This window comes from Hippopotamus amphibius, chromosome 14 (assembly GCF_030028045.1).
Source record: "Hippopotamus amphibius kiboko isolate mHipAmp2 chromosome 14, mHipAmp2.hap2, whole genome shotgun sequence".
Classification (NCBI taxonomy): Eukaryota; Metazoa; Chordata; class Mammalia; order Artiodactyla; family Hippopotamidae; genus Hippopotamus; species Hippopotamus amphibius.
The window spans coordinates 50,364,795-50,508,973 of record NC_080199.1 but is presented as its reverse complement, the minus strand read 5'-3'; the positions used below and the strand labels follow the sequence as shown (position 1 = coordinate 50,508,973).

General features: G+C 33.6%; 1 protein-coding gene across 1 annotated transcript; it reads left to right on the top strand.

The window, feature by feature from the left end:
• The first annotated feature begins 31,018 nt into the window (after positions 1–31,018).
• PCDH17 (protocadherin 17) lies at positions 31,019–119,682 on the top strand. Its single transcript, XM_057707640.1, has 4 exons — positions 31,019–33,693; positions 64,910–64,968; positions 65,102–65,274; positions 118,315–119,682. Exons 1-4 carry the CDS (start codon positions 31,117–31,119, stop codon positions 118,995–118,997), a joined length of 3,492 nt encoding a protein of 1,163 aa, XP_057563623.1. The 5' UTR covers positions 31,019–31,116; the 3' UTR covers positions 118,998–119,682.
• The last annotated feature ends 24,497 nt before the right edge of the window (positions 119,683–144,179 follow it).

Genomic DNA, 144,179 nt, shown 5'->3' with positions numbered 1-144,179 from the left:
ATGCTTTGATCATGTCAACAGTTTCAGTGATTATTACCAAAGACTGACTAGAGCTAAGTAATTTTTATAAGTTTGAATCTTCATTAATATACTTAAAATTATTCCCAAGTAATTCTAACCTATGAGAAGCATATATGGCTATGGTGTATAAATGTTAATTCTCCTCATTTCCTATAAAATTCCAGTTTGATTATGTTCATCCTTTCAGTAGAGAAGAAACAACTGAAGTAATAGTCTTATTCATTAACTAGGATGAGCAAATGATTGATTGATTGCTTAATATTTAAACTGTTCTTCCATGTGCATTGAATTAACTCCTCTGTTGATAGGGTAACTGTCATGCATAGTGCTTAGACAGCTTAAATAATGAATTATTTCATTAAAAGAACTGCAGTATCATCATTGTTATTTGTTATTCATACAAATTATACTAATGATTACCATGTCATATTTTAAGAAGCTTAAATGGAATTCTTTAAAATTAAGCAATAATTTTAGGACAATAAAGTAACACACTAAGATATCCCATTTGCAAAATAGGGGTTATGTGAGCCATGATTTTAGAAAATGGCCTTTAATGATAACTGTATATCTCATTTGTTTATGTATCCTGGAGATTTTACATATACATAATATATATAGTAAATATTATATATATATATGTGTCAAATATTTATATAAATAAATTTACTTATGGATCCTGAATATATTCATATTTATTTGATGTCATTTGTTTATGATGATTCATAAATGATAAGGCTTGAATAATTTTTTCTTAATTTATAGGCTCAATTGTTAACTCAGCTGTATTAAGTGCTGTTCAGACCTAGTATCTGGACTGGTGGAAGCCAGCTGAGAGGCAGAAATTGTGTAGCTCTTGTATTTCTTGTGTAGTAAGATAACTAAAGAGCCATATTCCTGAATTTCCAGATGTGCAACTAATTTTCTGTCAGAGGGAAAATAATACTGTTATAAGTACTATTAGAAAAGGACAGACTAATGTATTTCAACTTTTATTCAGGGGATGCTATTTGCAAAACACTGTGGTAGATAGACACTATGGGGTACGTAGGAATGGGAAAACCATCATTAATCTCTAGGTCTTTATAATTTCAGATGGAGAAGAGTAATACAACAATTAAGCAGAAAATAATGCAAAACAAAATAAAATATGTGTCATTGAAGTTATACATAAATTATCATAACTGTTTAAGAATGGAGGAATCATATCCAGTTGTAAGGAATCTAGAGAGGATTCACAAAGATGTGGGCTTTTTAAGTGGAACTTAAAGGATATTAAGGGATGACCTTATAGTGTATGAATGTAAACAACTGATATAATTTACATAAGTAGAGATGAAGTGATAAGGAATTCTAGTTGAAAGGAAAATATTTAGGAAAATGTAAGGCATGCTTAAGGGATGGTAACTAGTTCAGGGTCAGAAATGCATGTAAGCACAGTATGTATTATCTGATCACTACTTTATTTCACCTCTGATATTTTATTACTGTTACCTCTAAAGAATCAAAATTCCACCTGAGAAGCAAAACCTGGGGAAGATGAACCTTCCTCAATTCTATGACTACAATGTATGTATACGTGTGTGTGTATGTGTGTCTGAAGGAAAAAGCCTCCTTTATGATGACAACCCTAAATGCAAGCTCCATGTTCCTAAAGTAACTAAATGAATGTGCAATATTCTGGTAAGTCTTCCAAGGTCAGTCAATAGTAGTGTGATATAGCTATTTATCAACTCTTCTCACAGATTCTCCAAAAAATAAACAATAAAGTATATAAATGGAGGAGTAGAAACTACTTGCCAAGTACTTTTTAGAAACTTCCATGAGAATCTGCTGGATAGAGTGAGTAAGGGACATGATTGAAGGGCAGTATCCTTTCCTGTGCTATTCCATCACCACTACACCTGGAAGAGGACCTTGTCTGGTTAAGTACAGGAGGAGACTTAGAGCACTACTATTATTCCTATTCCTGATAAAGTAGTGAAAAAGTTAAGCTTAGGTATATTCAGAGATCATTAACATGTTCAGATCTTGAGGCCTTATAACTTCTGTAGCATCCAAAAATTTGGTTACATCAAAGAGGTTTAAAATGGCCTCTGTACTTGCCCCTTGAATGAAGTCATATCCAAGAAGGACAATGACAAAACATGGTGGGTGAAGGGAGAAAGCCTTACCTGCTATGACTAAATATTGGCATTCAGTCACTACCCACTTCCTGAAGATCACTAGGTTTTCAAATTGGTCTTGACTAGAATGGCCTGCTCTGAAAGATCTGAGACAAATATGTTTGAATCAAAATTTAATGTTACTTAAATAGAAACTAATCCCTTGCTAAGCTGAGGTTAAGATTACATTACAGGGAAGAGCTCCATTAAAGAATTTGTACACCTTTGTAAATTCATAAATATATTTCACTAATACCAAAGAAGGAAGAAAGTGTTCCCTCTGTATTCACATGCTGACTTTGCTACTTACTAGTTATTGGCTATAAATATATCATTTTACACCAGTTATTTTTGATTTCAGCTAAATGACATCAACTCTGTGAGATCTGGCTTCCTTCTTTATAAATTGGGTAACAAGAATTGGTATTTACAATATTGTTAACATTAATATTCACATTTTACAGATGAAGAATCCAAGCCATCAAGAGTGTAAATAACTTCTCCAAGATCAATATAGCTAGGAGGAGTAGACCCAGATTTTGAGCAAGGCAGTATCTCTGGAGCCCATGCTCATACCACTATGCCAAGAGGAGAAATCAGCAAATAAAACTGGAAAAGAGTATCATCACAGGGGACAGTAATTTGGAATGTTTAAAATGTATGTCACCAAACTATATTTATGAATAGAGTAATAAACACCAATTAGTCTGTTATTACCATAGCAAGTGTGTGGAAAGCAATTTTGAAGAAACAATTAATATATGTAGTAAGGTTCTGTATTACTAAAAACACATAGTAGAAATTATACAACCATACAACAGAAGGATCATGGAGCAAAGATTTAGAAGACAATATTTCTTCCTTATTCCTCAGTGACAACTTCCATAGGTTGGAAGAGACTACAAAAAGTCATGTGGACCATGTGCTAGCTCCAGCTACCACAGTTCTACATACACCTTTTTAGATAACTATTCTGACACAATCATCTAAGTAGTGGTTCTTCCCATTAGATGAGTCAACATCTTCTGAGCAACGTGTTTCAATGTCTGTCATTGTAAAGATAGTCAAGAAGCTGTTCTTAAATTATAGCTTATTGTGCACATTTTCAGATAATTAATGTTCAGAACATTATGATTTAGCTAATTATTTCTGAGAATAGCACATTTTAATGTATAACATAATCTTGTACCTTCTTGAAGTCACAGAACACTATAAAATCATATTGCTGACTTTTTTGAGTAGTTTTGAGAACAGTCAGTTTGAAAAGAAAAAATCTGGGACTCAGAGTAAAATATAAAATAAGATTTCATACAGGATATTTTTGATCCATTAGTATTCAAGTTCTTGGTCCTACTATTCTTAGATATCATGACCTTTTTATGTCCTATTCACCACATGTATTGTATTTAATATAATATATTATGACTTAATTTGAATTCATTAAACCATACAATTAACTGCGTATATTAATATTTTTGCCTGCCTTTTTTCCCAAAATGATTCTCATAGATTTACACATGAAAAGCAAATGAAATGTCCTTGAGAAAGTTTCCATAACTGGGCCTTAGTAAATATTATAAAAACAATAATTTCTTCATCAGTATGAGGAACCAGTTGCAAAAATCCTGAAGAATATGAATTAAATGTTCTCTGGGAGAAATGGAGAAGGTTAAAATTCATCATTTTAACTGATAGTCTTTCTACAGGAAAATAAGCAATGCAAAGAATACCAAACATAGTTTTAATTTTATAGTCTTCCCAAATATGTCTTCTAAGGGGAAAATAATTATTTCAATTGTAAACAAGCTTCTTATAATAATTATTGATTCTATATTTAATTGTCCATGAGATATATTTGCATTTAAAAAAACATTAAATGAAAAAATTTAGCATCTTCTTTTAAATGCAGTGCAACCAATGAATTGTAATTTTAACTCTTTCATGTTTGATATGCTAAATCCCATGTTTCACTTAGGTCTGAGCCTGTCTTTCATGGGTACAAGGAATACAATTAAATCGTAAGCTTAAAATATCAATGTCTTCTCAGGAGTATGAAATCAGATTTTTTTTTTAAACTTCAGTTATTCTTGTCTTTTAGCTTTTCTTTATTTGTTGGGGAGTAAAGTAAGAGAAAATTTAAGGTCATCATCGTTCTCCTGGTTTGATTAGAATAAAAGAGAAATAGTAAAGTATGACACCAAGATAAAGAATTTTTCTTAGATTCCAACCTTGGTCTGATTAATGCCATGCCAAAGATTGTTTTTGTCATAGAGTAGCTCTGGCTTTAGTCCCTTTACCTAGAACAGAAACAAAAAAGATCCTCACCCTGAGACTAAATATTACACTATGGATTAGGTACAGATAAGAGGAATCTGAAAATTGGTATATTGAATAAGCATTTTTGTTGAGAGTTTTCTCATCCTGTCTCTTAGTTTCTCAATGTAACAGCCAAGGGGACCTTGGAGAGGCCCATGAACTGTGTTTCTAGCATAGAATAAGAACACAAATTTTCAGAAAATAGTTATTGAAAGGGATATGACCTTATGGGGTATTAATGTAAGATCTTTGGAAGTTTGGGAAGTTTTTTGATTTTGTTTAAACAAGGGGAACTTGCTTTGGGAGCTTGTGAGACCTGGGGGAGGAATCTAGACAGCAGGATTGAGATGAGGATTGAAGGATACAGAATTCCTTTTGTATCAGGGTCTATATTTAACTAAATTGAGTTGTGGGATTATATAAGGGTGAAAGAAGAACAGAAGGCTTGGCTTTTCCAGAAGTATTTCTATTTACGTGAGTCAGAGAAAGAGGTTTGAGAAAACGTCCTTGATTCTGATACTTGGCCAAAAGCCAAAGTGAAATCCCAAGGGCTAAGGTTAGCCAGGAAGTACTGAAGCAAAGTTTGGGCTGGACGGATTATGCTTAAGTACACAAGTGAATACTCAGAGAGGAATCCCTAGTCTTACTTGTGGGACTTCAATATAAAAACATTTCCAAAGCCTGTTTTATCCCCACATGTCTTCTTCTTGCCCAATATTTTTCTATCAACCTGTTCACATCTTCTGTGATATCTCAATGTTTAAGAGAAATGGAATCCACTTATTAAAATACCAAATGGAGCATTTAAACCTAATCTTTTTCTAATCTTATTTTTAAACCTTAGATTTGTTTTCCAGACATGACTATGATTTAAATATTAACCAGTCCATCACTAACTGTGTCATCTTAGGATGTTTTTTAGCCTCTCTGCATTTCTCATTTGTAACATGGGGATAATCACCTATCAGAGTGTTGTTGAGAGGATTAAATGACATGATACATGATAACCTGTCTAGTAAAATTCAGCAATAAATAAATAATTATCAACAATCTTAAATTAAAGTTCTAGTTCTAGTCCCTTAATTTTGCACTTCTTTAATTCTGCAGCTTGCTAAGAAACCCAAGCTATAATTTCAGTTCTAGTGATATGTGGGGTATATAACAATGCCATAGTCCGTTTTCCTATTCATCTTGGAAAATTTGGCACTGTAGCTGCTGTCCTTTGCTGTGGTGCCAGATTATTATATTCCAGTGCTGGAGAAGAGAGGAGTGAGGTCAATAAAATTTCCTCACCATCCTCAAGCTATTTACCATTATGAGCAATTAATTACCACTCTTGGATGTTTTCATATTAAGTCTCCATCTGACATGAGAAGAGCATAAAATATGAACTGGAAATGTTAGCTAATAAAAAGTCTAAATAAATATACATCTATAGACAACATAGATTATCTTCTCCTATGAATTTATATATACAATTTTTATTTTAATGGAAATTGAAGTGCCCTAAATTACTGATATTATTTAAGTAGGTTTTACTCTTGTGAGAGATTATTATCTTTATGATACTTAAGTACAATTATACCAAACATATTTTAGCTCACTAGCTTTGACACAGGGTCTAATAAAGGCAAAATTAATCACAACATGTTCCATGCTCAGTAGTGCATATCCTTTGCTCAAACAACCATGTATTTTTAAAGTTCTGTTTTATTATCATGTCTATTTAACTCAGTTAGCACACGCTGCTAATGAAGCTGAGGGTATGGGTGACATTCGTGTTCAGGCCAATTAGTTTTACTCTGTCCACAGACCATAGCCCTAACCTAAGGCAAATTGTACTGAAATTGAATGCCCACCATTACAAGGCAGTCACCACAGGGAAATATGTGATTCTCTTACCCCAACTGGAAAAATAATTTGGTTTCTATGTCTGAACAAGTCAAATCACTGTATCTTACATAAATACAACACATTATTATTTTTTAAATTACCTTTAAATGTATAAGTTCTTTTTTCCTCACACTCTTTTGAAACAAATTAGTTCATTGATATTCAGATCCTTTTATTTTGATTACCCCTTGCATATACTATACTCTGAAACACAGAGAGATGATGGTAGTTTTTATTCTGAGTATTCTAGTTGCACTTAGAGTCATCATCTTACAAAAATAGTCTCAACTTTCATTTTATTCTCCATGAGTCCACAAATAAAAAATATTATTTGAACATTCTGCTTTAGCATTAAATTTGATTGATGACCTTTATTCATTGCAGTGGTGTTTTTTGAGATAGGTTTATGATTCCCATAAGGGTCTTGAGCTTTAGAACTGCACATATACCTCCTACCATTAGTTAGTCCCTAAAAGTGTGGCTGAACATTTTAAAACAGCTTATAAATCATTACAATTAACAACTTTCAAACTGCCCATCCAAAGCAACTGGCTTGACATGCCATCTGTTATTTTTCCTTTAAAACCCTGTAGTCTGTTTATCTAAGGCAGCCATTTAACATTTAAAATGATGTTCCTTTTTAAGGTGTGTGATGGGCTGAGGAAGACAAGCTTTTGTTTTAATTATCAACAATTTCTGTGATGCGATATAATTTTTGCAGTGCTCAGGGCCCTTTACAAATCAAAAGGAATCCAACTAAAACAGTAATTAATGTCAAATGACTAGTCACAAAAGGCCCTATTTAATTAAAAAGTTCTAATCTTTGATTAAACCTCATCACACATTGTCCTGATTGCAAACTGTTGTCTGAAAAAGGAATGTAATTGGGTACATAGTCTATTGTCTCTCTAAAATGACACCTGCAAATTATATAAAATGACTATGTTTGCTTAAAATTTGAAAATGATTTTGTTATATTTTTATATTGATTGTTTTTCTCCTCTTGCCACTATAATTGGAAGCCTTCTTTTTCATTAAATAATATGCCAGCTAAAATTTAGAAAGAGTCAAATAAATTTACCTATGATTAATTAAAAAACTGTTAACAAGGATATTTTGGGCCAACTACTTTTTGAAGTTGAAATTAAAGAGAGTAACTTTATTCTCATAAAGTCAATAGAAAAGCTGTGAGAAAAATACAATTTTGGGTCAAATTACTATGACATATTTTGTGCTTATATTTAGAAACATTTAAAAATCTAAGTGATTTTTTAAAAAATTCCCACATCATTTTTAATACTTCTCATATTGTAAAGCATAGTGTCTTTGATTGCATATTGAAATATACTGATTGTTAATTCAGTTTCGTATATTGCTTTCCATTACATTTATTTATTTTGTGATCATAGTGTAAGATTTAATTTTAGTTCTCCTAAGTTTGGACATAGAAAATGTATTATTTTATTTTATTTTATTTTAGAAAATGTATTATTTTAATTAGATCATTAAAAAATAGGTATAGGGGAATTCCCTGGTGGTCCAGTGGTTAGAACTTGGTGCTTTCACTGCCGGTCTCGGGTTTGATCCCCAGGTTTGATCCCTGGTCAGGGAATTAAGACCTGCAAGCCACATAGTGCAGCCAAAAAAAAAAAAAAAAAATCAATGAATTTGGTAAAATTGCAGGATACAAAGTTAGTTAACACACAGGAATCTCTTACATTCCTATACACTAACAAAAGAAGCTCAGAAAGGGAAATTAAGGAAACAATCCCATTACCATCACATCAAAAGAATAAAATACGTAAGAATAAACCTATCTAATGGGGCAAAAGACCTGTACTTAGAAAATTATAAGATACTGATGAAAGGAATCAAAGATAACACAAACAGATGGAGAGATATACCATGTTCTTGGCTTGGAAGAATTAATATTGTGAAAATGACCATACCACCCAAAGCAAGCAATCTATAGATTCAATGCAATCCCTATCAAAAATAACCAAATGGCATTTTTCACAGAATTAGAACATTATGGTTTAATCACAGGATAGTGGATATTGTCCCCTGTGCTATACAGTAGGACCTTGTTGTTTCATCTGCTAATCCCAAACTCCCAGTTTACCCCTCCCCCAACCTCCCACCCTTGGCAACCACAAATCTGTTCTTTATATCTGTGAGTCTGTTTCTGTTTTATAGATACATTCATTTGTGTCATATTTTAGATTTCACATATAAGTGACGTCATATGGTATTTCTCTTTCTCTTACTTCACCTAGTATGATAATCTCTAAGTCCATCCATGTTGGCACAAATGGCATTATTTCATTCTTTTTTATGACTGAGTAATATTTCACTGAGAAATCTCTTTATCTTTTCATCTGCAGATGGAAACTGGGGTTGTTTCCATGTCAGCTATTGTAAATAGTGCTGCTGCAAACATAGGGATGCATGTATCTTTTAAAATTATAGTTTCGTCTGGATATATCCCCAGGAGTGGGACTGCTGTATCATATGACAACTCTATTTTTTAGTTTTTTGAGGAACCTCCATACTATTCTCCATAGTGGCTGCACCAATTTATATTCCCACCAACAGTGTAGGAGGGCTCCTCTCCGGCATTGTTATTTGTAGATTTTTTAATGATGGCCATTCTGACAGGTGTGAGGTGATATTTGCTTTTCTCTAATAACTAGTGATATCATTTATATGTTAAGTAAAAAACCTATTTTGTATACTTATCACATGAAATGTGTGTAAAAGTAGAATATGTAAATACTTTTTATTATATTGATTAAAGCCATGTAAATTGTAACAAACTTTAACAGCAAGCTGTTGTACTTATGACAATTTATCTCATAAATTATTTTTAGTTCTCAGATCAAGCTAATGACTAAAGAAATAGAAATGCTTTCTTGAGTCTTCATCGTAAAGTAGAACTAAGCTCTTGATTAATTATCAGAACACATCTTAAAACTATAACATCAAGTAATTTATATGCATGACATATGAGTGAAGCAGTTTGCTAAAATTTGTGGATCTGACACTTCAGCAAAAAAATGAAATTAACTTCATAAGGATAATTGAAACAATAAAGCAAGTTAAAAGACATATCATAAAATGATTCAAAAATTAATCCTGTCTAGTATGTAACATACAGTGTCAAAATTGATAAGTATATGGAAAAAGAAAATACAAATATAAATTCTTATTGAATTTTGATGGCTTTCTCCTTTGAAAACTTAACAGGCTACTAGAATTCTTTTATACATAATAATGTAGTCAATTCTCTAATTTTGGAGACAGTTCCTATGATAAGAAAAATTCTTCTAGACCAGTTAAACAGGCAATGAGACTTTAATAAAAACCATTGCAATAAGGGGAAAGACTGAACTGAACTCCACTGAAAAAATATGCAGAAGAGTTTTTAAATGCTGGCATGAGCTGCTACAAAAGGACTGTGGTTATGTCTATTTTCAAATTGTCACTGTGGAAGTTAGCTGGAAGGTAAGGGGATAATTACATTTCAAAGAGATGACTCCCAAGTCTGCCAGAAATACATTCCTTGGTTGCAGAAGATTTACATCTCAAAGAGGCAGAGGAAGAATTTATAATTGCGAGTTTGCTAAGTAAATACTCTATGAAAAGTCAGAGGCCTGACTTTTAGAGGCCTAAAATTAAAAATTGCTAGGCTTCTTCCAAATGTGATCCCTATGACACCCGCACTGAATTGGATCATGTGTTATATCAGCTCTCACAGTCTCATTTAATCTCATTTTATCTACCCTAACGTAGATATTTCTATTATCTCCATTCTATAGTTGAGGAAATGGAAGTATAGAAATGTTAAAGTAACTTGCCCAAGGTCAAATGTCTAGCATTTGTTCCAGCTGAGATACAAACACAAGTAGTGTTATCTAAAAAATTGGTTCGCTTCTTGGTGAGTGTTGAGTCAAAAGATGCAACCAAGGCAAAGAGTAGAATACTTGCAGCAAGTAAGGAGAACACCAGGGCTCTTTCCTGAAGTAGTGTCTCCCTGAACAGCAAAATTAGGGAAGTTTTAAGCTAAGGGTACATGCATATTAATGAAGGGGCTTGAGCAGAGGAGAATTCAGCATAGAATAGGGGCAAATGTCAACAGACTGCAAGCTTTAGCTAACTGAAGTCATATCCCTGGGTTTCATATCCTTGGATGCAACCAACCAAGAATGGAAAATATTACAAGAAATACCAGAAAATTCCAAACTGTAAAACTTGAATTTACCGCATCCCAGGAATTATTTACACAATATTTACATTGTGTTTACAACTACATACATAGCATTTACATTGTATTAGGTATTATAATTAATCTAGAAATGACTTAAGGAATATTGAAGGGTTTGCATAGGTTATATGTAAATATTGCTTCATTTTATATAAGGGACTGGAGAAGCCACAGATTCTGGTATCTGTGGCAGTCATAGAACTTATTCTCATTGGAAACTAAGGGACGACTATACAAGAAAATACATTTATACATTTCTTATACAAGAAAATGTACAAAGAATTTAAAAACCATCATTCAAATGATAAAATTAGCATCAAATATGAAAAGAATTGGGACCCCAGTTAAACTTAAAAGGTTTTGCACTGCAAAAGAAATCATTGACAAAATGAAATGACCACCTACTAACTAGGAGAAAATGTTTTGAAGTGATATGACTGACAAGGGGTTAATAACTAAAATATATGACCAGCTCACACAACTCAATATCATAGAAACAAAAAACCCAGTTAAAACATGGGCAGAAGATCTGAATAGACATTTTCCTAAAGAAGATGTGCAGATGGCCAATAGGCACATGAATGACAACAGTGCTAATCATCAGAGAGATGCAAACTAAAGCCACAATGAGATATCTCCTCATACCTGTCAAAATGGCTATCATCATAAAGTCTACAAATAACAAATGTTTGGAGGATGTGGAGAAAAGAGAACACTAGTACACTGTTGGTGGGAATGTAAATTGGAATGCTGCTGTGGAAAACAGTATAGAGGTTCCTCAAAAAACTGAAAATAGAACGACTACATGATCCAGCAATTTCACTGCAGGGTGTATATCTGAAGAAAATGAAAAAAGCTAACTCAAAAAGATACATGTACCCCAATGTTCATAGCAGCATTATTTACAATAGCCAAGATATGGAAGCAACCCTAGTGTTCATCAACAGATGAATGAATACAGAAGATGTGTCATATATACAAATGGAATATTAGCCATAAAAATCATGGAACTCTGCTATTTGCAACAATGTGGATGGACCTAGAGAGTATTATGCTTAATGAAATAAGGCAGACGGAGAAAGACAAATACTTTGTTATCATTTATATATGGAATCTAAAAACATAACAAATGAATGTATATACCAAAACAGTAACAGACCCACAGATATAGAGAACAAATTTGGGGTTCCTAGTGGGGAGGGGAAAGTGGGGAGTGGTGAGATAGGAGTTTGGGATTAAGAGACACAAACTACCATGTACAAAATAAATAAGAAACAAGTATATATTGTACAGCACAGGGAAATATAGCCAATATTCTGTAATAACTTTAAATGGAGTATAATCTACAAAAATATTGAATCACTGTTTAGGCACCTGAAACTAATATAATATTGTAAATCAACTATACTTCAATAAAAAAAAAAGAATTGGAGCTTTTTGGTTTTTTTGCCTTGAAAAATAGAAAGTAGAAAAATCAAAATAGCACTCTTTGTGTGTAAATGTTTCCTTTATGTTGGCTTGACATACTACATCAGGCCACATCATGTGCCTTTTCCTTACAGGATGATTATGGTAATAATGTTGGTGAGGATAAAACCTGAAATTGTTATTACAACTCCTGGGCTAGGAAATTTGTGTTTGGTAGCTGACTTAACATTGAAATATCATCATGAGCTGTTTTTTTCCAATAGTGTTGATTTGATTTATTTCATTAGATCAGTACCACTTACTTTTATTTTATACTATAATAATAATAGTAATAATAGAAACATCTATTTGTCACTTATTACTTGTCAAGGCTTATATCAAGGCTTTTACATCTAGTAGCTAATTAACTACTTAAAGAACACACAGGCACAGACAGAATGAGAAAATGGCCTGCAGAAACACAGCAAGTAAATAGTGGAAACAAGATTCAAACTGAGGAAATCTGGCTCTGTAACCTTTACCCTGAAACGCAAAGCTCAGCTGCCTCATCAAGTGTTCCCAGTTTTACATTATTAATACACAATGAGGAAAAATAAAATAGATTCAAATGGTCATGAATCCTTTCGTTATATATCTGACAGCTCTGTGACCCTGGGAAAGGTATTTGATGTCTCTGATCTTCAGTTTCCTCTTTGAAACATGAAAATGATAATTTCTGACTTACCTATTTTAGAAGAGTATTGCATTATTAAAATAAGTATAAAGGAGTTTTATGAACTGAAAGATAGAATACAAGTTCTAGTTAATATCATATTCATCATTACCTTCTCCTCCAAATGTAAATATAGAAGTAAGAACAAAAATTAGTCCAGTAGAGTCAGAAAGTTACAATTTCATCCCCAATTTTCACTTGGGGAAGAAATGCATCATTTTGGCCTTAAAAAGTGACAAGTGATATATTTAAGTTAAAAAACCTATATGTGAACCCTTTAAAGTTTTCCTACATTTATTGCATGTTTTTAAGCTAAACAGATTTATTTATTTAATGTTGTATAAGCAGAGCATTTGATTTAAGCTATGGCTTACTGCTTTATCAAGGTCTTTATTAAGTCTTATATAGACAAAAGTTTTTACTAGTAAAAGGCAAGCTTCCTAAAAATCAAGCATATAATTGATCTTTAGAAATGCATACCTTTATATATAAATATATAAATTATACTAATTATCAAATTATTTTTACTTTGTCAGTTTGTCAATGAAGAAAAATATTTGATAATATCCACCAATAGGAAGACATACAGAAATAGACAGTGAGATTCTAATTTGGTCCTGCTTTATAAAGAGAGAATAACTGCAAAAATAATGCAAAGGACTTTCATTTATCCTTCATCAAGCAAGCCCAGATTTCCCAACAAAGTCCTTCATAGTAAAAGATCCAATCTGGAATCATTATTGAATCCAGCTATGTGTTGCAGTCTTTGAACTGGGAATAGCCCCTCAATTTCTCCTTCACTTGCCCAGATTTGGCAAGTTTAAATATTGTAAATCAGTCATTTCTTAAATTTACTTATATGACTTTCTAATTGCCACTGTAACAAATTGCCACAAGCTTAGTGGCTTAAAGCAACACAAATTTATAATAGTATTTTACAGTTCTGGAAGTCAGAACCAAATGGGTCTCACTAGGTTAAAATCAAGGTACCAATATCCTGACTGTATTTCTCCCTAGAAGCTCTAGGAGAGAATGCTTCATTTTTCTTTTGTTTGTTTGTTTGTTTTTTGTTTTGTTTTTGTTAGAAGCCACTCTCATTTCTTGGCTTTTGGTCCCATTCCCTCATCTTTGAAGTCAGCAACATTGGGCTAAGTCTTCTCACGTACACCTGCCTCTGTTTCTGTCTCTGTTGGCTCCTTTGTTCACTTATAAGGACCCTTATGATTACATTGGTACCACTGAAATAATCCAGGATAATTTCTCCATCTCAAGGTCATCTGATTAGCAACCTTTATTCCATTTGTATACTTAATTCTCCTTTGCCATGTAACCAAACATATGACGTTCTGGGGATATGGATATCTTTGTGGAGGCCGTTATTTTGATTCCCACGGCCTTTCATTTTGTTTTTTTCCAATGTTTCCTCAAGTATTTTCAGCAGGAATGTCACCAATGCTGTTTCATTTTATTGCATATCAATGCATAGCACACAATCTCTATTTGTCCCTTTATTAGTGGTGTTGACCTTAATTATTTGGTGATGATAGATCAACCAGGTTTTGCCACCATAATGCTACCTATTAACAATAATAACTATTTTTGTGGTGAGATTCCTGAGATTGTGTAATATCGCATCCTCATCCCCACTTTCTGTCACTACTTTTAGGATCCTTTGCTGTGTCGCTTCTGAATTAACGATCATTCAGATGACTGCTGAATGATGACCTTCAACATCATCATTTCTTCCATATTTACTATTTGGTTTTCTGATCTAAGTGAACTGTCTCTTCTTATTATTTGTATATTTGTATCAGTGTTGTACTTGCAGTTTCCTGTTTCATCCAATGCATTATAATCTACTACTATCATTATTTTGGTCCTCTAACCTGTCAATTTGGCCAGTGGGAATCTTTTCAACTAGGCTATTCTGTCTTTTTTACTATATCCCTATCATTCATTGATCATCTCTTTCTCACAAAACAAGATTTGTCAGCCCCCTTCTATTTTTTTCTCTACCTCAGCTCTAGAATCAACCTTTTCTTCAAGGATTCCTGATTTCTTAATCGGATGGTGATACATAAAAAACAAGTAGGAACTATAAGAGCTCGTTGATACCAGTAGATCATATGTCCCAGGCTCTTTCCGTGGAAAAAGCCAGAAAGTATACGTATGTATGCCCACATACACCCCTAATGATTTCCATATCTGTGCATGTACACTGATAACCACCAGTGCACACCAGTGCTTCCACTGTCACTGCAAAGCTACAGAGTTCACACTACCTCCACCTACTTCCAAACTTACATCTTCCTTGGTGGAGTGTGAAATACAGCTCCTGTTATTTCAATCCTCTTGAACGTAGCCAACCTTTCACTGCTGCCTGGCTGCTGCACCCTCACAAGGGCGGCCCCTACACTGGCATAAGCCTGTCTTGCCCAGGGCTGCCTACCTCACTTGAGTTTGCCTCGTGGACTTTTGCCAATGGAAGAAAGGAAGGAAACAGGGAAATAAGGAGAATGGAAGACAGAGTGAGGAAAGTAGTAAATGCTGTTTAAAGAAGAGGGAAGAGGGACAGAAGAGGAACAGGAACAGTCACTCAGTCCTGCTTTTGTGAGAGCCATTTGTAAATGTCTATTGATGTTTACACATTTTTATTTAGAAATAATTTCAAACTTACAGTAATGTTACAACAATAAGAGTGGTATGGTATAGAGAACACCTATATATCCTTTACTAGATTTACCTTCTGTAAATGTGTTGCCACATTTGCTTTCTCAGTCTCTCTTTCTCACCTTCGCTACATGGCACATGTATATAAACATATGCATCTCTATAAGCACATCCGTATATACACATGACTCTGTGTATACACACATACTTTTTCTTTCTCAGTCATTTGAAAGTAAATTTTATATACCATAGCCATTTACTTCTAAATATTTTAATGTATATTTTCTCAAAATAAGAATATTGCCTTATATAACCCCAGTATAGTTACTGGCATGAAAAATAAAACATTGATACTACTTTTGTCTAATCGACTATGTATATTCCAATTTTGTCATTTTATCCAATATTGGGCTTTATAGCATTTTTAAAATTCAATACAGAATTCTGTCCAGAATCAGGTATTACAGTTAACTGTCATGTCTCTTTAGTCTCCTTTAATCTGAATTATTTCCAAAGCCTTTCTTTGTCTTTTATGACATTGACATTTGTGAAGAATATAGCTTCCCTAACATTCTAGTACATTATATCTGTTATTAAAATATGCATTTATTTGGACATTGCTAATTAATTTCTCATATATTAATTTTACGTGAAAATATTTCCACATGTATAAAAAAGTAGGTTAATACTTCTGTAAATTTCAACACTTTAAAAATAAAACATAAATAGAAATCTATGTGTCTATTAAGAGAGAATTGCTATACATATGATTATGTGTCTACACAATGAAACCCTACATATTTATGCAAAATCTTAATGTTTTTAGTATGGAAAGATATGCGTGATTTATCATTACTGGGAGAAAAATAAACTATATAAAAGTGTTATTAGTACTGTAATCACATACTACCCTAACTATGTGATATATCCTACCAGTGTGATAGGGTGTTGCTGCTTTTATAAATACCATGAATGAATCACATTTTGAAAAAAATTTATATTAATATTATTTCTGTACTAGATATTGTTTCATATAAACCACAAATGTAGAATATTTTTCAAATTATGTTTTCATTCTAATCTAAATAGTTAAAACCTCTCTTACTAAAAACAATTAGAAATTTTACTATTCAGCAGTCTTCTGATGTCAGATATCTATAAGAATTTTAGTGACATCTAAAAATATTATCATAACCCCAAGTATTTTATTCAACATAGGATTTCTAATAGCAGTTCTCTTTACAAATTCAGAAAAACAGTATCCACCAGTGTTTTGGAATATGTAAGGTTATTATTAACTAATATAACTGATCATTTTTGGTAACATGTCCAGTATATAGTCCAAATTACATGCTGAAGATAAATGTCTAAGTGTTGAATATCCAAATAATCTGTAGAAGTTATCTTTCAAATCAACTTGTAGACATTCAGCAGAGAAAGTCCCACGTAGAAATGCCCTCCTATAATCAAGAAGCACGTCAATTTCCACCCTCCCCACAAAAAATCATGTCATAGGCAGCAGAATATTGCTACTAATTGGTATATGTTTTTCTTCTAAAAGTGAAAATTCTAACCTTTTACTTGACAGATGTTTGGGTAAAATGCCATGTAACATTTGAGAGCTTATCTGTGCTCTTTAAGTTGTGTTTATGCTTCTACACATTCAGAAGCAAACAAAATGAAAAAGTAAACAAAAGTTAAAATATGACCTAGTTAGCTATTTACAGATAAACATATAAATCAAATGCCAGATAATTTCAAATACACAAAATATTTAGTAGATTAATCAAATAAAATGCTGACCTAAAAAGCACATTTCTAAACATTTGGAACATTTGAGAACAAATGGCATGTAGGATGGTCAAGAGATTAGTAATTATAAATAAACACAATTCCGTATTTTTAAAACCAATATAATTCTTAAATACTCACTATACCCATTTTTGTTATAATTTAGCTACAAAATGGACTAATACTATAATAATAGTGACAACTATTTTTTAGAGTTAGTAAAATCCTTCCAAAATATCACCTGGTCCCCAAAACTTTGGGAAGGAGGAACATGAGATATTTTATTAGTATTTCTGAGATGATAAAATTTAGTCTCTGGGAAGTTAAGTGATTTGCCTACTGGACCAGATGAAACCAAAGTCTCCCAGTAACATTTTCAACATCATTAATGATGCAGCCTATGCTGTACAGCCCACCCCAACCCCACACCAAGGTTCTCAGAAACTTTTAGGCATATTTAAGACTGCCAATAATCCTATGTATTTTATTATTCACTATGGTTATATTTATGAATCAATGTTTTGTTGAATAAATTTATTTATTAATGTTTTTGTTGAAAATGCTCACTAAGACCACATTAAGCAATTATCTTTAGTTCTTGTGTCATAGATAGCTTAAACCCACCAAGAGGAATGATAGGCATATTCAATAGGACAGAAACTAAGACATCTTTGAGTTTCAATAATTTAATCCACACTTTTTATAAGAAGAATAGTATTTTATTAATGTGGCACTCATCTAATTGATTCACTAAAGAAACCTATCGAATATTGGACCTTACATATACAGCAGTATTGAGACATGGCAATTAGGACATCTTATCTGAAGACTAAAATCACATAAATAAAAGTGGAAAGCACTAATAAATCTTTTCCCTTGAAATATTATGTTACAGCATACCAAGTCAATGGGTTCTTATTTCATGTACTTATAAATTAATTCTTCTCTTTAATGTTGACTGGTTTCCCAACAACGCACTAAAATAAAATGGAACGTTAGTCATGGACCTACCCCAAGGATGCTGCTTTTCTACTTGGAAGATAAATTATTTATGATGAATGTCACAATAGAAAACAAGAAAAAGTAATTACAAGCAATCAATTGTTTCTTGTGGAACTCTAATATTTTAGAAAACTGAGTGACCTCTGCAAGGAAAAGATTTCCCAGGTGAGAAGAAGAAGAAAAGCAAACAAGGAAATTAATATTGCTTATAGGAGAGAGAGTGGAGTGATTGAAATGAAGATATTGGTGAGCGGAAGTGGTACTACTAGGTTATTAATGTATTTTCTTTAACATAAATTATTATGTGTTCCTAATAGAAGATTTATAAAATGCTTATTTCCCCACTTAATGTTTTATGTATAAATGTGTATAAACAAGTTTTAGTAAAGTTGTAATATTATATACACTGCTTTATTAAATGCTATTTAATGTAAATGTTTGTATTGTTTCATTTTATTACTTTTTCTTTACTAACTTTTGAGTAGAATGCTAACACATAGCTGTTCTGTAGCTAATTTTCCAACCCCTTTGCATAAATCCCTTTGGTAAAATGCTCCTCCCAAAAATGTCCACATCCTAATCCCTGGAATCTGCAAATATGTTACAGTATGTGGCAAAGGGGACTTTACAGGTGTAAATAAGTTTACAGACTTTAATTTGGGGAGACTGAGTTATTTGAGTGGACTCAATCTAATAACACGAGCCCTTTAAAACAGGATATTCTCCAGCTGGAGGCAAAAGAGATGCTGCAAAAGGGGAAGTCAGAGAGATTCAAAGCTTGTGAAGAAGCCAGCTTTGCTACTTTGAAAATGGAGAGGACAACATGACAAGAAATGCAGACAGTCTTAGGGAACTGAGAAAAACTCCTGGCTGACAACCAGTAAGAAAATGGAGACCTCCTTCTTATAGTCACACAGAAGTGAATTTGGCCAACAACCCTAAATCACGGACAAAGGACTTTACTCGTCTACCTTGTTCACTATTATAATTCCAAAACCTAAAATGTACATCTCATTTGGTAAATCAATGAATGAATTATATTTCTGCATTTGTAGATTGTTCTTTAATATCACTTCTACAATTTTTTTTTGGTTTCTTGTGAGATGATTCCATTTTTCTTGTTTTGAAAGAGCCAGAAGTTCTGTATTAAATGTGTAGTATTATTAGGATAGAAATTTAGAAGAGGAATCTATTCTGTAGGAGGAAAGAGATGAAACAAAGTGAGTTACTAGAAATAGAAAGAATTCATTCAGTAAAATCAGGAAAACACTGTATTGTTTAGCTACCTTACAGAAAGAGAAACAAACTAGGGAGAAATGTGCAGAAATGTGGAAATTACCCATTTACTCTGGTACAGGAGGGAAGAAGCAAGAATGCAGGACTGTGAGTATATGGAGTTGAGGTTTTATTCAAGACTAAAGTGTCACTCCTGGTTAGAGAGAGGAGTGTAGAATGAGTCTGTGTAATAAAGGAAGTCATGATGGGAGAAATGTGTATCATTTAGAAAAAACTTAAATTGAGCCCAAATGCTCAAGAGCTTCTGGAATGCTGTAGAGCTGTGTTTTCTACTGTGGTTTAGCTACAATATTTGCCTACAAGTCAAGGAATTCAACTTCCATGTTGTCTTGCTCCTCTTCCCATCAGCTTGTGCTCTGAAAATGTTGTTTATCCTAGAAATAGTAGAAGCCCACCTTTATGTTGACCAGTGGGTTGGGACTTGAATAAATGTAGCAGCTGCTGCTTATTTGCTCTCTCGGCTCACAGGGTGGAGCCCACCCAGAGAGCAGCACGGGGGAGCATCACTTGGATATAACACAATATTTTTTCATCATCCTTGAAATTCAAAAATTAAAGGACTATGTCTGTGTTCACTTTTACATTTTGCCTGGTAGTTAATGAGCTATTTTAATTAACAAAACTGAGTCTTTGTTCACCCCCAAATCTTTTCCCTTATATTTTTACGGTTTGTAGATCTTCCTCGTTTTCCCATTCTATTCTCTTCTCTCTTTTACAATTTCTGTTATTTATTATTGTGTTCTATTAATGGATACCCTGCATCTGTCATTGTATTTATTTTTCTCTGATTTTATTTCACTGCATTGGCCCCTTTCCTCTGAGTTACAGAGAAAAATAGCTGATTTTTTCATATATTTCTCTACCTTTTTTCTGCAATATTCTTTCTGCTCTTGACTGCACCTACTGTAGTTTTACATTTTGCAGTTATGACTTTTCAGATTTTGTACTATTTCCCTTTCATGGCTTCCTCTTCAAGTTTCTTGGATTCACTCGCTCCAAAATTACTTTTGAGAATATGAACTAAAATTTTGGAAAGACATTCTGCATTAATTCCACTTCACAAGAGAGTATATGCTTCCCAAATGTGGTCCTGAAACTCCCCTCCACAGTACCTACCTTTCAGTATGATACATTTACTCATCTTCACAGAGGGAGATCATTGAGGGTAAAGATAGTTTCCCTGAAAGACTGCAAATTTTGATCAGATTCAGACAAAAGTAAAGTCTCAGTCATCTGCTACATGTCCCAGAACTACGGATAAAACAAAATATGCAACCACTCTCTTCCCACAGCCTACTCTTTTGGCTTCTTCTCCCCAGTGTGCCTGATAATTTACATTTTTTCCAAATCTCTTCCTTTTACTCCCAAGGAAGTGGCTCTCGGATCTAAGGTTTGAGAAGTTTCCTTTCATCTAGTTTCATCTCAACTGTATCCATAAAACACTCCATTATTTAAATACTAGGGTGAGTCAAAAATTATCCAGTTATGTTAAAACTTCTGTAAATTCTACAGCCAGAATGCTGATAATTTTTGACTCACCCTCTTATGTCATCATTGCTCTTTCCACCTGATGCACAGTTTTCTTTATTTCCCCTTTATTTTTCTAATGATATTTTTAATGACAACTTAGCGTGGTTTGAGGCAAGGGAGGGATTAGTGATATCTACACATCACCAATTCACTTTGAAACTAATATTTCCAATTAAACAAGATTTTAGACTTGGATTATTTGAAAATATTTCTTTCTTTTAATGTATGCATGCATTTCAAACAAAGTACTTTGATTTCCTTTTCTTAAGTGTTTTCATTCTTAACTGAAACTACTTGGAGTGACACACTATGCTGTTCACAGTACTCAAAAGTCTTCTAATCTGGAGTCCACAGAGCATAAGGAATTCCATGGGTTGCTTCCTCATAAATGTTCCCTTAAAAACTATGTTTTATTTTCAGTGTGTGTGTTTATATATAAATGTATTGGAAATTAGTTCTAAAGCATTCAACAAATTCTTGGAAGGGCCCATGACTCAAGAGTCTAGTGACCGCTTTTGGAATATTGTTAATTTATACTTGTTGAAATGGCTGAGTCATAAAATAAACTTTTAAATCCTCACCATGTGTATGCCCTTCTTTGACTGCTTTTGCCTGTTCATAGCAGCAGTGCCCTTTACCTCTAACTAGACAGAATTATATGTCCATCTTTCACCAGTCAGAGTGAGAAAGATCTCTATATCTCAATGGCCTTTTGTCTGCTAAACCTGGGTTGTAAAATGAAGAGGCTGCTCCTTAGGCAATCTTTTACTTCCCTGCTGCTTGTTAGATTCGCTTGTATCACAATAGTTATAATCAATTAAGCTTCCCACTGCAAATGAGGCTTCTGATCAAAGTACAGGAAGCTTTTTCTTTTAAAAAATGGATTTTTTAATTATTAAAATATATCTCATATAGTGCAGTGCATCACATAAAGTCATCTCACCTCTCTTAAAATTTTAATATTAGCAGAGCAAAGCTTTTTTTGGATCATTTTCCAAAACAGAGTTATTTCAGTATTTGTAGACAATGAGTATGCTAATCAAGTGTATACAATTCCTACAAGTGTTTATGAAAATATGTGTACAAACTGAATTTATAGATCACCATCAAATTTATTGGAAAGGGGCTCTATAGCATTCAGCATATTCTCGAAAGTATCCTTGACACAAAATAGTTTAATTAACACTGTACCTTATTGGTACACCTTCAGAATGTTGTTAATTTATATTTGTATAAATGGTTGAACAGTGCAATAATTTTAAAATCTTTCTTTTTTATCCTTTTCTCTGGTTCCTATGACTTAATCAAATCATTTAGAAGGAAGAAAAAATAGGTAATCCCAATTTATCTAATTATTATATATAGCCTATACATTTCAGAATTTAATCTGTCCATTTTCTAAGATGAGTTGTCCAATATTTAAATAAGTACTCAGCATTTAAATTCCTTTTGTTTAATACTATATTTATGGTTGTCACATAACAATCTTATACTGCAATAACCAGTTTTAGTGAGAAATAAAGATATATCACTCATTTACTGCCAAAGTTGGATTTAAGTTTTTCAATGTTTAATTAAAATATTATATCTCATTATATTTCTATTTTAACATTGGCAGTTTGTAAGTTACCTTGGCCTTTTTTCTCTCATCTTTTCTAGAAACAGTTAACACTGAATCAGAAAGATGTGGACATTCTCTGAGAATCTGATGTTAGGAATTAGGTTTCAGCCGCTCCAAAAATCAATTCAGCCATGGTAATTTTAAAGATGATTCATTCCAGTGATTCCTTTTATTTAACATTTAACATGATTTCAAAAACATCACTTGAGTAAGAACAGAAATAATTTTATGGGTTGTGTACTTGTTTATGTATGTTTAGGAAGGAAAAACTAAACAAAGGTGCTCTACTTAAGACAAAAATCTGCGATTTCCAGGGTGACAGACAATAGCTGTTTAACAGTGCTTGGTTTTCAACTGAACTGCTTCGAATTTTTAAAAGATAAGAGGAAATAATATGCCTAGCTCACTGAAAAGAGGCATTTACATAAGTAGAACATAATTATCCAAGTAAGACCTTGTCGCTGAGACTTGGGAGGGTTAATGATTATGATGATAATTAAAATGCAGAGGATCTGTAGAGCACTTATTTGCTTTCTGAAGAGCTCAGTGTACTTCTCCTATATTCTATTCTTCTCATTGATCTCTGTGTGATAGCTATACAACAGGATGTTTAAATACCTCAGAATAATGGAAAGAAATGTCTGACCTGTTATAACCATAAGTGATTATAAGCTTTTGGGTTTTGCCTCACCTGAAAGGCAGGACCTCCAATGACATAGCTTTTTGAAATATCATTTCAGGTCATCATAGCAAAACTGACTCTGAGCAAAGAGTGCCACCTACTGAATCAAACTGCCCCGGTTCCTTCCAAGGGCTGGTCTCTAAGTTTTAGAATTGTCCTAACATGCTTAACTATAAGAAGTAATAGGATTGCTGCACCATGCATGAAATCCTTATTTTTGTTTCCAGCTTCAGTCACTTTATTCTAACAATCCAGCCATCACATCTATACATTAACCATTTCATTCATCAACTTTTCATTTGTTTTGAAAACCAGCATACAAAGATTGATTGAACAAATCTAACTTTGTTCTTTAATGAAGGGAATTTCCAAAACTGCCTGTCTTTTTTTATTGTCGAAGTGGCCACAAGGGGGAGCTAGCATGCAACTTCTTATGGGGCAGGAGAGTTGAGGTTTCATTATTAATTGAACCCTTTTAGTTCTGGCTAAGGCAGGAGAAGATATAAATATGCCATTTGAAATTTTGGAAGCTCAAGATAAGTTTTCTCAGAATTACATTTTGCACAGTGTAATCCAACTCCCCTTTTTAATATATGCTAACTAATACATTAGATATAATGTAACATATAGTTTTCAGTCTGACAATTTCTACTTCTGTATGGCCTCTCTCTCAGGTACTCTACACACAAGTACATGCACACAATTTGTTTAAACTACACCAAATAACCTTCAACTGTAAAACTTAAATATAAAAATTTTAAATTACCTTTTAAATTTGTCTCAATATTTTAAAATAAGCATCGTGAAATGTGTCCCAGTTCAAAAGTTGATCATTGGTGACTAATTTAGGGAGGTATCCTTCTGATTTACATATATAAATAAATATATATATATATATATATAATACATAGCACCCTTTGGAAATTTAGTTTATCTATTATGCTAATTTCAAATTAATAGAACTTCCATGTTTTTGTAGGGTTAATCCTGTAACTTTAAGTTTGACTGTTCATTGAGAACTCACTTCCTACATGTGGGAGGAAGGCACGAATATATGAACATGTTATATTGTAACATACACATATCATATAGAAGGGACTTAAAATATATCATTTCCTGACAAATATTTTTTAATAGCAAGATTTAATAATTTTAATAAAAATGAGAAAAATTGACATTCAATTTAACATACTGTTTATTTATGTATATATTTTACACTGTTTCATTTGTTGTTATATAGGAGAGATTTAGTTCTCAAACATTTTTTAAATTTTAAAATATTTCCCTTGAAACAAAAATTAGGGTTAATTTACATTACTTCCTTAAAATTAATATTTATCATAAAGGAGAAAGATATACTTTAGTGATTGTCCTATTAGTAGTGTAAATTTGTCATTTGTTAAAAGGGGAATCTTTGATTAAAAGTCAGCAGCTGACCAATAGCTGTGTGTTAGAGGTGAGCCTCAAATATCTTCAAAAGACAATGGGAACTACAACTAGTTGTTAATGAAACACTATCATTACCTGTGGATTTAAATATAATGTGTCAGCCTTTGATACTTATTACATCTAGAACAGTTTAGCTGTTAAAGCTCTTTTTGAAAGTTCTCTGTTAAATAAAAATATATGAAACCAGGTAGTGAAATAAGGGTAAAAAGGATGGAAAAGGAAATAGTGGAGGGAGAGTTTTTCAGTCATATAAACAGTGGCTGTGTTGAAAATATCAGCATCAAAAATTTCTCTTAAGAACAGTATCTTGAATTCAAGAATATAACAAGCAGGACAAGTTTTAGAAGAACCTTATAACTGCTGCCATTTTGGCTACATGCATAAATTCTTGGAACTACAACTACAGCTAGTCAATTTGAACTTTAAAAATCTCTCAGAGGCAAAATTAAATACCTTATACAACAACAAAAAAGTCATAAAATGGCATTTTAAAATTATTCATTAATAATAATGATATTCAGTTATTGATTTAATGTAACTGTATTAGCCAGCCCTCATCAGTCTATAAAAATAAACAAATATTTCTCTGTTTGAAGCTGTTCTAACATAATCAATTTATTTTAAAACTCACCTAGAGTAACATAATATCTTATTAATGAAATAATGTTATGTTTATGAGTATTTCTCAGTACTTTTCTCAATTAGTGTGCATACATGTATATTTTGATTGAATCAGAGAAGATTTTTGGATGTTCAATATATGTGTAATAATAAAGGAAGAATATAATTTTGGTTTAAGTTTGAGACTATCATTTGTAATTGCAAATCATGATTATCAATCAGTCTCTTCTTGAGAAATATGAGACTTTATGCATCGTGAGTTACGCTCAGCTCTATGGTCCTCTGGATTTTTCAGCTAGATAGATCTCTTATGTCCATAGCCTACTATGGTATAAAAACCAATAGGATCATTGAACTGTTTAACAATGTTTATACCATCTCTTTTTTAAAAAAATTGAGCTCAATATTTTAAGAATAGTTAAAAAGAAATTACTCAAAAATGATATTGTAAACAGAAAAAGTGTTTGGGGAAAAATAGGATTTATGAGAGGGTTACAAATTAGGAGTGATTACAGTTTTAAAAATTGTATCTGATGAAAGGGAAGTCAAACAAATGAAAGTATCAGTTGATTCCATTTCCTTTTAAAAGAGAAATAGGAATGAGATATAAAGATTAAAATTAATTCTTGTGGGTACGTGTTGGTCTTTAACAACAGAACTCAATGCTACAAATTAATATATGTGCAAGATATCTAAAATGTAGTAGTAGTTCTGTTTTGCTCCCCTTGGTAGAAACCCTGGAATATTCACCATAAGCATGGTAATTCTCTTTCTATACACTAGGGGGAAGTGTGACACAATTACTCTGGAGGGGTGGTGGGCAAATTGATGTCTATGAGGATGTGTCTCATATCACTCAAAGATCTCTTCTTAGACACTGTGGTTTTCCCCTCATTTGCATAACATCACATCTAATTAAGAATAATCAATGAACCATATTACTCTTTCCTTGGAAGTTTTTCATCGTATTTTTGCTTTATTGTAAACCTCAAGTAAGGATGTTTTATGACTTACCTTGAATTAGTATGTAATGCAAAAAAAAAAAATCACAGATTTTTCAAATTTAAAAAGTAATGATTTTAAGAAGTGTGTATTCTCTAACTCTTGATTTAAGTTAGTAGCTGCTTTTAAAGCCTCTGCACCTCAGATTTCAAGGTACACGCATTAGGACAGAGGTACTAACCCCTGCCTGAGAAATGTAACCATGAGTTTTCATGGGGCAGTGCAGTTAGGCACCCACTCAGCAAAACAACCAGATTTCAACAAAGTTCTAGCTTCCCTGTTTAGTAAAAGTATGTGCATGACAAACTACCTATTTAAAAATTACAAAGACGTTTTAGGATTTGAAGGTCTGGCTGTAAAGAGCTCCTCTTTGAATTTTTAAACTGTTAAAGGCAGTCTGAAGGGAGTGGTGACTTTTGGATCCAGATGAGACTGAAAATTAGGCTATAGGTTATCTCACTGAGTCTTCTGGGAAATAGATAGCTCCTTTACCTGAATCTTTAAGCAATTATCCCAACAACAATCATCAGAACTTTCTTGTAATTGGTCTGGATTTGATTTTCTTTGAATCTTGAATGATTTATGTTACAGACTTGTACGTTAGTCATTCACAATTTATAAATGGCAACTTAACTTTAGTATTCATGTATTGCGATCAATACTCTAGCAATCAAAACACTCACCTTTTCCATTTCAATACTCCAATTTTCCTTTGCGTTCTTAACTCTTTCCCAGAACAGCTGGATCACGAACAAAGCAGTCCTCGCTTGTGGATGTTTGTGATAATAGTTTTGGGAGAAAGAATCTCTGAAATTAGGAACTGCCGTTGTAGAAGTAGATGAATCAGGAGTCTCTTTCCCTCCTTGCCCCGCTCCCTGCACGTGTGTGTGTGTGTGTGTGTGTGTGTGTGGTGTTTGTGGTGTTAGTGGTGGTTGTGTTATTACTTAGAAAGCGTGAATCTTAACAGATCTCCCACTGATCTGTCTTCACGGTTATGGTTCAGTTTCTACACATAGAAGCTTTGGCAAATGTGGTCAACAACACTTACTTGGTCTCAAGGATACAACATTGAAATTCCCATATGGAACTTTAATAACAAGATAGAGGTAAACAAAACACCTCGAAAACTATTATGAGTGAGTATATGGATGTCCGCTTTACTTTGAATCCGGGCTGAGATGCTGGCGACTGACAAGGGTAAAGCCCTAAGTATTATTTAGCCAGATTTGAGTTTTAACAAGCTTCAAAGCTTGAATTGACCGTAAGCCTTTCTCCTTAGAGGAGAGGCGCTTTTCCTCTGGGGAGACACGGCCTGTCTTTCACTGGGCTTCTGCTTTTCTTCTGAAACACTTTCATAATCAAGTGACTTCCCTTGCTGGGATGCCTGGGGACATCTGATTTTTCTCCGAGGATAAAGAAAGTTACATATTGATTGCTGTTGCTCGCGGTGTGTTGGCACCAGCTCGGGGCAGAAGCGGGCGCGCTAGCACCCTCGCATTTACACACACTCACTGAAATACACAACACACACACCCCGCCTCAGAAACACACACACCCTGCCTCAAACACATCCCCACACCCACACCCACACACACGTCCCTCTGCACCTCATTTAGATGGGTCCATGCGCAGCTAGGTCTGCGCCCCCCTTGGTATGAGTGAGTGTATGGTGCCTCTGTGTGTGTGTGTGTGTGTGTCTGTGTGTGTGTGTGTGTGTCTGTGTGTACAGAAACCCATCAGGAAGACCGCAGCTACCTTATTCTGCAAGCACGCTGCGATTCCGGTTTCCGTGTACATCGGATATCGGACAAAACAATAAATAAATCGCTGTTAAACTTTTTTCTTAAATTCTCTCTTTTCCAGAGCAAGACGGTAGAGGCGTTTCTCCCGTAGTTAAAGACTCGGGAGACCCTGCGGCGAGGCCCTGGGCGCCGCGGTTGCAGCGGGCGCAGGGCTCGGCTAGCCCGGCCGGTCTCCCATCTAACTGATCTAATCAATGGCTCTAAAGCTCTTAGGCTCCGGGCTCCGCCCCCGCCAGTCTCTCCTCCGCCTTCCATTGGGCGCGGGCCGAGGAGGCAGAGCCTTGCTCCTCACACGGATTGGCTGGCAGGGAATCAGTATCAATGTTTAAGCGGCGGCGTGAGGTGAATAGAGTCAGTCAGCAAGAGGCGCTGGGGAGAGTGCAGGGACTGCGAGTCCGGCGGATGCGGCAGCGCGGAGGGCGACTGGGGAGACGCCGCTCCAACTGTTGAATTTTCACCTTTCATTTCCACCGATGCTTTGCTTGTGGAGATGGATTTATTTGCTTTGAAATCTGCACGTCTTTCGCAGGCTGTGAGCTGATCCTGACAGGCACCAGATTGAAAGAGTCCACCGTGACAGAAAAGGAGGAAAAAAAAAAAAAAAAAAAAAACCAAAACCAAAACAAAAAACAAAAAACCTCTACAACGGACTGTACAATTAACTACGCACACAGGTGCTGGACTTTGTGAATAGAGAACATTGAGAGGAAAATCGTGAACTGTGATGCGGAGCTAAGCTGTGGACAGTCACTGTAATCCAGATTTTTTTTTCCTTCCCCCCCCCAAGACTCTGAAAGATTTGGGGGTTCCTTACGCCTAACAGAAAGGGAAGGGATTTTGCGTGTGTGTGTTTAAATAAACACACCTACCAAAACAGACGCCTTGCTTTCCAGAGCCTCGGACTCCCGCAGAAAGAGGTAGAGTAAAAGTGCTGCTGGATTCAGCTTCACCTCCCTCTTTCCCTCCCTCCCTTTCTCTCGCTTTTTCTTTTTTCTCCAAACCATGAATCTGGCTTTTCTTTCTGTAGAGTGAGTCAGAGAAAGCTTTAGGAAGAAGCCACAACTAATGTCTGTGAAGGGAGGACCATGAGGCGAGAGTGAATGCGATTCGTTCCGCTGCTTCTGACTCATCAGGCAGATCGGAACACCTGCATTTCTGGATGTGTCATTCCCGTTTGTCGATGTACCTCGAGAACCTGAAATAATGTGTAGACAGACCCGTGCCTAGCATCCCCTGGGCGGTAGCTCCCCTGGGTGGGCACCCCTGGCTGGACCTCCGCGGCCGCAGCTCCTCGCCCGCTGCCCTCGCGAGTCGCCCAGAGAGACTGCGAGAGCGAGACTGCAGAATGCATCACGCCAAACCTTGATGTGTTCCTTTCATCCAACCCACTCCTTCTACTATAGAAAAAATTGAAGAAAAAAAAAAAAAAAAAAGCCCGCACTTTCTTCGCTTCAAATATTCACCGCTTTTATTCCTCGCCAAGGTTTTCCTTTCTAGATGAAGAGGACTGGGAGGCAGGGCCATTGGAAGGAGATGCTGAATAGAAAGAAAAGAGAGGCACTTGACAGCCCAGCCCTGTGAATGCAGAGACTGTTTCCCTTCTAGCGAGAGACAGGGAGAGTGTGTGTGCGAAGACTGGGAGGGTGGCTCTCCCTTCCTTTTTATTCCGCCTCTCCCTCCCCTTTCAAATCTGCACATCCAACCATGAGTTGCCTGTTGATTTCCTTTCGCCTGGGAAGAAAAGCAAACTGGAATTAAACTGCAACGAGAGAAGTCCTTTCTCGCGGCGAGAGAATGGGATGGTAGCGGCGGCTACTGGCTCAGCGTAGAGAAACCACAGTGTGTGTTCTACGAACAGAGGCGGAGATACATCTATACATTTTTCCCCTCCCAACAGACTCAAACCGCAAAAACTGATCAGGCTGTGGCTTTCTTGACTTGGGGGAGAGCCTTTTCCGAGGAAGAGAGGGAGGAGCCTCGTGGAGGGAGGAAACTACAAATCGGGACACACTAGTTCTTTGCGCTGCATTTCCTCCCCTCCCTTTGGCTGCTCGGAAAGGGGAGAGAGAGAGAGAGGGAGGGGGAGAAAAAAGAAAAAAAAGAAAAAACCTTGGCTGGGAGATGCAGTCCGCCGCCACCGCTGCCTCAGCCAGCAATGCAAGATTAGATCTCTAAATGCAGCAAAACACTGCCTGAAAACAGACCACCCTGCGAAGCAAGCAGACATTTCACAAGGCTCCGGGGAAGCTTCATAATATATCTGACTCTCTCTTCGTTGTTCTTCATCCCCATCAATTTAATCACAAGGGACGAGAAACAAGTAAGGATTTCACTTTCCGATCTGCCTTGGAGACACACCTCCCCGCTCCCTCCCCCACCCGATGTGAAGAGTATTCCGGAGGCAAAAAGCTGGAGTGGATTTGCAGCGCCCTAGCGGGAGCGAGGAAAACCTGCGATTCTTTAGCTCATTATCATCCTTCCCAGACGCGATATCCTTCCTATCGCTGGTCTCATCGCTCAAGTTTAAGTCGCCCGAAGTCCCGGCGGGAGAGACAAAGCCCCAGGCTCGCCCCCAGCCGCAGGGAGCCGCCGCCTTGTTCAGTGCCCCTGCAGCTCCACTGCACCTCTGTTTCTCTCCCAGTGCGGATGCTGTAGATCAACAGGTTCGGGGAACTTGAGCAGAATAAGGAGAGACCGCCCGGTGCCGCAGCCCGGAGCGGAAGAAAGAAAGGATCCACAGACTTGCGGCTCGCGTCGCGGGCGCACGCTGCGCCTTGGCCCCAAGCTGGCGCGCACCCATCCGCTCGCCCCTCCAGTCCGGCTGCTCCTGCCAACACCCCACCGGTCTGGGATGTACCTTTCCATCTGTTGCTGTTTCCTCCTATGGGCCCCTGCCCTGACGCTCAAAAACCTGAACTATTCCGTGCCTGAGGAGCAAGGGGCCGGCACGGTGATCGGCAACATCGGCAAGGATGCGCGACTGCAGCCGGGGCTTCCGCCCGCAGAGCGAGGCGGCGGTGGCGGCGGGCGAAGCAAGTCGGGTAGCTACCGGGTTCTGGAGAACTCTGCTCCGCACCTGCTGGACGTGGAAGCTGACAGCGGACTCCTCTACACCAAGCAGCGCATCGACCGCGAGTCCCTGTGCCGCCACAACGCCAAGTGCCAGCTGTCCCTCGAGGTGTTTGCCAACGACAAGGAGATCTGCATGATCAAGGTAGAGATCCAGGACATCAACGACAATGCTCCCTCCTTCCCGTCCGACCAGATTGAGATGGACATCTCAGAAAACGCGGCCCCCGGCACCCGCTTTCCCCTCACCAGTGCACATGACCCCGACGCGGGCGAGAACGGGCTCCGCACCTATCTGCTTACGCGCGACGATCACGGCCTCTTCGCGCTGGACGTCAAGTCCCGCGGCGACGGCACCAAGTTCCCAGAGCTGGTTATCCAGAAGGCTCTGGACCGCGAGCAGCAGAACCACCACACGCTCGTGCTGACCGCTCTGGATGGCGGCGAGCCGCCGCGCTCGGCCACCGTGCAGATCAACGTGAAGGTGATTGACTCTAACGACAACAGCCCCGTCTTTGAGGCGCCCTCCTACCTGGTGGAGCTGCCCGAGAACGCCCCGCTGGGCACCGTGGTCATTGATCTGAATGCCACCGACGCCGACGAGGGTCCCAACGGCGAAGTGCTCTACTCTTTCAGCAGCTATGTGCCCGACCGCGTGCGGGAGCTCTTCTCCATTGACCCCAAGACCGGCCTGATCCGTGTCAAGGGCAACCTGGACTATGAGGAGAATGGGATGCTGGAGATCGACGTGCAGGCCCGAGACCTGGGTCCCAACCCCATCCCGGCCCACTGCAAGGTCACTGTCAAGCTCATCGACCGCAACGACAACGCGCCGTCCATTGGTTTCGTCTCCGTGCGCCAGGGGGCGCTGAGCGAGGCCGCCCCGCCCGGCACCGTCATCGCCCTGGTGCGGGTCACTGACCGCGACTCGGGCAAGAACGGGCAGCTGCAGTGCAGGGTCCTGGGCGGAGGAGGGGCGGGCGGCGGCGGCGGCGGCGGCCTGGGCGGCCCGGGAGGTTCCGTGCCTTTCAAGCTTGAGGAGAACTACGACAATTTCTACACGGTGGTGACCGACCGCCCACTGGACCGCGAGACACAGGACGAGTACAACGTGACAATCGTGGCACGGGACGGGGGCTCGCCTCCACTCAACTCCACCAAGTCGTTCGCTGTCAAGATTCTGGACGAGAATGACAACCCGCCTCGTTTCACCAAGGGACTCTATGTGCTGCAGGTGCACGAGAACAACATCCCAGGAGAGTACCTGGGCTCAGTGCTTGCCCAGGACCCCGACCTGGGCCAAAACGGCACAGTGTCCTACTCCATCCTGCCCTCGCACATCGGGGACGTGTCCATCTACACCTATGTGTCTGTGAACCCCACCAATGGGGCCATCTACGCCCTGCGCTCCTTTAACTACGAGCAGACCAAGGCTTTTGAGTTCAAGGTGCTTGCTAAGGACTCCGGGGCGCCCGCGCACCTGGAGAGCAACGCCACTGTGAGGGTGACAGTGCTGGACGTGAATGACAACGCTCCGGTGATCGTGCTGCCCACGCTGCAGAACGACACGGCAGAGCTGCAGGTGCCCCGCAACGCTGGGCTGGGCTACCTGGTGAGCACCGTACGCGCCCTTGACAGCGACTTCGGCGAGAGCGGGCGCCTCACCTACGAGATCGTAGACGGTAACGACGACCACCTGTTTGAAATCGATCCATCCAGCGGCGAGATCCGCACGCTGCACCCCTTCTGGGAGGACGTGACGCCGGTGGTGGAGCTGGTAGTGAAGGTGACTGACCACGGCAAGCCCACCCTGTCCGCGGTGGCCAAGCTCATCATCCGCTCGGTGAGCGGATCTTTGCCCGAGGGGGTTCCCCGGGTGAACGGCGAGCAGCACCACTGGGACATGTCCCTGCCGCTCATAGTGACTCTGAGCACTATCTCCATCATCCTCCTAGCGGCCATGATCACCATCGCCGTCAAGTGCAAGCGCGAGAACAAGGAGATCCGCACTTACAACTGCCGCATCGCCGAGTACAGCCACCCGCAGCTGGGCGGGGGCAAGGGCAAGAAGAAGAAGATCAACAAAAATGATATCATGCTGGTACAGAGCGAGGTGGAGGAGAGGAACGCCATGAACGTCATGAATGTGGTGAGCAGCCCCTCCCTGGCTACCTCCCCCATGTACTTCGACTACCAGACTCGCCTGCCCCTCAGCTCGCCCCGGTCGGAGGTGATGTATCTCAAACCGGCCTCCAACAATCTGACTGTCCCTCAGGGGCACGCGGGCTGCCACACCAGCTTCACCGGACAAGGGACTAATGCGAGCGAGACCCCTGCCACTCGGATGTCCATAATTCAGGTAGGAGACTTTTAGCATAACTGGGACTTCACATTTTGCTGGTTTTAGAATCTGTCCTGAAACCTTTGGAACAGGACGAGCCACACTGCTAGCAGCAGTGAGAGGGGAACTTTTTTAAACGAAAAGGATTTACACTTTTGCCACTGCGTGTACGACACATTCTATACATGACTCCTCCCATGTAAATAGTCTAAAATCTACAAGATGTAAATGTCTTACTTCTGTTGCATTCTTAGAGTTTATTTTTATAGATTTTAAAATGTTACCAGGGTTCAGTATTTCATAGTTTATTTTACTTTATTTGTTGGTCTGCATTTCTCTCCACAGCAGAGAATTACTAGAGTAGAAAAAAAAATTGTTTCAGTTAATTCACTTTAAAATTTTTGATTTCATTTTAAAAAATCTGATGGCAAAAGAAAGAAATGTATATCTCAATATTAAGAAGTTAACTACTTGAAGTACAACATAGCATCTGGTCAGAATTCCAGAGCCTGATTCAATTTGAGCTGTTTTCAACCCTCCCCTAAAAAAAGCAGTTTTTATATTTAAAAAGTGTTCTAAAGGACTTGAATCTCACTTGTTCTTCAGCTGAAACTGCAGCACAAGGCATTAGTGTAGCTTAACCTTTGGAAATATGAATTATGCTCTGAAGATCTTTCAAAAGTTTGAAAAAATGTAGGCTCTGGATAATGACTATTATGTGTCTGTGAAAAGTTTATATTTATCTTGTCCTGTGATTTTCCTGATCCTTTTCCTTGTCGTCATTGAGGGATGAACAGAGTACACTAGAGGGGTGAACTCATTCTGTGCTGTTGAAAACAGGTGGCAAAGTTGCGCTAAAGGCACTTGTGCCAAAAAGAATTCCAGGATGCATTTAGTTTGCATACTGTGTATTTTCAGTATATCTAAATATTTAATATATATTAAGTAGTATAATTTAAAGTTACTAGTATATGAAAAAAACTAACTGACCCAGCATGGACACTAGACTAACAACAGCAGGTGACTGTACTGTGTCTAGTAACTGCCTAGTTTCTTTTCTCCACTACTGAGTTGTGTCACGAAAAAAAACTTAATGCTTGCTTGTTATGAATGTGTGTTGCTACAAATTACTCTGGATGAGCAATAGCTGCAATTCAAAATTGAGTTTAACTAAAAGTGACATTTTGGGAGGAAGATTAGTTTGGGGCAAATGAAAATAATTTGTTCGGAGTTTTGTGCTTTGAAAAAGCAAATACCTTTTAGTGACACTTGACTCAGTAATGTTTTTATTATTAAAACAGAATAGTACAATTTTATAATCATCCTTTTTAACATATGTGTAACAAATACTAAAACTCATAAAACATTTTCTTATAATAGTATAATGTCCTTGTAAAACTGATTCATACTTGACGCTAACGAATATTACAGTATCCATTGTAGTATTAAACCCCAGTTTTAATAGTGTTTAGTATATACCAGTAATCGTGACTTTTTGGAAGTCTATATAAAAATGAATAAGATAAAAATTAGTTTCTATGAAAGTCTGTGAATGTGTAAAACTGGTATTTATGATAATTTTTGAGGGGGTATATGTTAAAATATATATTTATAGATTTTTGCAGTCATTTTAAAAATATGCATAGGTTATCTACCTTTCTTATATTTTTACCATTGACAATTAAAAGGATATCACAGAGGGTTAATGCTTAATCCTCCACTTCAATTACTATGAGTTGAATTCTTATTTAGGGTCCAGTAAAAATGAAGTTTGTGCTGTAGAATTCTCAGCAAGCTTGATTCCTGGTCAGATTAGTGAGGAACAATGTTGGACGGAAGTATCCAGGAGGTTTTGAGGGTCAGGGGTCCCTATACAATGTTTAAACCATACTGTTCTTGAAGCTGGTCATTGTCCAAGGGATGGATACTGATGATTCTTCTCATTAGCAGTAAAACTTGAGCCAAAGCAAGTCTCTCTCTCTCTCTCTCTCTCTCTCTCTCTCTCTCTCTCTCTCTCTCTCGCTCACACACACACACACACACACACACACACACACACACACGGAGAGAGAGAGTTTAAACAGAAAACAAAGGAGACAAATTTCCTTACTGTTCCCTTTCTTCTGGAATCTTAATTCATGCCATAAAGACAAAGAAAGAAGTTAAAAGTTCTTGAAATTGTTTCCAAAGTGGCTCAGTTGCCCATATTGCTCCTGCCCTGGAAATACCCTCCACATAAAATGTTAAAACAGGCTCTTTTTTTTCTATTGAATTTTCATAGTCCTATAAGGGATGCCTTTCAAGTTCCTAGTATGTTAATTTCCTTTTAAATGTGTCAGGTTTTTCTCAGTGCTTATTATGGAGAACAGAGTAATTTGACTACAGTGACCCTGCTTTTTTTCTTTCTTTTAAACTAGCGTGCTGCAAACACTTTGTGCTGAAGTGACATGCTCAAATTAAAGTGGTCAGGTATCCCATATTCTTGTTTCAAGTGCATTTATTAGTGTGTAAACACACACTAATTTAACACAACCTGCTGAGGAAACACTATTAATCTCGCATGTATTTCTGAAGGAAGAATTTTAATTCACAGTGCAATTGGACTGGCAGCTATTAGGTCTGGTTTATCTTTATTTTCCAGCATCTTGGGTGCTGTTTAGAATATTCCCAGTGCATTTCTATTGATGGAATGAAAATAATATCAAAATTGTTTTGAGATACAATGGTAAAGAGTGGTGATATGAAATTTAGGAACTTTAGGAGCTCTAAGACATGTTACAGCTCAGATTAAAATTTCTCAAAAGATTTTGTGTGAATTGCAGGGTCTGAAATTTTAAGATTAAGATCTATAGGTTTTTGAGCATAAGAGTATTTTTATTGAAAATGGATGTAGAACAACCATGTAAGTTCATGTAGAAACAGTGGTTTGTGAGAAAGGATTTTATTGCAGGTTTTCTTCAAGTTTCTCAGCCCAAGGAAACTCAGTCTATGAAGTGTTTAAACAATTGACTAGTGATTGAAATATCCTCAGTAGTGTGAATTATAATACAACATTGTTATAATGAAACATTTTATTTATTTTGAAGCTACCAAAGTGAATTGGAAAAAAATAGGAACACAAATTTTGTGGTAGGTAATGCAAATAGATTATTACACAAATTTATAAAAGCACTCTTCATAGGAGCAATTTCCATGTGAATTATTTCATAGGTTAATACGAGAATCTAAAATTGAGTAGAGGTCATTACTAATTGTCATGAGTAACAACTAATTGTGGCTTATCAAGAATTATTTTTTAAGTCTCTGGGTAACTTTTCAACAGGTGTTTTCAATGAAGGCCTGACTGCGAAGAGGGAGGAGGCTGGGGACTTCTCACTGGTGGGAGAATTTCCAGTTTTGTTAGAACATCTGTGTTTTTGGATTTTTTTTGGAAGCACATAAAATGTAGTCATTTTAATATGCTGTCATAAAAGAAAATATATTAAGCCAGCAGAATAAGATCTACTGAAATAAATTTTTAAAAGGAATACATTCTTACACAGTGTTTTACAGTTCAATTTTAAAAGATTCACATTGTGGTTGACTTTAGGTTTTTTTTTTATGCTGGAAGAGGAAATTCCTACCTGGATGGCCTTTTCAATAAAAGCAAATTAAACAAATGATACTTACAGTCAATTCAAATATATAAAAATGAGATTGAGGCATAAAGGGCTAAAGTGTTATACTGTAGACAATAAACAGTATTTTAGAATGAAAAGGTGAAAGAAAAGTATATCTTTCCTAGTAACATTAACCATTATTTGATTTATTCCTCCTTCTCTAATACAAGAGATTCTTGACTTGGGACTCAGATGATTTCTCAAGACCATATCTTCTAAACTTTTTATTCTAGTATGCTAGTGATTTCAGTAACAAACGCAAAGTGTGTGAACAAATTTTTCATTTATCATTTTAAATATTTTTGCAGTGTTATTCCAAGATGGCACAGTTTGATTAGTTACATGCATTTATTCCCATAAACTTGATATATGTCCCTATCTCTAGGGGTTGTGGTGGGCTGAGTAGGAAGGGAATATCCCTTTTTTACTGCACACCTCTAGGACTATCTTGTCTACTTGTCTTTTTTTAAGTTTTTTAAAAGATAGGATTCATTTCTACTCCAAATTAACATAAGTATGCAATCATGTAACATTTTTTTCTGTTTTACCATATTTTAGAAGTATAGAGTACAAATAAAATTGGAATAAGTTTAGCTAAAAAGATAGTGAATAAGGTGATTTGAGTTTCTTTGGAAAAGAGTTTAAAATCCAAATTACTGTCATCATTATTAATATATTATTATTTTCATTCTTAGTTTTGTGTGCACCCATGAAAATCTCAGCTGCAACATAAATCTCTGTGCATTTCTCTATTTTATAATAAATGAAAACACAAAAAGCATAACTTTTTTACAATATGCTCTAGAAACTTGAGAATATCATTTTTAATATTAGTTGATCTAGATACTCATGAGGTAATAACTTCTTTACCGAGTAGTTTTTAGTTTTCAATAAAATTTTCAAAATATTCACTAGGTAGTACTTTATCATCCTTACAGTCTTATCCTTACTTCCTTATCAGTCTCTTAAAAATGTAAAAGTAAGATGATTTTTAATTTTACGTAAGTTCTTTGAGTGAGTTCTATAATTTTACTTGAATTCTATGAGTGAATTTTATAATATCAATAAATATTATCATATAGAAATCTGCACGGATGATTTTGGAATTTTATTCTTGGCATCATCATGTTATTTAAGGCTGTGTGCAATCATGAAAAATATCAGATCATAGAAAAGTATGCCCTAAAATTCCTATCTCAACTGCTTGAACATATTTTTTGGTCAAGAAAAAAAATTTATATGTTCTAAATCATTATCTATGCCTATAACTATATTGATAAACCCCACCCAAAAAATAAAATAAATTAAAAACATACTTTCTAGAAACTTTTCTTTATAAAGTTGATATAATACATATTATTCACTGTTTTATGGTGCATAGATACACATTTATGTATGAGGTTAAATCAATAAATTATTCTTAAAACAATCCCAAATATCATGTCTTAAAGGACTAAGAAAAATACACAATTTAAAAGAAAAAAAACCTTAAAAATGTCCAGATAAATATTTAACATTATTGAAAAATATAGTATTTATACTTTACCGTGTTTCACTACCTTTGTCAGGTTTCAAATTTTTCACTGTTAGTGCTAGTTATGTAATATAATGCAGTAGAAATGTATCTATAAAAGCAAAAGATGTAATTAAGGAAATATTTATATTTTTTAAGATTAATAAAGGTTTACATGCATTTACTGCAGTAAAGGTTGGCTCTGTCCACATTTATGAAAATGTGAAAAATCAAACTTCCTGGCAAAATTAACATATGTGTTTACATGTATATATGTCTTTATATTTTCAGTATAATATACATAAGTACTCAAGCACAAATATTAGCCCATTTTTATACTTTTTTAGTTCAAAGGTAGTTCTCCTCTTTGTAAGGATGAACTCAAATCTTTTTCTTTGAAAATATTTTAAAAATTGATCTCACTGTCTTAAAGCTTCAAACATTTTGAAGTTCCTTAAAGTAAAGCCAGTTATTTGAGAGCAGTTTAGGAACAACTGGTCTTCAGTGGACAATAGGTTGGAAGAGAAAGTCTTGTGCAAGTTTCTGATTCTTTGGGGAGGATGGTGGGATGGCTGGAGGCACTGTGAGACCATATGCTGGGAGCCTGATGATGAAACAACAGGAGGAAGGTGAAGCCACTAGAACTGGGCTCATGCCAATCAGGAAGTGAAAGTTAACTCTCCTATGCTAAGTCTTGCAATACACTCAATAGTGGGTAAATTCTTACAAATGCACCTGCTAATTATAATAATAGTCATTGCTCCAGAATGTATTCCCTTCAGTGATGCTTCTGTTTAATAAATCCCACAGGGCATTATCTTAAAGCCATGTTTTAGTAAAGCCATTAAGGAAGGGTTCTTTTTTTTTTTTTTTCCTATTGAATTCCTTCAACCAACGGCTGTATATTTGTTAGAGAATAGCACAAAGGTCATTTTGCCTATCAGTTTGAAGATGGTGTGACTCCTGCCACCCACCTACAAAACACTTTTAAATCTTCATCAGACCTACAGTAATCTGTTGTCAACCTGTTTTAGCAAACAAGATGTTAACAAGAATTCCCTTCAATGGCACATAGTACTTTACAGTTAGTCATAGCTTTCACCATTAGCTTTGACAATGATGTATTGCTATCCTTTGGTCTCCTGAAATAAATTATCTATAATAAAGAAGTCCTTAATGACATCAACATTCCCTGCTGTGACTAAGCAGAAGTCTCTTTTCACCTCCTTGCTACTGCAGAAGTTATAAATTCAAAAATGTTAAGGTAAAGCAAAAACAAAAAATAGTAACGAAATACAGATGCAAAGTAGTGGCAGTGTGGGTGACATTTTTCACTTGTGTGCACCATGTTCTTCCAGTGGTAGTCTGTAAAATTGGTTTCAGACAGTATTTAAGAAAATATATTGATATACATGTGACACACTTCTGTTTGTCTGTTCTGGTCCTAGTGACATTCTGATTGCTGGTATTTAGGTTCTGCCCGGGATCTATTCCAGGGAATTTTATTGTAGTGAAATGACTCTTACAGTTCATTGAGCATCTAGCATAACTGTGCTAAATATGATTGGCACGTTTGCATATATTTATTCAAAAAATAAGGCAGTTAAACAGCATAATTATGGGAAAATGAATCATAACAATAAAAGACCATTTAAGTTAACAAGCTTTGTGATCAAAGGATAAATACAGGTTGGATAAATAGACTTTAGATGTAACTAATCTACATAAATAGACTTTGGTCTGATTAGGGGAATGGAATATATTAAAATAATTTAATGGTATTAGAAATGCATTTTATTTCAGACATTATGAAATATTTAAAGACTTGAGTTATTTTTTGTTTCTATTCAATGAAATGGTCATGAACCATATTTGTGTTGAATGGAAAATGAGCAACGTAAAGATGACTATTATCTTGTAAGTTTCAGTTTGGTAGAATACACCTAGTTTGAACAGTATTTATTATTTTTTAGACTTGTAATGTTTTTGATTGATTTTTAATTAGTGGCACACATTAAAGGGACCATTTAAAGGACAATTACGTGTTTACTACCTTTATCAGCTAAAAGCAGCCTTCGTAGAATATGAAAGTGTGAGCATTAAAACTATTTCAAGTTTTCAAAGCTATATATTCATAATAGTTTTGTAGCTATATACTGTTTTTAAGAAACACTGGATACATGTTTGTAAATTATATTAGTATATAATGTAGATAATGACTTTATATTTTCAAAGTTTCTAATGCTATTTTGATGGTATATATATTTTTAAATAACTGATTTAACTTACGTGACTCAACTAATTTCTTTCCAACAACTATGGTGCTTAGGTATGTTTTCTTCAGCTTCATTGAATGGTAACTTTTTAAAAATGTAATTTAAGCGTAAGTCATCAGTTGGTATACCTCTTTACAATATTTCTACCTGAATCCTTAATAATCATTGCTAAGCAATGACTGGGTTATACTTATACCTAGAATTTTCATGTCCTCCAATTCAGTAGAACTCAAATTGAAATATACACATCCTAAATTTTCATAACTTTCTTTTATAAAGCAGAAACACAGCTATTTTATTGTAGGCAAAAATGTTCATGGAGTCAAAATTTCATTTTTATTTTTGTAATCCAATTTTAGACAATGTCTTAGAAAAATTCTTAATTTTTTATTTATTTGCAGTACAAACACTTGCATCAGTTTTGAAATACTAAAGCTACAGTTTTCACCCTTGGGTATATTATTCCTTTGCTCTTCACAGACCACAATATAAAAACCTTTGCTATAAATTCTTCATTTTATTTTATACACAGAATATTTTACCAGAATATACTGAGATTATTTTAGGACTGAATATTTGATATATTTTTTGCTATTTTTCCACAAAAGCAGAGCAATTGCATATGCAGAGCTGATATTTATAAAATCAATTCACTTATAATTACCACGAGGATTATCTAACCACAGTGTAAAGTGACCAAAATATGTTATTTAATTTCAGTAGATGAGGTAACAGTAAGAAGTTCGAATGCTTGAGAAATAATATGTTTAAAATCTTAGTAAAATTTACAAAAATAAATGTTATCTTTTAGTATTTTGGAAAAACAAGACTTAGCTTTAAAAGGGGATATTTTGCATTTCAAACTTGATAATTGCTTAGCGATGTCTTTATATAAATATTAGTCATAAAAAAATTCTGGGCAACTTGAAAAATAATTTGCTTTGATTTCAATAGTTCTATCAGCAAAAACCCAGAAGATTATCTAATTATTGGTGAATTCTATTACTGTGTCTTCTTGAGGCACAAAATTCTTTCTATTTTGCTTTGGCAGTTTTGCATCTATGTTAAAATATTTACCCAAAATCAACTTATTACATTAATAATGTGAATAAGAAGCATTATAAGCCATGCAATAAGAAAGTGATATCAACCATCTATCATCCTAGCATTCCCACAAAGATAGAATCAAAATTACATGCAAACTTGCCTTCACATAGTTTTAAGGCAAGACACTTGATTGCTTTATTTTTATTATTATTTTAGCTTTGCATGACCATGTGTAACATTAATGAATTATTTTTTCTTTTTGTTTTAAGGCAATCCTTACTCTCTTATTTTAATCTTGGTTGATTAAATCACAAATTTCTGATTAATGAGAAAAGTTTGGAGATACAGATGACTCCTACTTGACATGGTATATGCATGGAATGCATTTATAATTTTAGGAACAATGAAAATATGTTTGTGCTAATGCATGAACCTAAATGTAGATAAAGACACAGGATTATTGAGAGCAAATATTATATGAAAAATAGGAAGTATTTTAATGCAACACAGATTAAAAAAATAGTTTGTAACCTTGCACTTTTCATGTTGCCAGATGCACAGATAGTAATTATTCGTTAAATTTCCAGATCCTGACCTTCTAGGAAAGCTACTATTTGTTCCTGGATGATAATAAGGCAGGAAATAAGAGAACTATCCTACTAAACAAATCCCACTCACAGGCAAGATAAGGGTTATTGACAAAAACCTATTCTGCAGTGTGGCCCTGATATCAGATGTGCCAATACCAACAAATGAAGCAAAATGGCTAAATTGGGAGAAACTAAAAGACAGGGAATACATTTAAGGAGATTCTTTTTTTCTGATTTTGAGCAATAGACTTTCCATAATTTTTTTTTTTATAATCAAGACAATTACACAGTAATTTGGGTTAGAATGCATGCCCAGTTCCCCATCTCAAAACCCAATTTGTTACCACCTGTGGCTATTTCTATTAAAAAAAAGAAACATAATTACTATGAGTCTCAGCAGTCTTAGAGTAAATTTTTGCAATTACAATGCTTCCCTTGGGCAGATGTGTGAAAATGGCAGATTAATTCCTGCCAGGATCTTTCTGTTGCTCGTGCATTTTTAGGTTTGGTGCCGCCTGCTTATTAGAGTGGCTCTGTTTGCTCTGGTTAAAGGTTATGTCAGTGTTTCCATAGTAAATCTCTAGAAATGAAGATCCACAATTCAGCCATTAAATTTTGCCTTAGGTGCAAATTTGACATGTTAACGTCTCAGCAAAGGAGTAGATAATATTTTCCATTGCACTCTGTTACCTGGTTAAGTGTGAAGTAAATGGTAGCAGGACCATTTATTTGACAGTGTTGAGACAGCAGGACTGAGACTAGCAGGCAAAATGAAAAGTTCAGTCTTTTGAATTATAAAATAATATCCAATCAACAGAAGTTGACGGAAGTTTTTAATTCTGTGCTTGATCCTAAAGCTACTTAATACATAAGAATTTTAAAGAGCCACAGCAAAAATATCGAGGCTGAATGGTTAACAAGACTTAACACCATCAATTTCCATTCATTCCTTCTTTTGGTTGTGAAGTGTAAACTCTCTTTTTTCTTTTTTCTTTTTTTTCATTTTTATTGGAGTATAGTTGTTTTATAATGCTGTCTTAGTTTCTGCTGTACACATGTATCCCCTTCCTCTTGGACTTCCCTCCCCATCCCCACCCCCCATCGCACACATCTAGGTCACCACAGAGCACTGAACTGAGCTCCCTGCACTATACAGCAGGTTCCCACTAGCTCTTTGTTTTATGTATGGTAGTGTATACATGTCAATCCTAATCTCCCAGTTCATCCCACTTCGCCTTCTCCCGCCATGTGAACATGTCCATTGTCTACGTCTGCGTCTCTATTCTTAATAATTCTTAATAAAGATCTAACTGATCTATGCACAAAATAATGTTATTAAGTCTGAACAATTTTAAACCTCTGGGTCAGAGTTGTGACTCTTTATTATAAGTTAATTTGTCACATAGTAGTCTAGATAGGAGAATGCTTGAGGACAGTGACCACATCCATCTTGTTTGTCGTTATAGTTGAGAGAACCTAGCATGGTTTCTATTACACAGCGGGCACTTAAAATATGAATTATTTATAATGTCCTGTGATCACTGATCAGATATGAGCCGGAGCTTGGATTCGAAGTTACTAAGGTCAAAGCTAAGATATTATTTGTAGAAACATGATGAAATAATGATATGTTGGTAAATAATTTATTTGAAAGTGGCCTATTTGATAATTTTTATTTACAGTTGTTACCTTTTTAAAAACTACAATGAAAATTTCTATATAGTTCTACTGATCATATTACCAGTTCATGGAAGAAAAACAGGTGATCAAGGTTCACAGTTATGAGCATCAAGCCTTCCAGAATGTGTTTATATTTATGTGTATATATATATATAAATCCATATATATGTATCCATAAATATGTTTACATTGTATCAAGAGAAATAGTGTTGGTAAGAGACTATCTTTCATCTTTTGTTCTATTAGTTGGTATGGTTTATAAAATATTGAAACTATGCAATTCAGATATTATGTCTATATGCTAAGGCTATGAAAATCATATAGCTCTAGTAAATTAAGAAACTAATGTGATCCTTTTTTCTGTTTTAATTAATTTTAAGATAATTATATTTATAGAGGCCCTTCATAAAATATAAATACCTATTTTCTATATGGATTTTTAATGAAATGAAATTATAGATAAGCTGTAAACAGAAATTTTGATTACATTTATTTGTTTTTGTTGACAAATACATTTATTTGTATTTCTTACGATTTAATCACTTTGGTACCAGCCATTTGCCATTTGATAATGGGAAAAGAAAATCACCTTGGGCAATCAACAAATATATGTAATAATAATAATAACCCAACTTACAAAACTTTTCTTGAGATTTCAGGATCTGTCTCATGTAGGTAATATAAAATTTCAGTGCACATAGTGAGCAGATATAAAATACGTGTTAATATAAACAGTATTTCCCATTTCAGTATTGTTATTTAAAATACATCCACAACCTGCAGAGTTGTTCAATCCATAATCATTAATTCAAGAATAAGTAATGAAATAATTTTAAGAGCTCTTAATTGAAATACTTTACTACTTTTAAGCTATTATATGACAATTACTATTTATCTGAATTTTAAATTTTGATTGCAAAACAATAAGGAGGCTTGGTAGAATAAAGGCTTCAAGCAGAATGAGCTTTCAAACCATATTCAAAATTTAATTATCCTTATTTGCCAGAATATCTGAGATTCAAAATGATGGAAAAAAGAAACACTAGAAAGGAGCATATAAATATGAATTTAAGAAATTTAGGATTCGTTGTCAATTACCATTAATAAAGAAGAGAAAGACTTTCGTAAAGATTAAACTAATAGTGTCAAATATTACATAAGATTAGCTTATAGATAATAAGTTCTCAGTGGGGACATTTCTATCCACAATTATCTAAACATTATAGTTCAAGTCCTTCTGTAAATTCACCCTGGAATATTCAGCAATTTGGGGAAAGAAGGCCCATCAGCTGTTAGTGCTGCTCTCTCCAGAAGAGAAGCCAGGCTGGGTCTCTGCAAGAGGCCTGTGTATTTGGGGCAGATACTGTCTTAGACATAGTGGATCAGAAGCTGGACCTATAATACTTCATCATCGATCTGAATTTTACTTATTTCTCAGGATTTGCTTGTTCTTGAACTATCATACATGCTTTTTTTTTTTTTTTTTTTTTTTTTTTTACAAAAAAAGCACACAGCTAAGAAATCTTTTGGAAAGGTAACTTCCAAATAATGTTGGTAGAATGTGAATGTTTTGCACATATACTAGTTTTCATGAGTTTAGTCTTCACATAAAACCATATAATCTAAACACATGCATCATGTTTAATTTTTTCAAAAAGTTGTTTAAATAACTGAGAAGTATCATCAAAATACATAATTTGAGTGAAGCAAGTGGAAAGGAATTATTATTTATATCTTATACCAGCCTGTTCTAATTCTCTTCTGCTTCTCTTTGCCCTCTGTTCTCTTTTCTGTGATATCCATTCAGAAAATATATTTTTACAGGGATACTTTAAGAATCTTGCACATTTATATATAACTTAAATATTTTTAAAAATGTAGATATATAGGTTGATGAGACCATGGTGGTATTTATCACCAGATTAATATAAAACTGTACAGTTTTCCCTCATTATCTGTTGGGATATGTTCTAGGACCCCCATGGATTCCAAAATCCAAAGATGCTCAAGGCCCTTTTATAAAATGGCATAGTATTTGCATATAACCTACAAACATCCTCACAATACTTTATCTCCAGATTACTGACAATACCAAATACAATGTAAATGCTATGTAAATAGTTGTAATTACAATGTGAATGCTAGGTAAATAGCTGCCAGCTTGCAGCAAATTAAACTTTTGTTTTTTGGAACTTTCTGAAATTTTTTTTCCCCAAATACTTTTGGTCTGAGATCGGCTGAATCCAGGGATGTGCAACCTGAGGATATGGAGAGCTTGACTACTTGTACATTTGGGCTTGAGATTATATAGTTGATTTCACATAGTGGAGCTCTATAGGGGTGGATTGGATTTCAGATGGGTTGAATTAATAGTATTATGTTTAGCATTATTAAAATGCATTTAATAGACAAGAAATTTATTTAGTTAAAACTAAAAAGCTTCTTGGATTTCCTTTAATCTAGACTTGAGTATATATTTTAAAGAAGTAAAGTGTTGATATTCTTTTTATATAAAAACAATAAAATAAACTTCTCCACATGACTTCTTCTTTTTGTTCTTCAGGCAAGAGTGTGCTCTATTGAAATATAGTAGAGAAAGAATCCTCCATCTGCCACTCCCTAAAATAGAATGCTTAGTTTTTTACCTCTTGATAAATCTTCTTTATATATTTATGCCTATGCAAATCAAAGAAATAGACTAACATATCAGTTCCTAACGTAAGGAAGGGGAATTTATAGTTAAACTTTGTCAACAAATTCATTAAAATTATTCTCATTTGAAATTTCCCATTTAGCCTCAGTGAACTTCAGCTTTACTTAAATACTTATCATTTAACTAGAGAAATTAAATGTCCAAGGACACATCTGTAATCTAATGATGTTGTAGTTTGGGTTTTGTTTGGTGGAAGTGTGGGATGGTGATGCAAAGGTGCTAGGGGTTGGAGAAGGAAAGGAGCTCTAATTTCAATATCCTTAGGTAATATGATATAAATAATTGGAAAATTGAGATATCATTTCAGTTGGTTAATTGTAATGAACCTATTATCTTGTTAGAGCATTAAGGTAGAATCAACATGTTGGGAAACAGATAAAAAGTGCATGAAAGCACTTAAAATTCAATCATTAGGTTTTATTGCACCCATCTGCTCCCAGGAAATATAATTGGAAATTTGATTCATTGACCTTTAGCTGCCATTTTGGATCACAGTTCCAGAGTCTATGTTTTCAAGTTGGACATTTGAAGTTAATTTGATAAGAACCATATTCATTACATTTTTAACCCAATTACTTTTTTGAACAAAATTTCAAAAAATAAAATCAGGCTTAACGGCCTGGTGTGTTTTGACAAAGTGTCAGCATAGTTATTTAATACTGGATCTGGTTAAAGCAACTAATGTTCAACTTCATTAAAGTTTCTATTAACTAGAAGGACAGGCAAACTTTTCACAGTTGTTTTATTCACAAACTCCTGCTTCTCATTAATTATTCTCTGGATCTATATTACACTATATTTATAGTTACCATATTCAATTACACTAAAATTACCTACCATGACATAAGAAAAAAGCAATATTTAGTATTGCAGGTGATTATCCTTGATTTCAAAAATTTGGGTACTCCCCAAACCCCTTTCACCAACATAAGTATGATACCACAGAACCCTCCTAAAATATTTATGTCTTCACTCAGAAGGGTGATATATGATAAAATTATTTCCTAACAGGAGAAATGCATTATGTAAATTGATCATGATTTCTTGTCAGCTTTTGTGTACTGCTCTGCTCACTAACGTTCATGTAACTTGGAAAAGAATTATGATTAGACAGTTGTTTCTTCAGCCTATGAGATCAAATTGCTGAAATATTTATATAGTGATGAGCCAGATGTACACAGCTTAACCTTATAATCCCATTTCACAGCTTTTCCAAATACTTGGAAACTTGTTAAGTATGAAGCTGATTGTTTTGGCAGCAGAGTTCCATTAATAGGATTCAGATCTCCCTTATTTACAAGCCAATGCTGTTAATATAATCTAGTATATTAAATTGACATGGAATCTGAAAAAGAATCCATTTAAGGGCTCATTGACAGGGAAGCTTTTCCCTACAGTTTTTTCATGTTTTTTTTTTTTTTAATTGACTTCTTAATATTAGAACACACATGGTGCAGATGAATGATGTAATGTTTTAGGTACTATGCTACTACCACTTTGGTATGAAGCAATTTCTACTCAAATTTCTCATGCTTCTATTGTAATCTTTATATAAGCCATATAAGACCATGCATCTGCCCTTTACAAATGTTCCTTTCTGCATCATCTCAATTGCAAGGCCTTGCATGTCATTTGACATGTGAACTTATTTTAAATGCACTCATCCTTTTTTTTAATGAATAGGGGCAATACAGAGTAATGTAATAATGTGTCATGATTTTCATTATGCTTATTTATTGGTTCTGCAATAATAGATGGAGACGTTATTGTTATGCTTTCTGTTTGAGCTATTTATGCACCATGCTACTAGGTGCACCATTTCATATTTGTGATGTTCTGTCCTCTCAAGAGAAAGGGTATCAAGATACTTAAATCAAATTAGACCAGGAAAAGTCTTATATTTTGTCTTTTTTATATTAAGTACATAGCTTTTATAAACTACCTGACTCTTTGTGAATAAACTCATGCTCCTTCACAGAAAGAAAAAACCTGTTTTTCGAACAATATGTGACAACCTGATTCCCTGTTTTGTAAAAAAGGAAAAAGAAAACAGACTATCAGGGAAGAGACCAATTCTTCTGTTTTTTTATCTCTTTTGGGAAAATTATCTACTTTGACCAAAAATAAGGAGATATAATATTCTTAACATCCCTAATCATCAGGGAAAGGCAGATCAAAATCACAATGAGATATTCTCTCTCACCTGTCAGAATGGCTACCATCAAAAAGGACACAAATAACACATATTGGCAAGAATGTGGAGAAAAGGGTACCCTTGTACACTGTTGATGGGAATGTAAACTGGTGCAGCCACTGTGAAAAGCAGTATGGAGGTTTCTCAAAAAACTAAGGCTATAGCGGCCATAATGACCCAGCAATTCCACTTCTGGGTATATATCTGAAAAAAAAACCAAAAATGCTAATTCAAAAAGATATATGCATCTCAGTATTAATAGCAGCATTATTTAAAATTGCCAAGATATGGAAGTGTTCATCATCAGATGAAAGGCTAAAAATGTTTACTACTACTCAGCCATAAAAAAAATGAAATTCTGTCATTTGCAGCAACATGGATGAACATGGAAGGCATTATGCTAAGTGAAGTAAGTCAGAGAAAGATAAATACTATATATATGATATCACTGATATGTGGAATATAAAAAATATAACGAACTAGTGAATATAACAAAAAAAAGCAGACTCACGGATATAGAGAACAAACTGGTGGTTAGCAGTGGGCTGGGGGCAAGGTAGGGGTGGAAGTACAATCTGTTGGGTGTATTATGGGCTCAAGAATGTATTGTACAACAGAGGGAATATGGCCAATATTTTGTAGTAACTGTAAATGGAAAGTGACCTTTAAAATTGTATTTAAAAAAAAAAAAAAAACCTTACAGCTCTGAAAATAATCAAAAGAACTTGGGAAAAAAAGAAAGAAAGAAAACCACTGTTTTTACCAGGAGGGGCACTTAACCATTCTTTATGGCCAAAGATATTAAAAATTAGTTTCCATATTAATTGGCACAAGTCTGAAAACAGATATTCTGGAAAGCTGAGAAGCTGGTATTTGTCAAGATAAACCAGAGAATATTTGTCCATAAGATCTGGCATACCCAGAAATTATTCAGATAATGACATTAAATAAAGTTGCAAGAATAATTATACATTTTAATAAAATAAGTATGCAAATACCTACCAAAAACCCACATAGAATTAGGTAACCCATAAAGAAGAGTTCATCAAGGACAATTGTTATGTAAATATATATTGACTAATAAGATTTTGGGATCCTTATTTTTTTGTGTGTAACATATTCCAAAGATGATGTTGCTCCACCGAGACTGTGTCTGTAGACCTGTGTGGTTAAGATCCAGGTACTGGGCTGGTCTAGTGTCTTTTGGTTTTCAACTTCTCTGCCATCAAACTGGGAATTTGTCGTCAGCCTCCAGGGATGCATTGGAGGACCAGTTACTCCCTCCCTGTTTGATTTTTAGCAAGTCAGTAGTTTCCTTAGAAGAAGAGACTTTACTCTTGGGAAAAACAACAACTATTACAAAATGCTGACAGGCAAAACTTCAGTATTTTCATTAAAATAATTTCAAGTTATTTTCCAGTTATGTGTCTTTGAGTTTCTCTTTTCATATTTTTATATTAGGTGACTATATTTTCCCCTAATTTTAAGAGGAATTCTTATTCTTTTGCAAAAATTCTACTAAAAAGCCATACCTAAAACAGTGTCTGGAATATAGTTAGAACTCATTACATACTTGTGGAATGAAGATAAAGTTCAATTTAAAAAGTCCTAATTGCTTATAATTTAGTACTAAGAGGTAGGTATTGCTAACTTTTTTGGTTCAGATCCACAATCCCTTATCTAATTATAAAATCTAAAGAACTCAGACCTGAACTGATTTAAGGCTATTTTTAATTTTTATTTATTCTACTTACTGTTAATATCAATATTTTTTACCAAAGAAATATTAGCATGTTTAATTTTGAGGTTTGTACCAGTCCCTGCTGGATGGGTAATACATGACATACACACACACATAACTAGATTGTCACAAAAAGTGGTATATACTACACAGTATTGTAGTCAACTGTATTTCAATTTTAAAAAGTTATATATACAAAACATAATATCTTAAAGCTACTTTTCATTCAAAATTATATAAATATAGCATAGATATCTTTCTATGTCAGTGATGTAGTTTTATATAAATGGTGGAATTTTTGGTCAATTAATGGATATAACTCATTTAATCAGTTGACAGATTCTTTACACTGAGATTCTATTCCCAAGGACTTGGTTTAAAAAAAAGACTGCTTTTCAGTCCAGAGCAAGTTGCTTAACTTCTTTTTTCTGTTTTCTTATCAGGTGTAATAATATTTGTTACTCATAGGGCTGTCATAAGTATTAAGAATGAAATATGATTGTGCTTATAAATAATATTGACAGTATTAAATTCTGAATAAATATTAACATGTATTTTTTTTGTTAACAGCAAGACACGAAACATTCTGGAGCAGTTAAATTTTAGGGTACTGATATGTAGACATATTCCCTGTAAAAACAAAATTTCAGTTGGCCTCAATGTTAGCATTTGTACAAAAGTACAATTTTATCCCAGGTTACTTATGACTATAAAAAAGTAATTTTATTGGAATGCAAATTTATTTTACTGTAAATTTCTATTTTGACATCTCTAAACCAGGAGACTTTTGTTTTAATGTTAAGTAGACATTTTAAAATGTGACTGATTTTTAATAGACTACCTAGTGAAAATTGGTTTCTAAGATTTCTAAAACTTCTTAAACTATCAAACTAAACTCTGAAGTGGAAAGATATTATTAAGTCATCCTTAAGACCTGTGCTTGTTATTCAGGGACACCTTGTAGGAAGAAAAGCTCACACCAGGTAAAAACTGAAGAGAAGTTTCCACAAAGAACTGTTGTAGGGCAATGAATACTAGAAAGTTAGAGACATATGACAGCATCTGACTTCATTTACACTTCTTTTCATGTGAGAAAATTGAAGCACAGAAATGTTACCACAGCTTGCCAGGAATAGAGAACTAATGTCATCTGACTCAGAATTTAGGGTTTTTACTCCTACACCAGTTGGGATATAATATTTGACATGCATTTCTATTGAGGTATCTATAGAGTATGAGAAGATCTTATAACATGAAAATTGCTGCTATGAAGTAAGGCAACTTAGTGCCTAGACTACAGGTCAATATAGAAAAGAATTCTTTTAGGCTTCCACATAGAAAGCATGAAGAACTCTGCCGGAGCCTATGTACAACACGTTGTCACAGGGTCTTTCAAATGGGAAATCAGCAGTAGTGTCAAGAGGTTCTGTAGTTGTTCCTATGTAGTGAAAATACTTCCAAATTTTGGAGACTCCAGAAGCAGCCCTGAATTCTCAGATATGATCATAGAACTGCCTTTGATTCTTTTATTCTAATCAAAATTGTCCAGTAGATGTCATTGCTTTTATTTATGTTTAATTCAGAGCTGACCAATTATAGGAATAAAGCCATTCAATGGGGTGTGACTTGGTATTAGAACTCTGTAGGCAGTGTTGATTAACAAGCATGATTAGAATGAAAATAATCTGTAAAATACATCAGACAATGATAAATAGAATAGAATAGAATAGAATAGAATAGAATAGAAAGCAAAGGACAATACACACAAAAGCAAGATGAATCATAATACTTGCAGGTTTTTTATTTGAAAGAGTGCAAAATTTTGATTCAAAGGAACTTGTTCATATTACTTACTCATATTGGAACTTCTAGCTAGCCTTTCATGAATTCCATAGGCCTTAGTTTCTCCATCCATAAAATAGAAATAATTATAATGGCCCCAGCCTGTGTGTCTGAAAGGAAATAATTGATTTGGAATAGTTGAAATACTGTGACATCAACCTCTAAATTATGTAAGGAAACACAGGAGACAAAGTTCTAAGTACTGAAGAGTTCTTTTCTCTCTGAGGGAATGGCTTACTCTTATCCTAAGTACATACTAGAGGAATTTGTAATACAATTCAGGAAACTTCATGCATCTGAGTGCATTTTGTTTGCAGGTGTTCCCATGATGGTACTGTTTCCACAGTTTTAAATGGTTTGAAATTAAATATAAACATGCCATAAATCACCTAAAATCTAAATACACTTAAAAATATGAATCATTTTTCAATCAGATATCTTTCAAATGCATACTCTGTGATGAAGTCTGTGTCCTATAGAGGATGAAAATGACTTGTGTTTTTTCCTAACCATCACATAAGCATAGTGCATATGTGGAAATACCTCATTGCTATTATATCTACAGGAGTGAGTAGAGTAAAAAATGTTAATTATATGGTTAAAAATTGAGATTTAGTCTTTCTAAGTCTGGAGGCTGCAACTTTTTTTTTTTTTTTTTTTTTTTTTTTTTTTTATGAAGGACCAGATAGTACATCTTTTAAAGTTAGGGGCCATAGAGTCTCTGTCACAACTCCTCAACTTCACTATTGAAGCATGAAAGCAGCCGTAGACAACATATAAATGAAAGGGTATGGCTGAGTTCCAATAAAATTTTATTTTCAAAAACAGTGTGAGCCCTGTAGCCAGCCAGAGCTCACCAACCAATTTTGTTTAAGTCATTACTAATTGTTTATAATATTTCTTATTTTTTTTCTATTTGAGTGTTTGCTAAAAAACTGCACTATGTGGAAACTACTTTAAGTAGTTTCTAACAAAATCAAAATGATTATCTCTTATTTCAAACTGAGATGTTGGAAGAATGCTGGCTTATTGTCTCCTAAAGTGATTCTCTAGGTAAGATTGCTTCTTTCATTAGAGGAGAAAAAGTTCTTAGAATTAATGTCTTTAAGCAAAGAAAGAACTGGGGATGCTTGAATTAGGTATTAAGTGACAGTCTGATAAAGAGTAGAGATATTTCACTTCATTTTGTGCTAATGTTTAATTAAAAATATGTTAACATTAGTAAAGACACTTTATTTTAATTTCAGGTATGAACACCAACCTAAAATAGACTATTTCCATTGAATCATACATTTTAAATGTGATACTTATTCTTATATTTCAGAAGGAAAATGAAAAATATTCTAGTAATCTAATACTCATAAATTTGATTAATAATTAATTTTTCCTGAAAATGTAGGAATTTCTTTTTCTTTTTAATATTCATTTCTGAGGATAGGTCTTCCAAATTCCTTGTATGTTTTCTCCTAAATTTCCATTATTGGGCTTTCAAATTACTCTTTAGTTTTTCAGCCAGAAATTCAAATCCAGTGGGTTATTTTTTTTAATTTATATTTTTATATATTTTTTGTTTTTAGGAAAGGGTTAGTAAATTATCTTTGAAACCCATGCAAAAGGTTGGGGACTCAAAAGTCTCCCAAAGTATATACTAATTATTGTAAAATATCTTGGATGTTTAGCTGATTGGCTGAATCATTACTTATAAAGAGTTAAAAGCTCTCTATACCTATCAAGAGTTAGAGGATGGAAAATATTAGAAAGGTGCTGCATCATTCAATTTCATCTTGAATTCTTCCTATTTTTTTTCTCCTATTAAGAATTGGAACATACCCATACAGTTGATGACTTGAGAGTCTGTTGCAAAATCAAATAAGAAATTGATCTTGTTGATCATTTTTTCTTGCATTTGCAAAATGTAATCATTATTTAAATAATCATAGACTTTAATATTTTGAGAAGCAACACTGGTGAATTGTGTTTATACCATTCATAAAATTTTTAATTTTAGTGTATTGTGAAAAAATAAACTGATGAAATGGATAGCAGACATACAGGCTGGTGTACCTTTCAAATTAGTTATTTGTTTTTTAGGAATTTCACATAATGATTGACTGAATATAATACCTTAAATTTGCACTTTAAAAGGTAAGTGTTCAGAAGTGCCTATTTTGACAATTGATAATATATGACTATAATGATGGTAATTAGAAAGTTAAGCCTACTGTATGCATTAGTATATTTGATAATAAATGACCATTATTACCTTTATGTTATTGGCCAAAAGAAAAATCTAGTTATTAGAGTTAAATATAATATTAAGCATATTAAAATAATTTAACATGAAAGTATAAAAACAATGGTAAAAGTGCACAGTCGTCTTGTTATTGGGGTAATAATAGTACTATTTTGCTTATTATGTAACAATAATTTTTAAGATTAATTCAAGGCAGTTCATTTTAATTTCTCATTAACTTATTTCTGAAAATATTGGGATGAATCATTATTTTTCTCTATTTCTTAGAGAGGCAGTATATCAGCCGACTGGTCCTGGCAGTCTCTGGCAAGTGTTATTGTTCTACAGTGAATCGAGTATATGACAAGCGACCTTATGAAAGTCAGCTGAAGTTTCTCTGTTTAAAAAAAAAAATGTGCACAGTTATAGTATTGTGTCTCCTAGGGCAACTGAGAAGAATGAATAGTAATTATCAATAATGCCATTTTGTAGATCCTAATGTAGGACCGCATAATCCAAATCTCCAAGTACAGAATAGACACAGTGATACCATTTACATGCATTTAGATTCATTGAGGTATAGTTTCAAAGCACATACATATTAGCTAAGTGAATTGGACTAAAAACTGGTTTCAGTTTAAATAATTCAATTTTTAAAAATTTCCATTTGCTTATTAGCAAGTTTCTTGAAATTAATAAAATAAGATTTTAAGGAAATATATTTTGCAGAAGACAGCATTCATAGTGATAAGAAGTTAAATAATGTGTCACTAATTTGACTCCCTCCCTTTTCATTCTTTCTCTTTATATGTGGAGTATTCTAGAAGTTCAAGCTTGTAATGAATTTTTATTGGTGATGTATAATCTTGGAGTTGTTAGTCTTAGGGGCCCAGCTGCAGAGAATTTATTTTCAGATATTCCCTCCAGGGGGAAAATCCTTTAGTATTCTTAATAGAGATGGAAAAACAATATGATAGGAGGGAAGCAGAGGAGAGTTTCCTAAGACTAAATGTCTGGCTAAGAGTTAGCAAGGACACAGATAAGAACTCCAAACTCCCCCCACCACTTGGAAGAAAAAGCAAAGACTGGGTATTGGATAGGGTTGAGATGGAGAGGCTTACCACACTGAAGAGAATGAATCAATTAGGAATGTTGAAGTTAGCAGTCTTCCAGTAAGTCTGGATTATTTTCCTAAGACATCAACTCATGGCATCATGTGCTGCCAGTGCCAATGGGAAAGCATAGCTAGCATTCAGTGGCACCTCGGTGGCCTCTGAGCTCCAACCTTCAGCAAATATGTAAAGAGAATGTGCAGCATTCTCTATTTTGTGTGCTTTTATAGTTAACAAGTAGTTCTCATCTTACCTTTTGAGTTTTTCGATTTTCTTCTTTCTTGTCAAAGATGATTTTCTTTAAGATTCACAAATTGCATAACTAAATTCAGTTAATATTGAAGTTACCAGTGTCATTTATAAAAGGGTTAACATTTGCAAGAGGTTTTCAGATACAGCCACATCACTTTAAAAATTCATCTAAGTCATCTGAAATGAGCAGTAGACTTACAATTCTCACTTACAGGGTATGCTGTTCTTGTCCTCCCATTTTTAATTTAAAGTAATGTTAGTTTTTGCTGAATGCCGTAAGAATTTCTCACTGATTTTCTAATACCTTTAGTAACATAAGTATGAACCACACTATACTTGTTTAAAATGTATTATTTTGAAAAGCGCTGATAAATATAGTTATTGCCATACCTCATGCACTTTAGAAATTTCAAAGCTATAGGTGCTGTCAGATAACTTTGTAAGTGGTGGTTTAAAATGATGTTGTCTACTTCAGCAATGTGGAAAGAACTACACCATATATTCTGTCGAAGGCAGAGCTATCAGAAGCAATGTTGGGATGAAAAGGCTTAAAGTGAATTATTCACCTCTTAACACTCCCTTGTGCTCAGACTGCTGCAAAGAGAATGCTTGTTATCAATGAAAAGCAGTACCTTTGAATTAAGGGAAAAATTCAACTTGCTTCATTTTGTTTGCAACCCAGTGGCATCAATATACGCAATCAATCTTTTGTCCCTAATTCAAAGAAATTTTCAGAATTTCACTCTGGATTAGGAAAACACCCATCATCTAAGTATATGAAGCTATAATGATAAAATTCAACACCAAAACTACATATCCAACCCGAAATAGGTCTGTGAGAAGTTTTCTCTTAATGATGACTTCAAAGAGTCAAACATACACTTTCATTTTTCTTCAATTCCAATTCTAGATCAATACCTCTAGAATGAAAGCTTTCTTCGTACTTGTATTGCAAACTTTGGGAGAGCCTTTTTGTATTTGACATACCTGTCTGCTCTCTAATGTATTACAAAATTATAAACAGAATATTGCCACAAATACATAAAGTTTATACAGATAAACATAAAATGGAAATTTAATATTATATATATATATATATCTATTGTCGAGGAGATGCTTCTAGAACTTGGTGTAAAATGCTACATCTTTTGTCCCTTATTGTCTAATCTGTTTTTCCTTATTCACTGTATTTTTAATTTCAAACATTAATAATTTTCATTTTTAGAAGTTTCATTTTGTGTCTTTTGGGTCATCTATTTCTCATCTTTAGACTCAAGATTAGGATACTGCAAGGGAGGTTCTTGGGGCTCAAAATTTAAGGCACTTACTCTCAGAGTCGTGCTTTTACATTTCCAATCATATTTTCAATATTCTAATAGATTTTAAGGTCTTTTTTGGTTAATTCTGTCATCTTTTTCATTCCGGGGTCTGTTTTTATTGATTGATTTTCTCCTAGGTATAGGTTATATTTTCCTGGTTTATTGCATGCCTTGTAATTCTTGATTGAATCTCAGATACTATGAATTTTACACTGGTGAATGCTAGTTTTTTTTATACTGTGCATGGTTTGAGCTAAATATGTGTTTGTGGAATGAATTTACCTACTGAGCTTCTGTCCCAAAGGTCTCCTCTTTAGTAAAGAAACAGATGTAGAAAAGCAAAATAATATCAAGAATGCCAGCAGTTTATAGACCACTGTCTTCTGTGTTTCCACAACAATGATTTTGGAAATGCCAGAGCTGTTTGGTTTGTCAGAATTGTTTTCTCTATAGGAAATTTCCTGACTGTCTCATGACTCTATAGTGGGAAATATAAGATAGTGCTGGCAAATTAGAAGCAAGGTACTGTGTATATACTTATCACATAGTTATTGCACTAATCACAAATTGAATTCTAGCATCATTTACTTAAATATTATCTATGATGGTGAAAAATAACTATAGAATCCAGTTTCCTAATGCTCACAATATTTTTCTCTCTTCTTTTTGCAGGGATACATTTGGAGAATAGTATTCTGTTTTTGTTTTTTGTTTTTTTTTTTCTTAGTAATTCTTTAGAAAAGAGACTTAAAACAATGAGGTCTTTATTTTTCTCATCCCACAGTTTTCTTATTTTCTAGAAATTCAAGTATTGTTTTACAATTTACCAGACTTCCATCCAGTTATCATTATTTCATGATCATTACAGTGCTACTTATAAGATTAAAACAATTTAAAAGTGGGAGTTCCCTGGTGGTCCAGTGGATAGGACCCTGTTCTTCTACTGCAGGGGGCCCGATTTGATCACTGGTTGGGGAACTAGGATCCTACAAGCTGTGGGATGCAACCAAAAAATAAAACATTAAAAAATAAAAAGTTATAACAGGAATGGTATTATATGACTAAGATATTTTCGTATATTATCTCATGTAAAATATAAAGCCACACATTTTAGATAGTATTACCCTAATTTTACCATCAAAGTTGTAAAATTATTTTGACTATTTTGTATACACTTTGGTGCACCTTAGATGCTAATGATTTCATACTCAATGTCTTTAGTCTTTACAAGGATATTCTATTCACTTACTTCCAAATGGAGAATCAATTTCATGAGGTATTCTCTAAATTAAAAAACTTACCATTTCTAAGAATGGTTCCCAGTTCTTCACGCTACAGGCATATTTTTTCATGCATTGAAAGGGAAAGCTATTTCTTTGCAAAAATGCAGTCCAAAAGCTTTATTTAAAGTATCTATTTTATGGCTGGGTAAACGAGAACTGCACACAAGAAAAACATCTTTGAAAAAAATGAAAATTGAGCTAAATAATTCATATTAAGATGACTGTCTTATAGAATGTTGCCTGGGTTTGTTAGTGTGGCTAAATAGCACTTTGTATCTTGGATCCATTTGTAGTCTATCGAAATAAATATGGGATTTCTACATAGGGTTTTAAAAGTCGGCTCTATATAATTTTAAAAGACAAATTTCAGAAATACTACTCATGGAGACTATTTGATGAAAGAATTTGTAGTTTTATAATTCTCTGTGAGACAGAAGTATCTTCAGTGTATATGAGATGCAGATGATTATTTATTATTTGGAATTATCTTTTATTAGCATCCAGTAAAATGAATCTTTTTCTGAATGCAGAGTTCTGTGTATTTTTTTTTTCATATACAGTTTCATGAAACTAACACCACAATCAGGATACTAAACAGTTCTATCACCCTAAAAAGCATCTTCATCTCTATAGTCAATCTTACCCCCCGGCATGCACACTCTATTCTTTGTCATAATAGTTTTTGCTCTTTTGAGAAGCCTTATGAATGGAATCATACAGTGTGCAACTTTTTTGAGACTGGCTTCTTTCACTCAACATAATACTTTTGAGGTTCATCCAAGTTGTTGTGTCAATAGTTCGTTTTTTTTATTGTTAATAGCTTTTCACTGTATGTATGTACCACAGCCTATCTGTTTACCTGTTGAAAGGTATCTGGGCAGATTCCAGTTTTGGCAAAGAGAGCTCTTGAAATATTCATGTACAGATCTCTGTGTGATCATAGTCTCATTTGTTTAAGGTAAATACCAAATTATTGTGTTAATTTTGGTCTCTTTTTTCCCCTATGGATCATACTTTTGGTATCATGTCTAAACTCTGCGTACTGTCAGGCCACATAGATTTTGTGCAAGGTTTTCTTCTAAAGTTTTATATTTTTATGTTTTCCATTTAAATCTATGATCAATTTCAATTTTTTAAAGTTTTTGTTTTGTTTTTACAAAGTATTCATTTCTATTGAATGGCCAAGCTTCATTTTTATTGAATTGCCTTTTGCAACTTTATAAAAATTCGTTGGACCTATTTCTGTGGGCTTCTTCTGAACAGTCTCTTCTTTCCCATTGATCTGTGTCTTTCCATAGACAATACTACATTATCTTGATTACTATAGCTTCATAATAATTCTTAAGATAAGGTAGTGTGATTCCTTCAAATTTAATCTTCTTTTTCAAAATGATTTTGGCTATTATAGTTCTTTTCTTTTTGTTTTAAGTTCTAGAATCTTCTTGTCTATAGCTGCAAAAAATCATGCAGTGAATATGAATGGAATTGTGTTACATGTACAGATTATTTGAGGAACATTGATGTCTTTACCATGTTGAATTTTTCAATCTGTAAACATGATATACCTCCCCATTTATTTATGCCTTCTTGGATTTATTCCATCAGTTTTTGTAATGTTCAACAAATAGATTCTGTACTTTTATTTTAATTATCTATTTGCTTAAGTATTTGATATTTAGGGAAATATTATAAATGTATTGCTTTGGATGGTTCTGTTTACAAATAATTCACTGCTAGAATATAGAAATATGGTTGATTTTTGTGTGGTGTCCTTGAATATGGCAACTTTGCTTGACTTACTTATTCATTCTAAGAAGTTTTGTTGGTTTTTGTTTGTCTTGATTCCTTCTTATTTTCTGCTTGAACAATACTGTTTCTGAGAATACAATAATGTGAATTTTTTTTTTCTTCCTTTTCCAACTTATATGTCCTTTACTTTGTTTTCTTACCTTATTGAACATATTAGTAGTTTCAGTGCAGTGGTGAATAGAAGTGGTGAACGCTGTCAGTCTTCCAAGTGCGATGTTAGCTGTACTCTTTTTTTGATAGATGCTCTTTATGCAGTTGAAGAAGTTTCCTTCTATTCCTTCTTGCTGAGAATTTTTATCGTTAAAATTTTGAGAATTTTGTCAAACACTGGATATATTTTAAAATTTTCTATTTTTACTACTCTAATAATTAAAAACAAAGTCTGTTTTGACTCCTCGTGCTATCCATTTGCAGCTCATCTTCTTTAGGTATATGTAAGTGGTCATATCAAATTAATCTACTTCCACAAATAAAGAGCTTTTCCAATTTCAGGCAACATCATTCAGTTTCAGTAGGTGCTATCTTTTGGTCTTTTTCAGAGACATTTGTTTTTAAAATCATGATTTTTTTAGATTTGTAATAGATGAGCAAGCAGTAGAAGATGGCACATCTTAGGAATAGTTTATTATTGACTACTGTTGATAAAAATTATGATCTCAAGTATCATTTATAAATTTACTACAATTTGCTGTGTACTAGAAGAGAAGTGCATGAAGGCAAATAATCAAAGAAACCATATCATAGAGACTTTATCAACTTTGTGTGTTTGTTTACCTGATTACTTGTTTTTTATTTGTTTATGTTTTCTGTACAGAGGAAGGTAAAGAATATCTAAATTTTTATCTTCATCAAAAAAGAAAAACAAACAAAAAAAATTAAAGCAAGCATGCCACTCAGTTTATAAATTAGTTTAGATTTGTTTTCAGTGATCATTATGAGCAAATGATCACTTAAAAAAACACCAAAACATTTCTCTTTTTATTTCTGAGTAAAATAGATTAAAAAGATCATCATATCCTACAGTTTAATTCAAAGTGTCTACTTTAGAACTTTCTTTAACTATCCACCAATTCCAGGGATACATTTTTTATAATAAACAAATTATATGTTTTAAAACTAAAAGTTGCTGTGTTCAAGTTGCGTTTGAAGGGAAAACATTCTATTGATCAGTTTCTATGGAATAGGATAAAGTTTTCAAGAGTTAAGCATATTCATATTTTAATTACTCTGCTGAGACCTAAAAATCTACAAGTGTCTGACATCAAATTTTACTTTTTTTCTCGACTTAAAGGTTAAGAATTATAAATGTACAAGGTAGAACTAGATTTTTAGAATACAGTGTTGGAAAATAGCTGAAATCTCTTCTATTTCTAAATTAAATGTTGTTGTAATACATATGGCTTTTTTGTCTATTTTTGTTTGTTTGTTTTCCTATGTAAATACTTCTATTTTATATTCAGATTATTTTAAATGAGTTTTCAGACAGCTTTGGAGCCTGGATAATGAAAATGTTATTTTCTATATTAAAACCAGTGTGGTTTTTATAGTGAATTAGTCATATGTTTGTTAAAGGCCAAATGGCTGTTGCATCATTATAATTATAATCACTTACAGCCTCTCACATTCCTACCTATTTTAGTGAATGAATGCAGACAGACATTATTTGTAAACTTCTGATACTCTGCTACTGATTAAGTTGCAGACTTCTAAAATTATATTTTGTGAAATTCTATGATAATAAACCAACCTTTTTTAGCCTTTTTTAACCACCCTCCACCCTCATTTCTCCTCCTTTATATATCTTTTTTTCTCTTCCTCCTCTCCTTCTATTTTTCCCTTGCCTTTCTCCCTGCTTTAATTTCTCTCTTTCTTTCCTTTCCAAAATTCCTTCTTTTCTAGCTTTCTCTTGTTTTTCTATTTTCATCAAAACAATATGTAGTAGCATTACCATTGCCCAGTGTTCATCAAACATTCTGATACACACATACAAACATACATAGACAAGTGCAAACACACATATAATTTAAAACAGCTCTTCACTCAATTGGAAAATGTATTTTATTTCTTAGTTTAAGTCTATTTTATTAGAACTGCTTAGAACTTTGATATTATGCAAATATTTTTAGCTACTGTCCCCATTAGAATGAAGGAAAAAAAGTTTTCCCAGTCTGTTTTCCTGTGTCTAACTGAATAGGGATCCACATCCTAGAGTTTCCACCTAATCAAAGCGGCGGTTCAAATCAGAAGATTACTTATAATAGTCCTTATATTTTCTAACTAGAGTTTACACTTCAACTTTACATTTTACTCTCTCCTTAAAACCCTGGATTCTGTTTTTCTGAAGTGTTCTAAGATACTCAGGTTTAGCTTTCAACTGACAGCAGTGATGAGCTGATACATGTTTTCAACCAATTCAGAAAAATGAATTAGATGATTTTAAGTTTAAATGTGGAGTTTCTAAGTAATTTTAGTCTTTAAAATTGGCAAAATTCTTTTGCAAACATTTTTGCTCTTGGTGTTGGTTTCCATTATTACTTTTACTAGAAGATAAAGTTATGCTTAAAGATTGATAGTTTGTTATGGAAACAAATAAGGTGCTTCAGAGAATCTGGAAATTAGTAAAATGTTAATAAAAAATGTTTGCTACCACCTGCTAGTTAAAGTGGATTAGCAGTGAGAAATTAACCTATACTGTTTACCTTCATCTTTGCATTTATTTTGACAAAGGTCATTTGAACAACAAGAAGAAATTGTAGATTAAGAAATTTGTGAAGGTTTTTCCTGTCCTCCAACTTCTAACAGAGAGTAAAACTTAGATAGTATTTTAAACTACTATTCTTAACATTTTTTTTTCCCAGTGATAGTTAAAGAAGCCAAATAATTTAAATTACACAGGACAAAAAAAAAAGTCCAGTTAGTTTAAATTAGCCTTATTTGTAAGGAAAACACATTGCTCTACATTAAGCCTTACCTTGGGCCCTCTGCTTCATGAATTGCATGCTCCTGTGTCACTGATACTTGCATGCTGGATGATCTTGTAGGAACCCATCGCTGCTTCAGAGCACAATGATGTGATATGAAGTGAGGCAGAAAACAGGAGAACCTTTGTCGCTGAGTCAGCTGCAAGAAGAAGTAACGTGTGTGAATGTACAGTATAGGGAGATCTATGAAAGATCTACTCTCTTTCTCCCAAAAGACTCTGTTCCATGGTACAAGGAGAATTCAGTTCTGTTTGGCAGACCTCCATGTCAGTTTGGAAGCAGTAAAAACAGCCACAAAAACAAGACTCATTTCTCAGTGTCTTTACTCTTAATGTTTTAAGTAACATTTTAATCCTTATTTTTATTTCATTTTATTTTTAATAACCAGGAAGTAACACCCCTTTCCCTTATATTGAGTACAGTTTCCAGAGTAGGGATGCAGCTAAGGATGCATTATAGAGATGAGTTCACCCATAGGTGCCATGCTTGTCTTTGTTACTGGTAAAATTTGAAGGAAAGGCCTTATATCCCTTAATTGAGGAGTGGATGACTTTAAATGATGTTACATCAAGGAGGGCAAAGAATCCCAGCAGATGATGTAATTATGTTTAAAAATGAGTATTATTAAATAATTCATGCTTTTAATATGGAAAAATTAGGTCATTTTTCCACACCTCCCACAAATATTCAATCTTAGTATCTAAGTAATGAAACAACACAGACAGTGTTATCCATCCTGGTACTAACAGAGAATGCCAGTTATGACAGGCTCATTGTTTACTCTAACAGGTAATTTGTGGACCGGAATCATTTAATTGTTCTGAGTACATAATTACATGTCAGCAATTTCCAATTTAATTAAAATGTACAAATCTGAAGATTAAGGGAATTTTTGAATTATTAATCATTTTTCCACTAGGAAATCTTGTTGCTCTGCAGGAGATTTGTCCAGTGTACAACTATACGTATTTTTTTCCTTCTCTTTCGCAGACAGACAATTTTCCCGCAGAGCCCAATTACATGGGCAGCAGGCAGCAGTTTGTTCAAAGGTAAGGCCTATTAAATAACTTTCTCGGTTTCCCCATTTGCATTCATGTCAAAATTGCTTTGCAAGAGACTACACTTCAGATTCAAACTCGTAGAGACAACACTTTCTCTTCTTTTTCTTTATATGTATTTCAGTAGCTCCACGTTTAAGGACCCAGAAAGAGCCAGCCTGAGAGACAGTGGGCACGGGGACAGTGATCAGGCTGACAGTGACCAAGACACTAACAAAGGCTCCTGCTGTGACATGTCTGTTAGGGAGGCACTCAAGATGAAAACTACTTCAACTAAAAGCCAACCACTTGAACAAGGTGAGTGAAGCCTTCCAATGCTTACAAAGTGTAAAGCTTAAGCAGTCATTATAAACCTCATAGTACTAGAGTTGTAGTTTATCACTTTGGAATGGACCATTGATAATACAGCAAAAGAAGCAGCAAATTCCAAGATTACCCCAGGCAAAAAACAATTTTTCAATACCTCAGTAACCACAGAAAAAGGAAGGCCATGGATTTTGATCGATAATCTTCTTAAGATGAGAACTTGGCCAAAGTCACTAGGTTGTACTTACATTTATGAACATTTTCTAACCTTTGCTTTTTTGCATTTTATTAAAGGAAAATATGGCATATGGTAGCTAGATAGGCACATTTTATATATTAATATACAGATTAAAATATATAAATTCACACTTTTAGGTGAAATGAAAACTTGATTGGAATTGTATAGCTCTTAGCAGTGTTGGTATATTTTTAGTGTGGATTTTCATTTCAAAGTAGTTTTTCAAGAGTCAAATAACAGCTAAGACAGAGTTCTGGCTCCTTCCTTTGATTTACATCTAAGTCTTCCTGGATATCAAATAAACATGAACTTGTTTACCCTGATAGAGATAAAAAAGAAATACCTCATAAATACATGTTTTTTTCTAAAAGTCTATCTTCAGTTTATTAGTTTGTATGCCATTTTATTAATTTTGATAACTTTATTGTTTCAAACACAATAGAATATTTACTAACGGGTAACCCAAAGAGAATTAAGCTGTGCTTATGTGTAAGACTTAGATGCTGTGAATAAACTTTATTTATGTCCAAATAAAAAATGAAAAGAACTGTTGTATAAATCAAATTTCAGAATTTCAAATGCATATTAGTTAATATTAGTTTTCAAAATATTAATAGTATTTAAATATGTTTAATATTTATTTAAGTCTTAAAGAAGAAACTACATCTAAAGTATATGGACATATTTATTTATTCATCTAAGTCATTTCATGATTCATGATTCATAGAAAGTAAATTTTTGCCTCTAGTGCAGTCTGTCCTATCACATATACATTAGCAGATAGAATGCTTTTTAATTTCTCTAATCATGTTGAAATTTCAATTCAAATACACACATCATGTACCTCCCTGTCTACCTATCTACCTCCAACATGTATTTCTCTCTCCATCATCTAGATCATCTTTTTGTCTCCCTCCCTCCCTCTCTCTCTCTTTCTTTTCTTTCTTCCTTTCTGTCTTTCACTCTTTCTTTTCTTTCTTCTATCTATGTATCTTATGCATGCATCTATCTATCTACCTATCTAGATACACAGGAGACTAGTATTTATTCAGTTTTTAGTACTTACCATAAACTGTGCTAAGTTCATTTCAGTATTAACTTATTTAACCTACAGACTCTAAAATAGTTATCATTTTTATCTTACATATAAGAAAACTGAGCTTATGGGAAATTTATTAACATGCAGAGCAGGTTGGAATTTTATGTTAGGTCTAGATATGACCAAAATTTGTGTCTCTTCTATACAACTTTATCCCCAAATGGGAGAATTTGCTGAAATACACATTCTGATTTATTGCTATGACTAGGTATCAAATAAACATTGAAGGGTAAGTTAAAACTTGAGTTGATGTATCCGAATCTTGGGGGAAAGCATCAAAATAGCTTATATATGTTGAATTATTCAGTGGTTAAAACATAACATCCTATTTAGTTTTTGTTGCATTTATAGATAGGTGAATACTGTTTATTAGATGTTAAGAAACGTTCTCCATGTTCTGTGCTGTAAGTAGTGAAGTTACCATTAGAAATAAAATAGCACACCTTCAGGGTCTGCCCTCTTAACCAACACCTTATACTATTCACATAATGAATGGTTTACTCAGAAAAAATTAAAATGTTTTAAGAAGCAATCAGCCATTGTCTTGGTCAATGTCCTCTGTTAATTTATTTGAAAAGCATCACGAGAGCCAATGCCAAATTAATTTAATGCACAACTATAAAGGATAATTTTCTTTACAGATGAAAGATGACAGCCATATTCAAACAATTATCTCATGTCTGTTTCACATGCTAAACCCTAATTTTTAATACCTTTAAAAATATCCTACAAAACAAAAATAAATTTCCTTTAAAACAAAAGCTAAACAACAACCAAAAAAAAACCTGTTTATCCGTCTTTTGCTCATCCTGAAAATTTATAGTGGTGCCTTAATAGTTTGCAATTAAAAAATCAGTAGCATATTATATTTTATATTTTTTGTATTAGTTTAGTTGGCTTCTTTCCCTGTTTAAATTATCTCTATTAAGAAAAATAATGTTCTATTTCTAAATTAAAATACTTCTTTAACTTAGAAATTTAAATCAATTTAAAAAATAATCTTTATATAGAACTTCAATGGGACTTTCTATGCTAATAATGGTTTTCCTTTGCAAATAACAGTCCATTTGAGATTTTATTTTGTTAGCTCGTTTGTTACTGTTTTTCTTCTCTTTTGTACTGTTAGAGTTTTTCCATTTGTTCTGTTCCTGATAATTGTATATTTTTGCTACCATCAGTTTAAGCATCCCAAATATACAGCACTTGTATGTGTTGCCCATTATTTTAGAAAAAATATTTGAAACGATTCAGTAGTTAATTGAAGGTTTGATGTACTGCACTACAGCTGAAGATAGCTTTAAGGATTTTATGTAATGACCCATCTAATAGAAAGAGGTTATTTTAGTTTCTCTTAGTGTGATTAAAAAGAATCTCAAAGAATGTACTTAGTTTATTTCTATTTGAGTTCAGTTTTGTGCCCTGACTCTCTGTTTCTCAGTTAGATTTTCCCCATATATTCTCCATCAAATATTAAAGGCAGGTAGGTTAGAGCATAGATTTATATATATAGAGAGAGGGAGAGATGGAGATAATAGGTGAAACAAGTCATATGTTTTGGAATTTGTGTGATGCCATAGTAGTACATTCCTTAGTTAGAAAGGCAAATATATGTGTGTGTATACACACACACACAACCCCATACATATATATATTTATACAGATATATAATATTTCTATTTAATAAGGTATTGTTTATCAGAAAATGGAACAGAAAATTGACCAAAAATACATTTGATCTTATTTTGCTGATTTTATATTTTGGAATGAGGAAAACTAATTTATATCAAAAATGAATAAAAATATGTAATGTTATTTCTGTAAAGAAGTCATATAGTTTTATAAAGAATAAAACTCTTTCAAAAATTTTTAAAGGTAAGTTACTTTTTTATACCTCACAATACTGTTTATACTTCAAATTCTTTAGGAAGTACTGTACCTTTGAATTTCTATCCATCAGAAGCCCTGTAATGTATTTTGATTGTTAGCAATAAATTTTTTTTGCTTTTAAAAGTAATAAGCTTTCCCTAAAATTCAGTAGTCTCTATTGATTCCCAAATAATAAATGTGCAGTTTTTATAAATGCTGACCAGCAGTTTCTCTGAGATTCTTATTGATAGCTTAGTGACTGTTCTCAGTTTTCCAAGGATAATCGGTCTTCTGATGTCTTTATAATTGACTGAAACCAAGTCCTTGAATTGAAGTCCGAAGCTAGTGGAATAGCATTGTACATCATGAGTACTCATGGCCTGTGCTAGAGATTGCAGTGGAAACATCATCAACACCAACACAGAATGCTGCCCTGGGGGGCGGGGTGCAGATGTGAGTCCCTTCCCTGGTGACTGGATTCCTGGACATTTCTGAGCCTCAGGAGTGGCTCCATTCAAATTCTTTTCCATTTCTCATTTTATTTAATTGCCTTATAATTTCTTTTATTCTATTCAATTCTGTGCCTCCCCTGTTTTCTCTACTGCTAGAAAAATCTGACTTAAATTACATTCTGGGTTCAAAACATTTCACAATGGAATCCCTGATTAAAATCTAATAAAATATAATCAATAGAAAGTTAAGAATAATGGAAATACCAAATAAGCTAGGTTTGCTCCAGTGAATTCAGTTTTAAAACTAAATTGTATTCTTAAGGGTTGCCTTCCCTCTTCCCAGAGGACATTCTAGAAAACTACAAAAACTAAAGCTACAGGATTTTGTTATTGTTGTTGTTGTTCCTTTTTTTTTCTTTAAGTCAGTGATTGAATTTTGCTGGACCTCATATTCAAAACAGGATTTAGCTAGTTGAAATGACTGTAGTATTTGCTATATGATTTCAGAGTTTGGCGACGCTCTGAACCCCACTCCTTCTAATCTCCCTTCCTAATTCATTATGTAATGATTGCAGTTTCACCATATTTCTAATTATGTCTGGAAAGGAAACAGTTTAATGTTACCATGAAGGAGCTACTTAAGAAAGTGGTAATAGGGAAATGACAGAAAAGAAGTTGAGGTCCTTGTCTACTGGAGTGAGGGTGGAGCCATACATTCAGGATTTGGGAGGAGGTTATTCAAGACAGAGGGTTGGAATGCTGAACACAAACTTGACCTACCTTGCAAGTTCCCCTAGAACTGACCCTGCATAGAAAAGTACTAGCATAGTGCTTTCATGTTTTCAAGCTTCTGTTCTGTTTTCTCTTTTGCATTATGGTTATGGCAGTCTGAACCTTCCAATCCAGCAATGTCTTTTTCCAGGCCTACCCATAACAGGCAACAGCAAACCTACTTCTAGGGAAGCAAGAACATGAAGGTGGTGACTGTGTCATTGTGTCAGCAGCCATCTGGTGATCTCTGAAAATAATTTTAAAGGAAATATTGCTATAAACTTATTAATAGGAACTTGTCTTAGGAAGGAAATAGAAAATTACTGCCATATTTTGGGGGTGGGAAGGAACTGTTGAATATTTAATGCCAGAGAGAAATCATTTACAAATTTTTAGAGGCACTGCTGCTTTATGATTTGCATATATGGTATTTAAGAAATTGTATTATTTGCCAAGAATTCATATTATTTTCAAGCCCTGTAAGTTTTTATTAGGCTGCATCTATCCAAGAAAAGAATAGTATCAATTTTTCCACCTCCCTATGCTGTCTTTTGGGACATTCTGAGTTCATCTGGCTTTACATTTTACTAGATAAAATATTTCCTAAACTGTGAGCAACTTCACTTTATTTTTGCTTACCAGGCTTTGCAACTGTCCCATAGTTCACCTAACTTTAAAAGTTTCAATGACACCTCTTTTTCTCATGTGCAAACATCTGCTTCTAAAATCCAGCATCTGGTATCATGAAAATAGAGAAATTTTATTACTCTCACATTTGTTGCTTATCATAAAGCCTCTCTAACAAGTGTTGCATGATTTACTATAGCCTCAATGTGATTTTGAGATTCTCTTGCTTTTAGTAAGCACAGCAGGGGCTTTTACTGAAATATTCCAATTGGGAAATGTTGGGACACTATTTCCCAAACTTTTGAAACTAATTTTGCCTTATACTTGGGGCAGGGAAACCCTCCCCAGCCTTAGAGTTACACTCTCTCTCAGTCCCAAACAAGCAGAGGATTTTACTTTTTGTATTTTTTATAATATTTATAGATAATGACAGTATTTTTTCATTTTTAGAAATAAAATTCTGTACTAATGTTATATACATTTTTATGAAAGCAGGAGTATGCTCATAAATTCTAAAAATATAAAATGGTTATCAGCTCATCTGTTCTCTATTCTTTTGAAAGCCATATTACAAAACATTAGGGTAAGAATCCGTGAAGTATAACTACCTTATTATGTAGATAAGAAAACAGGTTAAATGATTTCCATTGGGGTCTTCAAGTTAGTGGCAGAGGTAGTACTAGTTCCAGGTTTATAATTTTTTGTCTAGAGCCCTTTCCATCCTTCTGTGTCATTCCTATGACACATTAATAAAGACCTCGAAGTCTCTGCACAGGTACCTCAGATTTGTCACCACACTTCTTTTACTCATTAATCTGAAGATATTAACTGCCATGCTTCAGAGCTTGATTCTTAATTTTTTCATATTTATTGAATACATACTCCACATATTCATGTATTTTATATATATTGAATCTATTTTATTTATTCAATAAAATAGACACTGACACTACTGGATTATTTGTCATGAAGCACTAGGTTGTAAATACTTCTTCAATCTGGACACAGTACCTGCACCTCCCCTAATTGTGGGTTCTTGATACTTGCTTAGCATGCTGAGGAATAAAGTGTCAGGAGAGATTTTCAGTCATTCATTCATTTGTTCAACCACTTACTTTTCTTTTAATAAATGACTGTGCCAGGGATACATAGATGCGCTAAGGCACAGGCTGGGTCCTCAGGAAGCTCATGCTGTATTAAATGAATTTGACATACAAACCATGAGGTTGGTGCAGTGAGAGATATGTCCTGAGTATTAATGGAGACAGGAGAATTGAAACCCCGCCCAGATTTGGAGGCTTAAACAACATTCCTGGAGAAGAAGACATCTGAGCTGACTCTTCAGAAAATGTTTACCTCACTTGGCATAGTGAAGTTGGGAGAGGGAAGATGATGGGCACTCTCAGAAACACAGGTGATAGGAAGCAGTGTATGGCAAGCTGCTGTTAGGGGCATGAGTAGTAATGTGTGAGAGTGGGGATGGCAGGTAGAGACTGGGGGGAGATAAGTAGAAGCCAATGACGGAATCACTGAGAGGCAGTTCTTGGAGGTTCAGGCGGTAGCAGTTCAAACTTTCATTTTAAAGGGACGATTTTTATGGCAATGTCTTGGGAGATGGGAATACAGTTAGGAAGCTGGGAAAGTAATACATGGCAAGGCAAAATGAGGCCTAGAGTGATGAAGAGGTAGTAGAATGGAGCAAAGTGGAAGATTAAAAACTTCTTTTAGTATATGCCACTATTTTTATGATTATAATGAATTACTTAGTATTCATTAGAAATTGATTTTGATATAAGGATTTCTAAAGGAAAAAAAAATCATTTGATGCCCAAGTAAATGGAATATCACTTGAATTATTTAATGCATTTTAATGCATTTAAGTAAGTTTTTATGTAATATATACCACATATATTAAATTTACACATGAATATTTGAAACTTTTAGCATTTTCTCTAAATGACCAGTGCTTATTTGTATATAGGAATCAATTTAATCAAGAAGTTTACCATTCAAGGATGCTAGGGAAAAAAACAAAGAAGCAAAAAATTTCAGTTAACCAGATCTTTGAGAAAACTTTCAGAAAGCAGTAAGGTAGTATAAAACTTGATGTGATAATGAATCTTAGGATTGTGACCTGAGTAGCTGAGTACAGTTTACTAAAGTGGTAAAAACAGGGTGAGGTCATCATGGGGAAAACATTTGGGAAGTAAAAAGAGTTTAGATGAGTAACAGAAGAGACAAATCACAGTTTGATAATGGGAGGAGAGGTTGGGGGTATAAACATTGAAACCATTGACATAGGATCATACTTAAAGTAACCCTATGGGAGGGATTATTGAGAGAAAAGAGAATAGGGTCCAGGACAGAATCCTGCAGAACACTACAGTAACAAGTTGGGAAGGAGAAAAGTTCAACAATTGTTCAGTCTGCAAAGAGTCATAATCAGTATGTTGTGCAACAATCCAAAATCTGGAGACCATCTAGATAAATTATTTGTCTGAAGCCAGAGTTTTTAGATTTCATTTCCAGCCAACATAATTGACAGCCAAATTAAATCAATTCATGAAGTCAATCTGGACAACTCTGTTTTTATTTAAAACATAATGATACTGAACTTGGTTCTGTGTTATGGTTCACAAGCTAGTTCTGAGAAGAGTCCCAAATGTGTGATCTGGCATCACTGGCATAAATGCATGACTTTCAGAATTCACTACTTTTAAAAAAAGGAATGTTTACTTGGAATCATATGATTTGAAACTTTACTGTAACTCAGTAAATTGTTGCATAGTATTTATTATGTATATGTGTTGTGTATTTATTATTTATCATGTATATAGTATATAGCACTATCTTAAGTGCTATGTTGAATATTTATTCAACAAATATTTGTCAGATTTCTGGTATGTGCCAGGCACTTCTCCAAGTGTTGAAGATGGAAGAATAAGTAGAATAAGTATTCCTGTTCACATGGAGCTTACATTTGAGTGAGAATGTAATTCTCAAGTGAACCCTCTTGAGACTCATGAACCCCATTTTCATAGAATTTATAGTATGAAAATATTACAAAATGTAGAAAGTAACATGTTATTGACTAGGTATAAGTAAAAGTGTGAGAGTTTCAAAAGGAGGAATAGGATATTGATAATTATTCAAGGAAGATTTCATACACAAGATGAAATTTGAGCTAGGACTTAGGGAATAAACAGGGATTTACTCTGATATAGAAAAAACAGACCAAATACATAAATACATTAATAGGATATGGAAGTCATATTTAGGGGATAATGAATAGTTCTGTGTGTCCAGAGGTAAATGATTCACCTAGAAGGAATTATTGAAGGACTGGACTAGATGGATGTTATTCCAGCATAATGGGGATGCTAGCTTTAAAGTGAAGAGAAACTCTTTTTCTGTAAAGGAAGGAAAGGAGAAATAAATTTGAAAAGATAAACAGTGATGTGAAGGCAAAGGGAAAATAATTGTAGGTGGTTTTGATCTTATTGCAAGATGAACATCTGTCAAAAACCGATACAGCTATTATTTAATATTTATATTTGTTAAAAAACAAGAAATAGGAACCTGTAATAAATCGAACCAAATACATTCATGTATTTAAATTAACTCCTCTTGTACTTTCCAATTTTATAGCTTGCATGGAGTCTTTAAAGCTGATGTTTTGATGTGTAGGCCTACAGTCTAGATGTTTCCTAGAATTAAAAACTTTTCAGATTTTAGAAAGATGATGTAATGCATATACCATATATTATGTAACAACCCCACTGTGATCTGAGCCAGTACTCACAATTAAATGTTATCAGTTTTGTAGTGAAAAGTCTTAATATTCACACTAAATGGAATACATGAATAATATAGATAGTTCAAGTCAGTTTTTACCACCAAATGAGTAACAAAATAGCTTCCAGACCTGAAATTTTTTTTGAATTTCAAAATGGACAGTAAATTGTAGACGTATTGCATATTGGGGCTTTTCCTTCCTCAAATTCTTGACAACTAGGAATATTGTCAAGAATGATAGTGATCCCAGTAGTAACATGATGAAACAAATTATCTACCAACAAGAGAAATTATTTAATCCAGTTTCCTATTAAGCCATAACAGAAATCTGCGGTGGGGGGTTGGTCTTACTTCAGATCAAATATAGACAAAAATATTCTATCACCTCTGTAATCATTTTAATATGATAAATATTTACTTTGGGAAGAACACTTAAATGTTTCATCCTGAAACACTTAAATGTTTAATCATATCATAAGAACATTTTGAGTAGTACTTTTAGGATTTGCAGACAGATAACAAATGTACTCCCACCTCTGATACAGGGTATATTTTTGAAACAAAATACATATTTCATGGAGATTGATTTGTCTGCCCTGGATTTTATTTTCTTTGAGGTTTTGAAAATTCATGCTGAGGGATGAAATTTTGTTTTGTTTTAGTCCTGAGTCATTTCCTTCCTAATTTTAATTACTGTGTTTATTACATAATATCCTTTATATAGACAGCTGAACTTTTACCCCTACAAGCTAACATTTTAAAAGATATTTAAAAGAAGGATGGCAAGAAAACTTAAGAAAATTATAATACATGCAGAATGACTTCATGATGTACGTAAGTGTTACTCCACACTGTTGGAAAATAATAGACAGTAGATTGAATCTTAAGTAAATATATCTGATAATTGCTTTTTCTACTCATGGAATTGTATTGTGACTGTTGCTCAGGAGTGACTCTCATTACCATTAATTTATGAATAAATTCAGTACATAGTATTTCATAACCCATGTATATGACTCTGCCTTCAAGGTTTTAGTTTTTAAGCTGTCATTCCTCTATCTATCTAGCTAAAGTTCCATTTGTTAAATACAGTAATATATGTATTAAATAAAAATAAAATTAATTCTGCTAGAGAATGTATAGAGAATTACTTCATGAATTAGATGTGCCTTTAATAGGGTCTTGAAAGTAGAGTAGGACTACAAGATACAGATGAATTGAGTATTTGAAGCTGGGATAATATCATGATCCAAGATCATGCTAGAATGTGACAAGTCATATAGCATGATCCAGGAGCAGCAAATTAGGAGGGATATTTTTATTGGAGTCTGGCATGCAGAGTTGTAATGGAGAGAAATTGGACCAAATAAATGGACTAGGGTCAGATTATGAAATACCTTAAATGCCATACCAAGATGTTTGAATATGATTATTTAGGCCATTAAAAACTTTGAGTAGAGTTACCTGATCAGAATTTTGTTTTAGAAGATTCAATTAATAATATACCAGAGGAGGGTTGGAAATCAAAGGAGCCCCATCACCAAGACTGATTGTTTATCAGATTTCAAAAGGGCAGTGGCGTGTTTAATATTTTCTAATTTTTGTATATCATCATGTAATTTAATTGCTGAGCCCAAGAGTTTTTACTGAAATCATTCTGAGTGATAAATGTAACTCCAAAGAAAGATTGCTCAGTTCAAAGTACCATATATTTGCATTTGTCGATTATGATCAAAATTGATTTTTCTCTTTCAGTTTTATTTACAGCAGAGCTGAAAACCCTACCTTAAATATCAATTCTAATGATCCCCTTAAAAGGTTATAAATATATAACAAACTGTGCGGACTTATGCAATCAGATAACAAAAGAACAGCTAATAGTTACAGGGAATTAAAAAGAAAAAAAAAAATTGAACAGCTACTGTATGTCAAGTACTGCACCAAACACCTTTAAGCAAGTTTGTCCTCATGGCAAGCTGATGAGATGGCTGTTATCTGTAATGGATGAAAAACCTGAGCATAAAGAACTGAAGTAACTTACCCATGGTTGATGCCCTTAGCGGTGTAGCAGTTGTTTTTCTGATGCCATGACTGTGCTCTCTTCATTCTAGTTTCATTTGCTTATTTACAGTCTTCAATAACAATGTGCAAAGGAGAATTTACAGGAAAGTTATACTAGTATTTTTAAGTTGAAAATAGGGTATCTTACTTTTGAATGTAGAGTTAAATCTGATTATGTATGTCTAAGTGTATAGAGTTTTGAATGGTTCTTTAGTACTGTATATAGTTACCTCATTGCCATTATTTTATTATTGTTATCATTGTGACTTCCTCTGCACCAGTATCTAATACTAAGACTATTGTTTTTTGATCCTTATATAGACTATTTGCCTTTACCCCAAATAATGTTTATTTCATTGCTACAGATTCTGTGGTTAGCCTAGTCATTGGACAGAAGGCACAAAACTTGCCTCGCTAACATGTTGATACCATTTGTAAAATACTTTAATTTCTGTATACTTCTGAAAGTCACCTTCATGTGTGAGGGTCATTTTATTAATGTGTAATCAGTATTTAACACAGAATATAACAAGGTAGTTCTAGATACATGTTCTACCTCCCCATTCATTTTCATTGTTTGATAAAAAGGTACTTTTGCTATTTTTGAGTAATAAATAAAAATACATTTTGTTTTTTAAATGCTGTCTGTATTAAGCTCTAACATTGGTTTACTTTTAAACCAATGACAGATTACTTAGAGTTATGTTACATACACAAATTTAATCCCACTTTATTCATAATCTACAATTTGTAAAACACTGTAGTTCATGTATACTCTTAAGAAGTGTCACAGTTCTCCAGGTATTGTTCAATTAAAATGGAGAAAAAAAAACAAATAAATTCCATTTATCTCATTTTTCCACCCCAAAACTGCCAGCACATTTTTTTCTACTTTCCCAAAACCTCCCAACCAGCTCCCTTCTAATTTCAGTTATTGGTATCTACCTACTCACTCCAGTCAGAAACAAACTCCTCTTATTTCCCTTCTCTTTCTCATCCCAGCTTGTGTCATTAAGTCCTATTGTTACAACGAGCCAATTCTGCTTCTTCAGTTCACTTATCTCTAGTGTATTTCCCCATCAGAGGCTATCTAGTTACCTGCTTCCCTTGCTGTCTTATTTGAGATATAACTTCAAACATTTCACTCCAATTAAAGCTCTTTAATCTCTTCCACAGGGTACTCAAAAAAATATAGACTTTTAAACTCTCCCCTGTAAACCCTCCCCTTTTGTCACTCTCCTGCTAGCTCACTGTACACCAGCTATAGAGATCTTCTTGCAGTTTCTTCTTTTCTTACTTGAGAAAGAGGCTTCTAGTGCAACCCTTTCTTTGCATTAACATGTCTCCGTCAGGAGTCTGCGTGATTCATGTGGGAAGGAGATACTTTTATTCTCCAGTGTATTCCCAATATTTAGTTTTTTTTTTTAAAGGGTTATCAAGGATTAAAACTACAGTTTAAGAGGAAAACTTAAGGGAACTCAAAAGTCATTGGATAAATGTTAAAGTATCTTGATCTGGTAATTAATATGGTATTGAATTAATCTTTAGAGAAGCCAGTTCTACTGTAGTTAGAAACAAATCCAACAAACATTTAATGACTTCCAATAACTGAATTAGGCATATTTAATTGAATTATCTCATTTACAATACACAATTTTTAATAATTTTATAAGATAGGCATTGCCATTTCCATTTTGAATATAGGAAATGACCAATCTAAGTTCATCAAACTTTTATGTGGCTGAGCCAAAATTTTAGCCTAGGGATCTGATTCTAATTTCATGGGTCTTTTCATTATTTCACAGTAGCAATGGCCCACATGAGAAGTAACAAAATTCTAACCAGTCTAAGTAATAGTGAAAATAAGAGGGAGTCATTGGGATGACAGTATTTGGAGAATAAAGACCTTAACATCTGAGTAGGGAGTAAGAGACAGTCATCAGATTTTTCAATATTAAAAACTTCCATCAGGTCTTAACAGTATGGTTGGGCTATTTAATAGTATTGGCTGGCTAAAGCACCATGCAGTACATGGTGCAGTAGGAATGGGTGAAGAGAGAAATGGATGATGCAAAAAGTGAGTACAATCTATATGAAATATATGACTGCTGTATTTGAAATATGTGACCACAGGCACTCAAAGTACACTGTGATATTGAGGGAAAGGGATAAATATGGGTTAACTTTTGAATGTCTATTATTAACATTAGACTATATGATATATATAAAATTATACCGAGTGGATAAACTTGACATGTTAAGTAAATTGCTACTATGAAACACAGGATACAAATCAGTAGAATGAAAGCTTATTTTGTGAATAAATGCAACAACAAACCTTAGGTGAGGCAGGTAAAGATTCCATAGGACTCAGAAGTGGCCCTTCATATTACTGGGCCCAGAGCTACATTTGCAATAAAATAATTAGATTTGAATCCCAGCAAATAGTGTTCATTTATTTGCAAAATACTGATACAGCTGGCCATATACATGTACTGATTTTTAAAATTGTCAGTTTGTATAAGACCATCTAAAGTAATAGAGGTGTGCTAAAAATAATAGTGAAAATGAAAGTTTTGCCAAAAGTGATAATAGAAAATACTAAGAAAAGGAATAATTGAAAGCACTCATATATTGAAGAGTTACTAAAAAGAAGCATTAAGTGTATTTCTTAAGTGCATGATGTGAGATCCCTTGAGTTTGAGCTTTAAGAAAAATATGTACTTAAAATAATGAAAAGTAAAGAAACAACACTCCAGAAGCCAAAGTTTTCCAGATTTTTCCTTGCATTTTACTGAGAACACCAGTGCTACGTTTTTGCTCCCTTTTTTTTCTAAAAAATATTGAGATTTTAAAAATCTAGGCTACATAAAACTCCAGAGGTTAGGAAATATATCTCCTACTAGATTTGTTTTTATGAGATACAACTTTGACTTTTGTATTTGATTACTAAATTTACTTTCTGTTTTGTACCCACACATATTTGTATGAAACATACATGAGTTGGTGTATATGCCTGTATGTATCATCAAAATTTGAATGACAAAAGCTTAAATTGTTTTTTAATTACACTTAGCCTATATCCACCAGCATATTATTAACTTCTCCAATGTATTGTAATTGTGCCTGGAAATTATACCAGGTTACTAGAGACTTGTCCTTGAAATTACAAAATGTGTGAACAATATATAATAATGCATTTTCACATAAATTGATTAGCACAAGAGTATTCAAAACCCATTAACAACCTAACCATTTCTATGTTCACATGACAATATTTTATTAAGCATCATTTAAAAACTTTTGAATGTTGAAAAGAATAAAAGAAGCAGCTTTTTAAAAAGCCATAGGGCAAGTTGTTTGTTTTTAGATTATGAGTCATATAGAGGTTACATATTTTGCTTAATTTGCTTTTGGAATTGTGTTATGAATATAAATATGTACATTCATTTCAGTATATATATTACTTACATGTCATCAGTTCATTTGAACACTCTGGATACATTTGTTAATACCATCAATGTTTGAGTGATTTGCTCTCATTTTCTTGAGATGTAACCAATTTTTCTCTGATATCAATTCAATAATGTCAAACTACTCAATTTCACTTTAATAATACAGCACAGTCATTAATTCTATCTGGGGTGGGGGGAGAACCTATCTGTATCATTAATTACTTTAAAAAGAAATCAGATTTCTATTTTGTTTTGATTCAAAGACATACTGAAATTCAAGTGAGTCAATAGTATATTGCCATATAAATCCTTATTAACATCTTCAGAGATAAATAGATATGCTAGCTAGTAATTAGTATGTTATCTATAATTTGCTTCTAATTTATTTGAGAGACTAAAAGTAGTCTGTTCCTTTAGAACTATAAGTACCCCTTTATAATTGCATTTATGCTCTTAATGTGTAGTATCTATTAAAAATATTCAGCAAGGTAAAAAAAATCTACCTAGTAATAATTATACTGATGTATAAAGCATTACTGATGCTTCAAAGTGGTATGTATTTTTTCTGTCTTCTCAAATATAGTTTATATTAAAGTATTCAACATTTATTTGTGCCAGACACTGTAGAGCATATCATTCTAGGGAAAGAAATAATGCACAAAACAAAGCTAGGTCCTGAGCTTTTTTTACCTCACTAGATGTTTGTGTTATTCAAAGATCTTGGAACATCTAATTTAACTTTTTGCTAGCGGTGCATACCAGTCTGAAAACACATCTTTGACCCACCATGTGAAAATCAATGAATATGTGAAAGTAAACTAAAAATTAGGTGATATAAAAATATATCTTGCTTGCAGCTGTGGAAGTTGTAGGATGGAAATTTTATTCCCTTCATACAGATAAAGATATTGAGGCATGATATCCTGCATGGAATCCTTGAACAGAAAAATGACATGAGGTAAAAACTAAGGAAATCTGAATAATGTATGGACTTCATTGTATCAATATTGGTTTATCAATTGTGACAGATATACTATATGAATGTAAGATGTTAAAAATAGACCAATTTTGTGTGAGATACATGGAACTCTATAGTATCTTCTAAATTTTTCTGTAAATCTAAAACTGTTAGAAAATGTTGAAGTTTATTTTAAAAACTATGGACTTTGAAAGAAAATAATTGAGGATACCAAATCATGCAGAACTTTATATGTTAACTCAAGTATTGGAGCATTTTTAAGGATCAGTAGGAAGCCATTAAAAACATGTGGGCAGGAGCCTAACATAATTAATGCAGCCATTTAGGGACACTGTTTTTTCTACAACTGCACAGACAAATTGTAGGAAGGAAGTAGTGGCTTCCGGGAGACAAATCTGATTCAGTAATTTGCATATAAAGTGATAAAGGTAGAATTCATGTGGTGGTCAGCATCAATGGAAAAATAAAGATTTAACACAGTACAAATAAGTAATTAACAGCATTTGGCAATTAATTGGATATGAAACCTTATTTATTGGAGAGAAACAAAGCCTGGGTGATTTAGAGGAGAGATGTATAAAATAATAAACTGGATATAGACTAAGAAAGTAATATGTAATTTTAGACTTAGAAACTACAGTTTCTGATAGTGTCATATTAGATAGTGTAAAAGAAGATAAATTTGAGTTCCCAAGATTAAATGAAAGTTTAACCATTTCCTCCAGGAATATCCTGTGGTTAAATAAATTGAAATCTCTTGAGCAATGAACAAGGAATGTTTGGAATTTTTGAGCTTAGAATGTCACTGTGGTTTGTTTCACAACTTTTTGGTTATGATAATGATTGTGTTTTTAATTTAAATATTCATATTTTCTCATAAGCGTATAGTGAACCATACCTCTCAATGCATAAACTGAGAATTAAGAGTAAAATAGGAAAATTTCCAGATGCCAGATATCCCTTAGTCAGTAATCTCTAATATGTATTCAGAATATTAATTAATGGTTATAATAGAATTCTAAGAATGGCATATTGCTCCAATTCCAAATTCATTTGACAGAATGAAATTTTAGGTGGTTAACTTTTATTTCATTCTCATTTACATTTCTACCTTTGATTATTAAAGGTAATTTTATGTTCTGTGTTTCATAAGTGGAAAATAAATTACTTCTGAAACTTTTAAAGAAGGATAAATGGTTGGAATAATCGAATTTGAATGTGTCTCACAAAACACCATTAATGACTTGAGAGAGAGTGCTGAAACTTACATTCCCATTGTATGGCACAGTCCCCTTGATGTCAATGGAGGTTCCTAGAATGTTTTTGTAGGCCATTTGAAGTCTTCATATGAGAAATAACTGTTCAATTAAACACAGTTTCAATTGGATTTAAATTTGCATTTTATAGACGACTCATGAAAGAAACAAACTCTTCATTAACAAAAATTCTAAAATTGCATCATCAAAAGAATAGCTATGAAATAGTTCTCTGGGTGGGGGAGGGGGGCTCACATTCATTGTTGGTGTGTATAGTGCTTTTCATTTGGACTCAGTAAAGTGTGGCATAATTTTATGATTGAAGTGGATAAAAGATGTATACATTTGATCGCTAATTTGACCATGAATACCTGAAAAGAATAATGGGATTTTTGTCCGCACCAGAGGATGGGTTACAGACTCTTGTGATGCACTGTTCTCTCATATACCACCATCAAGTGTGGCTAAGGCTGAAGTTGTGGAGGCAACTCCCTCAGGGGAGGGAATCCTGGAGCATGATAGATTATTTTCCCTAATCGGGTGCAAATACAATCAGTATGATTGGAAGCCCGTGAGAGTATTTGGTAAGGATAAGCTGTGTAGAGAGAGATTGTTCATTTAGATCACTTACAGTGCAGTGGGTACCGACAGCTTTGGAAATTTTTCCTCCACTGAAAAAGCTTAATCCAATCACTCCCCGCTCCCCTTTCCATTTTCTCTGAAACCTTTAGAGGTCATGGGCTTCTTTTTTTGCACAGTTAGGTAGTTAGTGTATTTAAAAGCTCTTTGAGAAAAGTTTGTGCTCGTAAACAGCAAGTATAATAAAATTTCCATTTTCATACTAATCAACACATACTAACACAACTTTTATTTATTTTTTGGCTGGGAAAAAGCAAGATTAGTGGCTGTTTTATCTGAGGCTGATCTTTCTCTTTAATTCAAAATTTGTTTTGTTTTTTGCAGATACTTCTGACATTTAATTGTCAGTTAACAGTTGCTTAAGCACTTGCAGAAATGCTGTATATTATATAAAGTTGCTTAAATATATCATCAAATACAGAGAAGGCTTGAAACTTTCTACAAGATTGTAAGGGATTTTAGATCAGGAATTAGTAGACTCAGTTCTAGTATTGGTTCAGTAGTATACCCGTTGCATATCTGTATCTTTGACTGTGACCTTAACTTGCTGGGTCTTAAATGCCTTATCTATAAATGGAAGGACCAAATCAGATTATCTCTAATATATCTTACTACTCTATAATGCTCTATTATACACAGACATAAGGAAACTGAAAAGTTTTGCCATTGTAAGACTGATTTTGCAGCCTCTATGTGAATTCTGCTAATTATTTTCTCAGTATAGAAATACAATTAATTTTACATAGGTAATAGCAATAAGAATTCATTAGAGAAGGAATTTGTTTGTACTGTCCCAAATTTTCAGCAGTCCTGTTGTTGGTAAAAGATAAGGCTGATAACATATTAATAAATATTTCTGAGCAATAAGGTTCATTCACATAACATGTTTTTACTGAGTATCTACAATAAGCCAGATACATTGTAGCAAGAGTAGACAGGAGTCCTCATGGAGCATATGGCTTTCTAGCCACCATATGAAAAAGATGAAGCAGTAGAACCATGAAGTAAGTGAGGAAGTGCAGCCAAGCAGCTCTCTGGAGAAGAGTTGCAAGCAGAGAGAATGACTAGTGCAGTCCCTGCTAATCTGGCTTATTGAATAAAAAGCACAAATTCCAACATGGCTGGGGCAGAGGAGGTGAGTTTGAGGCCAAATAGGTGTCAGATAAGGAGGAGAGAAGGTGGTAGGTCGATAGTATTAGGACCATGATGGAAAGGACACAATTCCTGCTTATTTTTCTTACTGCTGATGCTTATGATCTGTTTATTGAAAGAATCATCAAATCAGGGTTCTCTTAGAGTAAAATAGTATAAAAAACTTTTGTGGAAATTATAGATTATCATCAAACTTGCCTGGAAATAACCTTTGTAAACATATTTGCGTAGTTTCTCATTAGGTGTCTGAATGTATCTGTCTATGTCTCTCTCTATATATCTATATTCTTTAACATCTGGCAATATATCTTGAGCAAATCCCTTATCCCTTAATTTCTTCAAAAGCAGTAGTCAGATTCATCTCAGTAATTAAACTCAAAATCCAAAACTCTAGTTGAACAATTTTTTATTGAAGCATAATTCTATTTTGGGAAAATTGTATAAAATATACATATACACATATTTTATAATTATTTTGACAAATAATAGGCTATTCTAATTACTCTTACAGGCAATATACTGTTGAAGATATCTTTTACAATAATACCATTTATTATTTTCCTAAGTAGTGATGCTAGGAGCAAATTAATGTTTCAAAGAATATATATGATTTTTTAAGGTTTTTGATAAAAAATAAAATGTCATAGGATTTAAAATAAAATTAATAAGCTATAGATTCCTCAGATTTTTCATGTGCAAAACCAGCCCATTTTTCTTAATATCCATAAAGGAAATATTCTGAAGGAAATATAATTAGTTTTTCATATTTCATATTTAACTAGGTTTTGGAAATCATGTATGAAAAAATAATTATTTTATTTTTTAGACCAGCACCTTAACCATATTCATGCTGGGTTTTTATTATATTGTTGGTATTATTTGGACAAAAATGTTTTCACAAATTAGCTTTAAGAATTACTGTAATATCAGCTTAATGTAATAGAGTTTAGGCGTTTGTGTTCAAAGGTTCTTTATCCAATTAGAATGTAAAGAGATCATGTAATGAAATAAGGGAGTTTAGTTTTTAGATACAGCAGTTTAGAAAACCTAAAATTGTTACCATAATATTCATGAAGGAATATACCTTGTTTTATTAAATTATGCAACTGAAACAATGAAAAAAGTGAAGATGACTAAAATCATTAATTTTTGTAGGTGAGAAATATATTTAGTGTGTATCTACAATCAGAGAATTTGACTTCTGAATAAAACTGAAAATAATCATTGGTATACAAAAAAATGATTCAATGTGTGAGCCATAATACAAATCCTTACAATACATATCCAAATAGCATCATTTATGCATGATGATGTGTGATGTGTGAACTGTGAAGTCTTTACCTCTTGCCAGGTACAATCTTCAAAATAATCTAACCAGAGCATGTTCACTAATTGCAAAACTCCAACTAGCTATATTGTATGTCCTTCATTATGCAGTATAACTATATAACCTTTGAAAATGGGGTCCCTTGTGACTTTTAAATGCAGTATCCATATTTTGGCAGAATCATTTTGTAGGCAGTTAAGTTCAATTCATTTGAGTTAAAACTATATCTTCTGAAAAATGTCTGCAATATACTTCTAATTTCCATCTTCTTTTTTCTTATTAGAATTATAATAAATTAATAATTCTTTGGTGACTATTTGCCAAATCATAAATTGAAAATGTTTCCGAGATTGAATACTAAGAAATTATGGGCAAATATTTAAATATTTCAGCAAAATTCTATTAAATGAATAAACTAGAGAGAAAAATGAAACAAACATTTTGTTCATTTGAAATGAACTTCATTCACTCATTGATTTATAACCATTTTAATAAGACTTAGTGACAGAATTTAATGGGATGACTATACTACTTACTATCTAAAATGGCTCATTTTTTTAGGCTGAAAGGGGCACTTTTAATACTTTCACTGAGACAGATTTTTTGGGACAAATATGAATTTATGGTCAGCTTAATATAGAGGAATTTTTAAAAATAATGGGATTAAAAAGTAAATAGTATAGGAAAACCGAAATAAGTAGAATGGAGTAGAGTTTAAAAAAATGAGAAGTAAAAATTAGAATATTGTTTTATTTGACTTCTCTATGATTATTTTTTAAATGTTAAAGTTTTCAACATTTGCATTTTAATTTTTAAAAAGAATACTAGCTTTTTTGATTACTCATAAATTTAGAATATGTACACATCAATTAAAAGTTTAATAGCTTTACACATTTCCCTGTGTATTTAGAAGTGAAAATGGGTGGGTTAAAGGAGAATCCATGAGAAAAAATCATTTAACATTTAACTCATAGATTAAATGGCATGTCTAAAATAATTTTAGCTGCTCACCAAAATGAAAGTATATTCTCCTTACATATTTTGCCTTTGCCTAAATCAATAAACATATTAATATTATGCCAACTAATAAAGGTAATTTATTTTTGAATTAAAGGCAAACCTTCATTAGAATGCATATTAGACTATGTCTTTCTTTGAACATATATTACAACTGATTAAATTTTAATACAAATAAACCAATTTAAGGTGACTTATGCTTTACTAAATGCCAGTGAGAACAGAAAGTTAAAAAGCTTATAAAATTTAGGAAGATAATTTCAACTTGATAATGTTTCACCATGAAAACTGATAAAATTTTCTCGTCATTTTGCTTCTTCCTCTATTTTCTGGTACTAGACATAGATATTTATCATTTTCATGCTTTGAATAATAGTTCTATACTTGTTGCTAAATTGTCTGCAGTTTTATGGATAAATAAATGAGAGATCTGTTATTTCTTAGCCATGCCCAGGAAGCATGCTGGCAGTTTTCATTTCCATAAATCAGTTGAATGTATGGAACTAGCTGCTCTCTTTGTTTATCAGCAATTAAATTTATCTGTATTAGTTTACTTTTACTTTTTATCTTTTTAATATTATAATATCTATCAAGGTTAACTAGGCTGATATTTGATAATCTTATTTGCATTGAAATAAGACTTTCAAAGCCTTTTATTAAAATGAGTTAAAATAAACTATAGGCTGGTTCAGCTAATTCTATAGTAACAAATATATTTTACTTAATATAGAAGAATCACTTCTGGGAATTCTACAGTTATATATGTATTTCATATCTGTTTGTAACATTAAAAGTAGCAGTATTAGATGAACTAATCTAGAATGCAGGGAAGGAATGCAGGTTAACTTGTATTTTAACACTGACATTCTAGATTATTACCTTTCTTTCTATTTTTATTCTTTTTTAAACCCTGTTTCAAAGAGGAGGAAAAAACTCTTTAGTTTTTCCAACTCAGATTATAAAAGTAAATCTCATTTTCAAAATGACTACTGCAAATTTAAGAAATATATGTACATATATGTATATGTGTATATATATACATGTAAAAACATATATTTGGCAGAAAAATGATCTGTATGATGCAGTCTGAATTTATATGAACTTATTTTACAATCAAACTATTTTATGTTCATTTTTTTCATAAATAGGTATACTTTTAAGAACCTTAAGCATTTCATCAATTGAAGAAATTCTTTTGAATTTATTAGCTTTCCCATAGCCAAAACGAAATCCATGGCGCAGCTTGGATTGGAGGCTACAGTTCCTAATACTTCATCTCAAGGAATGTACTTGTTGTCAGTACTTCCACTTTAAGATATTTCCACAATTTTCAGACACCAAGGAATCTAGTGCTCTTAAAGTAGTAATAGTGAACACTGGAATACAGATCAACATTTTTTTTTTCTATTTCAATATGATAATTCATTGTGAATGGAATAATATTTAAGGTAACTTTTTTAAAAAAGGAAACATACATTCAGTCATATTTTCTCAAATAATACTCAAATTTTAAGATTCAAATCTACTAAAATTTTTGCATTGCTTTTTTATATATATTTTTTAAGTTTCAGCATATTATTAGAGGAATTGCAGGTAGATCAGGGTGGAGGTAGATTCTGTATATTTTATTTGGCAATAGTGAATGAAATCAAATTGCTTAGAGTCACTTGGATTTATTACTTTAAATATTATGGTGAGGGACACAATATTTCAACATTGGTAATTGCTTTATTTTAAAATTTTCAGCTACACAGAAATATTTTTTAAGAAGGGTTAAACTATTACATAGCACTTTACTCCAGTCAAGTAGTACTTTTCTTAATTATATAACATATTTTATGTTGCTTTTTTTCACATTTTATGATGTCATTGTCTTTGGAGAGTGTACATGTCAGAAAAAAACTAACAGTTTTATAAATCCCTGATTTAAGAAGATCTAAAACACCACTGTTTTTGCAGTTTTATATCTGATATTCTTTTATAACAATTCAAATCATGTCTTCAAAGACCAATTAAAGTCAAAATAGTGTGTAAGAATACTTCCAGTTTATAAGCTGTAGACATATAAATTTTAGAGATCATATTGCAGCATTCAGTGATTTTTTTTTTTTTTTTTTTTTTAGGCAGTCTACATAGAGAATGGCATATCAGGGAGATCCAGATAATTGATCATAGTCAAGTTTTAAGGTTTTTTTCTAGAACAAGGTAGATGCAAAATGAAATCAATCCTACTTTGTTGTGGCAGAAGTTGACTCAGTTATTAAAATGGGAATTCTAGAAGTAGGTAAGCCAGTCCAAGTATATAAGTCATATGCTATGTTTTCTCAGCCAAAGGTGTTTTCTGTTAAAAATGCCTGATGGAGAGGAGTTATCTCAGCAATAGATTTTAGGACACAAACTAAATGCCACATTATATTAGCTACCTTCTTATCTATAGAATTTGTCAGCAGTGCCTTGCATCCTTACCATAGAGAGCAATTGTTAGAATCCAGTAAGTGATGAATATGAAAAGGTTTCTGTGAGAATGAAACCTGTTCAGTCTTGCTCTGACATGTCGGGATTTATCCTGTGAAAAGTGCACATCCGGTATTAGGAAAAGTGTTATGAAGCATTAGCTAACTCAGAAGTCAGAAGCAAATTTTTAACCTTCCAAAAGAAATCTGTATGGATTCATTTATTGTTGAATAAACACACTTAATACTACTTTCAGTCCCTAAAATATATAACAATAAATTGTATCTTTATTTTTACACATCCTGAAGTGAAATCTCTCCTCTTGACATCAGCATTTGATTATTTAAAAATTTTTATTTTTTTCTTTCAATTTTGCTGCAAACTGAAAAACAGTAACAATATATGGTAGTATAATTGTTCCATTTTAATAGAGTCTATTTTTTCCCCAGTCCTCAGAGAGATCCTATGTAGGCCATTGCCAGATGTATCATTCTAGAGTATATTAATCAAGGATCTGAATCAGGATGGCAACTCCTGTGTGCCCAAAGAGCTGGGTCAGGATGTTTCTGTAATTCCCTGATGTGGAATAGAAAGATATTGGCCTTTTGTGCTATATAGACTTTAGTGTTTTCTATTTTATTAACCACTTGATTACTGCTCAGTTGTACCTGCTAAGTAGGACACACTTTTATTCCAGTAAGTGAAAGTCTCATTGTACAGTTGAATATATTTTTTAGAAAAATTTCCCACTGGCTGCAATAAATGAAATAAACTATGGTTTTTCTTTCCAAATAAATTAAAATCAAGCATTTGGAAAAGAAGTGAAAGTTGAGCTGCTTTTTCTCTGTTGTAGAATATCTGGTACAAAACAGTGGCTCCAAGCATGCTGATAATTTATGTCTTTAAAAATTAAGTAATTCATTAAAAAAAAAGAGAGGGACATGATCACATTTAGCTTGTTTATAAATCATTGCTGCTTATTTTGCAGTTCTAGCCTAATTCCTTGGTTATGACATGTTGCCAGAAACCGGGCTTTTATGTAAAAATATACAAGATAAGGTTGAGATTACAAAGTAGAAAAGAGAGAAAGAAAAGAAAATGAAAGAAGGAAAGAAGAAGGAAAGGAAGAAAGGAAGGCAGAGAGGAAGGGAGGGAAAGGAAGGGAAAGGAAGGAAAAGATTGGTTTTTAAAGGTAAATTATGCCTTTAGGGGAAATTGTATTTACTGCAATTATTTTAATGAAAATAACCCATTTTTAAATTATAGTCTTCTGATTTTGATTTTTCCCATCAAAATAATCTCTGTAGTACAGTTAATTTTGTATAGAAAAATGAGGTTAAATTTAAGAATTATGGGCCAGTGCAGTAGAATAAATATCTGCCATTTACCACCTTCTCTACTTTGTATCCAACCCTTTACATAAATCAACACTGTCCTCACAGATAAAAACCTCTTTAATTTAAATGCTAATCTCAGGTTACCAAAGAAGAGATTATGGCTCAGCAGTTATTCTTGTACTTAAGTCTGCTCAAGATATCTGCATTGTTTCATGAAGAAATGATATGAAGCAGAAAACCTGGGTTCTGGTGTATTTTTGCCATTTGTCCCTGTAACTCTGGATTTCAGCATCGTCTTTTGAAATTCAGAACTAATATCAAATGCCCCATCTTCTTTAAAGATGAAGTTTAATATGTGAACACAGTTTAAACTCTATACATATATGATATTATAACAACTATTCTTAGCAAGAAATAGGAATAGATGTTTGATCTTCATATTTTATTTGTAATTATTATTTTGGTTTTCCAAACCAGTGAGTATTTGATGAAAATATTATCTAGGTTTTGGAATACAAAAAGAAGACCACAGATTGTATAAAGTTATTTAAATCTTCAGTTTGACAGCCAAATTCTCCTTATTTTATACATCTTCAAAAAAGTGGACTCAATTTTATATAAACTAATTTTATTTAGTCCTAAATTTTAAGAAATAAACTATAAAACCTGAATAGAGAAACATACTAAAATAGAATATCAATAGAAAATGACAATGTTGCTTCAAATAGATTAACAAAGGAAAATACATACATATATTTTTTGCAAACAAAAAAACATGAAAATAATTGGACTGTTTTTAAGTGCCTTAGAATTAATTATTAGCACTCTATCTTAAACTATATCCAGCAAAATATACTACATGTTGCAAAACATTAATACTGATGTTTAAATTTATTTTTATCATTTATACTGGATAATGGAAGTTAGTAGTTCTCTATTATAAGCAAAGTATAAGATTGTACACATTTTGAATATTAACAATACAGATTAGATAGTAATCATAAATTGAAGTTCACGATGAGAAAAAAACATTTTTTTCCTTCTAAATGTCAGGGAAACTGCTGAAGTTTTTCTTTGTGTTAGTATGAGAGAGGAATCAAATATGAAGGTTGGCAGTGTTTTTATCTACTTAAATTCCTCCCACATTCACAGTTGACTGACACTCTCAACAAACTGATAATTACCCACTTGATTTGTTTAAATAATTCTTAAATTTTTTGGATTTTTAAGTAGACTTGAAGAAATCATTAGGAAATACTTGCATCAAGTGGAATCATTTATGTGTGATCTTCTATCATTTATTTATTTATCTATTATTAAAATTTTACTTTTTTAGAGGAATGATTTTTTTTAGATGGGGAAATCTGTCTTCTAAGGAGACAATCTTCTATTTTTTTAGGCATCTGCTTACATTTTCAGATGGTCCTCTCTCCATTGAGCTGTATGTACTTATTTTTATTAAGTGAAAACTCCATGAATACTGGTTTTCCACTTTTTCTAAAACTTAATGCCTGTACAGAGTAGTTCTTATTTATTCATGAAATAAAATGGCTTTTATGCATATTAGTCATGTTGCAGAACTATGATTTAGCACATTTTTGTATGAGTGTTTTGTGCTGGAAATATAAGATACTTTCTTTATTCCTGAAGAGATGATAGTTTTTTAACCTATCTTTTAAGATTTATGTTAATATGTTTAACATCTCTATATACAATTCTTATAGGAAAAAAAAAGCAAAGATCTTGCCAAAGAGGGAAAATCATTTTAAAAAGCTAGTTTTCTCTTATATCCAACATGAATAGCTCTATCTTCTTCTCTGCTATTTATTTAGGTTCAAAAGTGAACTATGAAAAAGTTGTTACCAAATAACAAGATAAGAATGATTGTCTTCATATCCTCTTATACAATATCAAAAGTACAATATTCTAGAATGTTGGATTTTTTAAAAGATCATAGAATACTAATAATGAAATGAAACATAGAATCTATATGTTTAGCATCCTTATCCTATAACTCAAAACAAAAGTGGTTTTTTTTAAGTCTACAAAGAAAGGTGGAAAAGGTGTCAGAATCAAAACAGAATCAAAGCTCCAAGTCTTGGGTACTTCACATTAAATGAATTTAAAATATCTTTTGTTATATGAAACAATTAGATTATAATTCTACTTTGGGTTTTCATCATTCTTTTAAATATATTAAAATATAGTTTAATATCCCAGATATTCTTCAGTTCCTTCCATGCATAAACAAGTCATAGCAATGGAGCATCTAAATTCAATGACACTACACATCAATAATCTTGGTAAAGCAGTAAAATGTATATTTTGGGGTGAGAGTGTACACAAAGATTTCATCAAGTGGATTTTTATCCTGACCTGATATATTTTGTGACATCATAGACTGATAAAGTGTTCTGATTTGATTGAATTGTTACATTTCTGTATGTAAATATGGAGAGAATATATATAGGGATACATATAAAAAGAGGAGAGGGTTTTTTGTTTATTTTATTTATTTTTTTTCATAACAGAAGATTCTTTGTTCATATGCTTATTTTCAGTACCACTACTGGGAGATACATGCTTATGGGAACAAACTTTTCTTATTGACCTAATAGAGAAATTGAGACTACTGAGCATATACGTATATAGGTTCACAGTTTTGAAGTAAAATCAAGGTTTAAATACTGGTTTTTAGTGGATTATAAATATCATACTGTTTTCTCTTAATCTTCCTAATAAACATGCTGATTACAGGGTTCTGATTATTATTCCTGTTCATGTTATTGAAAATACCAACAGCATATTGTTTTCTGTAATTTCAATTAGTAATTTTGAACACTGTGTACTTAATTTATTTTACAGAAATAATTGAATAATGTGACCCTCTTGAAAAATATTACATATTATTTTTCACTCTGAAGCTGATTCTTTCAGGTCATAGAGGTAAAATTATCAGAGAGGTTGCCTTGTAGAAAGGCCTTGAACATTGCAAAAGCCTGCTTTCAGAGCTAAAGAACTCAAATGAGCAGTCACCTTCACGTTATAGAGCATATATTTCTGAATAAAAAGGGTGATCTTCAGCACCTTGTAGAAAATCAGTATGAAATATACCAGCCAACTTTTTATGCCAACAATTGAAAGGAAAAAAAAATAATTAGAAAAGCCTTGACATCTTTTCCCCCCACTCTGATTCATTTCTGTATAAAGAGAGCTCCATTTTGACAACTGTTTAGCTCAAGGCACAGATTTGAAGTATTAGAGATAATGGCAGATTTATTAGATTAACTTTTGCCGGGATCTTTTAGTGTCCTAGATAATTCCTGGCCATGGTACATCTGAATGGTTTCAGCTTGTATAATTGTAATGTGTGCATTCCCCTGCAGGCATTGATGTTGTGTCAAAAGAGATATTAGAGGTCTATGCTTAGTTATGTTTCATTGATTTGTGTTTTTAAGATTTGTGTGTGTATGTGTGTGAAATAATTCTTATCTCTGGTTTGTTTCTTCCCCAAATTAATAAAAAATGGTGAAAGTTTCTTTCTATTAATTTTCTGAATTTTTAAGAAACTATTCTCAGCTATCTTTCTAATTTTCAGTATTGATCTGTCATTCCTTGATTACTCAAGTGAGCACTGTCCGAATTCCTTCATCAAATTTGCACATTGTATTTCTCCCTCTGTTTTATAGGATTAATTGACACTGTCTCTTTGCATACTTGCATTTTTATTCTGGATCTGTTGCCATTTGATCTTTCTTTTATTTTTATGTTGTTCTTTACCAGCTGCTTTCTTTATTAGATTTTTTACAAGACATGATTTTATTACTACCTTTTATATCTTTTAATTTGATTTAAACCTTTTTGATTAGCTTAATATTTTATATGGACTTTCTCAAACATTCCCCTATTTTTGTTTATGGTGGTGCCTGTTGTTTCTCACAAAAGCAGTAAAGATTTTTCTACTGCAGTTTTCTGGGTACATGGATGAAACATTTTAATGCAGTCAATAAGTGTACAATTATTTTCCAATTTTAAAAGGTAAAGATTCATATTATTTTCTAGACAAAAGGATGATTATGGCTCCCAAATGAATTTTTTTTTATATTTTTAAATGACCTTCGTGAAACAAATCAAAGAATTCTAAACTTGTTCGTTCTTTACTTGCTGGGTACCATATGTCACGATTTACTCAAAAAAAATCTCTGTCTATACCAGTTGTCCAGGCATAATTATTAATAGTGGCTTCTATCACTTTCAGAAATACCATTGTTTGGACAATAGAGTCTATGGTGACCCTGTTATAGGTGACTGCAACAAAACAAAAAGAAAAATACATGTATATATGTAATGTGGGAAAAGAACTCTACTTGGGATCAGGAGGATGATTTTTGTTTTGCCACTACCTATTCTGGACCTCAGTTTTCTCACCTGCAAAATGAACACATTTTATTGAATGATCTCTAGAATTCCTCTCATTCCTAAAATATAAATTATCACACATAATTTTATCTCCTTTGAGATTTAAACTGCGCAAAGATTGAGTATACATATAAACGATAGTTGCAAGGAAAGCAGCTTAGATGGATATGCTTGATTTAAGTTATGGCCTGATTGTAGGAGTGAGTATTTGCTTTCTTTTGCTTAGACTTATGTTGATATTGCTCAAATACTTTTGGAAAATATAAAGTAAATTTATTAATTTAACTATCATTCTGTATGTGAGTAGTCAGTAACACACATGGAAACCTGAACTAGACCCAAGGGAAAGTTCAGGCTAAAGAATTCCGTAAATAAAGTTCTTTCCACAACGTTCAATTGAGTTAAATAAGATGTACTTTTCTTGTGTCACCATTTCTTTGAATGTCAATAAACCATAAGTAAACAATGAATAGAAGGCCAAACTAAAAATAAACCTTCCCCATTATTTTCTTCCAGTATTAAAGGTCTAATGGAAAAGAATTGTTAAAATGGAATTTAGTTTAGTAAAAAAATGAAAGAAAGCAAAAGCTAGCATCACTTTTTTCCATAGTTATCAAATTACCTTGTCACAATATTGCTTTATCTCTTTTGACTCCCTGATTTTTGTCATATAAACTGTGAAAGTGGAGGGTGGGAAAAAAAACCCTGTATTGTAGACATGGGACATTTGTTCTAACCTCCAGAAGGTCTGCTCCTAGTTTGCGTGTGACCCATGTCAAATCTTTCACCTTTCTGGTATTTCTCAGATGTTTCCAGTAAAGGATCTCTAAAGGCAGAAGACAGTAAATGTATAATTATGAGTCATCGAATGACTGCTAGGAGTGTTTGAGTCTCACATTCTAAGTTTAAAATACCCATAATTTTGTCCTTTGTTTTATGATAATATTTGTTTTACAGAGAAGTAATGATTTAAATTATTTTCCATCTATTAATATTTTTCTTCGGGAACCATGTATCTTGCCTATTTTTGGTTTTGCATGTCTTGAACACACTTTTCTGTTAGAGAGCATAGAGATATAGGATCAACAGCTTTAGAATTCTGACTCCATCATTACAGAAATCACCTAGAGGGGAAGAATAGCGTGCATTTATGACCTTTTCACCTCAATTGTAAGTTAATATCACCCTCAGAATATTGTGTTTTACTCATTAGATGCTTAAATTTGGGGTGTTAAGTATTATAGTGACCATATTAAAGACAAAAGCAACAACAACTATGTGTTTTGCTTTGTGATGCTAAAACAGAGTCCCCAAATGAGTAGCTTTTACTTGAAAGAGGCTCTTCATTCATACTGAGGTGTCCAGATTGTTGAACTTTCCTTGACTTGCCAATCCTGCCATAGCGTTTTAACCTAATCCTAGCATTCATTGAATGGTTTTCGTGAACTAAGTGCTTTGCATGCATCTGTTCATTTAATCTCCACAATAACCCTATGAAGATATTCCCATTTTACAGATGAGGAAGTGAAAAATATTGACGTTAAGAGATTTGACCCAGAACACATGTAGTAAATCTTCAGATCCAGCTATGGGCTTTGCCAGATTCAAGTTCTGCCCCTCTTTAATCATCCAGCTGCCAAACACAATTTACACCTGTAAGAATCCAGCCCTAAAGACTGAAATTTTCAAGTCCCCTAGGGATGTTATGACTGTTCACTCATGGCCTCCATTAAGCTGAGTATATATGCAGCTGCTTGTAGCAAGACAGGCTGTCTCTGACTTACAAATGACCCACATACACCAAAGAACACTCTCCTTCCTCACTGTCTTTGCCACACTCTGAACCCCTGCTGCTGACTGCATTCAGAAAGTGGGAAAAAGAAACAGGCACAGCTAGGGATGCTGGCAGACTCTCACGTGACATTGCTTTTCTGTGTCTCTGCAGGACTACGTATGCATGTGCGTGCAGGTGCACATGTATTTCTGCATTCTGTCTTGATTTGGTTTTTATATCACCAGTTTACTTTCATTAAAATTTCACAATTGAGATTTTTAGCTAGTTTTGTAAGTGCTCCCATTTTTGCAAAGATATAATGTCTTTTGCTAGGAAGCTATTAAACAGTTCAGTAAATGTAGCCTATTTTTTCCTAAATTTTGAAAGAATTAGAGGTTTATTAAGTCACAGGAATTTGAATATAATTGAATCAGATTGCTTTCAGATACAACATACACTGGATATGAACTGCTTGACATGAAAGAAAGTTCTCTTGGGGAAGGAAAAGTCTATAGGTAATTTGGAAGAGTAGTGAACTTATGGGGAGAACAAATTGGCCAAGGTGATATTTCACAGTTGGGAAAATAAAGGAAGTCTAATAAATTTAGGGATGAGAGAAAGAATATTAAGTGTAGGAAAGATAAGGAAGGGAGAGAGCAAAGGAGATTGGAGTAAAGCCAACTTGTTTCATGTATCTTCATGGAATCACCTCTGTGCTTGGGAAGGAGGGAAATAGCTGTTCTTCCTCCACTTCTTATTTGATATATATATATTTAATATTTATTTTATTTTTATTAATTATTTATTTATTTATTTATTTATTTTTGGCTGCGTTGGGTCTTAGTTGCAGCACACGGGATCTTCGTTGAGGCATGTGGGATCTTTCATTGCAGGCTCTCTATTTGCAGCATTTGGGCTTCTCTCTAGTTGTGGCATGTTTGTTTGTTTGTTTGTTTTCCTCTTCTCTCTCTCTCTAATTGTGGCACACAGGCTCCAGGCTGCATGGGCTCTTTAGTTTGTGGCACGTGGGCTCTCTAGTTGAAGTGCACAAGCTCAGTGGTTGCGGTGCACAGTCTTAGTTGTCCTATGGCATGTGGGATCTTAGTTCCCTGACCAGGGATTGAACCCACATCCCCTGCATTGGAAGGCAGATTCTTTACCACTGGGCCACCAGGGAAGTCCCCCTATTATATTTTATTGTTCCCTATTGCTAGAACTTCAAATTAAAGCCAGAGTTAGTATTCATAGTACTGTGGTTCAGCCACCCTGTGACTTTAGCAGGTTTTGTAAACTAAACTAAAAATCTATTTTATTATGACTTTTTAACATAGTAAAATACATTTTGAATCCCCAAAGTGAAAATGATGAGTAAACTTTCAGAACATAACTCACTTGCAATTGTGGAACATATATATAAGCTCAGTGTTTTCTATTGCATGGATATGCACTTGTGATGGTTGCTTTCTGTCATAGGAATACTGACATCTTACCCTTCTTAGCATCATAGTTATTGTTTCTGAGTTAGGGAAATTCACAGAGAAATTTTCAGATAAGATTTATTCTGTTTTAGTTGGGTATTTTAATACTCTTAGATAACTGTCCTCTGATTTTAAGGCTAAATGAATGAGAATTCAGCCATGTAGCCTTGTGGTCTCTGAGATTTAATCACAACCCTGCCTGTACTTGTCAGTGTGCCATTTTGTTTTGTCATCAATGTAATATGAATTAAATGATGTCACTCTTCTCTGTAGCCATCGTTAAGGATAATGATAATTATGTGGCTATTATGCTTTCCTTATTTTTTAGTAAGCATTACAGACTACAGAATCGACTCGCTAAAGCAGGCAGAGTCAGCAGAAATTTTGTAGAAAACCCAAAGTGTATTGAGCATTTCCCCCCTTGATTATAGTTCTAATAATATGTCTGTTTTTAAAACTAATTTTGCATTATATTTCCATGTATAGTATAATAATTGAGAGCCAAATATCAGGAAAAATTGATATAATAGCTGTTTCCTATTGTAAAGCCTGGCTCAGTGACTCAAATTCCTACCAAGAACCACTGAAACCTAAGATGTAGGCATGGTACTTAGAACACACTATTTGAAACAAAGTGACGGGGGTAATTTGCTATGCTACAAAAGAGCACGCATTGATTTTTTCATTTAAAGAAACTGAAATAACATAGCAGAAAGATTCTACTGTGAACAATATCACAAAACAATGTGATATTTTCTCACATTGTGTGTAAGATACTGACGTCACTCTTTTTACACATCCTCAGATTCAGTCACTTTGAGAAATATTATATAACTTGGATAAATTGATACTTAGGCTTTGCATTTGCAAAGGGCAGATAACCAATAACTAACAATATATGCTTGTGTGTGTGTGTTTGTATATATATACACATAGGTATGTGTATATATATAAAATGTATCATTTCTTTTTTTTTTAATTTTTTGTTAGTTCCACAGCTGAGCAGTTGAAAAATTTACTCAATTTCTTTTTAGAGCTATGATGTTTAGTCTTCTCCCCTCCCACAACATTTATTTTATTTCATGAAGTAGAATGCTGCTATGCACTGAACATTTGTATTCCCCCCAGAAATTCATATGTTGGAAATTAATCCCCAATGTGATGGTATTTGGAGGTAGGGCCTCTGGGACATGTTAGGTCAGGAGGGTGGAGCCCTCATGAATGGGATTAGTGCTGTTATAATGGTGGCCCCCTTCCTCCTTGTGAGGACACCAGGAAAGAACAACCTTCCATGAACCAGAATGCGGGTCCTCTCCAGACTGTGAATCTGTACGTACCTTGATCTTGGACTTTTTCTAAGTGTCCAGAACTGTGATAAATAAATTTCTGTTGTTTATAAGCTCCCAGTCTGTAGCAGTTTGTTGTAGCAGCCCAAATGGACTAAGACAAATGCCTTATAAAAATGATTTATTTATTTATATTTAAAAATTCTCCTTTATTTGGGGAGGGGTTGCTACACCATGCAGCTTGTGAGATCTTAGTTCCCTGACCAGGGATGGAACCCAGTCCCATGGCCATGAAAGCACCAAGTCCTAACCACTGGACTGCCAGGGAATTTCCTAAAAAATAACTGAATATTAATATACTGGAACATAAATCCCTAAAGAAACACCATGTGCATGTGTATAGTGAATTAACTTGCAAAGAGATGCCTTTGCTAATAATGCATATACCTATTGCTAATGTACAGTCTATTTTGGTGAAATTCAGCATTATATTTCTTAAGGGGAATATATTTCAGCCTTATTTTTTCCTATCTAGATAAAAAATGTAGTCAAATGCCTTTCGATAAATGTATAAAAATAGAATATTTTAATGTTTATATACTTATTTCCCAAAGAAGTAGAAAGCTGTATTAATATATGGCTTGAGATAATGCTGAGTATCTGTGTATTTGAATCATTTATTCATGTTATCCGTAGTAAGTTTCTCACTAAAAATATGTATATGTTTGAAGCTACAAATACGGAGATATTTTTTCTTGTAAGAGACTATTTCTTTTTTCATTGTTAACCCAAATACTCATGCATATATGTGCACATACATAGAGTCACACATTTTATTTAGCAGTCCTCTAGTATATGTGGAAATTTTAAGCAAAATTGCCCTGCAGATTGTATTAAAATGTGATTATTATACATAAAAATTAAAAGTAATACAAATTGAGAAGAGAAATTCTAGCACTCAGGAAGTAAGCACAAAGAGCTACTATTTTGCAAGCATTTAAAAAATGTTCTGTATCACACAGTTTTTGGTAAGTTTTGGAACAATTTTACACACATACACACACACACACACACACACACATACACATTTTTCCTTGGTGGTCTCAATTTAGTATTATACTCCTGGCATCAATTTTACTGACTTATGTACTTATCTTTTATGCTAAATTTATTTTATTTATGAGCCATAACATTGAAGACAACATTTTAATTTATTCATATCAATTTTGTTTTACTTTTCTAGAATCTACATTTTAATTTGCCCTGTTGTCATTCTCGACATCTATCTGGGTATTTTATGTTTTTAAGTTTGTTTTTTTTATGGTATGTATTGGTTTCCTAGGGTTACTGTAACAAAATAGTACTAACTTGGTGGCATACAACTGCAGAAATTAACTCTCTTACAGTTCTGGAGGCCAGAAGTCCCACAGGGCCATATGGTCTCACAGCTCTAGGGAAGGACCCTGCCTTGGTGCTTCCTAGTTGCTAGTGGTTGCCAGCAATCCCATACACATCACTCCCACGTCTGCCTCCATGGTCACATGCTGTTCTCCTTGTATGACTGGCTCTGTGTCTCTTTTTTCTCTTCCTATATGGACACCAGTCATTGGATCAGAACCCCTCCTAATATTAACTGACCTCATCTTAAGTAATTATATCTGCAAAGATTCTGTTTCTAAATGAAATCACATTCTGAGTTTCTAGGTGGACATGAATTTTGGGTGTAAGCTAATTTAACCCAGTCTACCCTCTGGCCCCCAATTCATGTACATCCCATTTACAAAGTCCATCCACCCCCTTTCAACATCATTTCAATGTATTAACCCTTTCCAGAGTGAACTCTAAGTCCCAAATCTCTTTTACATATCAACTCAAAAAGTCCCAAATCAGTATCTAAATTAGGCATGGCATGGTCCATCCTGGGGCAGTATTCTTCTCTTTCCACAGACCTGTCAAACTAGAAAACAAGTTTTCTGCTTGTAAAATACAGTGGCAGAAAAGGCACAGTCTAGACATTCTCATTCTGAAGGAGAAAATGGAAGGAATAAGACCATTTACTAGTCTAAAGGAAGATGGGGACACAGAAGGGCAATTTCCATTAGATTTCAAGGCCTGCAAGTAATCCTCTGTGCCTTATTGTGTTTTAATGCTCTGTCCTTTAAGCCTTCCTGACCTTCTGTTCAGTAGCCCACCCCTCCTGGTCCCTGCATCTGTGACTGTATTCTTGGAGTCATTGTCCCTTCATTTCATCCCTTATGTGTCCCTTTCAGTTCAAGTTGGCAGTGTTTCTGTTAGAATGAAATTCTCAAAAATTTTGTTTATCTTCTGTGGATGTTGAGGGGATCCATGCCATTAGATAAGCATCCACAGATTCCTCTTTGATAATCCCATTCCATCTCCAATCCCGACTTCTTTTGAGATGGTTGATTAGACCCATAAACCACATACCAAATCTCTGTAGCAAATGATGGTGCACCCTTGTCCTTATTTCCAGAGCATGTCTACCTGGATAGACAGAGAATTTTCTAAATCAAGGGGTGCTTCCATTTTGCTTAAAAGTTCATTCCTCAGATACTCTCTTTCCTTTCACATTTTACTATAACCACCAAGGAGAAACCAGGCCACATCTAGTACACTTTGCTTGGAAATCTCTTCAGCTTAATATCCAAGTTCATTGATTACAAATTTTACTTTGCAAACAATAGTTTGTCCAGGTTTTCTGTCATTTATAACAAGGATTGCCTTTCAGAGTTCAATAACATTTCCACCTGAGCTCTCACAGGAAGCAACTCTACTGTTTACATTTCCTTCTACATTCTGTTCATGATAACCATATAGGTGTCCTCTAAGATAATAGATGCTTTCTCTATAGCTCTCCTGGCTTCTTTCTGAGCTCTCAGCAAAATCACCTTTAACATCAATATTTATTCCAGTAGTTTCCTTAAGGCAGTCTAGGCTTTTTTAAAAATGTGCATATCAAAACTCTTCCATTTTCTATCCATCACCCAATTCCAAAGTCACTTTCACATCTTTAGGTATTTGTTACAGTAACACCTCACTTCTGGTACCAAAATCAGAACTGGTCCCCTAAAGCTGCCATAACAAAGTGGCTTAAAATAATAGAAATTTATTCTCTCCCATTTCTGGAGGCCAGACGTCCAAAGTCAAGGTATCAGCAGGTCCATGCTCTAATGGCTCTAGAGGAGGACTTTTCCTTATCTCTTGCTAGGTTTTAGTGGTCGCCAGCAATCCTAGACATAACACTTCAATCTTAACTTCCATTTTCACATGGCATTCCCCCTGTGTGACTGTCTCTGTGTCTCTTTTTTCTTTTCTAAGGACACCAGATTTTGGGGCAGAGCTCACTCTAGTCCAGGATGACCTGATCTTAAGTAATTACATTTGCAAGGACCCTATTTCCAAGGTCATATGTTCTGGGTAGACATGAATATTTGGGGGATAATATCCAACTTAGTGCACAACCTATAGCTGTTTTTCCTCCAATTCGGATGAGTTGTATTTTTCTGAATAAAAACATCCTACACCTTATGTGACTTTGGTTATAGTATTTTAAAAATATAAGCTATATTTTGCATATATCTGAAAAATATTAGATATTGATTTCTGAGTTTAGATTATTATCAAGTGAATGTAAACTGCCTTTTATGTAGTAATTTGGTCAGTGAAAAAGTTCAGTTTCTGGTAGGACTAAAAGTTTAAGAAAATCATGTCAAATGCATAAAAAACAAATCTGGTAACAAAATAAGAATAAATGAAGGTTGTAGACTGTAACTTTTTCTCATATGTCTCCAGCAGGAACTAGATTGTCTCTTCAGAATTTTAAATTGAATATAGTAACAAGATGACTTACAGATTAATTATTTTCCTTCCCCTAAACAAATATTCTGTGTGTTCTGTATTCTCTTTACTGTGTTAAATCTCATAATAGGCATTATTTAAATATGTGCATGCGGCAGACTTATTTTCAGGTGTTTCCATCTGTTGTGGGAATATACTTTAAGAATAGGAGAGAAACATACACAAATTAAACATGAAGCCAGGGGAAGAAAAGAAAAAAAAAAAAAAAGAAACATCTGCAGGGCAACAGTGTAGAAAAAAAAAAAAAAAATGTTTGAGCTGCCTGTTCTTAACTACTCAACCTGTTTTACATTGGAATCCTGCATAATTACATTCCAGGGAGGGGCAAATGACAGATGTTGAATAAAGGTTGAAAATAAGAAAATGAGACTGTTTAGAAAAGAAAGCTACTTTTGCTCACCGACAGGCATTCTTTTTGGCAGCACTTTTAGGTAGCAATCGGTTTCATATATATTCACTGCATATTTCAATAACATTAATGCCAGCAAAATGTTCTTTTTTAGTCTAAGAAACTGATCAATTATACACTTCCATAATATATCTAAGTTAGTTAAAGGTTCAGAAGAAGCAAAACAAACCAAAAAAAATGCCACATTTCCTTAATTTCATATTAAATAACTTCTATGTTGTGTGGAAAAAGAGCAGAAATTGTTACAGATATATATATATTTATCATTAGTACTGTCAGTAAACTTTTAAAAATTGAACAACTGTAGGCAACTGAGCAAAGCATAAAATAAATCACAAATAGTCTGTTGTTTTCAAGTTTCAGACAATATACATTGTGTAACTAACATTAAGAAAAAAATACAGTAAAAAATTATTAAAGACTTGCTCTCTAGGAATATTCATTTACAAATTTAATTTTGGTCTTGCTTGTTTACATATTCTACTCACCATTGAAGAAAAGTATTTTATTTAAGAAAAATGAATCATCATCATGAGATTATTTTCCTCATTGACCTAGGCATTCAGGCAGTTAATTTACATTGTTTCTATCTCATCTAACCTGAAATACTCCAAAAAAGTAGTTTTCTTCCAGGAAGACTGTCTTTTATATCTGGGCAAATGCCAATAACCATATCTTTAGGGATTGATCAATCTAAGGAATTTTCATATAGAATTTGAAATCATTGGAGAAGGATTCATGATTCAGTTGGCCCTATTATCCCACTTGGTTTTTCTATTTGTTAACTAAAAATATTTTATTTTTCAAGCATTCCCGACTTTGCTTTCCTTTGCTATCCTCACCCTACACACCATCACAAGTAGACTTCAGTCTGTTGATCTGCTTCCTCCAGGTGAGCAATTTCTTCATCTGCTAGCTTTCTTCTCTGTGATCCGAATTTTACTTGTTAGATTATGGCACTCAGAGGACTATACACACAAACATTTTATATATATATATATATATATATATATATATATATGTATACATATATATCCATATATATATGCACACATATATATATGCACACATATATATCCATGCAGAACTTGTAAACTTTATTTTTTAAAGGAAAATAGCATAGTAAATAAGTATTGATAATTTATCTTGTTATATCTCCATTGGTACTATTACTATAACAGGAAAATCTGTGAAATATTAAGGGTTGAAAAGAGAATCTAAATATTTATTTATATTGTTTTTTTCATATTTGTTATTGAGTTAGTGGCTCAATTCTTAATTATTTAATATAAAAAAATTACCATTTGTGCTAATTTCACTTAGGAGATTGTGTAGGAAATGCTAAGGAAGAAATTGATGGAATGAAAACTGGGCTGGGACAGGAGAGTGGAATTGATTGTTTTTCTTTGATGTTATTTGTGAGTATAGAGCAAACTGCTTCACTGTTAAACAGCCTGAAGAACTGTGTTTCACCTGAGAAACTGGGTCCCCCAATTTTTCTTTCCTTTTGAAAAGCAATTACACTTTGTATTAGATACGTGTTATTTTGTAGAAATATGTTAAAGGCTCCTTTACACATTACTTTGTCAAATCTTTGCATATCACCCTAATGTAGATTCATATATAGTGTTATAATTGAAAAATATACATGCATGTTATAGCAATCTAACAATCACTGTTGTATTTATTTGTGTAGCTTTACTCATGCCAGATAAAGAAGAGGTTGCATTATTTTCATATAGAAATGAATGGAGATTGGAGAGAAAATTAAAAGCAAAGACGTTAAACACATAACGTTAGAGTCAAAAAAAGTTATATTTGTTCCTGATTTTGGAGGGTGAGCTGGGAAGTTTGACAATGTGGGTGTGCGCGTGCGTGTGTGCGCGCGCGCACACACACACACACACACACACACACACACACATACCTATATACAATCTTTCTTATTACCCTTAAATAGTTGTGACTTCACATTAATTAAATTATAATCAGTTGGGAAAAAGAGTTTTATTTTTCAATTCTGTAAAAATTAAATCAACATGTATACCCATAGAGTATTTTAGCTTTAGAGTGCAATTCTAATTTCAGAATGTAAGTTTTGTCCATTATTTTGTGTATTCTTAAAAATCTCTCTCTCTTAATCCGAGATCCATTTTCTGTTCATGTGCACACGTGTGCTCTCTGTGCGTGTGTATGTACGTACACACCTGTGCTTTACCATGGCCAACTTCCAACTTGAAACACAAAGCCATCTGGATTCTGTGACTGAGCACCAGGAAAACCAGTAGATGTTGTTAGGTGGATTAAGCCTCTTTTGTTTAATATCCACTAAATGGTTCTTGAAGATTTTTGCTCTTAGGCAAGGCTCCTTCCAGTAATTTCCATCTGGTACAAGAATGTGTTTTTTCATCGTGTGTATAAATGGTGTGTGCATAAGCATATGCATGCTTGCTTTTTAGCTGTATTTCTTTGTTGATGGTTATCTGACATATTGGAGTTACCTTATTATTTCAAACTTATATAGTTCTTTAAAGTACCAGAATAGTGAAGCCAGTGCATATTTTCCATTAACATATATGCTGTCATAAAATTCTTCAATTTAGAACTCAGTTATTGGACCTTACTGAATGTAATCTTTTTCTATTTATATACATATATATTCCCTTGATTATTATTATACTACAATTATTATATATAATATAATCATTGTGTATGCATATTATAAAATTATCAGAATAACTATATCTTTTTGTTTAAGTCACTATCTCCAAAATATGTGGTTTCTATAGCTACAGCTCTTATGTTTATGGATAATAAGTGGTTCAGTGAGTTAATGTTAGACTATGTTCTTTCAAAAGAAATGCTTAATCTCACAACACATCATTTATATTTGGAATTTTTTGCAAAATTATGTACAGATATATATGTTTTTTGGTAATAAAACAACCACCCAATAGATAGGAAGGTTCTATATTCTAAGTACTTCTAATTGAGTGGTTTTTCCGGTATACAGTAGTACTTACCACAATGACCATATTTACAATAATTAGCTAGATAATTTTCTTTTGTGATCATGTATATTTTTATCAATTTTAATGGATAAACATTAAAATAGATATTTTATTAGAAATTTGCCAAGTCAAATAAGTTTAATTTTGATTTAGCATGGACCTTGGATTTTAATATTACATAATTTTAGATCAGGGAACACACTCATCTGAATCTGAAAAATTAAAATAAGTCACCTAAAAATTTAAGGTTAGAGTTATACCTTCTCAAATTCAAGTTTTCTCTCCTTTGGGCAGACAAGTTATAATCCCAATTATGTGTCCAGTAACAGGACATTAAGAGGGCATTTTACATTCTCCAACTGACAAATCCTACAACACTCTAAAGGAATTTTTGAGTTCAATTACAAGATTGCTGCCATTTTCCTAAAGATTACAAAGAGTTTGCTCTGAAAGAATGTGTAAAAATTTGATTTGTTGTTAGAATATTTTTTTTTAATGATAGAATTGTCTAGCAAATATCTTTGGGACAGATTAAGGGGGGCTTTGAACAACAAACTGAGTAGCTCAGATTATGACTATTTTCATTATGACCATATAATGGTTAAGCAGCTACTCAAAAATGACTGACAGCACAAAGGATCACTTCTTTCTGAGACTGAACATACATATTTTTAAAGAGAAAAGCTCAAATACAGCATGCCCGAATTAGAAAAGGCTGTCTCAGTGAATTCTCCCTTTGATGTCAATATGGATTTCCTTTTTGATTAGTTTAGATTACAAGTCTGAAAATAGACCAAGTTCTCATATACTTATATTTATTTCCCTGTTAGTATTACTCATGCAGGTTGCACTTTACTTTTGTCATCTGTTCTTTGCTTTGTGTATGCTTGATTAGCAATTAAACCTCAGAAAGTGCTCTCCAAGATGAGAAAGTATTTAAAACACCACTGTAGACACCTTTTGATGTTTATATTACATTTTGTGTAGACAGATTTTTACAACACCTTTTTTTCTTTGCTCTGATAGAAGGATAGCCTTCTCCCGTACTGTTTTGACCCTCACTTTGATTACATAGCAGGGTGATCCAGAAGGCCTTATATCCTCTCATTCTATATGTGAGTTTCACAGCCTTTTTATCCCCAATTTCTTCTTTGTTTCAGTGTGTGTTAATAATTACAAAATATTAAAGCTGTTACTAGAAAAATGGCTTATTATTGCCAGTAAAACCCAATACAACATACATTTCTGTGTATTTACTTTAGAACATAGATATTGAGTATATTGATTTTGCTTAGATTTTCATTCTTGGGATGACCCACTCTGACAGGGTTAAAAAACCAGCTTCCAATAAATTTACAGCACAGTAAAGGTAATAAGAACTGAATGGTTTTAGAGAAAAAATTCCAAAAACAGGCTTTATTTTAAAATGTCAATTGAAATGTCACTCTCGCCTTTCCTACTCTTTATATATTTTTGGACTGTAATAATAGTAGCAATAATAGTGGTAGTATTAGCAACACAGTGGTAGGAGTTGTTTTAGTAAGAAGAGGCCAAATTGTTTTGGTTCAAACAGCCTATAATTTATTCTGAAGTTACCTTTGGGATGCTATCAATTTTAATAGTTTTCTCAGAAAAATTTTATTTCACAGGAGGCATTTTTGATGAAATATATATTTATTATCATTTGTGTATGTGTATATATGCACACTGAGGATATTTATTTATCTATCTATTCTTTATTGGGGTATCATTGCTTTACAGTATTGTGTTAGTTTCTGCTGTACAACAAAGTGAATCAGCCACATGTATACATGTATCTCATATCCCCTCCCTTTTGGCCTCTCTCCCAGGATATTTAGGTTCAGTTTATTTTTAAATTATTGTAATATGTGATTTTTTGTAGGAATTCTTTATGGAAAAGTATAGTTTCATATATTTTCCCATAGCTTTAAATCTTAAAAGAAAACAACTTTTGTATTACTTATTTCTTTTAAAAAAATTACATTTTTAAAAATACTGATCTGAACAAGGCACCCATCTGTTCTTTTGGAACCATGTCCATCTAATTTTAGGTGACTTAATTGAAACTTTAGATCTATCTCTAGAGTAGAGTTCAGTGAATTTAATGAATAGCTTTTGGAGACCAAAGTGTCATTAAATATAATAATATTAAAATATTTTTTAAAAAATCCACCTTCTGCGACTCCCAAACACTATTGGCAGGCGTTGATTACTAAATAAGTAGGAGAGTATTAGTTGCATCTGAATTAACTCTGTTTCCTGAGAATGCTAAAAATGATTCCAATTCCATTTACTTGTTTCCGGCAATTGAAAACAAACAAGTGCTAGAAGCAAGGTGAACAATGGGATTTAAACTAGTAAATAGATATACATCCCAACAGAAATCAGATAGCAGGCAGGAGAGAAAAACACTAAGATGAAGATCTTACAAAGAGTTTGGCTTAATAGGCATGTTTTCATTGACCTTCCTTACAGAATTACTTGAATTTGCTAGGAGAATGATTTGAATTTTAGATGTATTCATCCATGTCATCAAAAATGGTGTCATTATCAGAGATGCTGTTAGCCTAAACAGGTGATAAAAGCATAAGGAAAACATCTCCCCTCCATAGTAGTATATTTAAATAGTTTTGGGTCTGAACTTCACAGTATTATTTAAGTTGCTAGGATTTTAAATTTGTCCTTGTAAACCCAACAACTTTTACTAACTACTGCATGCCAGAGCATAGGTTTCTCACTGCATATAAATCAGGCTTTTTTGGAATCTGCATTAACCCTTTGAAGAATCTAAAATTACAAGGACTTATTAATTAATTCATATGTTTATGGTAGCTGTCAGATAAAGCATAAAACACAGAGGCAACTACCTTAAAACAGAAGAGAGAAACTGGCACATTTGAACCAACAATGCAGTAGAATCAAAAAAAAAAAGGACAAAAGGCGAGAAGAAAGAAACTTACAGATGATGAGGTATAGGTTTTTCAGAATACTCACTGTTTTCATTATTTAAAATTATAAATAGATGATCATTTACATATAGATTTTAATTTTAATAACAATGACACGAGCTTAAAAAATTCCCTTAAGGGGAAATTTTAACAATTCCCTTGAGCCTCCATGTTTCAATAGATATATGTCAGATAGGATTTATTTATTTCATTGAAAATGATATCCTAAATAATAAATAGAGAACTTTGGAATTTTATATGTAGTATTTAACAGACAGATCTGATTTACTTTAAATACTGTGTATCTCATAGCAAAAAAGAACTATTATGTATAACTTTGTTTAGGTCCTGGGGTCATTCTGAAAATTGACATTACAGCTTCATAAATGAATACAGTAATTTTTGAATGTCATTCTTATTATAGATTACCAATAGTATTTGATACTTTTTAAATTTCATCTTCCTTTGTATCAGTGGTTGCATTCTGTTGAAGTTCAGAAGTGTGAGTATTAAGTGTGTTCTCAAGGAATAGAGAGTGAAAGAATATACCAGGACCTCAGAGTCTTGATCCTCAAGGAGTATAAGGAACTCAGTGAGGCAAACAGATTAAAAAATAATAAGAGTCAGGGATCAATGCTAGAATATATAATACAGTAGGAAAATTGTGGCATTATCTTTTGTCCAAAATAGAAATGTGTATTTTGGAGAACATTTTCAGGAATTTTTGTTAATTATTTCTTCTTTTTCATATCCAGAATAAATTTTGAAAGGTTTCTGAGATTCAACAACTGCTGTATTTGTGGCTATATTCATTGCCTTATAGGAGTATTTATTACTTCTCTCCTAGATATCTATAATGATCTTCCTTCTTCTAGCCCTTCCTTCTTCTGGCCTTCCTTGATATGTGATCATATGCAGTCTTATGGTTGGTTAATAAAAATAGCAAATTATGCAGTTTATTGTATGTCAATTATATCTCAATAAAAGTCCTTAAAAAAGATACAAAAAATAATAATAGCAAATTTGAGAAAGCAGGAAGAGAGATAAAGTAGATGTAGGAAGAAAAAAAATAGTTCTCTAATGCAGAATTATAAAATGCAGCATTTATTCTGTTAATATACAATGTCAGTTGAATCAACATACATTAAGACTTTCTTTAGTTTAGAAGAAGTGGGATGAGATGCAAGCAAAATGGGGTAGCACTGGAGGTGGAATGATGGTGCCAGAGTCATGCCACCTCCTTTGTGCTCTGTTAGAGATATCCTGGTTGGAGCCAAAATGCTAGGTATCTGTTACCAGAAGTAATGCTGATTTGAATGTTACTTGCCCTGTGGCCATCCCAGTTTTTGAGGTTCCTAAATGTTGTTCAGTACCATTCCAATCAAGTTCCTAAGTATTTCAAGAATCTTCTAAGATGTACAATAAACTGCTCAACTACCCATATGTGTTCCATTACCTATTAAACTAAATTTGGTCTTTTATTCAGAGCTTTTCCATTTTCTTTTAAATTCTAGCCAATTTTTTCCATGTTACTTTATTTTTTGGCATTGCAGTATACATCTTTTGACCTGCAAATCTGGTCTCTTATTACCCTGTGAAATGCACACTTCTGTGTGGTAATCATTTCACTTTCTAATCTCTACCTAGATCACCTTCTCTCTGCTCTCCACTGTCTGTGGAAACCCTGATCATCTTTTGAGTTGCAAATCAAGCACCACCTCCTGTAAAAAGCTTTTCACAATATTACAGTCTACACTTTTCTCTGTATTTCTGTTGTTTGACTCTCATATAACATAGTTCACAATTTACTGATCATGAATTATTTGTCTTATGCTGGTTTCAAATCAAGTTTCTCATTCCCAGTCAAACTGTAAACTCCTATGTAAAGAGATACAGCCTTCCAGACTGGAAAATTTTAGAGGTGGGTAAACATGGGTTCATTTACCTCAAACCTTTACTTAACACAACACCTGTTCCACAACATTCTATGGAAGAGGCCTTTGCTTGAAAACTTTCAATGCACAAAGTTGGTGTTTAGTTCATTCTTACCTTATGAATGATTGAGTATAATTTCTTTAACTGCTGAATTACACACATCTGCTACTCCCACTGAATTTCAGCTGTCTTTACTCTGGTGGGGCATTTGAGTTGTATTGTTTTTCCTTGAGAGGTTATGTCAGAGTCCTTTCTTGAAACAAAAACAAAAACTTGTTCCATTTAGTATAAAATTGAGTTTCAGAGCTGGTTCTCCTCAGGGTACCTGTTAAGAAAGAGATGGACCCATTTATCTGTGCCTTCTCTTCTGAGCATCTGCTACTGCCCCAGGTGATAGCTTCACCTACAGTATGGGATTGGGGAAGGGGAGCAGCTAAATTTTGAGTGTTAGTTTCAGAACAGTGTGCTGCAGACACAATTATATTTGTACCATAGGTTCCCAATGCATGGTTTTGATTCTTTTTTTTTTTTTTTTGTAATTTCTAGTGCTTCCATATCAGATTTCCTTATATCCTTTTGTTTTCATTCCTTAACATATGTTTCCATTTAATTTCATTTTGCTTCATCTCAGAGCATCATCTATGGTTGTCATTATTTTTGCCAGAAAATTCGTTCTGGTAGACCTATTATTATGTCCAAAGGGTCACAAACACTTGACACCATCCCTGAAGGTGTGCAGGTGCACTGAATAGTAAGTGCAAATGCTCCAAGCACTCCAGATACCCAGCTGCAATTAGATTCAGTTGAATATGATATAGGCCAGTGGTTTCTGGTATCTGAATGCAGCCATGGCAATACATTCAGAAGCATTGTGCGCTGTAGATGCACGCCAGAGGATTGGTACTTCAGAGCTGCCACGCATTGACTATTTGATTGCATTATAATAACTTCCTCTTCAAAATGTGTTCTCCGCCTATCAAAAGCAGACAGAATGGCATTTCACAACTGAGGTAAAATATGGAAGCCAGATTGGCAGTGCATCCATCTAAAAATATATATGTTTCTCTCACAGTATTTTTATTACATGAACTCTGTTTCTAAATTCTGATTCCTATGGCCAATTATTAGGAAATAATTGAAGTTCCTGGAGTCCAATGTCCATTGTTTTATCATTATATCACTGCCAACACGTGAACAAGCATTCTCATGAAATGAGCAAATGAGCATATTGTAACAAGATACGTGATTTTACATTAAAAAATAAAAGACATAAAAACATATCCCACATCTGTGTATTTGTATATCAGTTATTTGATTAGTAGAACAGCCTAGATCACTATGCACAAGTGAGAAACTCGGGAAATACAAGGCAATAGATGAAAGATCACTTAACTAAAATAAAGTGATTGTTTATCTGATGCCACATTTTCCCATACCCTTCTCTTTTCTTCCCTGCATAAGGGATACGCCAAACTTATTAAAACTTGTGCTAAAATTAAGCCTGGCAGTCATGTGAACACTAGCAGCAGAAAAAGCATGTCATAAAATTATAATATTAGGATACTCGTTTCTTTTTTTTTTACCTGACACAGAGAAAGACGTTTTGAGACAACTTTCCAACACTGTCTCTAGAAATAATATTGAAAGTGAAATTTTCACCTCTCTCATAGAGTGAAATCAGAAGGTTTATTTTTAACTAATATGCTAGTAAATGGGACATAGAAATCATAAATGGAAATAATTTAAATGAATATAGATTGTTAAAGTGCCATTTATACAGAATGACTCACCCTATCATCATATCAAGTGTAAGGAGTTTATAGGATGGTGAAGGGAAGTAACTGAATAATCATCACCATTGCCAAAAAAAGAGAGAACTGTTTATGGTAGAAAACTGTCAGTTCACAGGATGTTATGAATTATGTCAATTTACTAAAAGAAACATTTTATTAAAGATTTGTTGGACTATATTCTGATGAGATTTCTATTTTAGCATTGGGGTCTTTTTTTCTCTGATATGTTAGAATATATTTGGATTAATTGTAATTTGTTGTGCTCATAGAGAAGTGTGTGTACATGTGTGAAACTGTGTGTGTGTGTGTGTGTGCATGCTAAAGAAAGAAAAAGGCAGTGAAGCAAGCTGTGGTTACATCATTAAAACCTTTCAGTAGAAAAGTGGTATGCACAGACTGTCAGTCTAAGGTCCTGGCTTGTCATTGTTTACTGGCAATAATCTGTGATGGGTGTGGACTTTAGGTTCTGTAGAGTTAATCTCCAGAACACTTGGGCCAGCCATGAATATAGATGGGTGCCAGCTCTCTGCTTTCCCAGACAGCTAATTAGGTGTTATGAAAGCTTACATTGGTGAAAGAAGGTAAGTTAGAAATAAAAAAGAAAAATGAGAACAAATAAAAAAATGAACTTCCATTTATAGAGTTGTCTACTTGGAAACAACTCTAATTTTAAGATGCTGTTAGAAACATGAGCAACCACCACACTAATAGAAGAGCACTATTCCTATTTAAAGCTATTTACAAAGCAGAAATAAAACCATTTTGTTGACAGTCATAAAGCACAGAAAACTCTCTCAAATAACCTTTCCCCACAGCCACAGCACTTTAGAACTTCCTCACTGATGTTCTGATTTATGGATTTGGGCTTTCATTTTTCTATGATAGACATTTATTTCTTCATTATAAAAATTAAATCAGATGCTATCTGAAACTCTTATTCTAGAAATAATATGCATGTTTTCAGATGTACAAATATGTGGGCTCTGGAGGCAGCAGGCAAAGTTGAAACTAAGGGGAGGAAATCCTTTTATGTTTTCTAATATTTCCCTAAGTGTTAACAAATTAGTTGCTAAGTATCTCTCTTTGGGGTATGTGGTATAGTGCTTTGAAGACAGGGAAAATAAGCTTATCTTCTGATTTGTGATAAATTTCTTCCCGAGAGTAAGACAGATTAGAATAAAGAGATAGATTTATTCTGAAATAAGAAATTTTATGGACTGCTTCCTTGACATGTTTCCTTTGCAGTGAACACTACCAAGTCACAACAGGCAAGAATTTTTCCCCTGATTTTTCCCAAAATAACTATGTTCAACAGAGACTCCTTAATCTTTGTTAATCCTCGATGGTTTAAATAGTGCTTTGACTTCAAATTTTAATCTTATACATAATAATTATTGGTGCCTCTTACTCATCTTCAAGTGGCTGTGCACTCTAATGATGTAGTGACATTACAAGGTTAAAATTACACTGTGAATATTAAGTTCTGGTAACCTTTGCGGAATATTGCTAAAATCCAATAATTTGGGAACAGATAATTTGATATTTTACCTAAATATTTTTTCCTCATGTAAATGTAACTTTCACAAAGACTGTTCCTTTGAAGGTATATTTTGGCAAAAAAGGATTGCTTGCCTAATATCTTTAAGGTTAAGTTATAAAACAGCTTAGGCTAGTTTAAAAAAAGAGAGAGCTTTCAGATATGTCAGCCAGTATGAATATGCAGATTTCAAACATCTTTATGTCCAAATCAATTTGAATTATATAAAATTCTGAAATCAGTATTCAGGTTGTTTATCCAGTCAGAGGTTCACACTCATAGTTCTAGGGCAAAGGGAAAGATTAAAATGTTGTTTATTAGTGATTTTAAATAAAAAGATTTATACATACATGTAAATTACACATAAGATGTTATATTTATAAATATCTATATATATGATTTATATATTTATAATCCTTCATATTACAAATATATAACTTTCCTGTGCATTTTATTCATTCACCTGTAGTTCTCTTATGGTAGTTACTGATTTTTAATTTTCAGGAATGCATTGGACATGCATTTGTGTTTTTAAATTTTGTGTGGACTATTTCCTGAAGAAAGCTCAATTTTACTACACACATGCAATTAAAGATATGTGTGTGTGTGTGTGTGTATGTGTGCAGTTTATGGTGGCAGCTGAACCGCAACTACTTACAGTAATTTGAGTGACTATATCTTTTGAAAAACAAATCATATAAATTTAGAAGCAAAATTGAACCAATTAATATGACTGTGTTTAGGTCCCTCCCCTTGGGAGCTTGTATAATAGTCAGATGTGACTATAGTAGTATAGAAAATAATTCTTAATACTAAACAAGTATTTAAATTTATCTGATTGTCAGATGATCCTTCAGGGAATTACACATTTAAAAGATTAGACACTGTAAACTTTCTGTATAGACAGAGCTACCCAGATATCCAGCTGTTGGACTTCAGAGTTGTTTTCACTTTGCAATATAAACATGCTTGTCTCTCAGTTTCTCTCATCTACATACCATTTGGATTATCCCATCTTTCTTGGCAAGGGGTGCATTCTGTGAAAGGGTTATCATGTACTAAGAAAAGGACAAAAATGAGGGTAAATAATTTCTGTGTAATCCAAGATTGGTCCAGAAAAAAGTGAATCTTGGATCAAGGGTCTCTAAATTTGTTTTCTGTCCGGGATCCCTAAATTTGTTTTTTGATACAAATATCTAATCTATGCAAATAGTGGCTGTCTGTATAATTTGCTTCCTTTTCATTTTTATAGTTCATAATTCAACATATCTATTCTGGCATTCGTTTTCTTTAAGGTACCGAAAGAAATTTGATTATCTACCTTTATAGTCCTAGGGCTTGAGAAAATCCTCCACACTATTATTCTTTATTATGCATACTTAGTTTATTGAGGGGATTTTAAAAAATATAATAGAAGATATGCATAGCAGAAATCCTCCTAATACAACTCCCTTCCCTTAAGCTCCTCCTCCCTCATTCCTCCCTCCCTCCTCCCCTCTCTCCCCTCACTTAGCTTTCCTTCTTCCTTCTTTTTTTCTTCCATTTTTTCCATTTCATCTATTTTTTTTTTGTCTAGCTAGTCATTCATTATGTACCACCTATGTCTTTTTTTTGTATCTACCTAGTCATCTACTTATTTATGTCACTTCAGAAATAATTCCATTCTCTCATAAATTCTTATTTGACCCTTGGCAGTTATAGTTCATTTTATGTTCATAGTTTCTATAGCTTGTACAAAAGTGTCTATTTGATTTTCTTCACTGTCTGTGACCGGCTGCTGTCAAAATTACAGTCTAATCACAAAGTGAACAGCATATAATGTATCATAATCAATACTCAAATTTTGCTCCCTAGTATATGACATGAAGTCAAGTAAAAAAGCTGCAGAGTTTCAGTAGTGAAGTGCAAACAATCATTTCATGTTGATGGTTTCAAATTCAAGGTCGATTTACACTTTCATACATCTGCATTATTCTATCTTGTTCACTCTCTCCTTAAATTCATATTGCATTCTTTCAGAGCTGGGCTATCCAAATTGCCGAAATTGAGGCCAGTCAGTATTGAAAAATAAAACTATGTTAGTGTATTTCAAATAGAGTGTATGAGTTGTAAATGAAGTTTTTAAAAATCACAACTCTAAAAGATACAAAAATATCACCAAGTGAAAGAGATAGTAAAGTTTTCTACTATATTTTTGAAGGATAAAATTAGTTGAATGAAATGATACATATTTTTTTTCTATCACTTACTGACACAGGCATAATATTGATGATTCACTTTCAGAATAGATAATGTAAACAGATACGTGATATTAAAATTTTCCGATATACTGTTGCTTAAATTCTGCTCTACTTTAAATCTGCACAGGGAAGCTTTCGAGAAATTTTTATATGCCTAGTTTCTTCTGTCCATCTGTCTGACAACCTTTCAAATCATAGTATTTGAGTCTGTGACTAGATAGTTCAGTTTGAGCCTACATTTCAGCACTCTTGCCTGTATTACATAATAAACTTAACATATTTGAATCCACTCCTAGGTAAATATATTTTTAAAAGCAAGACAGAATTAAAATAGAGACAAGTCACCTAGATACTTCTTTTTAACCTTTCATGTGTGAATGATACATGCTATGAAATACCACAGCATTTTTATTCTGTCAAAACACCATTTTGTATCCTTTCTAAAAGAGTTTAGTTTCATAGGAAATTATTTTATCCTAAAACCTTTTAAGATAAATTAAGTTGTGGTTTCATTTCTTTCCTTTTTGAATAAGGAATTATTCATGTGTTTTAAATATAAACTCAGATTTTGTATATGACTTTGAACAGTAACTGTATAAAGTTATCAGTGCTATCAAATTTCTTGCTTTTTCCCTTGTACACAGGACACTATACATTATAAAGATCCTCTTGCATCAATTAAATGGCAATCCCAAGGGTTCCCAAATGTGTAGGGAATTCTATTCCCACCACATACAGTTAAATTGTAAATATCCTCTCCTGAAAAAGCTCCCTGATTTAAAAAGGATCATTAAACATAAGGAAGACAACCATTTGTAGATGAAAGGGACAACAGGGAAGATGTAGTTCAAACTTGTAGTTTAAAACATTAAGTTCAGAGTTCATGGACGTATGCAACTGTAGTCATCATGAAGGAATTTTCTTTCATATTTTCTTGTTCAACACCTTTGAAATAGTAATCACTAAACTGTGCTTTATTTAGATTATCTACATGTTTATCTCAAAAGAGAGAAGCAAAAATTCTCACAGAAAGCATTATCATTTAGTGTTGAAATCGTGATTTGTCATTCATCCTGAACTATACCTGTGGAGTAAATCCATTTTCACCTACTTACACCCAAAACAAAAAGCTGAAGTGCAGAAAACTAATGCATGATCCATACGGGAATCTACTACAATAGGAATGTGCACTTTTTGACAAGCTTATTCATAACACATTTGGAGAGAAAATTCCATTTTCTACTGTCAGGAGAAAAAGTAGGCTTTTAAAGGAAAAATTTTATTTCATGACTGTCACCAAAATAACAATTATAAGCAAAATAGGGATAAAACATAAAAAAGCAGCTTAGGACTTATGGAAGTTTGCAATTCAGTTTTCGCACTGTTATTTGATTTGAAAAATTAATCCTGGTAATCCTTTTTGAAGTTCCCTGTTTCCAGGATGGGTTATAGGGAACAAAGATGAACTGATATCCCCAGGAGATTGCTTTACAGTGATGTTCTATTCTACTGAGAATGATTCTCCAATGGCCACTTTTTACTTCTTCCCAGGCTATGGGAATTCGTTAATATCTAGAGAATAGACTTAAATAAAACCATTGTCTCAACCAGCAGGTTTATGCAACCATCCTGAAATGTTTTAATTATTGTTTTCTTTTCCTTTTTAATTAAGAGACCAGAGGTCAAGCAAACCCAGGGAGAGCTGATCGAAGCCTCGGTAGAAATGTAAAGGCAACCCTAATGATTGGATTTGCTGTTCTCTCTTTTGTTTTGCAGAACCGGAAGAGTGTGTTAATTGCACAGATGAATGCCGAGTGCTTGGTCATTCTGACAGGTGTTGGATGCCACAGTTCCCTGCAACCAATCAGGCTGAAAATGCAGATTACCGCACAAATCTCTTTGTACCCACAGTTGAAGCTAATGTTGAGACTGAGACTTACGAAACTGTGAATCCCACTGGGAAAAAGACTTTTTGTACATTTGGAAAAGACAAGCGAGAGCACACGATTCTCATTGCCAATGTGAAACCTTATTTAAAAGCCAAACGTGCCCTGAGCCCTCTTCTCCAAGAGGTCCCCTCAGCATCAAGCAGCCCAACCAAGGCATGCATTGAGCCTTGCACCTCAACGAAAGGCTCCCTGGATGGTTGCGAAGCAAAACCAGGAGCCCTGGCCGAGGCAAGTGGCCAGTACTTGCCCACTGACAGTCAGTATCTGTCCCCCAGCAAGCAACCAAGAGACCCTCCCTTCCTGGCTTCTGAGCAGATGGCAAGGGTCTTCGCAGATGTGCATTCAAGAGCCAGCCGGGATTCCAGTGAGATGGGCACTGTCCTGGAGCAGCTCGACCACCCCAGTAGGGATCTGGGCAGAGAGTCAGTGGATGCAGAGGAAGTTGTGAGAGAAATCGACAAGCTTCTGCAGGACTGCCGGGGAAATGACCCTGTGGCTGTGAGAAAGTGAAAAAAAAAAAAAAAAAGCATTGGCATTTTCTTGTCTCTCCTGTTGATTTAAAAAAGATCCCCCCTGGTGACAACCCCATCTTACAGGGATGAAGAAAGACCAATGCTGCTTTAAGGCTTTTAGTGAACATCTGAAGTGCCCACAAGTATGATCTTTTCACTGCTGTTTCTTTTTCAGAGATAACAATGGTTTTGTTTTGACCAAACTTATATTAGGACAGAATTAACGATGCTCAAAGAGGAGAGAAAAACAGAAGAAAAAGGAGAGAAGAAGAAGGAGGATGAGGAGGCGAGTTCCCTTTTGACAATCTGTTAGGAAGGTATGCAGTGTGAGAATGGAAGTTTTTTTCTGATCGATCTAAGACTGTCCTCCGTGATTTATGCTGACTTAACTGTTTACCTATAAACCCCATACAAAGCAGGGTCATAATTTGTGATCTGTGGTAGAATTTCTAGCAGTCACCACAGGCTTCTACTGAAAGTCCCGCAAAGACCTTGCAGTAGTCCAAGCTACACCAAACATTAACACATATTTGTGGTAAACATTTCTGTATAAAGTTACCTTCCACACATATAAACACAAAGAATATTCCATATCATTAGTCAAAAAAAATTAAAAACTGGGTCATTTGTAAAACACCTCATGTCGTATAAAAGTTAAATGTAAAAAGATATAGTCCATTTTGTCCTGCACACACATAGACTAATTCACTTCATGAAGGGAGAAGAAAATTTAAAGGTTTAAAATGCCACTTCAGCATTTTAGTGTCCAACAAACATATAAATAATGATGGATATGTTTCAAATTTGACATAGAAAAGTCCCAGATAATAGTTACCATTGAGTGATGATATTCAGAGACAATTAACATGATTGATATATTTTATTCATTTGTGGACACTAAAATAGCTCAGGAAAGTGAAAATGTCTTAGACATACACAAATCACATGACCATTTAAATGTGCAAATGTAAGAAGATTCAACGTGTTTACATCAAATGACATATTTTTATTGATTTATTGCAGATTCAGTGCATATGAGCCAAATTGTTGAGTGTATAAGAGCTATATTGTGTATTTTATTAAATTAATATATAGTTGTGTTGCAAAAATATTTGGGCTTATATTGTAAATGGCAAGTGTTGCCTCAGTAGCTGTCGAACTCTATGAGTTTTGTTTTTTCCTGCTTCCTTTTCCCCATGGAGTGTTGGAAGCAGTGCCTCAGAGCAAAGTCTCTTGTTTAATGTATAGTCTACCAAGTACTACAGTACATAATCTGTTCAAAATGTGTTTGAGTGAGCTGATGGAGCTAACTGAAAGGTCAAAAAATACATCCGTCAGTCATGGTTATGTGCAAGTCCTTTGTGGAAGCTTTTATTAAAGTCATGCTAAATCACAAGAATTACATTTGTACCAATACCTGAAACTTCTTCATGTTTTTTCAATAACATACAGCTTCTGCCTATGTAGATATCATACTGTTGATTGGTTCTCAAAAAGTATCTTAAGTGGTTCAAGATGTGTGTTTCCATTATATTTCAAAACCATGCAAAATGCTTTAATGCATGTGTGGTACCAGTACTTGTTACTTGCATTGTGTAGTGTTTTACAAGAGGTCTGGGTCTTAACAAAAGTTTGCCTTTTTTTCAGCGCTCTTCTGCCTCTTTTTATTGGTGTCCCTTAAGAACAATATACCTTCCATTCCTTCATTTTGTTGTACCTTTCCTTGTGACATTTAGCAAGTTTCAAACTTACTTCCATATGAGGCTAGGAAACCTCAAATTTCAGGAATTGGGAAAAATAAAATTATCACTTGCAGAAGTAGCAGCAGATGGGAAAATGCCTTGATTGACATTTTCCTTCAGTGTTTAAAAATTTTGGCATTTTACAGCTTCATGACAAACAGTTTCCAGCCCATACCTTAGAAAATGTGGTGCTGAGTTAAATAAAGGCTGTTTGTGCACTGGAGCAGAAAAATGCATTATTTGCAAACTGGTGGAGAATTCTGTGCCTTCTTTCCTGGCCACCAAGCCAGTGTAGAAACAGCATAAATGTCATAAAATCCTTATATCAAAAACAAAAACAAAAGCAAAAACAAACATTGAAGTGATTTCAGTTTTGTAATTTTAAACCTCGAAAAATCCAACTGAAAATATTTCCGTCAAATGCTGTCAAGATTTTAGACTGTACCTCGTTTGCAAAACTGCTTTGAAAGGGAAGAGTGGACAACTCCCATCAGCCTTATTCTCTTGAGAACTGTATTTGGTTCCTAGTAACAGCCTTTCCAAAGCTCTACTCTTGGTTTTTATTATTCGTAAATGTTTAAATTAGAAAAGAAAGGATCTTGTACGTTTGAAACCTAATTGACTCTCTAGATTTTGGACAATTTATGTATCTGAAATGTGTTGTCTCTGTTATATGATGTTATTTTTTGCCAGGAGACTACAGGTTGATTTAGCTTGATAGCTGAAATTTGAAGGAAAACTGATTTGCATTTGGTCTTACCAAGTGTTGCCTCTCTCTTACTAGACAGATAGCCAAGTAGTAAAAGCTAAGGCTGTATGTAAATGAAATCAACAAAGAGAGTAGGATTTATTTTTAAAACATTCTTAACGCTGAGTAACCAACTTATTATATGTGTCTGAAGACATTAAAACACTATCAGATTTTAAGAATTGGTTGTGCCAATGTGTGAGGGATTACCTTTAGGCTCTCTGTCACCAGTGATTTACTAGTGTTAGCTGTTTAACACATTATCTGTATTTAGTAGTGATTATTTATTTACAAGCTGGTGGTAATTCAGCAGTCAGGACTCTAAGCTTTTATAGTTGAGTTGAGGGAATCTTGCTTTCATTCATTTGGCTGGCAACTGCCTTTATCACAGACCTCTGGTGCTTGGCTTCCATGGAAGTCTATGAGATGCCAAAATTACCCCTTTAGGGAGCAACTTGCTCTAAGGGGTGATGCATGATTAAACAGTGATATTTCATGGGGTTTTATCACAATTCAGAATGTGAAAAAATTAACTTAATTCACGTCCTCCAATTACTAACCCCTCAAAGAATCCCACACATTCAAAATGAATAATAATATTGAATACTTTGCTTTTAAGGTCCTTAAATAACTGAAGTCAAGCACAGGAAAATAATTTATAGAAATTTTCATAAGAAAGTCAAAGTTGTAAAAATTGTTTACTGATGAACTAAAAAAATCAATAACAAAACAATCTTTTCATTAAATATTAATGATGAAAGATCTTTTGTCAAAATTAAAAGTAGTGAGAATCAGTGTTAGTTATACCTATACCAAAGTAAACATTAAAGAGACATATTGCAATTTCAAAGAATGCTTTCATATTATTTCTTAACCTGACATACTTATCCTTACTGCAGGCAATATGCAAATATTGGCTCACTATACCATAAATTAATTGAATTCTTGGTTGGGAAATTGACTTGTTTTGTTTTTCTAAATTAGCTGAGATCTCATAAAACATGACTTCCCTTTAAAGGATCTAGGTACTGCTCAATTTAAAAAATGACTCCATAAAAAATAGTCATGTAGTAATAGAGCAGTATGCTTTATTAGAACCAGGTTAAAAGCTGTTCGTTGCCTAATGGAGTAGAAGTTGCTGAGGTCAACAAGTAGACTGAGGTTTGGCATAATATATGCCCACTCATTATTGTCTAATTATATTCTTTTGACGACACACAGCATTTATCGGAGCATTAATTCAAATGAGAGTTTGGCTATCAAGATGTGTTGATTTGAAACATAATTGAATGAGACCTGAATAAAGTCTGACTTTCCTGGCCCCAGTGTTCTGCAGGTTGGCTATTCCCATTTACCAGCCCCATCGCTCCATAAGGTTCTTAGCTGCACCAAGTGATTGGTGAACAAGGACAACAACAAAGCAGCATACATTGTATGGATTTATCTCAACGCTATTGTTTAATGGCTGTGTTTAATGTGACCTATCTGGAAAATGAGGACTCCAAATAAAAAGCTATTACTAATAGTGGCGTTGCCTTCCCTTGAATTCATTAATACACTGCATACCACACAGGCCCTGATCATAGTTATTTTGGAAAGCGACTGTGGCATCAGAACTGTTTGTGCTAGTTCCTTATTTGCCAGTAAAATAAGTTTTTAGAAAAATTTGTTTAACAATAATGTCATTAGGTTCTTAGTGGAAATGGGTTACCAGGCTTTCAGATAGCTTAGATAAGTTAAGTTGGTTAGTCAAATAATTACCATGGAGCCATAGCTTAAAGATACTAGTGGCATTTCACATTTATGATTGGTTTGAAGATGATTTAGGACAAGATCCTAAAGGACTTCAGAAAGATAATTTTTATAAGCTTACATGACTGATGAAACCACATATTTGTAAATGGCATTTTAAAGTAAGTACATGTTTATTGTGGCATCTTAAAATAATAAGTTTCTCTTTCTACTCATTCAACAAAAGTTTATTGAATTCCTACTGTGTGTTTTCCCTGGGCTATTATGGCCCAGGAGTAAATAGTAAACAAGGAATGGTGCCTGGGTCAAAGTGTGGTGGGAGAAACAAAGAGGTAATACACATTACTAATACACATTACTCTTCATAAATTGGATTATAAATTGGATTTCCTTGTTTGCATTTTCCTTCAGCTGCTCCACACATCCCATATCTCTGCTATCTCACACTCAGTGAGTGGGATCTCCTAAATTACAAACCAACATAATATTCTGCCCTTGTTGATTTTTTTCTTTTAATTTTACTTTTTTTCTGACAGTATAAATTAAATCAAGAAGAGTGCATAGCTTTTCCATATTTAAGAAGATCTTTATGGTTTATACTTATTGAGATATACTAAATGGCTTATCTATTCATTATTTTGCTCATTTATTTAACATGTCTGTTTCTTTTTCACTGAGCACCACTGAGCTGTTCAGGTGCTGTACAGGATCCTAAGGTACAAAGAATGAAGCCAATTACATTTTACCCTCAGAATATTTATAGTTTGTGCCTAGGTCCCATATGCTAACATAGAAATTGACCTTATATTGCCTTGACACTACTACCTTTTCATAATAAAAATAATTTCACTTTTAAGAAGAGAAAAACCATATGCCTACCATGCCATTCATTGCTTTCAAGTGTGAGAGTTGAACAAGCTGTTAATTGACTCACCTGAACCATCTGACCAGGGCTGAGAGATTAGGGAGTCATTCAAATGGACAACCCTACCTGGCCAGGCTACAATGAGGAGGAAGTCATGAGTGGAACATGTATCACAGGCTTACTCCATGTCAGTGAACTATTCACATCCCTCAAGTTATGGTACTTTTTAAAAGTAGATATGCTCAAAATATACAATTATTTGACAATCACAGCGAACAATCATTTGTAGGATATGAAGAGAACAAATTCTTAAACATCACTATAGCATCAATACAGCACAAAGAAATAGATCATCAAGTTAATGCACCATCTTCAAACTCTTTATTACATGCTTTTGGAGATGGCTGCACATGGTTCACCAAGGAAATATATCATTTTCTGTTCATGTTAGCCATTAATAATGCTGGATAATCCACTGTACTTAGGGATTAAATTCTCAGTATTTATACAAGAGGGTGCAACTTCTTTCACTGTTCCTCCTTTTTAATATTTCAGAAAGAATTATCAAAAAATAACAGTTTTTTCAAACTATTTTAATGAGTATCTTATGTATAAAGATTAAGAGAGGGACAATTTTAGTGAGATTTTACAAATTTTGTATCTCACAGGCTGACCTCATCCATTAGATGGAATGTGTCTGCTTTTTTGTCCAACGAATGAAAGCTTTCACTTTGAGAGGAACAACTTATAAATGATCTATAGCATTCTAATGAACTAAATTTTGATTATGATTTATATTTCAAAATCTAGTTTCCTGAAGTTATAATACTCGGTCAAATTATTTCATAATATTTTTCAAAGATTGTTGAAAAACAAACAGAACCAAGTTTGGAACCCTCTTTTTTTGTTCAACTTACACAAAATATTGGTGTTCAGCACTACTTATATGAAAATTGTAGTTATTTCCCTAAAGGTTTACAGCATCAGGCAAGCCAAATCAAAGAATAATTACACAAGCCTAAATTAATACTGATAAATTCTGCTTGTAGAAAATTTTCTATTTCTCAGAGAACTTCCACAAATTTACAAGGCATTACAGAATTAAGGATTCTGAAGCTCAAGGAGGTAAATGGTCTTATCCAAGGGCAATGAGCTTGGAAGCTTTAAGCCCACATTTGAACTTAATGACCAGTTCCTCTATTTGTTCCATACTTTGTGAATTCTGCAGTCTTGCCCTATTTAATATCTTATCTCTCTAAGGTCTTAAATTTATCATCCTAAAACATTAAATTATGCCAGTAATATGCCTTCCCCTTTAAATTGACAGTCACAGCATATAATTTAGATCTCTGTGTTAATAGTTCATAACAACATTAAATAATTTGAAAATAGAGAATAGAGACTCTCTTAAGATTGTCCTCAATTTTTTACTGTCATTTATAAAAATGTTTCATTATGGTCTTCAAAATATTCTAAAACATTATTATGGAAGATTTGCTTTTCCATGAACTTGGTATATTCTCACATGGAAGAAATCCATAAACTTTAATTCCTTTATATTATGCAAATTCACATATATTAAATTAATAGGATTACTAAGTGGCTTAGAAATAATTACATAAACTCCAATAATATTGAAAGGACACTTAAGTATTACATTTATACATATGGATTCATATGCACATATAGGGGCATGAGAGTCAAATCATGTCAAAAGCCAGTATCACAAAATAAAAGAGAGAATTTAAGTAGTAGCAATATAGTTAAGGAATGAACAACACATTTTTTAATTTATGCTAGCCTCAAAATAGTATATCATTGCTGTCTTCAATGATCTGATGAAAAAGAGAGATTGCAAGTTCTATCAAAGTCATTTTTCAGGCTGGTTAATCAAAAGTGAAGTGTTTTGATTCATCCTGAATTTCACTTGCTTGAACATTTTTAAATATCTCCCTTCCCAATTTACAGAAAACCAACCTTATTCTCAAGAGGTCCAGAAATAAATTTTAATGTATCTTTAATACTATTTTATGTTTTGAAAATTTAAATTCAAATAGATGGAATGTGATATTCATTCATTCATTTTATTGATTGGCTGAATATCTCAACACACTCTCTTTAGCAATATTAACTCATATTTTGATATTATTCCTCCTTACTTTTGCAATTGAAAGACAAGGTCTTCCATACAATAATTTGCTTTGACAGAAGATTTTTGAATTTTTATTTTATTCTTTCCATTAAAAAATCAGATTTTTATATATATCTTTATAGCATTAATGTTTATATTTATCTACTGTCTTGCATGTGACTAGTCTCTTATTTTCATTTTAATTTCATAATTTTCTCTCCAATCAACTATTATATAGTTTTTCCCCTCTATTTATTTTTCCATTAGACATGTTCATATATATATAAGTATATATTAAATATTTTCCATGTCTTCATATTTATGGATCAATTATTGAGGTAATGATGTTTCACCCAATAGTTACATCAGATGGAAGATGTTCAAACTGCTTTTATTAAGCTATAGGAAAATTAACTATTTTTTAGAAGTAACCTACATGGAGTGTTAAAATTGACAATATGTATAATAGACTATAACAGAGGTATACAAAGTGGTAAATAAGTTAGGATGCAGGATCTTAGCTAAAATCTTCATGCAAGAGTGCCTAGCTACTTAATTGAAAAGTTGAGAAAGTGATAGAAAGTGAATTATCTTACTCTATTACTAATTCCTGTATATTAAGAAATTCTCATTTTAAAATCTCATCTTGTGAAATGTTTGGCTTTGATTGAAGATAAGAAAAGACCCTTACTTCTGAGATGTGCTCATGGTTTCTCAATCTGCATTTCGCCCCTAAACATCTCTAAAATTCAACTATTATACATATTTCATCATTTCTTTCATTTTGGATAACTACTAAAATTTAATCTGTGTTCATTATCCAAAGAAGAAAAGGAAATAAATGAATGGGTCAAAAGTGCTTCTCTGGTGATTTTCCTTCCTGAGAATGTGACATTTCAATTCAATTCAACATTAATTTATGGAGCATGTAGATGTTTTTGAATACAGTGGAGCATACAGATATTAACAAAATGCAGTCTCTGTCTCTATAGAGTTTAAAATATCCTGGGAAATAAAGTTATTTACACAAATACAGTTTGTAGTTCGTACTATGAAAGAAGTACAAGTTGCAGTGGGTAAAAAAAAGAGAGTGAAAGAGAGAGAAAGCAAGTACTTTCAGCTGCAGAAATGAGAGGTGGGGAGGGAATCAGTAACAGCTTTTTGGAGAAGGCAGCATTTGAATTGAGCATTTAAGGTGGGACAGGATTTTGGCAGAAGAGATGTACAGGAAATGCATTCTGGAAGGAGAGAGAGGCAGTGTGTGCAAAAACATTTAAATAAAGTCAGAGTGTTTTCTGATTAGAAAGCTAGAAAGGGTTGGGAAGGTGGGTTAGGTCAAGATATGGATTGTACTGAACACAGAGCTTATGACATGTCACATGAATTTCTATTCAAAGGAAGAAGAAACTTGAGGATACCTGAATTAGGCTCACTAGCTGGGAGAGCTCTGTGAAAGACTTGCCAAGCTGAATGTGAATTCAGGAAAATAACACCAGGACAGCTTGCTGCTGCCTGGTGATCCATTCTTTATAAGATGCTGCCTTAATAGCACCTTGTTCTTGGGTCGGGTCCAACCATCTAGAGGCAATGCCAACTTTGCTGAATCTTACAATTCTCAGCTTCAAGCCCTCAGCAGAGTATTTATGTGTATGTTTCCAACTTCCCAGAAATAATTTTCTTTGAAATCTGTAATCATGTTTGAAGCTTTAGGAGGCAAAGAGACATGGAAGAGAAAGGCAAAGACCAAGAGCATGGATGATTTTTATACCATGAAAAGTGGCTTTTTAACATTCCCAGATTTTCCAATCTGCTATCTGTGTGATTCTGTTAGGCAGAATAATTTTATTTCTAAAAATTTTTTGTCTGTGTCCACTGTGCCAGGACCCTCCAGGCTGTTATAGGTGTACTATCTTAATGCTTCCATAATGCTCCATGCATATCATAAAGGAACTTTTAATTATTGACTATTTAGGCACTGAAACAAGAAATAATGGCCTTAGATTAGTGGTTCACAACTGGGGGCAATTGTGCCCCCCAGGGATATTTGGCAGTATATAGAGGCAACTTGGATTGTTAAGAGGTGAGAAGTTGCATTGCTACTGGCATCTAGTAGCTACTAAACATCCTGCAGTGCACAGTAAGTGCTCCCCCACCTAACAAAGATTTATTTTGTCAAAAATGTCACTAATGTCCAGGTTGAGAAATCTTGCCTTGGAAAGGATGTGTTTAGGAAAAGAAGAGTTAACAACACTAAGTTTTGGGTAATAGACATTGACTATTAAATTGATTGACATATTTTCTTGCTAAGTTTTGAGAGGAATTCTAGAAATTCTCCTAAATCACTTAGCATAAGGATTTATTTCCAATTTTTTGTGGGTATATTCTGCTCTGGAGGTTGTCAGACTAGTGTCTCTTACAGATAGTGGTATTATCTCAGACTCTAATCAGTACCTGTAACACATATACTGAAAGAATCTCCATGGAATGGAAAGGTGCTGCTTGAGATGGCAGTTTACTATTCCTGAAGTAGTCAAAAGCAGATTCCCTAAGAAGGGCAGGTAAAGCAAAATTCCCCAGCTGTAGAGGGAGGGAAAAGTCTGCCTCTGAGACTATCTCAAAGGTCTGGTGGTCTGGTCTACTGTTGCCTTAGACGTCAATTGATATGATCAATTTATCTTCCAACTTCAAGTTACCTTTCTTTATCATGTATGTGGAATCTGTCACTCCTATGCCATTGAGAGTTTGTAGGGCCAGGTATTAGAAAAAGTGATGGTAGTGGGAGGTGTCAGACCAAGAGATGGCAATATTTAAACAGAAGCTAGGTGACCATAAATATGTCTGGATGCTGAAGAATGAATGCCTCTATTGATTTCTTAGGCATCTTGGTACCTGATTTTAATTCTTCCAATGTCATATGTGGAATGCCAAAAAATGTTAGATTGACTCTCTAAATGAGGTGAGGGGAAGGTGAGTGCAAATTCTTTCTCAAAAGTTTTATTTCTCTTGACACATATTCTGTTTTACCCATCTGTAAGGCAGGGTGGGTGGTTCCAATGCTCATTTTATGAATTTGAACTTGAAATGACTCTGGTTTAAAAATAATAATGGTAATGTGTTAAAAGGGTGACAGGAACTCCAGTGGCAAAGTTGAAAGTCTGCACATTGACAGTCTAATTAATATAAATAGTAGTTACCATAGCCAATCCACATTTGAGAGTTTATTTGTTACAACTTGGCTAAATATGCACTGTGTGTTAAAACTAGAGTTAGTATGCACTGTGGTGAATGCTGGTGTTACCAACAAACCAGGAGCACATTGAAAAGCACTTTAGGAGTGGAAAAGAAAACATTAGCTTCAATCTCCAAGGTGTTTTTTCCAGTAAGACTCAGTCACCCCCCCACCCCACCCCCCCACACATAAACAAACTTGCTGGGTTTTATTTTTGATGGAATCTTTCTATATTAAAAAGCAATATGATTGCTGAAATACCACTACTGTTCAAGCTAATTTACTTCCTAATGGTTTATTTGCATAGTGGAACTTGCATTTTATTTCACAGCAAATCTTGTGACTCCACCTGCACTATTTTAGATAAAACAACAAAACCAAGAGAGAAATAGAGACAGTTAAAGAAGAGAATGAATGTAAGAACCTTCTCACCCACACATCCCCACTTAGCAATACCGAACCCAGCAGACTGGAGAGAGCATGAAAGACCCTGACAGTTTCAACCCTCATGTCTAGTGCACTGGCTTTCTGTTTCAATCTTCTCTCTCTTTCTTTGTCTTTACAGTGCTTGCAGTTCAATCAAGGTAATTTCCACAGGTGATGCTGAACTCTACAAAGTTCATTGTGAGGGTATATTCATTTTGGGAAATGTAAAAGACAAATGAGACGTAGAATGTCTTAGCAAGCTTTAGCATCACTCCTGCTTGTCTAACTGTTATTGGTCTCAGACAGATGGGGGTGGTAATTGTAGATCACAACCTAAGGTAGCAAAGCACTGCTTTCTGACCTCCTTCTGTGATCAAGAGCATGAAACTTGGTGATATACTTTCCCTTTTTGTTGAAGCACGTGCATCATTTTATACATGCATTTTCTTTGGGGGCTTCAAGGTTCACATCCTAGGGTGACAGCTGCTATTTTAAAGGTGTCTCATTACAGTCACTTAGAGAGTCCCCTAACAGATGGATAGGACTTTGTTTCCCAGGGAACACTGACAGGTTACAATTCTCAACAGTTTTTAATCATTTCAACAAACTTATACACATCTGTCAATTACCATATTTGGTAAAGTTAATAATGCAGCAATCTGGGGGTGACAAAGTGATGAACTTAAAAAAAAATTATCCCATACCATTTTTACATGAAGAAAAGAAAATGTAGGTCAAATAAATTTGAAAGTTTATTTTTTATCCATAGGAAAAGATTACTTTTATTTTCAATAGTAAATTTCATATTTAGGTTATTATTCAGGAGAATTCTTAGATGCTTCATATAAAAAGCATTAGTGACAAAAGTATGAAAATATAAAGAAAAAAATTTAAGCATAATTAAGCAGTCATTTTTCTCTTTGAAAACTTTAATCATTGCACGATAAAGTTTCCCAAATAAATAAAATTGGAAGTATTTCCACTTACAAAGTTGCAGAGGAAGTATAGTAGTTAAAGGTCATACACTCTTACCTCAGAGCCATAACTCTCACCTACCACTCTCTAGCAATGTGACCTTATATCATGAGTGGGCAAACTATGACCTTTGGGTCACATCCAGCCCCTGGCTTATTTTTGTAAATAAACACATACTAGAAAACAGCCACACTAATTTGTATATTGTCTGTGGCTGTTTTCTAGTACAACAGTAGAGTTGAGTATCTGGGACAAAACTGTATGTCCCACAACATAAAAAAAAAAAAAAAAATACTATCTGGCCCTTTGCAGAGGAAATTTGCATTGTGTAATTACTATATACTTCAGTTTTTCCATCTGTAAAATGTGTGTAAGAGTAACTAACTTCTAAAGTAATTGTAAGGAATAAATGAGATGACATAAAAAGCTTAGAAGCATTTTGGACACATAGAATACTCTCAATCAATGCTATCCGTTATTGCAAATGGACCCATCTGAGTAATACAAATCTATCCACACATAACCACAATACATCATTTCAAAATTTAGTTGAAGGTCCTTGTCAGCCAGATTATTCTAAGCACAGCAAAGCACAACAAAACACCACTAATAACAAAACAGTTCAAAAGTTTACTCCATTTATCGTAGTTTCCCAGCCATCGCCAGCAACTATTCTTTGCACCTTAATAGCTAATAAGTCATTTAAGTACTTACCATTATTTTACCAGAACCCGGGATGCCTTTACCTTGTTTGTCACTAGCATGTAGGAGTATGTAGTCCATGGTCAAATGCTTCTCAGTAAGGTTAAACAAGTGGCAGCTGGCACCATACAGCTCTCTTATAATGAAAACACGAGGTGGCTGCCATTACACAGTCCTGCACTAATGAGAACAGTGGGAGGCTAGCATTACAATGGTCTAATGAAAACAGGAAATGGCTGGCATTAAATTGGTATAATAAAAACAGGAGGTGGCTAGCATTACGCTGGTGGAATATATAAATTAAGAGATGTCAAGCCTCCCCAATCTCATCTCTGTTATATATGACCACAGTACCCACAATTTAGACCAGATCTTTTCAAAGTCAACCAGTGTTGGATGAAAACAACATTTTTTCGTACTGGCTTCAAAAATTTCTTTCATTTCAATTTGTGTTTCCCTTAGGCCAAAGCAAGCATGCTGTAAAATAATGATATAATTTACACTAAACTTTTCCCCCTTAATTCAAAGAAAGAAAGAAAGAAAGAAAGAAAGAAAGAAAGCAAGCAAGCAAGCAAGCAAGCAACTTTATTTCTGACTCCAGAAGATTGGCTAGAATGAGAGCCAACAATTCAAAAAGAGTTTCTAATTTGGTCCTTGCCTTTTCCTCTCCTTTCTCTGTTAAGTATCCAATGGTGACTAAATACTCAGAGTGGCATAAAACAAACTAAAAAAGAACACAGAAAGGAAATAAAATGCTTCAGAGAAAAAAGTTAAGCACAAAATCAATCATTTAACTAATGGAGTTTTTTCTCTGAACAAAAGATCAAGGTTTCTCATATATTGGTTGTTTATTTTTACTATTTTAAAAACATATAGATAGAAGACTCTTGCCTATACCTCTAAAACAATAGATTTGTAAGAATATTATGTTTTATTGTAACTCACAGAACCAGCTGTATCTGATTCACCCTGGTCTTTTTAATCTGGCTGAAAACAGAGCAAGTTGGCACAGTGCAAGTTCAGTACATTAATCCTATCACTCAGTAGCTCCAACTCCCATTAAAAAAAAAAAAAAACCTACATTAGTAACTTTATATTTTTTACATTAAAAATTTTATTTATTTATTTATTTACAAAGGACTTAAAACAAAAACAATGCCAAAACTACTTCCATGCAAAAGGGTCTAGTTTCTAAAGTCTTACATACACTGATGGCTTTAGTTTCCAATGTAGAAAACAGACAGGAACATTCTGGTGAGGTTGCCAGATGATAAAACAGCATTTTGATTCACATAAAATGAAAATACTGATAATCAAATAAACCTTTTTAATCCAGTTTTATACATCGGCATTTAATTTTCTGTGTTTCATAATTTTTATTAGTCTTCTCTAGGATGATTGAATTACCTTAATGAACAAATCCACATTCATGAATACATTTCTGTCTAATATATACTAAAGAAGCAAGTAAGTAGAAGGGGAAAATAATCTTATGCTATTCTGATCATATTTTTACATTTGCATTAAGATTAACTCTTTCTTCTTGAATGTGCTTTCCTAAGAAATGACCAAAATTGATATTATTAAATTTTAAATAAGGAATCATGGACAAAAAGTCAATTAAAATTCCTTGATCATTTTTTTCTCAAAGAGGTGGGATTTATTAATCTAAAAGAAGTGATTTCTCTTACATGTTTAAAGCCAGAATTAAATCTATAATGTGCTGAAAGCTAATACACGTGTTGCATAAAATCTGTTGCTGGGCTTGCATGGGATTCACAGACATGGCTCAATCGAGACACAAAGTGATGTGTGCCATGCATTCAAAATTAGCATCTGGCCCAGGGCCACTCAATTTGGCATCCTAAGAACTGATTCTATCCTCTGCCAAGTTTCTGCAGGGACTAGACTCACTGAATCCTGAATCACAGCCTCTAATTTCCCCTTCAACAGACTCTCTTTGAATTATGGGACCAGAGAAACTTGCAAGTGAACATAAAAATTAAATGTGAAATATAGAACTCTCCAAAGAAGAATATTCTTGACAAAAGATGGGTATAAAACATGAAATATTTCCAATTAATTACTTGTAATATGGACTACTTACTAACCAGCTGACCCTCCATTCAATGTGTTTGTTTCTTAGACAAACAGAGAGCACACTATAGGCTGCCCATTCAGCCAAACTCCAAAGAAATACTTGAGAGCTTATGAATTTTGCATATCATAAATTTAGTTGACAGTTCTCATCATATTGTAGGCAATATTTTTTATTAGCCAACTTTGTGGAAGAAATGGCATTTTGCCCTAATATCAGACTAACCAATTCTGTCATGGTTGGCATCTTTATTACATTATTAAATACATCAATCAATACCAGATGCTGTAATTGAGTCTTGTTACATAACTCACAGAGTTGTTAAAACTATGGATCTTTTATCAAAGTCAAGTCAATAGGCAGAAAAGACTATTATTGTATTGGAATTTTAGAAAAAATATGTATCACTATTACAAATATTTCTGATTTAAAAAAAAGAATTGACCTTTCCTCAGATTATGCTCAAAATCATTTATAATTGTGTTCCAATGAAAGTACTGCATTTAGCATTTGATTATAGTGATTTTAGCTTTATGTAGCATATGCAACCCATGAAACCAAGCACCTGGAAATTACAAGGGGATCACAAATGCCTGAGGTGGCAACTGTGAGAAGAACTTGAAAAGACATGCTTAGAACTGAAGAGAGGGGAGGGTTAAAAACAATTAGGAAAGAGAATTTATTAGAAGAAAAAGAAACCATTTTTTATTTTGATTCATAAAAAGATAGCTCCAAAGATAAAGCTTAATAAATTTTCCTGGAGATCAATAAAATTACTTTTAAATAAGTAGAAAAGATGCTAAAGGAGAGAAAATTCAAGGAAAAAAATTGCGAGTGTTTAGCTTTCTTTTCTTGCAAAGCTCATTAAAACATATTTTGATGCCTATATAAAATAACGGCATAGGATTAAGTTAAATTTCCACAGGCAAAGTCAGCATTATTTTCTTAAAAAATCAATATCTAATCTGGATGAAGCAACTTCATTTTTAACTCCCCCCAAATTCTAAAACCTAACACCTAGTCTATTGTGTCTTTCATAAGAAAGTAAAATATTCTTATAATCTTGTATTTCTTGTACTTTTAGCATATCTGAACTTCTAGGATTCCACAGGAAGAAATCTTGGCAATAGTCCACATTGGAGCAATTTATATGTGACTCATTGTAAATAAAAATGAAAATTTAAATGAAAAATTATTTAACCCAAATATTCAATGTAATATAACCATGCACTTTCAATAGTATTTTAAAATGTGTATCGTCTAAAAAAAAACTGTCTGAAAATTTAAAATATAATTTATGTTTAAGAGATACACCTATTTTAGTACTACTTTTCCTTTTAATTTCATTTAAGACCAAATTGTCCTTAAAAAAAATAAATGTCTCAATGTACATGTGCCTAAAAGGCCAGCCACAAGGTTTTAAAAAAGTGACCACCTAAGGAAACCAATAGTCCCAGAAATATTCCTCTTTAATTCTTATAATGCTCTCATCTTTGCCAATCAGAAAACATTTAGGCACTACTGAACACTGGGGGAGAAGAGGAGAGGAGGTGTCAAAATAAGATCAGAGCTCCACACCTTACCTAATGAAAACAGACACTGCATATTATTGCACTTTTAAATACCCACAATAAACTCAACTGAATACTTTGACAACCTAAGAGTCATATACTACAAAGCCCACATACTATCTCTTATTAAACATTATATTCTTTTGCTGTTATCCTTTATTTCATTTCAATATCTTGGCTTAGGTGTTTCTCAGGAAACCATACCTATTCAATTCAGAGATCTCAATAAATAATAGCTAAATTTGATATGCAGTTCATAACTTAATATTAAGTACTTGAGAACTTGAGGTATTCACATGTGGAAAATCAGTTAGGGGTATAGGTGGTACCAGGATCTCCCAGTGAGAAGTATATGCCCATGTTCAGTACATCAGCAAAGCAGTGGTATAAAATTAAACATAAGCTTTAAAGTGATTGTCATATTTGATATTTTTACAGACTCAAATTGATTATGAGGAGAATAAACTGAGAACTGGATTTTACAGATATGTTCTGTTTTTGTAATATTTTTATTTTGAATTATATATTGAGTGGAATATTTAATTTTAAATGACAATTCCATATAATATCTGATTCTATCTTTCTATCTATCATCTATCTGTCTGTATCCTATTAGTTCTATTTCTCTAGAGAACCCTAACTAATGTAAGTGGTGTACCATAATATTGTCAGTGCTTGGAGCCAATTGGCTTAATGGTAGGTTTGGTTAGGACAGTTAAAGAAGAGTTGAGAAATGTAACCTGAATTAATTTCATGTGCAAGGCATGTATAAGTTGATCCTCCCAAACATCTTCATCAAAAGGGTTACCACAGGAAGTAAGTGCCTCACCATTCTCAAGGTTAAGAAGAAGTCTGCACAGTGAAAAAATGGATAGAAAAATTGGTGGGAAGAATGGAATTCTAGGAAATGAAAGCAATGCATAGAAAACCTGGATACCCAAAAGATTGTTACTTGTTTAGGAAATTACACTAATGGGAAATTTTATATGAGAATGATTGATTGCTGTCAAAAGTATCAGCCCATAGAGTGATATCTTGGCAAGGATATAGAGGAAGATTTCTCAAGATCTCCCTGGAGCACCTCTACTTCCTTAAAGGAAAACATATCTAAAAGTCCTCAGTTATTAACAAATTATTTGCATCATTATGTTAGTTAACTGTGTACAAAAATAAATATAAACTCAATATGAATTCTGTACATTAATCTTTTTAACTGAAAAAAACAAAAAAATACAAATTACATACAAACAGGAATACAAATCCAATAAAACTCAAATTAATGACAATTAATTTAAGATGGTAAATGATTGTGTTTTGTTGAAACTAAATTGCCACTAGATATATGAGCATCAATATGGCACAACACTCTGTTTAGGGACTGACTGCAGGTGGTTGCAAGTTTGACATCCTTAAACTCCTGTGCATCTTATAATGACACAAATCTCCTACCACTTATCTCTTTTTGACCTGTTATAAAATAATCATTAGTACACATACCCTGATGTCTTTTGAATAAATGCTTCATTTACATATTAATTCTCTCTCTATTCTTTTCTCTTTAGCCTACTGCAATAAATTGTGTTGATGGGTCTTAATTTAATAACTAAAATTTTCTAAGATTTTAAAAATGAAAACTCATACTTTGAAAGCTCTGGTAGAAAATGTTGTGACACTCAAGGATATGTCTGTATACTTCAGAGAACATATGGGCCCCCATTGTGAGAAACTATTATAGAAGGATATTTTACTGTGGTCATTTATTATCCTGGGATTTTTTTTTTCTGAAATGTGTTTGTTCTCCTTATCCTATTCCCCACATTTTTTTTTCTCCAGAATGTAAGCATTAAATCGTGAGATGCACCAGAGTGCACCACAGAAATATCATGAGACATGTGATCCAGCTCTAGCAATTGTATTTGATTTTATAACTCTAAATAACAGTGTCTTCCCTTATCCACAACTGAGCTGAAAAAAGCAAATCAGTGCCATCCAAGGAACCTCCGCAACATGAGATCATGGTTAGGTGGAGTGATAATCTCCCACATGAAGAAAGGTCAATGAGATGAGGTACTGCTTAACAAGTCTTTAAATTTCTCCATCTTGGAAAAGTTCCAAGGAAGCAAGAAGTGGCATTGAAGTGTCTCATTCTCACCTTGATGAGCCCTTAAAATGTAATTTACTGTTGCTCTCAATTACTATACATTCCACAAGTGTTGACTATTTTTGACTTACAGCAGCCTCACAGTCAAATGATGATGAATGAGCATAATGAAGTGTTCTGTTTTAACAGAAATCTAGTGTTAAAGCAAAATAAGATATTTAGACCAATGACTCCCACTTGAAGTTTTAATAAACTGCCGAGACAATGTGCTAAAACTAGAGTGAAAGAGTTTTTCCACAAAGGCAGATATTTTTCCAAGGAAATAAGTGATTTCTTTCAGAAGGAAGTGATAATTTGGTATGTTTTCCCAATGTGTTATTTGTATTAATTATCTAGATTCTAGAAGGTCTTACTTCATATTGCTAAGAAACTTAGTAACTAGCAACAAATTCAAATGCCCTCAGTATGGCAAGCACTGCCCAATTACACTTTAAGTGAAAGTATTTTTCTTAAGTTATGTCATATCTGCCACATGTATCTCACAATATATGTGTGTGTGTATATATTGGCTGTTTAAGGTCTATGTGTTGGCTAAAAGCAAAACAACAAAACAAAGTAAAAACTAACTAAAAAATATTGGCAGGGAAGATGATACATATGGATGTGGGTGGCAGTGTTTGAACAACAGATCTGGTCGTCCCTAAGGGAACATTTCAGAAAAAAAAAAATATTTATACCAAACTAGTACATTGTGTTACATTTAGTGAGGGTTTCTACCAAATATTTGTATCCTATCAAAATGATAACCCTTGCCATTGTTGGCTTGGTGCCCTTGGATCTCATTTGTGAGATAGAATTTTGGATGGTGCCTTGTTCTCTTTGCCTTACAGATTTTAATTGTTCTTTTTTGCATAGAATTAGTTTTAAATGATTGAGTTGCACTATTTATGTATATTGCACAATATGAATATCTATATACATTTATTTCATCAGGCCCAACACTTGGGCTAGAAACAAAGAGAATGAACGTATTTGAAATTCATTATGTCCTAAAATGCCCACTTCTTTTCCTGTGTTCTCATCTAAAAGTTTCTCCACTTCAAATTTGAGATATACTTAATTAGAGATCAGTTATTAAGAGCACATGCTTTGAAATCAGAAATATATATATGATCATCAACTTCAAACTCTTGCAATCTGGATGAACTTGGACAATTTATAAATTATCTGAATTACATTTTCTCATTTGTTTGATTATGCCTAATTCATTAGGTTACTGTGAAGATAAAAGTGATAATGGTTATGATATAATGTATATACAACAAAGTGTCTGACTCATATTAATTTGTTTTTAAAAGTTAGTGCTGATTTTTAAGAAATAATTTTATTATTCATTACTTCAAAATGTAAGTCATTTATTTGGCTTTCAGATAAAAATGCCAGTTCCTGTGTAAAATACAAAGATAACTAATATAACATGGTCTTAGATACATGAGTGAGTATGGAAGTACTAAGGAAGGTGAAAAAGACATACTTTTTTCCAATTAATTTAACATAATTTATCTATTAAATTTTAAAAATAAATACTTTGTTATATAGTATTATCACTATCTCATTTTTAATGAATAAGAAAACTGAAGCCTGGACACAATTCACACAGGATTTTAACCAAGATCTACTTTTGAAATACATTCCTTCTCATCAATATGTTTTTTCCTGTGGGTGAATTCCACCCAAGGGACTGGGGAACACCATCATGTTTTCAAGGGTATACAGCCATACCTCATTTTATTGTGCTTTGCCTCATTGCACTTTGCAACTACTGTGTGTTTTGTTTTCACTTTTGTTTTGTTTTTGTTTTGTTTTGTTTTATTTTACAAATTGAAAGTTTGCTTTAACCCTGCATCAAGCAAGCCTATTGGTGCCATTTTTCCAACAGCATTTGCTTACTTCATGAATCTCAGTGTCACATTTGGTAATTCTCACAATATTTCAAACCCTCCACCAGCAAAAATATTGACTCATTAAAGCCTCAAATGATGATTAGTAGTATTTTAGCAATAAAGTATTTTTTAATTAAGGTATGAATTTTTTTGTAGACAATGCTTTGCATCTTAATAGACTACAGAACAGTGTAAATATAACTTTTTCATGCACTGGTAAACTAGAAAGTTTGTGTGGCTTGCTTATTGTGATATGCACTTTACTGAGGTGTTCTAGAACCAAACCACAATATCTTCAAGGCATGCCTGTACCATTCAAACTAGACCATCATGAAATTAAGTGGGTAGGAGGATGGATGGGAATTTTAGGGTACGGGAACATGAAGAGCAAAGGCACACAAGGCTGATATTTCATACATCATTTGGATATTGGGAAGTACACCCATGTGATTGGAATATGGATGCGGAAGAATGAACTAGAATTTAGTATTCAAAATATACTAGATTTGGAGGACCTTGAATGCTATGAGTTTGCACTTCTTACCATAGATGATGATGAAAGGTTTTTGAAACTGCCCATCAGAACATAATGTGTGATAGGCTAAAAAATAGAATAAATTGATGAGCACATTGTCCTGATAGGAAATTATAACAACCTGAATAATTCTTTACAGATATCAGCATATATTCTCAAATCTCATAATGTTGCTTCCAACTTCATAAGAAATTTGAAGCAATCAAAAGAGAAAATATCAAATGCATTCACATCCTCTGCCTCTTCCAGTGTCACCATGGATGAGACCTCCATTCTCCCAAGCAAATCAGTTTCTCCATTTCTGCACAAATTTCCATCCTTTCAGGGACTACACTCTAGGCAATTCTTGTCACTTCTGAATTATAAATAGTTGGCTCTCTGTTAAGCATTAAAATTAGCAAACAAATGTGTTCTTATTTATAAACACACACACATTTCTCTTGACCCACTTGCTCCACCTGCTACTGCATATTTTGTTGTTGTTTTCCCACTTACAATGGAAGTCCTTGAACAAATTTTCTATAATCTTGTCTTCAAATCTTCTCCTCTTGTTCTCTCTGAAGTCCAATCCAATTAGGCTTTTGTTCCCATCTCTCATTCTTATGACACTTCTCCTCTTATCAAGGTGGCTGAAACCAAGGCTGACTCTCAGGTTGTTGACTGCAAGAGTCAATTGCATGAGTACTTTTCAAGGAGTTAATCACTACTTTTTCATTCATATATTTCTTTACTTGCATTCCAGGACTCTTTTGGTTTTCTTTCTGACATGAATTGATTCTTCAGTATCCTGACTCTTCCTTTTCTTCATAAACTCTTAATTTTTGAGCACCCCAGGATTCAGTCTTTATGTCACATATTCTTTACATATATGCATTTCTTTGTAGTCTCTTCTGGTCTCATGGCTTTAATCAATGTGCAAATGATTCCTAAATTTATAGTTCTAGTCTAGACCTCTTTTTCTAAAACCCAATTCCATATATCCAATTCCTTCCTTGATATCTCCACCTGTTATGTCTAACTCAACAAATCCAAAAACTGAACTCCTATCTTCACAATTAAAATGAAATGAAACAAACAAAGCAAAAGAAAGCATTTGCAACCTTCTGGATCTCAGTTGATGCCAACTCTTTCCTTTCAGTTGCTCAGGCCTCAACTACAGAGGCCTCCTTTAATTTTTTTCTCCCAAATTCCTTTAAATTGTCAGGCAACCTGTTGGTACTTTTTTTCAAAGTATATATAAATCTTCCACTCTCCATGGCTTCCACTAAACTACCCCAGTCCAAGACACCATTGTTTCTAGCCCAAGTTACTTTATAAGCTCCTCACATGTCTTTCTGCTTCCAGTTTCGCCCTTTTAAGAGATTATTCTCAACCTAAATGCAGAGTGATTCTTTGAAATCATAATCTGCAAATAATTCTCCATGTCACTTAGAGAAAAAAAAAAAAAACAAAAACAAAGATCTTATAAGGGCTTACAGGGTGAGTTTTCTCTTTACTGCCATTGTTTTACACACTAGGTTTACTATCCCCTTACCCTGTTTTCAGGTACATTGAACTCTTTCTTCTATACATCAATTTGGTTAAAGTCTTCACTTATTTAAAGTCTTGGCTTAATTCTCACTTTGTCACTGAGACTTATTCTGATCACTTTACTTAATATTGCAACCTACCCACCCCACATACATCTGCTGACATTCCATATCCCCTGTACACAATTATTCTTTTCTTAACAATTATAACTTTTTAAAATAATAAATAATTTGCTTATGCTTATTGACCAGTCTCATTACTAGAATATATATGTATATATATGTAAATATATATATATTTAGAAATGTTTTATAAAGGCATTACTAGAATATATATAAATAAATATTTTATTCTAAATAAAATATTTATAATATATATTTTTTAAAGGCAGAGGATCTATGTTTTTCTCTTATTTTTTCTACTGTTGCATCCCAAGTACCTAGAATAGTGTAACTTGAACACAATGGATCTTCAGGAAACATATGTTAAATTAACTTGAACTTCAAAACAACTGAATTTATTAAACACTAGGAAAATTGTGATTATGACTTTAGCAAATAAATAATGTAGGAGGAGAATCTGATTAGACAATATCTATTCTGCTGCCTCATTATAAACCCACAAAAGACAAGAATGAAGCAAAGCAACAGGTGAATTTTGATGAAAAGTATGTCATGGGTGTCTCTGTGTTCATCAAAACTAGAATCAGGATGTATAACAGTTAGGCAAGGATAACATATCTTGCCTACCTGAGAACTGTAAGACTATGAGGATTTGTGTCATCCTGAATGCCAATACACAGAAGGCTAAAAAAATAAAATAAAATAAATATTACTTTCTTCATTCTTTAAAACTAAAAAAATACTCATAGAGATAATTATGATATAATTCATAAATAGCCTCAGTGTTTACTTGCCTAGAATTAAAATATTATTTAGGCAGAAATTTTTAGGAAGTACTGTGCTCTAATTTTCTTTTTTTGCAGGCTTCCATTTTGGCTCTTTCTCATTTCAGTTTTTCAGTTCCTTGTCCAATTGTGTGTATTTCTTCATTCAGAAGGTCATACATTTATTCAATCACTGTTCACTTAGGCCTACCAATTGTCAGAAACTGTTACACATCTTTGGGATAAAATTGTGAAGAATAAAATTGTGAACAGGCCCTCTTGTCATGGAGCTGACATTTTAGTATGCCCAGATGATAATTTAAGTAAACAGATAAGATAATTTCAGATGGTGATGTAAGCCATGAAGATAATAAAATGGGTGCTGTAATGGAGAATAATGTGGGGGATGGTGTTTCCATATTAAGACTGTTGACCAAGTAAAGCCTTTAGAGAAGGTAGTATTTGAGTTGTAATTAGAAAGAAGAAAAATAAAAAATAATCCAAGATAACTCCAGACAAGAATATTTCTTTCAAAGTGGTAACAAGATTGGCACAGTCAAAAAAAAAAAAAAATTAAATCAATGATTTTAAGGTTAATGAGCAAGGAGGCAACTGATAAAAATATAGTTAAAGAAGCAAAAAGTAACAACAGGCCAAATTCTTAAAAATGATTAAATTTTAATTCAAATTTAAAAATATAAAAAATGATTCTGGATGCAATGAGGTGAATGATTTGCATGGTTTTGAACATATAAACAGGGACATTACTTAATAGGTTATTGTAGTTAGTCCATGAGAATAATAATCATAGCTCAGATTAGAAGAATGTTGTTGTTAACTGAGAGATGTGAACAGGTTTGAAATCTATTGTGAATACATAATAGATCAGGCCATGAGAAGTAAGAGTTTTCAACATGTTACTTTTGAATTTCACATTGAGTTTATCAGAGATAGTTTAAACAGATCGATTTCCATTAAAGTAGAGAATGTTATCAAAGTATTATCCACACCCCCCACCCCCAATGCAGCAGATTTAGATAGTACAAAAACTTCAAACTTCACATTGTTATTTAAATGGTACAAAACTTCAGACTTCTCAATGATTTTTACAACATTCTGAAGGATTGTAAAGGTACCAAATTTAAATGAACAACTAAACTTGTACCCCCACCCAAAAGGCTATAGATAATCTTTATCATAAATATCCACATAAAGAAATTCCAAAGAAAATCCTGAAAAACAATACAATAAAAAATAATGTCATGCTAAAGTGTTTCCCCCCAGGAATGCAAGGATGGTTCAATATTAGCAGATATTTTAATATAATTTACTATAGTAATAGATACAGAAGAAACTACTGAATCATCTTTTCAGCCACTGAAAATATATTGAACCAAATTTAGTATCCATTCTTGAGTTTTACAATGTTAATCTAATGTGATTGATAGTAATCTTTAATATTATAAAATGTTGAACTATGAAAACTTTCCTACCAGTCTACAACAGAAACCCAGTATGTCCCCTTCTATTTAAAATTATATTGGATGTACAAAAAAAATGCAGTTAGAAAAAAGTAATTATTTTCACAAATAAGAATTGAAAAGGAAAATGTAAGGAGGTTTGCAGAGGATATAAACATAACCTAGAGATAATAAAAGAAAAAATAAAGAGCTAAAACATCAAAAACAAAAATTCATTGAATATACAAAAAAAATTTTGTAGGTGTGCACAATATAAAATAAAAATACAAAAATCAACTCTTCATGTATACAAAAAATTAGGAGACATAGTGGTAGAACTCATTTATGAAAGCAAAAAAAAAAAAAAAAAGCAGGATAAAGAATTTAGGTTAAACTTAAGAGGAGGACCCTTGGGGGAAAATTTTATGATGAAAAATTTGAAACAGATTTAAAAGTTTACTTGAACAGAAGCTTGTATACTGCTTT

Coding starts and splice junctions, on each gene's coding strand:
- PCDH17 (XM_057707640.1), top strand. CDS start 31,117: ATGTACCTTTCCATCTGTTGCTGTTTCCTCCTATGGGCCCCTGCCCTG. Junction 64,969..65,101: donor AGGCAGCAGTTTGTTCAAAG/GTAAGGCCTATT, acceptor TATGTATTTCAG/TAGCTCCACGTTTAAGGACC. Junction 65,275..118,314: donor AAGCCAACCACTTGAACAAG/GTGAGTGAAGCC, acceptor TTTGTTTTGCAG/AACCGGAAGAGTGTGTTAAT.